Source organism: Macrotis lagotis, chromosome 1 (assembly GCF_037893015.1).
Source record: "Macrotis lagotis isolate mMagLag1 chromosome 1, bilby.v1.9.chrom.fasta, whole genome shotgun sequence".
Lineage (NCBI taxonomy): Eukaryota > Metazoa > Chordata > Mammalia > Peramelemorphia > Peramelidae > Macrotis > Macrotis lagotis.
The window spans coordinates 293314905-293458341 of record NC_133658.1 but is presented as its reverse complement, the minus strand read 5'-3'; the positions used below and the strand labels follow the sequence as shown (position 1 = coordinate 293458341).

At 40.9% G+C, this 143437-nt stretch overlaps 5 protein-coding genes, 1 long non-coding RNA gene and 1 pseudogene across 17 annotated transcripts in view; 1 reads left to right on the top strand and 6 right to left on the bottom strand.

Annotated features, from left to right (window-relative positions):
- Positions 1–13965, bottom strand: part of AK1 (adenylate kinase 1) — a 16151-nt gene extending 2186 nt beyond the window's left edge. The window contains exons 1-6 of one of the 2 annotated variants that reach the window (XM_074211081.1): positions 13883–13965; positions 11808–11875; positions 10520–10558; positions 8027–8062; positions 6777–6940; positions 3846–3962 (exon numbers count right to left, since the gene is read on the bottom strand). In XM_074211081.1, coding sequence (XP_074067182.1) covers positions 3846–3962; positions 6777–6940; positions 8027–8062; positions 10520–10526 — 324 coding nt within the window. In that variant the 5' untranslated portion in view covers positions 10527–10558; positions 11808–11875; positions 13883–13965. Of the gene's footprint in view, positions 1–3845; positions 3963–6776; positions 6941–8026; positions 8063–8160; positions 8324–10519; positions 10559–11807; positions 11876–13882 lie in introns of those variants that run through there. The other variant, XM_074211080.1, reaches the window with a different exon arrangement.
- Positions 7872–11442, top strand: LOC141505328 (uncharacterized). 3 transcript variants are annotated; one of them, XR_012473583.1, is made up of 5 exons: positions 7884–8619; positions 8774–8904; positions 9787–10103; positions 10449–10578; positions 11143–11442. It is a non-coding gene; the product is annotated as an uncharacterized LOC141505328 (long non-coding RNA). The 3 variants fall into 3 exon arrangements; XR_012473581.1 differs by lacking the exons at positions 10449–10578; positions 11143–11442 and having other exon boundaries at positions 7873–8619; positions 9787–10228; XR_012473582.1 differs by lacking the exons at positions 8774–8904; positions 10449–10578; positions 11143–11442 and having other exon boundaries at positions 7872–8619; positions 9787–10228.
- Positions 13966–25074: 11109 nt separating the features above from the next.
- ST6GALNAC6 (ST6 N-acetylgalactosaminide alpha-2,6-sialyltransferase 6) lies at positions 25075–42764 on the bottom strand. 4 transcript variants are annotated; one of them, XM_074211078.1, is made up of 7 exons: positions 42592–42764; positions 39526–39608; positions 35924–36103; positions 32593–32999; positions 30427–30534; positions 29366–29586; positions 25075–26590 (listed from the first exon to the last, which is right to left on the bottom strand). In XM_074211078.1, exons 2-6 carry the CDS (start codon positions 39538–39540, stop codon positions 29397–29399), a joined length of 900 nt encoding a protein of 299 aa, XP_074067179.1. In that variant the 5' UTR covers positions 39541–39608; positions 42592–42764; the 3' UTR covers positions 25075–26590; positions 29366–29396. The 4 variants fall into 4 exon arrangements, with proteins under 4 accessions (XP_074067179.1, XP_074067177.1, XP_074067180.1 ...); XM_074211076.1 differs by lacking the exon at positions 25075–26590 and having other exon boundaries at positions 27494–29586; XM_074211079.1 differs by lacking the exon at positions 25075–26590 and having other exon boundaries at positions 27494–29586; positions 42614–42764.
- An 11715-nt stretch (positions 42765–54479) lies between these two features.
- Positions 54480–114847, bottom strand: ST6GALNAC4 (ST6 N-acetylgalactosaminide alpha-2,6-sialyltransferase 4). Of its 2 annotated transcripts, none has more exons than XM_074211075.1 (6): positions 105295–105352; positions 93855–94043; positions 92597–93009; positions 91609–91716; positions 89500–89681; positions 54480–67094 (listed from the first exon to the last, which is right to left on the bottom strand). In XM_074211075.1, the coding sequence occupies exons 2-6, from the start codon at positions 93966–93968 to the stop codon at positions 67006–67008; spliced, it is 906 nt and encodes a 301-aa protein (XP_074067176.1). In that variant the 5' UTR covers positions 93969–94043; positions 105295–105352; the 3' UTR covers positions 54480–67005. The 2 variants fall into 2 exon arrangements, with proteins under 2 accessions (XP_074067176.1, XP_074067175.1); XM_074211074.1 differs by lacking the exons at positions 54480–67094; positions 105295–105352 and adding exons at positions 105412–105474; positions 114764–114847 and having other exon boundaries at positions 84336–89681.
- Positions 108714–112289, bottom strand: LOC141505326 (DNA-directed RNA polymerases I, II, and III subunit RPABC1 pseudogene; annotated as a pseudogene).
- On the bottom strand, positions 114622–127240 carry PIP5KL1 (phosphatidylinositol-4-phosphate 5-kinase like 1). Of its 5 annotated transcripts, none has more exons than XM_074211069.1 (11): positions 127176–127240; positions 126413–126481; positions 125909–126100; positions 125005–125055; positions 118690–118844; positions 118143–118267; positions 117995–118029; positions 117854–117909; positions 116355–116467; positions 115856–116009; positions 114622–115179 (listed from the first exon to the last, which is right to left on the bottom strand). In XM_074211069.1, exons 1-11 carry the CDS (start codon positions 127209–127211, stop codon positions 114849–114851), a joined length of 1317 nt encoding a protein of 438 aa, XP_074067170.1. In that variant the 5' UTR covers positions 127212–127240; the 3' UTR covers positions 114622–114848. The 5 variants fall into 5 exon arrangements, with proteins under 5 accessions (XP_074067170.1, XP_074067173.1, XP_074067172.1 ...); XM_074211072.1 differs by having other exon boundaries at positions 126229–126481; positions 127176–127206; XM_074211071.1 differs by lacking the exon at positions 127176–127240 and adding an exon at positions 126616–127164 and having other exon boundaries at positions 126229–126481.
- A 3262-nt stretch (positions 127241–130502) lies between these two features.
- Positions 130503–138645, bottom strand: DPM2 (dolichyl-phosphate mannosyltransferase subunit 2, regulatory). Its single transcript, XM_074211068.1, has 4 exons — positions 138541–138645; positions 133675–133764; positions 132528–132630; positions 130503–131354 (listed from the first exon to the last, which is right to left on the bottom strand). Exons 1-4 carry the CDS (start codon positions 138541–138543, stop codon positions 131296–131298), a joined length of 255 nt encoding a protein of 84 aa, XP_074067169.1. The 5' UTR covers positions 138544–138645; the 3' UTR covers positions 130503–131295.
- Positions 138646–143437: the final 4792 nt, after the last annotated feature.

Here is a 143437-nt window from a genome sequence, read left to right as displayed (position 1 = left end):
ATTTTTTCAATTATCAAACTTTTATTATCAAACATTATGGCATAATGGAAAGAGCACTAGACCTGGAGTCAAGAAAACCTATGTTCAAAGCAGGTCTCATACATTTACTAACTAAGTGACTCTGAACAAGTCACTAAACCTCTGTGCTCAGTTTCCTCAACTGTAAGAACAAAACCTGTCCCCCAGGATTATTGTTATTAAATGAGATAATATTTTTATAAAGGGTTTACCATAATGCCTGGTAGAGCATAAAGCACTATGGAAATGTATATTCTTTCTTTTCCTCCCTTTTTTTCACCCACTGGGAAAAAAGGAAGAGAAAAACAAAACCCTGCTATCAAAGAAGCAAAATCAAGCAAAATAAATTCCCATATTAACTACATCCAAAATTCTGCATAGAATTCAATTCTACATATGAGTTTGTCACCTCTCTGTCCAGAGGTAGCATTCTTTATCATTGGTTCTATAGAATCATGGTAGGTCATCGGGAATCTTTTGCTTCATTTTTACAATACTGATGCTAAACCGTCCTCTGTGTTATGCTCATTTTACTCTGCACCCTACAAGTCTTCCCTGGAACCTCTTCTTTCCTCATTTCTAACTGCACAGTAGCATTCTACTATAATTATATCTTATCATTTGTTTAAACATTGCTCAGCTGATAGATATCCTTTTAATTTCCAGTTCTTTGCTGCCACATAAAAAGGTATCATAATGTACACATGGGTCCTTGTCCTCTTGATTATTTTTATCTCCTAGGGGTATAGGCCTGGTAATGGTTTTGCTAGATCAAAAGGCACAATTTAGTTACTTTTGGAACATAATTCTAATGAGGTTAACTGCAATATTATATAAGTAATTAGCTTAGACTTTGTAGAGTAGACAGCAAATAGTTAAAATTCTGTGCCTTTCTGAAGTAAACTGTCAAATCTGATGCCTTAGCCATGCGGATTTTGTAAAGATTAGACTATAGAAAAAGTATGTTGTTATTCCCATGGGAAGAGCTTTTCTATCTGAGAAACTGCCTGAAACAGATAACCAATATCTGGGGACCCTGTGTTCTGCCAACTGGAAAGGGAGGTGGATAAATGACAGGGTTAACTTTGATATAAAAACTTGGACCATGAGGAAAATGGGGCCTCAGTGGGAGAATTGTTAACATAGCATGGGTGCAGGCTGATTTCATCCTGGGAAACTGACAGGGCGCATCCTTCTCCCCACCCCTTATCTGTAGGACCCAGCATGAGAAAACTGTGAACAGAGCAAATCCTTACTCCCTATCTGCAACACCTGGTGTATACTCCCTCCCTCAGCCTGAGAAACAGAAATTTCCCCTGTCCTTACCCCCTTCCTAGGAGAACCTACCATTAGAAGCCCTTCAGCTGGCTACATTCCCCAAATTCTCCAAAATAAACTCTCCACTTAGCTCTAATAGCCAGTCAATTAGTTTGATCCACTAATTGGTTCCACTTTGGCTTTTGAATCAATAAAAGCCTGACTAGAACAGGATCCTTTGTCTCTCACACAACTAGGGGGTTTTCCAGAGACCCTCTGAATCCACTTGCCAGAGTCACTCTGGGATTTCCAGAACAGTTCTGAATTGCTTTGCAGTAAAGTTGTACCAAATTTACAACCCCATCAACATTGCATTAATGTGCCTTTCTTCTATGAAGTGTGATCTTGACACTAGAGTTTAAGCTTCCTGAAGACAGAAACTTTTTTCATTTTTTAGATGTGTATCCCTAACAATCAGTATAGTGCCTGGCTATAAATGGATCTTTAATAAATGGTCATTAAATTGAACTGGCCACAAGACTGTGTTCTTGGAAAACCCTTCAATTGTGTATTCAGGACCACAGGTTCCAATATCCAGACATCCAAATTATGTAAGATTATGTTGAGTTGTATTTATATGACTCTAGGTTAAGTTTTATCATTCAACTGGTGAAGAAACAAAACAAGGATTAGAAAGCTTATAGAAAAACTCAGGGTGGGACAGCTGGGTGGCATAGTGAATAGAGCACTGGTCCTGGAGTCAGGAGGACCTGAATTTAAATCTAGCCTCGGACACTTAATAATTACCTAGCTGTGTGACCTTGGGCAAGTCACTTAACCCCATTGCCTTGCAAAAACCTAAAAAGAAAAAAAAAAGAAAAACTCAGGGCAAGAACTGTCCATATGGCTATGTACAGAGAGGTGCCATTGCTCTGAGAGTGCAGGAATAATAAAGAAGTGGATTGTGCAATCAAATCCTCAAAGCTTTAGACCAACCATGGGCCTAGGTGTATGGGATGTACAACCCCCGTCCTGGAGATGATGTCACTAAGGTTCTTTCTCCTGTTTGTCTCCAAGTAGAAATTCTAAGTGAACACAGTACCCTCTTGTGTCCAGGAGAGGGAAAACCACTTGAGACAGAAATGGAGACTGTCCAGTTTCCATTCAGTTCAACAAGTATTAACAATAAACCAACTATGTGGAAAGGCACATGATGGAGGTATAGAAGTAAGATGGGACAAGTTCCTTCCCTCAGGAAACTTAACATAATCCACTTTGGGATTTGGTTTTAGTCCCAAACTAGTGAGAAAACTCTAAACAGAAACTTCCTGCACTTCTGAGAGACTAAGGGCCCAGGGCTGAAAAACCAGTATCTATTAAAGGTGAAACCTGAAGTCAGGTTTTCTTACCTTTGAAGTCAGTTTTCAATCCACTATTCCACACTACCTTCTCTATGAGGGATTATTTAAATCAACATTTAAATATTCTGTGTAGTTTCACACACACACACACACATACACACACACACACACACACACACACACACACACACACACACACACACACACAAAACACAATACAAAATTGTACTGTCAAGAGATAAATAGGACTTTAAACATATGTTTGAAGTCAACCAGGTTGAGTCCTTAGCCAGTGGCAATGGAGGGGTATTATACCTAGCATTTAAATAAATTCTTTAAGTTTTACAAAGTACTTTATAAATATCTCATTTTGCCTTCACAATAATCCTGGAAAATAGGCATTATTATCCCTATTTTACTTTTTTTTCTTTTGAGGTAATCTGAGTTAAATGATTTGGTCATCATAGCACAGCTAGTAAGTATCTGAAGCTGGATTTGAATTCTTTTTTTTTTTGCAAGGCAATGGGGTTAAGTGGCTTTCCCAAGGCCACACAGCTAGGTAATTATTAAGTGACTGAGGCTGGATTTGAACTCAAGTACTCCTGAATCCAGGGCTATCTACTGTGCCACCTAGCTGCCTCTGGATTTGAATTCTTGACTCCTGGGTGGTTGCTCTATCCACTGTGCTATCTAACTTCCCCATCCCCATTTTTACAAACAAGGAAATTGAGGCAAGCAGGTATCAAGTAAATTTTTGCTCAAGGTTATATAACTAGTATTAGTGTGAAGTCAGATTAAAACTCAGGTCTTTCTGGATGCTAGTTCAAGTGTCCTATCATATGCTGTGCCATCTAACCACCTGCTAGTGAAAGGGAGAGAGATGCTTTTGGGAGTTCTCCAGGATTTTTATCAAGCAGACTGACTCATTGACTTGTGAGTATTCAGGATATTACCTAAAGAAAATATGAACCAGGATGTGAGAGGAAATACAATTAGAAACAGAAATGTCCTCCTGGTGGATGTATCTGAGCTCCCTCCCTCAATCCAACCATGCCAAGGTTAGCAGAGAATCTTGTGAATCTTACCAACTGAGAGGCAAAGATGTCATTCACCCCTTGGTCACCTCCACAAAGTGTGGTTCTCTTTTCCACACCAAGACCCCATGCCAAGCATCAGCAGAAAGCCAGACAGTGTCCAAACCCATCTTACCATCTTTTCAAATTCTTCTCCCTGTTTCACTTCCCGAGGGTAGCCATCTATCAAGAAGCCGGTGGAAGTATCAGCCTTTGCAAGCATGGCTTCTCTGAGCATTTCCAACACGGTTGCCTGGGGGAGAGTGGGGGTAGGAAAGGAAATGACAGGGAGAAAGGATATATATATATGTGAATCTTCCTTGTTCAGTAGTGTCCACCTCTCTTTGATCCCATTTGGGTTGGTCATTTTCTTCTCTCATTCATTTTACAGATGAGGAAATTGAGCCCAATAGGGTTATGTGACTTGTCCAGGGTCATACAGCTAATAAGTATCCAAGGCCAGATTTGAACTCAGGATAAAGAATCTTCCTGACTCTAGGGTTGGCTTTCTATCCACAGTACTACCTGACTGCCCGGGAGCCTTTTTGGGACTTTTTTTTTTTTAGTTTTTTGTAAGGCAATGTGGTTAAGTGGCTTGCCCAAGGCCACACAACTAGGTAATTATTAAGTGTCTGAGTCTGGATTTAAACTCAGGTACTCCTAACTCTAGGGCCAGTGCTCTATCCACTGAACCACCTAGCCACCCCTGGACCTTCTTTTACAAATGCCCTTGTCTCTTCTCATACATGATGGTCCCATTTCCTTTTCTCTCTTTGCTACTTCTCTAAATCCTGAAGTCCATCTTCCTGAATTCCAGTTCAAGCCCTACCTCAGCTCAGGAAAGTTATTATGGACCACATTTAGCCCTGCATCCTCTGAAACACAAAGGCACTTACTACCTAAACCATATGGTTTATATATGAATTATATGCTGTCTATATATATATATTTATATATATATTATATATATATAGTACTATCTAGTTTGGGTTTCTAGTTCCTCCCCAACCAAGTCAGAAGCAACTACTCTCAGCACAGCACCAAATACACAATAGGGGTAAGCTCATGAAAAAACTGCTGATGGATTAATTTTCAGAAGCAAATAGTGAAGAACAAGAATTATGAGAGCCATTGACTGTTCTGCCTCCTCTTTCCTCTGCCCAATTTCCCAAACTTGGGTCTTTCTGGATGATAGTTCCAGTATCCTATCATACACTGTGCCACCTAACCACCTGCTAGTGAATTTACTTTCCCAATTTCACTCTACTCCTTTATCCCCCCCACCCCCACTTAAGGGTATTGGGACAACAGAAATAATAATTAATATTTATTATATTAGTTGTTTATCATTGACTAATTATTAAACCCCAACATGAGAGGCACTGTGGCATAGGAGATGGAGGACCAGCCTTGGAGAATGAAAGATCTTAATTAAAATCCCAACTCTAATAAATATTAGTCAAATAACTCCCTAGGACAATGAGTTACAGAAAAGTTGCTGACCTGCATCAGTGGAAGATTCTTCCACACTGGGTTTGCCATACTTAGATGACATCACAAGTCTAAACAAAATACACCCCCAAAATATATCCCCCTAACATGTCTATGGAATTTTTACTATTTATATAATGCTTTCTCGACTCAGAGCATTTAATAGATTATACCTTGAGGACAGGTATTTTCTCTCCTTTGTCAATATCCTGTACCCAGCTCAGTGCCTAATATATCAATATTTATTTAAGAAATGCCTACTGAATTGAAAATGTGTCAAATTTAACAATACAGGGGACCCCTCAATGAAATCTATAATGGATTAAAAGAAATTTGCTTAATATTCCATATCAGCAAAGTTAAATGAATGGAAAATCAATTATGATATGCAATTGTAAGGTCAAGCCTTCAGCTAGCAAGCATATCAGAGCATACACAAGCATATCAGAGCATACACCTGTATTATAGGTGTATGGCAAATTGTGCCCAGATTGAAGGGAGAAAGAGTAAATGGGATGCCATTTGAGAGGTTGCTACAGTGATTTTAATGATTCCAAGATACTCCCCAATCCCTAATCATAACTTTCTTAAGAAACAGAAATGTTTTCCTAGAGGTGATGAGTCTTTCAAGTACCACAATCACTGAAGAATCACGTTTCAGTGTAACTCAAACATCAGTGGAAAGATATATGATAGGTGTGAATAGACTGATGCATATTTTCATCTCACTTTTTTTTCTTTTAGGTTTTTGCAAAGCAAACGGGGTTAAGTGGCTTGCCCAAGGCCACACAGCTAGGTAATTATTAAGTGTCTGAGGCCGGATTTGAACCCAGGTACTCCTGACTCCAAGGCTGGTGCTTTATCCACTATGTGACCTAGCCACCCCGACTGATGCATATTTTCAAGGATGACTTTTGCACAAGAAGAGCAATCAGAGGTTCTCAGTGAGGAAAAATAGGATCATAAAGGGATGTGGGCCAGTCACGTATAAAGAGTGAAGGATAACTGATGAATAGCCTAAATATTGCATTGCATTGTACCACAAAATGGAAAGACACCTCGAGGGAGGCATTTAGCAAGTTTAGGTGAACATGGTTGTGATCTGAAATGATGAGAGAAATAGAAATGGATAAAACACAACCTATTGAATATTTCACATTATATCTCATTGGACCCTCATAACAACTGTGCCAAGGAAAGAGGGTAGATTATCCCCCTTTTATAGAGAGTGAAACACGGGTCCAGAGAAATGAATTTATTATTCTATGTGGGATAGAGGAATGAGAGAAAAATCAAAACTTTCTTTCTCTCTCTCTCTCTCTCTCTCTCTCTCGGAGCATCTTACTCTTCCCCCAGCCCCAGGAAAGCACCGGTGAGGAGGATGTTCATATGCAATCAATGGTTACTCTTCCCATCCCAAGTTCCACTAAGTGCCTAGAATTTAGGCACACTAAATAAGAAAGTTTACCCAGATTCCTATTTGTTGTAGGTGAACCCTGCTCCCAGTCTGCAGTTGATATCTGGCCTGTAGTAGCCATGGTACCAAGACCCCTCCCGTCCCAAAATTATTGCTTACCATGGGTACCAGTTGTCCTTTTTCCATGATTTCTGACAGTTTCTTGCCCCTTTCAGAGCCAGAGTTGACTTCTTCCCGCAGGATATCTCCAGTGGATAGATGTGTATATCCATATTTCTCAATAATCTTCTCACATGTGGTCCCCTTCCCTGAGCCTGGTCCCCCTAAAAAAGCCATAGACACCCCTCCCCAAATGTCATAGCTGGAAGAGATTTTAAAGATGTCCAATCCCTTCATTATATAGATATAGGAAAGTGGAGCTCAGAGGAGAAATGACTTGCCCAGGGTCACATAGAAAGTGGTAGAAACTGTAATAATAAAAACCCTCCAACTCTAGATCTTTTCATTGGCTGACCTCACCTCCACCCCTTCTTGATTGCCCTTGCTCCACAATTCATCTCAAATCCTAAATTCTATAAGATCTTTCCTGATCCCACCCCCAAAATGCTGCTAGCATCTTCCCTTGGTAATACCTCCCATTTGTACTATACATATTTTATAGGTCCAAAGGTGTTGGCATGTTGTCTCACCCATTAAAATGTGAGATCCTTGAGGACAGTGACCTTATTTTTCCACTTCTTCATCTCCCCAGTGTTTAGTATAATACTTAGCCTATAATGAACTCATTCTTAATAAATGTTTGTTGACCTGTTGACTGACTTACAATAAATAGCATTTGGTGAATTGCAAAGGGCTTTCCTCACAACAATCATGTAAGATAGATAATTCAATATTATAATCCCTTTTTTTAACATTAGAGTGAACTGAGACTATATGAGGTTAAAAGACTTGCCCAGTTGCAAACTGTATCATTTTCTGGAATGAAATTCAGTTCTCTCTACCTCAGACATTAAATAGCTGTGTGAAACTAGTTCAAGTCAGTTAACTGAGATAGCTAGCTAGGAAAGAAAGAAAGAAAAAAGAAAGAAAGAAAGAAAGAAAGAAAGAAAGAAAGAAAGAAAGAAAGAAAGAAAGAAGAATGGAGGGAGGGAGAAAGAGAGAGAGAGAGAGAGAGAGAGAGAGAGAAGGAAGGGAAAGAAAGGAAGTAAGTTCATTCTCTGGACTCCCAATCCAGTACAACTCCATAAGACCACACTAACCCTCCTCCTCTCCCCACTTCCCCTCCCCCCAGGCTCCCTGTGGACATATAGCCTGGGTGAGATCGTGAGGGAAGAGCAGCATCCCCCACCCCCACCCCAGCCTGATGTTAGACAGTCCCAGCCTCCCAACTCAACAATGCTCCAACTCACCCACCACAAAGATGATCTTGCTATTCTTCAATTTTTCTGTGGATGAGGAAAGAAAACCAAGTCAGACAGAAGCACAATAGGAAGAGTAGGGGCCACAGCAAGCTCGAACAACACAGAAAAGAGCCCAAGGATACCTTTAGCCGAGTCATCTACTTTGGTGTTTTCATGAGAGAGGCAAGACCCCATGTCCCGATCTTTGTTCCCTTCTCCTCAGCACTTCCCCTTTTATCTGCCCATCGCTCTTCTCCCCAACCCCCACTGGGTTCTTATGCCAGGACTTAGGCCTGTCCCCTCCTCATCTCACCCCCCCCCCCAGTATTGCCCAGTTTGTGGGAAGGGTGAGGTGGAGGGAGATATTGGCAGGCCACAACACATGTTCCCATAGAAACAGTTGCTGGGGAATGGAGGGGTGTGGTGAGTACCTCGGCCCTAGGCCCAGTCTAACTCTGTGGTCTCTGTGTTGAGGTGGGCAGGGACACAAGAATTAAAGCTGCAGTTTTCAAGGAAGAGAGAATCTAATACCAACTAAGGACCCTTCTCAGGTCATCCAGCAGATCAGCTTTAAGTGTAAAATCTAGAAGGACTTCACACAGGTATAGTCTCCAATAGCCCAGGTCTCAGAGATGAAGTTGATCACTTAGGGCACTTCCCAACTTTAACATTTTAGAAGTCTAATCTTGGGGGAGGGGCTGAACATGCTATCAGGAGAAACGCCTTTCTGACCCTTGGTGTCCTATCATTTCCTAGGTGATGGGAGGAATCTCACCACCATTCTGGGACTCCAGATCCTGCTTAGAGCTTGCCAGAAGGTTGGATCATGAAAACTATAGAACAGGGTTATTGAATGTAATCAAGGAGAGAAGAAATTGATTTTCCTTGTAAGCAAACTAATATCTAAACGAGCCACAACTGTTTCCATTGCTGTTGTCTAGTCTTGAAAAAGATGATCTAATATCTAGAACTCTGGAGATTCAGTGTGAACACAACAGAATGATTTCCTCATTCTGTATACTCAGCTATTAGATGTAATGTAAGAACCCTTCTATTTCCCTTCTATTTATTTCTGTAGTACATCCATGAGAGTCAAAGTGTTTTTGTAGCCACTATCCTGAGAGAGCTTCACAATGCTTCCTAAAATTCGTATTCTACATTTGGGTAAACTGAGGTAATGAATTATTATGGAAAAGAATACTATAGTCAAAAGAACTGACTTCAGATCCTAGCTCTGTTCCTTACTATCTGTGTGATCTTAGGCAAGTCGTTTGGCTTCAATTCCTTTATCTGTTTCTTCCGGTTGTTAGTCCTATAATTTTATGATCCTCACGGTCTAGAGGGATTCAATGATTTGCTTAAAATACAATCTTTGCATTGCTCCTGTGCTTCCCTCACTAATGGAGATGCACCTGAGGATAGAGAGAGAGAGAGTAAGATAGATTCTTCCTGTGAGTCCAGGAGCTAACAGAACACATTTTTGTAAAAGAAGATCTTTTTCAAGACTAGACAACAGCAATGGAAACGGTTGTGGCTCCTTTAAGAGTCCAAGGCCCAGATCCTAGAGTGAGGGAGCTAAGGCCAGTCCAACTCCTCTGTAGCAAAGCATGCGGGCTGCTGGGGAATGTAGGGAGGGATGCACTCCAGTGAGATGGAGGCCCATCAGGCCTCTCTGTCTGAACCTCTAAGAGACTTGCTCTCTTTTTTTAAAAGTCTGTGTGTGTCTCTTGCCTCTGTGTCCCTGTCTCTCTTCTTCCCCCTGTTGCCAGAGAAGGAGCAGTCTATAAATATCATCTTGAGGAGGTGGACCCTGGAGGAGTGGAGTTCCCAGAAGACACTGAGAGGTCTCCTAAACACAGTTTCTAAAATTAACTTTGCTCCTGTGGGACACATATCTAAGAAGGCACCCTATCCATCTCCCTTCCTTCCCCACTCCCAGGAGCTGACTGCTCCATGAGCTAAGGAGTCAAAGGCAGAAGGAAATCTGGAAGAAGCATGATCCCCTGGGCCTCTCTATGCTCCAGTGGCCCATGAAAGCCCATCCCTCTCCCAATATGCCTCTTGCCACCACTCAGGGAATCATAAAGTAAGAACTAAATGGGTTCTTAAAGAGCTCATCTAATCTACCCCCCTTCATTTTCAACTAAGACCCAGAGAGGGAAGGTGATTTCCTAAAATTAAACGGCTTGTTAATGACAGAGCCAGAAACAACACCAACATTTTCCAAGTCCTATTCATTTTTCCACTGTATCAGACTGCCTCCCTTTTTTCTGGATCTATGGGCCTGACTGCCCATACATTCCAGGTAATACATTCCATAATTTAGATAGAGTAGTTGAGAAGTCACAGAGAGACAAAAGCTTAGCACAACAGAATGTTAACACTACAAAGGACCTTAGAAATAATCTGACCCAACTCCTTTATTTTACAGATAAAAAAACTGAGACCTGGAAAGGTTACCCAGTAAGCAGAGGTGTCAGAAAGTCAAGGAATGGTACCTACTTTCCATTCTGCTGATCTGGGTCTGCTGCACTCCTCAGGCTGTAAGATAAAAGAAAAAAGTGAGAAAGATCCCCTGGAGAGACGGGTTCTTCTCTGCCCAAGCTAACCCACCTCACCCTCTAGCCAAAACCAGATAGAGAATCGGGCTTCCCTAGTGGAAATAATTAGCACCCTTTAAATCCTCTCTAACCCTAACCATGATATATTCATGGCCCATCAATGATTAGTTCAGACCCTTTAGGCTGCTATTCTTCTGGTCTTCCCTAGGCTGGCCCTTCCCTTCTCCCCAACAGATCAAACTCCCCCCCCCAAAAAAAACCAGGGCCTTGGTGCAATGGGCACTTTTAATCACCACTCCCAAGCCTAAAATCAGTGGCCAACTCTTTCCCCCAGCTGAGGCTACAGGTAGAGAGCAAGGAAAGGTAGATTCTTCACCCCCACTTCCAAAAAGACTAGGCAGATTAGCCCTAGTACCAAAAGTACCTATCTGATCTGCCTCAGGATTACCCTCTGAGGAACTGAGGAACGTCAGAGGCATACCTAAGAGACCTCACCATCACCACCTCTTCTCTCACGGCAAACAGTCCTTCCATTCCCCTGACTCCATATTTGTTACTATGCAGATGACCTGATGGTTAACTCTCAAAGGCCAGGACATAAGAGTCAGAAAATGAAGGTTAGCTACCTTTCTTTGAGATAGACATGAAGAGAGGCACAGCAACAGCGGCCTGAGCCCCAAATTCTTGGCATCATATAGACTCATAACTGAGATGAGATGAGCCCCTGGGTACCAACATCTTAAGGAGCTTCCTCTTCCTGGGCAATTGTAGTCCCCTGCTACCCAATACAAGCCATTCCCACACCCCCAGATCCTTTTGTCATGGTACCTTTTCTTTGGGGCCTATCAGAGCAATCACCTCTTAGAGCACAGATGCACTCTCATTATTATAATGCCATCATTGCCTCTACTCCATTCCCCATAAAATAATATTTTTATCTGTAAAAACTTTTAAAAAGGTTTTGTGGCATGTGCTGAAGGGTGGGCAACTCATGTTTCCCACCCATGAGACCCCTCCTTATCTCTCCAATTGCCAGCCTGGGATGGCTAGGAGGGAATTTCCTTTCCCTACCCCTATACTAGGAATATCATTTCAACTCTAGACACATTTTCCTCATAAAATGAGACAATATATCTAGCTCTAAGTCAAAAGCATGGTGGTTAAAATTCCCACACAATTGTCAGCAACAGTTTAGCCCCTTGAGGAATATCAGATAGTAGCCCTCCTACCCCAAGACAGCTGAATCCTTGGGCAGCCTGAAGTTTCTTCAGCTCAAAATAACTCGAGTGTAGGGCACCTGTGTGGTGGAATGGACATGTGAGTTAAATGTTCTGGAGGGGCTTAGGTTACACTCCCTGAGCCCAGCCCTAATAAGGGCAGCAGCCTGATCTAAGAATGGACTAAGGATAAGGGGTCTCCCAGAGCCCTGAAGAGTGGTGACCAGAGTAGACTTAACCTAGGAAGGGTTTCTCTTGAAAAGGCCCAATGAAAGGGCAAATAAGAGAGGGTATAGGTTTAAAGAGGGGAAGGACTTTTCAAGGTCATCTAGTCCAATCTACTCATTTTACAGATGAAAAAGCTAATGCTATGGAAATGGCAAAGTCAGGATCCAAACTGAGATCATGTGACTCCCACACATTTCTGCCCCGCCCCCAATACCAAAGCAAGTACTGTTATGAGCTAAATTACTAGTACTAGGAAGTCTCTTGTCCACCTTTTGGTCAACTCAGGGCTTCCAAAATGGAGCTTTGTCTCTCTTTCCCATCCCCCAGCAAAGCTAAGCCCTGAAGGCTAGGAAAAGATTAAGAGATACAAGCTCAGCTCTCCCAAGTTACCTGAATAATGGAAAGTTAGAGATGGAGGGAACTTTAAAGAACATCTTGTCCAACACCTTCATTTCACAAATGAGGAAATTCAAAAGAAGTGTTTGACTTGTCCCCAATCAGATTCCCCATTGACTAGGCTCTTTACCTTCACCTACCATTTTCTCTTCTCTCTCCCCAGATTTGGGGTTAGAGGAGCATCTCATTGGTGCACTACAGTTAAGGATGAAAGGAAAGCCAGATACCCATAGGTAAGCCCTGCACTCACCCCACCCCATTCTCAGGGAGTTCTTATGGTTGATCTGGCTCATGCAGGAGACTAGGAATCCCTCTCTCCTACCTCACCCCTCCAGCACTCTCCTCAGGGGCAGATATGTGTTTTGAATACCCAGAGCTGATTGACCATGAGAATAGTCTTTTTGCCAGCTTCCTGGTGGGGACCTAGGAAACTTATCCTTATACAGAATAGTTTTCAGGAAGGGGATGGCCCAACAAGACTGGCCCAACCCTGGACCAGTTGGCCTCCAGATTTCTAACTTTCTTAATTAAACACACAAGGATATGCATCAATAATTCAAGATTACATCAAGATGGGCCAAATACATCTAAAACCATCCAACAGCATGGGGCTGGTATATAAGCCTTTCAACTGGGGGGGAGGGGGCAAGACACGCTTCATGTTGGGTAGCTCTGCATGAGCTCACATGCCTTTGTGGGTCGGGACCTGTGTCTACATGCTTAGCATGGGGAGGCCCAACCCTGGGCGGGGAGGGTTGTCTCACTGTGACACGTACTATGATGGGCCTCACACACACAGGGCATGCTTGGTGCAGTGAGAACACACACACAGACACATAGACAGACAGACACAGACACACACACACACAAACACAGACACATAGACACACACACACACACACACACACACACACACACACAGACACTATGCCAGTCAGAGAGGGCAGAGGGTGATACAAAGAAGCTACTGTATGGAAAAGGAAGGGGAGGGAGAAGACAGACAAATCTAAACACAAGGAGAGGCATGGACCTAAATATGCACACAAACACAGAAACAAAACCAGGCTCTGCAGACACCTAGAGACCCAGAGATATTCAAACGGAGCGAGGAGCACGCAGGCGTCCAGACAAAAACGCACAGCCCCAAACACCAGAGGGCAAGGCCAGAGGCACAAAAATGACGATCTGCAGACACCTAGAACGGCAGCAACGGCCACCACGGGCAGGACCACACAGGCGCAAACATGCGGACACAGCCACGCGCACACACATACACGCACACGCACCCACATACGCGCACACACATACACGCACACACAAAAACATACGCATACACACACACGCACACAACCGCAGCAGCATGCAGAACGGCACACGCCAAGCCAGAGCTAGGTGCACGCGCGAGGCAGCGGCCCGAGACCCCCAGCCCCCCCGCCGGAGGGAGGGGCGCTGCGAGCACTGACCTGGGCGCTGGCTGCTGGCCGCGGCGGGGCAGACCGGTCCGATGCCCACAGCCCGCTGCCCTGCCGTCCTCCGCCGAGCGCGCCGAGCCAGATATATAAGGCTGACAGCGCGCGGCATGCTGGGAGGGGGATCTCTGACAGCCGCCGGAGGACACCTCGGGGGGGGGGGGGGGGGGGGAGGGATCAGCAGGGACGGGGAGGGGAGGCGGGAGGGGGAGGGAAGGGGTCAGGACCGAGGAGGGAAATAAGCAGAGCGATCCCGGATAAATGAAGGTGCCAAGCACAGCACCCCCCGGGACTGAGGTTGGAGGAGAGATGAACTCAGTCAGGACCTTGGTAAGAGCTTGGACTGGGGGCTCCCCACTTCTGTCCTGTTTACCTGCTGAGTCTCTCCCTCTCTCCCTCCCTCTCCCCCATCTCCCTTCCCTCTCTCCCTTTCCTCTCTTCTATTCTCCAAAGGCAGGACATATTATTAATATGGTTATCAAGCACTACCCCAGCTCTCTCACCTTGGAAGCAGAATTGTCTCTATTAACAAATGGAAAAAATCTAGACCCAAAGCTTCCAGGTGGTTTGTCCAAGATCCAATAAAGTCTGAGACAAAGCAAAGCCAAGAACTCAGGAGCTCCAACATCTAGCTTGGGTCTTTTGGTATAGGTTCCTGACACCGCCCTGAGGAAAAAAGAATGGATCCACCAAAAATGATCATTTAGTCTGGAGATCTCTAAATAACAATAATCATTAAGTACTCAGTATGTAACTGCTGGCTAGGCACTAGATGTTTGTCCTTTGTTCTCAAAAGATATTGACATCAGGGGAGATGATGTCATGACGAGCACATGAATTGGATTTTTTAGAGGGGGTGCTGTACCAACTTATTGGTTTCACTTTTTCCTCCAGTCATCTGCATCCAGTGGCCAGATATGAATCAGGGCAATTGGAGACATCTTGGAGGAGAGGCAATCAGGGTTAAGTGACTTGCCCAAGGTCACACAGTATCAAATGTCTGAGGCTGATTTCAAACTCCCATCCTCCTGATCTATCCACTATGCCACCTAGCTGCCCATTGCACTAAAGATAAAAAGATAAAAACAGTCCCCTCAAGAAACTTGAAGGAAACAAGTACTCATTGAAGTAAAACAAAACTAAAGCCAAGTATTATTCCTTTCCATCTCTTTTCCCCAAATTTAAGGCTGATGTTTTTAACAAACTTAATTGGAAATGACTTCTCTCTCCCCCCCAACCTTGACTGAGGAATTCTAGCTTCCTTCCAAGAGTTTCTCAAACTCTCAGCTCTTAGAATCATTCTGTACTGAGAGTCAAGGAAGTATTGCTGAAGATTCATTTAGATTCATTTCTGGAAGAGCCTAGGTCCACCCCTGGCCAAAGTAGATACCCACTTGAGAAGAAGCCATCAGTAGTAGTCAAAAGCTCTTAGGTCCAGAGACTGGAGAGTTTCTAGAATCTATGGACAATTGAGTAAGAGACCTCCAAAACTAACAATGGGAGAGAACTGAGTTCACCTACCATTTTTTTTGCTGAACAAGGGGAAATCATGGACACACGAGATATGCTAGAGTATATTTTTCTCTTAGTCTGTAACTTGACTGAGGAAAGAAAGATAAAAGGGAATGTAAGAGAAAGAGGGAAGAGAGGTAAAGACAAAAGAGTGAGAATAGTATTTATGGAAGGGGAAGGTAGAAAAAAAATGAAAAGGGGGAAGATAACCAGAAGGATAGAAGTGAGAAAGAATAAAGTGGGAAGGGGGAAAAGAAAAAGGGAACAGGAGGAGGGGAAAGAGAAGAATGGTGTATATGACAGGAAAGGGAAAAAGTAGCCAAGAAAAATGTTGTGACTATTATGAGGTTGACAAGCCCTGCACTGCCAATATTCAAGTTGCTGTGACTTCCCTTTACCCCCATTCCCCTTCTACAAGCCTTAGTGTTGGTTCAGCAACCTGCCACCCAGGGTACCAAGGATATTCTCTGCAGACACTGGAGAACAGAACAAACATCCAGTTATTTGCATCCCCTCTTGTCCTTGATTCAGTCAAATACAAAGCCCTTCAGAGGTTTTCTCAGGACAACAGGGAAACCAGTGGGGATAACAAAACTTACAAGAATTTTGAAAATTATGAGTTCTAAAGATTTCAAGATAGAGCTCATCTTTGTACACTTGGAAAACTAATGAAATTGCATCTCCTTTCTGGATTTCTCTTGGTTTCTTCATTTCTGGCCTCTGTTGTTATCCTCAGAGTTTTGAAAAACACTTCCATCCCTCCTTTTACTATGGCTGGTGCACCTGAGTACACACACGCACACACACACTCCCATCAGAAAAACCCTCATCCTCAGTTCATCTTGCCCCCAACCTCCACATAGCTGAACCTAGGGGAACTTTTGGATTTAAGTCTGAATTAAGATTCAATTATATCAGAGAAAACATCAGACTTTTTCAGCTTCACATTGGGAAATCTTAGACTATTTTAGAGATCCAATCTGATTTTATAGATGAAGAAACAGGTCCAGAGATAAATGACTTGTCCAACATCATGAAGTCAGTGACACAGGTTTCCTAACTTCCAGTTTCAAGCTTCTCTTTTCTACTAGGGAAGAGGCCAGACTGGTAGCCAAATGCCTGGGTTCAACTTTTATTCTCCACTTAGTATCTCAGTTTCCTCTCTAAAGACTTGAGGACTTGGTAACTGATGAATTGACAAAAGAGGATCCAATGCCTCCCCCACCCCAGACAGACAACCCCCAGGAAGACCAACAGAGAATCAAACTAAGACTGCAAAATCCTTCCCACTAATTTGATCCTCAGCCAGGAAGAGTGGGTGAGTGCTGACCCCACCCAAACCAAGGTCTTCCTCCCCATAACCTGAAGCACAACCCAACACTACTATTATTCTTTTTATTTTTTTTTTTAGGTTTTTTGCAAGGCAAATGGGGTTAAGTGGCTTACCCAAGGCCACACAGCTAGATAATTATTAAGTGTCTGAGGCTGGATTTGAACTCAGGTACTCCTGACTCCAGGGCCGGTGCTCTATCCACTGTGCCACCTAGCCCCCCCCAACACTACTATTGATGCTAGCCAAAAGATCTCCACTCCCACCTTGTGACTGAGAACATAGATTTCTTTGACCCCTTGTAGAAATATATTCTATGATTTATTTCCTGGCAATGTGCAAACATTAGAGAAGGATGGCTGAACAGGAGAGAGGAGACTGGAAATACTGATGAAATTTCACAGGAAAGAACTGAAATGGACCATACACTCCTAAAAAAGGAGTGAAGCCTGGCTATTACTGCCCTATAAATCCCACAGCTGTTCTGAGGAAACAGATGCTGTCCATATTTATAGGAGGGGGAAAGTCCCAGTAAGCATCTAGGACACAATAGGAGCAAGAACAGTAAGGAGAGCAGGGGGATCAGAGAGGATGAATGTACCAGAGGGAAATAACAGCTGGCCAGGAAGGGATTACCCAGAACACAGAGGCTAGGCATTGAGAGGTGCAGTCCATTCCCAATGCAGTGGAAACATTTGCCACCTGCAGACTTTCTAGTATGGTGATGGGGTCATTTGGAGATTTGACTGGGGACTCAAGAACAGACAACTACTGGAGGTTTTTTGTTTATTCTCACTCCCTTAAACCCGTTCAGGTCCCAGGTGGTGAGATTAAGATTGATCCTGTAGTATTTTATTAATTCAATTTACAATTGATATTCTATACCTTAAATTTAAATTTAAAAATGCTTTGGGGGCAGCTAGGTAAGTGTAGTGGATAGAGTACCAGCCCTGGATTCAGGAGGACCTGAGTTCAAATCTGGCCTCAGATACTTAATAATTACCTACCTGTGTGACCTTGGGCAAGTCACTTAACTCCATTGCCTAGTTTAAAAACAAACAAAAAAAAGGACAAAAAAATGCTTTGAATTTGTTCTACAAATATTCTTACAACATTCTGTAAGTGTCTAAGTTATGGTTCTTTGTCTCTGAGCTTAGTCCAGAGTTCAACTGACCTATAATGGGTTGTTTAAAAATCCAGCTCCCCAGATGTTGGAATTTAACTGACTTTGGAGAATACATGTGAACAGACCACAAGTTATCCTTCTAGTATATCTAGTTTGTTCTCCAAAAGTCTAGGCTGCTATCTCACACTTGGATTCAAACAATGAGAACTTCTTAATTTCATGAGAGGAGAGTAGTTGCTAGCTCCCATTACCAAACTGCCAACCAATTATGTTCCCTGCATCTCAGCTGTATAACCAAGTTGCCCTTAATTTCATGAAGTCAGTTACCCTGTTCTGTTCTTTGTTTTGTGTTCTCCAAACTTTATCAACTTGTGTGGGGTCTTTGTAGCATAAATGGAAATAATTTGGTTGCCACAGAGGGAAAGAAGTGATGTAGTTAGGTGGGAAGGTTGACCATGGAGTTATTCCAGTTCTTGCTCCAGTGTCCCTCTTCCAAACTTCCTTATTTCCATCCAGAACACCATCCTTTTAGTGATCCCAGTTTGCAACCTCAGAATCATACACTCTTCTCCTCCACATCCTTATCAGTTGTTAAACCCTATGGATTATAACTGCACAGCATCTCTCCATTCAAACAGCTGCTGCTGATAGTTTGTTTTTCATTCTCAAAGAAAAACATTCCATCAGGGAGGTGGTGTCAGGTGCTAAGTCACCAACCTCACTTTCTCCTCTAGAGCAATCTGGGTCCAGTGGCCAGATGTGAATAAGGATGACTGGAGATAGCCTTGGATGTGAGGCAATTAGGATTAAGTGACTTGCCCAAATTCATACAGTGAGGCTGGATTTGAATTCAGGTTGTCTTACCCACTGAGCCATCTAGCTACTCATAAACACAAGTTTATATTCTGGGATTCAAACAGCTACCACATTGTTTGCCTGTGGTCTTCTTCCACTAGAATGTAAGCTTCTTGAGGACAGGGACTTGCCTTTGCAATGACATTGATGTGTCACAATACTGGGTTTGTTCAATTCAGTCTGTCTGAGTGCCCTCTCATATTGTTCATATCACATTGGTCTTTGTGCCTTTTTTATTGGACAAATTTTATTTTAAACTTAAATACAAAAATGAAAAAAGGAAAAGAATTGCCATGTACATAACAAAACATGAGAGGATTCAATATGAAACAAATTTTCAGTTCAAGAAAACCTAGCTTTGCTTTGCTACTTTTGCTTCCTAGGTTTTCTTTCTGCTATACACTTTTTTTATTTTTCTCCCTCTCCCCCCACCCCAAGAAGGTACTATTAATGGTGGATATATATGCATATTTATATGCAAATATCTATAAACATACACATATATACACTCATATGCATATATATGTGTAAGATTGTACTATGCAAATTTCCACTTGTCATCTGTTTCTCTTGAAGGTGGTTAACATTTTCAAAAACCCAAGTCTTTCTAAATTAAGCAGCACATAATTTCCTATACCACAACATTTCAACCCAAACACATCTGAGAGATTGTCTATGAAAGTCCCCCCCCAATTTTCTGCATTCCTTTTATTCTTGACTGCATAGATTTTTATACAAGAAAATTTTAATTTAAAATATTCAAATTTATACATTTTGTACTACAACAATGCTCTCACCTTATGTTGTTTGTTTGATTCTACTGAATCTTCTTCCTTTAGCTCTTTTCCCCATGGTTTCTTTTAAGTTCCTGACTTTTTGATCTTCCAAATTGTCATTTTTCCTACTTCAGATTTTTTTTAGTAATTTAATTGGGATGGTATTAAATAGTTGGATAAAATTATTTTTTATTATGTTAGCTTTCCCTACCCATGAACAATAGATGACTTCATTTATTTAGATCTTACTTTGTGCCCTTTTTGCAAGTATTTGCATTTGCTCACTTATTTCCACATTAACTCCTTGAGAAAAGGTACTGTTTCCTTTGTTTCTTTGTAAACCCAATAGCTTGAATGCCTGGCACAGAGTAGGAGCTTAATAAATGCTTATTGACTGAATGATAGATGTGTGCCATTGTACAAACCACTTTTTATGTTACTGTGTTCTTTCTAAAATGAGAATGACAATAGTTCCCCAATCTTTACCTTGGTTTCTCACAGGAGTCAAAGGAAAGAATAGATGTGTCCAAAGCATTGCTTTGGATATAAAAATAATCAATTCTTTATACTTAGGAGGCCAGGAAGCTAGTCTTAGGGAACAAATCTTTGGCATGTAAAATTACCTGGAGAGATCATACTGACCAAGTGTAAAGAGGGAAGGCCTATTTCTAACAGAAAATCATTAAATCATAGTATCACTGCAATTAAGTATTGGAAGGTACTTCAGATCATTTGGCTCAACCTATAGAAAGCAATATTTTTAACCAGTAGTCCTTCAGGATCTACTCCAAGACCTCAGCTGATCAGGAACCCACTGTCTATTTTACTGTTGGACAGGTCTAAAGTTTTTTCTTTGGATGGAGCTGAAATCTATCTTTTGGCAATTTTTACCCATGGCTATCCATTCTGCCCTCTGGTGCCAAAGAAAACAAGTCTGATCCTTAGGTGTCTCAGTGGGTTTAAGTGTGCTAGACCTGCATTCAGAAAGATCTGAGTTCAAATTTTATCTCACATACTAGCTATGTGACATCCCTTTCAATTTCTGAAGACAATTGCAATATCCTCTCCAAGTCTTCTCATCTTAATAGCTTGATGGTCACACAGGAAGCTAAGGAGGGGGTCTGAAAAAGAGAACATGAATTTCCTGAATCATTTCAATTCATGTTTTTTTGCAAGACAATGAGATTAAGTGACTTCCCCAAGGTCACACAGCTAGGTAATTATTAAGTATCTGAGATCATACTTGAACTCAGGTCCTCCTAACTCCAAGGTTGGTACTCTATCCACCACCTAGCTGCACTACCTAGCTGCCCCCAAACTCAAACACTCTTAAGAGCTAAAAAGATTACATTCATTCAGAATTACATTTGGGGACACCTAGGTGAAGTCAGGTCTAATAAGCAATTTAGAATATAGAAGGAAACAAACCAAGAAAGGGGGTGTAACATTTCCCAAATCAAAAATCCAGTTGGGACTAGAACCCAAGTCTCTTGATTCTCCAGGGCAGTATGAACTAACTTTCGAGGTTAGTGATGATAATGGCAGACCTAATATGCAACCAATCAATCATACCACTAATTATCAACCCTAACCTAAAGCAGAAGGATTCAGGAGAGAGGGATAGAACTAGATCTGAACTAGAACCCAAGTTCCCTTCAGTCCCACTCTCTCAGTAAGCTGAAAACAGACTGATGGAGAAGTTTCCCTTGAGTTTTTTTTCACATTACTACAATAGTCATATTATAAAAATAAATGTAACCCCACACACACACACACACACACAAAGAGAAACCTCAAGGAAAATATAATGGGAAAAAAGTATGCTTCAGTCTGTATTCTTTCTTTGGGATAGATAGCATTCTTTAAAAGTCCATGAGAGTCAGCCATGATGGACTTGTTCATTCCATCAAGGCAACAATGAGAAACAATTTTAGGGGATTTATGATGGAGAATACCATCCGTATCCAAAAAAGGAACTATGGAGTTTAAATGTAGATCAAAGCTTATTATCTTCAATTTTTTAAAATTGTCTTATGTGGTATATAATTTTGCTATCTCTAATGTTTTCTTTTTTTCCTTTTGGATCTGATTCTTCTCTCACAAGTTCAATTGCAATCTATGCTTATCATGGATGCAAATGTAAAGCCTCTATCAGATTGCTTTCTGTTGTAAAATAGTAATTGTTGTTTAAAATTGTAAAACTCAAAACCTCAAAAAAATTGGTAGAAACTACCATTGTATGTAATTGGAAAACAAAAAAAAAAATCATCAGAGAAATTGCTTCAATATTTTTTCCCCACAGTTGTTACTGCTAGCAGTATTTCCCCTCCATCCAATTTCTCTCCCACCCCTATTTATTCTATTCTCTCTCTCTCTCTTCGCTTTGTCTCTCCTCAAGTGTGTTGTATCTGACTACCCTTGCCTACTATTTTCCCTCTTTATCATTTACATCCCCCTCCCTTCCACCTGTTGTTGCCTTTCTCCCATCCCTTTCCTCTCCTATTTTCCTCTAATTTCTATACCAAATTGAGTATGTATGTTATTTCTTCTCTTCTCTGAGCCACTTCTGATGGAAGTAAAGACTCACCTTTCCCCTCTTCCATTCCAGTGCAAAAGATTTTCCTTGCTTCTTGCATGTGGAATAACTTACCCCACTCTACCTCTCCTTCCCTTTTCTCCCAGGACATTCCTTTCTTACCCATTAACTCCATCTTTTTTTTTAGGTTTTTGCAAGGCAATAGGGTTAAGTGGCTTGCCCAAGGCTGCACAGCTAGGTCTATCTGAGGTCAGATTTGAACTCAGGTACTCCTGACTCCAGGGCCAGTGCTCTATCCACTACACCAGCTAGCCACCCCAACTCCATCTTTTTTTAATATATTATACCTTCAAATTTCAGCTGTCTCCTGTGCCTTGTCTATATATGCTCCTTCTAACTGCCCTGATAAATGAGAAGGGTCATATGAGTCATTAGTATCATCTTCCCATGCAGGAATACAAGCAGTTCAACATCATTAAGTCCCTCATAATTTGCTCTTCCCATCCACCCACTTGAGTCCTGCATTTGAAGATCAAACTCTGTTCAGCTCTGATTGTTTCATCAGGGAAGTTTGAAAGTTCTCTATTTCATCTTTTAACTGAAAAAGAGTATGTTTAGTTTTGCTGAGTAGTTGATTCTTGGTTGTAATCCAAGCTCTTTTGCATTCCAGAATATCATATTCTAAGCCCTACGAGCCTATAATGTAGAAGCTGCTAAATCTTGTGTCATCCTGACTGTAGCTCCATGTTACTTGAATTATTTCTTCCTGCTCCCTTGACTTAGGAGTTCTGACATTTGGCTCTAATATTCCTGGCAGTTTTCATTTTGGGATCTCTTTCGGGGGGGGGGGGGATGATAGATTCTTTTCATTTCTATTTTACCCTCTGCTTCTAGAATATCATGGCAATTTTCCTAGAGAATGTCTTGAAAAATGAAGTCTAGGCTCTTTTTTGATCATGACTTTCAGGTGGCCCAATAATTTTTTAAAATTATCTCCCTTGGATCTTGTTTTCCAGGTCAGTTGTTTTTCCAATGAGATATTTCACATTTTCTTCTAGTTTTTCACTTTTTTGGTTTTGTTTTATTGGGTTTTTTTTTTTGATTTGTCACAAAGTCATTAGCTTTCCTTAACTCCATTCTACATTTTTTTTAGGTTTTTGCAAGGCAATGGGGTTAAGTGGCTTGCCCAAGGCCACACAGCTAGGTAATTATTAAGTGTCTGAGGCTGGATTTGAACCCAGCTACTCCTGACTCCAGGGCTGGTGCTCTATCCACTGCACCACCTAGCCGCCCCTTCATTCTACATTTTAAGAAATTATTTTCTTCAGAGAGCTTTTGTATCTCCTTTTCCATTTGATCAATTCTGCTTTTTAAGGCATTCTTCTTCTCATTGGCCTTTTGAACTGCTTTTTCCATTTGATCCAAAATTGTTTTTAAGATGTTATTTTCTTCAATATTTTTTGAATCTCTTTCACCAAGCTACTGACTTGGTTTTCATGTTTTTCCTGCATCACTCTCATTTCTCTTCCCAATTTTTCCTTTACCTCCTTTACTTGATTTTGAAAATCTCTTTTGAGCTCTTCTATAACCTGAGACCAATTCATATTCTTCTTGGAGGTTCAGAAACAGAAGCTTTGATTTGGTTATCTTCTGAGTGTTTATTGTGATTCTCCATAGGACCAAAGTAATTATCTCTGGTTGGATTTTTCCCCCTCTGTTGTTTGCTCATTTCCCCAGCCTATTACTTGATTTTAACTCTTTGTTAAGGTGGGGCTCTGCTTCCAGGGTGGAGGATACACTGTCCCAAACTTTTGAATGTTTTTGCAGCTGTTTTAGGAGACACCCCTCCAGGGACCTCATGAGAGGCTTTGACTGTTCTCCTGATCTGTGCTCTGGTCTATGGATGATCACAAGCACACTTTTCTACTCCCTGCTCCACTTTGGGAGTAAAGTTCCTTACCTGGGACTAGAACCTCAGACTGCAACCTGGATCTGAGTATGGGCAAAGCAAGAGTCCTGCTTCAGGGATAGCAGAGAGACGTCTGCAATCTCCCTCTACTCCCTTACCAGTCATACACTGACACTCTGGAAGCTGCTGCCAGGTAGTTCCCTGCCAGGTGACTCTCTAGGTCTATTCCTGGTCCCTGGGGGGCCAGGGCTTTACCAAGGCCTGCACTGAACTGGGCTCTGCTCTTACTCTAGTGTGGCAGTTTTCCTGCTGACCTTCTCAATTGTCCTTGGTAATATTTGGGCTGAAAAGTATGGAAACCACCATAACTGCCATGGACCCAGGTGCCCCCAGGGACCCAGGCACTCCAAAGGCTGTTCCTAGATGACTGGAACTCATTTGCTCTGGTATGGCCAGGTTGCACTGTAGGCCCTAACCCTGGTGTAACAGACCTTTCCCTCCGATCTTCCATTATCTTGGGCTGGAAAATTGATTCACTCGGTCTTTTTGTGAGTTCTATTGCACTCGAATTTGGTTAAAGTCTCTATTTAAAGATATTTGGAGGGGGTGGCTAAGGTGGCATAGTGGATAAAGCACCAGCAGGTACCTGGGTTCAAATTTTGTCTCAGACACTTAATAATTACCTAGCTGTGTGGCCTTGGGCAAGCCACTTAACCCCGTTTGCCTTGCAAAAAAAAAAAAAAACCTAAAAAAAAAAAAGATATTTGGAGTGGTCTGGGGGAAGAGTGTGAGAATTCCTGTTTTTACTCTTGACTCTACCTCCCTCTTGAGTTTTTCAAGAATTGTGCTTTTTCTATTTCCCTAGCAACTGACCACCTCTACAATTCCTATCTTCCTAACCCTCTTTTTTTCTTAAGGGAAGGAGACTAAGGAGGCTTTGAATAGGAGAAAATTGGAATACCCATCATCCTTCCCTAGAACTCAAATTCCTGGATACCTTTGCAAGTTTGTCTTGGGAAGAGTTATTAGAGATATGCAAACAGCCAAGGTCACTGTCTAGTAATTAGTTAGTCATCCATAACACAGTATCACCAAATATCAGAGAGCTAACTTAACTTTCTCATTTTACAGAAGAGAAAATTGAGGCCCAAAATGAATGAGGGGCATAGCAAAGACTCAACTCTTATCTTTTTTGACTTACACGCAAACTTTCCCTTCCACTCTGTTGCCCACTCCTTCCCTCCAAATAGTGGTTTTTCAGGGCCCAACTCTAGCTTTACTTGTCCCTTCTACCAGCAATGGGCACTCACTGCTTCTGCAATGACATAGATGTGGCAATTTATTATACAAAGTGCAGATTTCTCTACTGCCTGGACTTGCTTGATTCAGTCTTCTATGTGTCTGTCTGTAATATTGGTCATGTCACAATGGCCTGGTAGGTCCTAAGACTACAAAACGGGGATTATCACCTCTTCACATTCAAGGCTCTATCCTCTGAACAGGACTGAGTGATATCTGATAGTTTCCTTATCATATCATCAGAGACTGTTGCAATAGGCCATTGGGATGTCTTCTTAAGGCATAGCTCAGATCATACCCCTCCCCTGCTCCAAGCCATGGCTACAGGATAAAGTTCAGAACTGGTACTCAAGAGATTCAAGACTTTGGCACCCAATTTATTTCTCCAGGCTTACCACAGCCTACTACTTCCCCTACAACTCGACCCATGTATCCTGGCATTTGTCACATAGTAGATTTTTTAATGAATGTCCAAATTGATTTCATTGTCCCCCCAAGTATATTTATGTACCTTTGTTCACACTAGCTCCCCTCCATCTAAATTGATCCTTCAAAGGCCAGCTGAGTTCTTCCTCTTCCATGAAGTTCTGACTCTTCCCTCTACCTGCCTCACCCCTCTCTACCACTAACACACTGATCTGAGCACAGAATGCTAGGTTTAAAAGTCAAGGAGAGACGAGTTCAAATACTGCTCAGAACATACTAATCATGTGACCTTGGGCAAACCACTTCACTTATCAATCTCAGTTCCTCAGCTGCAAAATAGGGACAACAACCCATGCAGGATTATGGTGAGGATTGAAGATAAGGTATATTAAGTGCTTTGCAAAGATGAACTGACCAATCTACATTAGCTTTCCTCCCCCTTGTATTTAGTCCATTCATCCTGTCTCCCCAGCTAGACTTGGAAGTTTTTTGAGGGCAGAGAAACATACTGTTTGCAAGGCCTACTCTATAGCAATAAGTTAAAGGCTGGACACATATTAGGTATGCAATAAATGCTTGTTAATGGATCATTTTGGGTATGTCCATAGATCTAGATCTGGGAGGGACAAAATTAGACACCTCTTCATAATACATTTGAGGAAATAGGGAGTTCAAGTGACTTGTCCAAGGTCAGACAAATGATAATCTTTGGAGGCAGTCAGTATTTGAACCCAGTCCTCTGAGTCCAAATATAGTGCTCTTTCCTCTGTCAGATCATGCACCACTAATCTAGCTGGAAGTAGCTTAATGGGGTAGTAAAAAAACACTGGGTCTGGAGTCAGGAAGGCCTGAGTTCAAATCCAACTTCAGAGACTTATTTGCTGTATTACTCCAAGCAACATATTAATCTCTCCTTTGCTTCAGTCTTCTCAACTGTAAAATAGAAATAATAGAACTTAACTCCAGGGTAGTTGTAAGGATCAATGAGATTATATTTGTAAAGCACTTAGCCCAGGGTCTGTTACACAGCAGGTCTTTCATTAATGCTTATTTCCTACCTTTTCACCATATCTTTGAGCCTTTGAAACCATTTAGTTCAACTCATTTTCCAAATCAGAACCAGTTCAAGAGAGGGCAAGTGACATAGATTTCAAGATCCAATCCCTTTGTCAAATTTGAACTTAACTGACTAGCAATCAATTCTTAAGTAACAGTCCTTGGTTCCTGGGTAAGAAAAGAAATGAACTTGGAGATGGAGGATCTGGTTTCCTCTATTGTCTCTACCATTTACTGTTATCGTTCAGTCATTTTCAATTCTTCATGACACCATTTAGGACTTTCTTGGCAAATATAATGAAGTTGCTTGCTATTTCTTTCTCCAGTTCATTTTACATATGAGAAAACTGAGGTTAAGTGACTTACTCAGGGTCATACATCTAATAAGTATCTGAGGCCAGATTTGAACTAAGGAAATTGAGTTTGCCTGAGTCTAACCCCAGGGCTCTATTCACTGCACCTCCCAACTAACCCCATACTACTTACTTTCAGTGTGGTTTCTTTTGTAAGTCATTTAATATCTCCCTATACCTCAGGTTCCTAATCTGAAAAAAAAAGAAGGTATTGGACTAGATGGCTTCTAAGGTCCTTTCTTTCCAATTCAAATCTATGAACCTAAAAGTTTGACTTTTTGGCCTGAGGACACTGTTCCAAGATTTATCAGAAGTCATGGAATTTGTAGAGCTCTTAGTTCCAAGGACTGGAGCCCAGAGAGATCACACTGAGATGCCACTCTAAATAAGTCTTGACTGAGATTTCAGACACAGGAAAGAAAAACAATGAGAGCTTAATAATATTTATTACTGTACAAACCATTACAAAACCACTTATCAGGGCTGAGGAAATTAGGTGGTGGTGGTGGTGGTGGTGGTATGGTGATAGAGAAGGAAAGGCTTGTGCTGACACTCAAGAACAGAACATAATCTTCTCTAACCTTTCCTCTGTCCTAAAACTGCCTTAAGGTACCCTCAAAAGGTCCCAAATTGAGTTATCACATATCCCATATCCCTCATCTTGATGCTTAGGAACAAGATGGCACATTGTGTAGCTAGGAACACCCACTCTATCCCCACCAGCTCCTTTGGGGCTGCCCACCTAGGGGAAAAAACAAAGTCAGCAATTAATTAAGACAGGTCAGAAGGGAGGGAACCTGGAACTCAAATGTTCTCACCCCTCATTCCCTCTTCCACTATTTGAGCAGTCAGTTGGCTTTTTGGTTACTAGGCTTTTAACCCCTCCAGTCAGAATTCCCATTTCCTTTTTCTGGAATCTGGGTATAAATAGAACCTGCAGCCATAGGCTCCTTTCCAAATTAATGGAAAATCAGTCAGCAGGTAGGAAAGGATCTCACTGAGGCAAGACTGAGACATCATCAAATTGGGGAGGTGGGATGGGGAACAAATGGAGAAGATAATGAGGCACTGTTGATTTAATTTTCAAGGTGATTAGCAGCTGTAAAAGGCAAGGAGGAGAGGGTGAATTAAGTTGGATGTTTACCCACTTTTCTGCCAATCACAGCTTTGGGAAGAAAGAGGTATTGGAGACCAGGGAAGCAGGGGTTTGGGAGAGGTCTTTGCTTGTCCTGATAAAACAGAGTTTTTTAGTTGTTAGTTCCCAGCCCTTGTCTGCCCAAAACCAGAAATAGAATGGGAACTGAAGAAGAGAGGGAAAGTAAAGGGTACGGGGTCAGAAATAGAATCCTAAAATGGTCTGAGCTGGAAGAGACCTTAGAGATTATTGAGTTCAAACCCTTCCATTTATAGAGGAAGAAAATGAGACCCCATAGAAGAAAAGTCATGTGCCCAAGGTCCAGGAGTGAATTAGCAGCAGAATTGAGACTAGAACCCGGGTCTCAGTTCAGGGACTCCCTACAAAATACAATCACTTTTTTTCCCTCTCCTCTTTTCTTCTCATTTTGAGTGCCCAAGGGATGAGGTGAAGCAAATACTTCCAGATTCCATGGAGTAAAGAAAAAGGCCCCTGAAAAGCACAGGGCCACAGAAATGATAAGGACTAGACTTGGTTCTCTCAAAGGCTAGGACAAAATAAACCCAGCTCCTGAAGAGAAGGGGAGGCTACATCCTGCTTCACTTGGAGCACATGCTGAGAGAGTAGGCAGGAGCAACAGACCATTCAAAATGGCTTGTGCCTGTGGTAATATGCATGTTATGCACCTCCTCTTCCAGTTTTTGGTCCAAGCCCTCAATATCTCTAGGCCCAGGACCTCCTCTAAAGTCAACTGAAAAAACTGGAAGGTGTTTTTGTTTTTTTTTCTTTTGTCTCTTTAGGGAGAAACTGTCAAGGCCAAAGAAATCAGAACTAAGGCCTCATGGGGAAGGTCATGTCCTTGTCTTCTAATTAATTCAGAAATGGGATCGAAGCCCAGATTGGCTGGAGGATATCCCAAGACCCTGATTCATTAGGAGATGCACCCCAGACCCTGTTTAGCTAAAATATGCTTCCAAGACCCTGATTGGCTAAAAGATAACCTCAAAGATACCAAATAACCTGGAGATCCTGCCCTCCAGGCCTGGAATGACTACAAGAGGCTCTAAAACTGATAAGGTTGAGATACTGCTTAGCCAACAGATTTCTCCTGAGTCCCAACTGGCCAGGACCTAACCCTTATACCCTGATTGTCCAGGAACCTACCCTCTGAGCCCTGATTGTCCAGGAGATACCCTTATGTCCAGGAAGGATGGGAGAAGGTAATGTTGTAGGCCCTAGACCAGGCAGAGAAAACCCTCTTCTCAGTGATGAATCGGTGATGATTCCCCTTGCGGCTTCGTTCATTCTGGATGTAGGTGACGCATTCATCTGGTCCCTTAGGCTCATAATAGTGATAGGGCATCCTGTGTGGCTGGGGCCGCTGACTATAGAGGAACAAAGAAAAGAGCATGTGCTGAAGAATGGCATGCCTCAAGGCTCTCACTGAAGAAAAGAGATGGTCCCCTGGATGCCCCCGTCCTGATAGAATAAAAAAAAATGCCCCTAAGATGCTGATTGGCCACACACACACACATACCCCATCTCACTCCCAAGTTAATTCAGTGATATCTTTGTTGGCTCAGCCAGCTGGATTAAATTGAATCTAAACATGAGACCAAACAGTGAGTTCATGGTGGACTAATTCCTAGATGTATGTTCTTGAGTACATTAATATTTCATCTTTAAAATGAGGGGATTGAACTAAATGACCACTAATAAGGTCCTTTCCAAATTTTAACCCTCTCTATTGATTCCTCCAGTCAGCAAACATTTATGGAATGTTTATACTGTGTACCGAGGATACACAAAGTTTATTTTTTTTTATTTTTTTTTTAATTTAAGGTAATGGGGGGTGTTAAGTGACTTGACCAATATCACATAGCTAGGCAACTATTACGTGTCAGAGGCTGGATTTGAATTTAGGTCCTCCTGATTCCAGGGTCAGTGCTCTATCCACTGCGCCACCTAGCTGCCCCTGACACACACAGTTTAGATAAGATGTGGTTTCAGTCCTCAGGAAGCTTCCAGTCTAAGGAAGAAATAATGGCTAAATGGTTTGGGGGCTGAGTTAAATTCACTGATGGATTGGGTGAGGGTCATTCTCATGAAACTACAAAGGCAATTTAATATGACCACTTTGGGGGTCAGGTGGGGATATAAAACAATTCAATCCCTTTCCCATGGACTTCTAGTCAAGTGGAATATGGGAAGAACAGAAACCTTACCTGCAGTAGTTGGGCGGTACCATCCCATAGACATGGACCCGGTCACAGAGCTCCACAGCAATTACCATGGTGAACCAGCCTGTGCTCAGCCAGGATCGAGACTTTTCCCTATGGACCAAGAGTCAGGGAGCAAAGAGTAAGGAAGGGGTAGCTCTGGGTAAAGGAGTCGAGCACAAGTCCAGATAAGAAAGAGAAGAAAGCCATGCTTTGGTCTGTATCTTCCCACTCACCTAGGCTTCCTTCTAAAACCTGGTTCCCAGCCTCCCTCTGACCAGTCACTTTTACCATCTAAAGAAGTCCTTCCCTCATTACTCACAAGACCTTGTCTTTTAAAAAATCAGTCTTGGTAAGAAAGACAGGATTTAGCACTGAGCCCCAGTTCTTTTTTCATAAGATGTGCGATGTAATGGAAAGGGTGTTGAATTATGTCCAATGCCCTAGATCCCAATCTTGACTGTTTCTACCCATGTCATCTCAGGCAGATCAATTTAACTTCTTTGAATCTCAATTGTTTCATCAGTAATAGGAAGGGGCTAGACTAGAAGATGTCTTATAGTTGTTTTTTTCCTTAGAGGCAAGACCAAGGGGTTAAAGGTTCTTTGCCCAGAGTCATACAGCTAGTAAGTGCCTGAAGTTTTGAACTCAGGTCTTCCTGACTCTAGGGTTGGTGCTGCTCCAATCCAACTAGCTGCCCCCTTAAGGTTCTTTCTAAAGGTGAAAACAATTATAGGATTTCTTAGTCCCTAAGAGGTAGAATTCCCATATCCATTAAGTTGGCAGTTCCTTTACTGCCTACTTAACAATTTCTCCCTCTCTTCAGATGTGCAAAGATTCCTCATGCCCTCCCTTAATCTACAAAATAACCAACAGGATTAGCCTATAACTTTATCCTCTTAAACTTGGTACTTTGTTTTTCTTGATGTCGGTGCTTCATTGGAAGGATAGCTGACCTTGAATTCAAGCAACCTGTACTTAAAGTTCAAAGTCTATCACTGCTACTTAATATGTATGACCTTGGAAAAGACACTTAAACCTTTCTTCACCAGTAAAACGAGGGGTTGGATTGGATGTCCTCTAAGGTTCCTTCTAGATCTATAATTCTCCCGGGATTACTCAATAAAATTTTGTACTTATGCCAACCATCATGTTAGATTTTGGCACAGTGGGTGGCATGGACACAGTGGTTTGGCAGGTGACTTTTTTTTGCAGATCCTCCCAGACCCAGCCCTCCTATGAGAGGCAAGGGTACCACCATCCTTCCAGCTACCCTGGTCTGCAACTAGAACCATCCTCAGCTCCTCTCCATTATCCCTCCCCATCCAAGTCAGTGTCAAGTCTTATTAATCTACCTCCACAATGTCTCCTATCCATCCCCTTCTCTACAGGCTCTAGACTACCAGTCTCCAACAAGTCTCCCTGCTGCTAGTCTTTTCCATCCTCCACAATACTGCCAAAATGATCTTTCTAAAACTTAGTTGTGATCAAACCACTCTCCTGCTCAAAAAAAAAAGGGGATGGCTCTTTCTGAACTCTACTAGAATTAAATACAAACTGCTCTGGTGTTTAAAACCTTGCAAGATCTGACTGTAACCATTCCAGCTTTATGACATATTACCCCCTTTAAATGCTTTACTTTCTATTGTTCTCAACTCGTACATACAGACCTGTATATACATACCTCCCATTCCATCTCTCTTTGATACATACTTGGGATACAGTCCCCATTTGACCTGTTTCTAGCCTCTTTGAAAGCTCTTCTCAAGCACCTTCTACTTGGACATTTTCTTGACTTCTACATAACTAGCCCCTGCTTTTCAAAACTAGCTTTTTATTTTTTCATATACTTTTATGTGCAAATATGAGCTTGCCCATAGTCCCTTGAGTGCAAGGGGTTTTCTCAATTTTTTTATAGTCCCTGTACCTAGTATAAAGCCTGGCATATAAAAGATGTTTAATACATGCTTACTGATTAAATCATTGCTTGGTTGGAGTTATTAAGCTCACAGAAAACAGGGGTGCTGTTTATGCTAGGGATGATTGCATCAGCAAAGAGGGATCAGAGCTGTGCATGCTATTGGTGGGGGGAATCAAGGATAGGCTGAATTGATAGCATGAGGGAAAAGAAATGCCAGGGTTGGGAGCCTGAGTAGACAGGAAAACAGATACCTGTCTTTGCCCGTCTCACCCCGGAAGAGGTCATCAAACTGACGCATGCGGGTAGGCGAGACAGCATAGGCAGCCATGTTGGGGAACGCAAGACCCACACGCTGGATGACCCGTAGCAGGCTACCATTGGGTTTCTGCATTTTGTTGGGAGGTCCCCAGAAGATGAACACAGTCTCCGGTGTCTTATTGACAAACTCCTGAGGCCGCCGTAGAACACGGTACACACTGGAGTGAGCCACAACTCGAAAGGTAGTCTTGCTACCCACATCCACCTCATAGCCTGTGGTGGGTGCATCATTCATACGTATGGTACACTCTGCCCGTTCAATCTCTGGTCCCAGCTTCGTGCCCAATAGGTGGCTTGAGCTGGTGATGATCACACACTGGTGACAGTGGGAGGTCAGTGTCTGCCGAGGGAGAAGAAGAAAAAGATTCTCTGATTTTATATCAAATCTCAGCTCTGTCATTCATTATCTGCATGACCTCAATATACGTGACTTATCCCTGAGTCTCAGTTTCCCCAACAGAAAAATGACTGTTAGACACCTTTCACTATAAGGTCCCTTCTGATGTTATGTTTCTAGGAAAATGTAGATACTATATGGTGCTTTAAGGGTGAAAATATTATATATATATTATTTTATTTGATCCTTCCAATAATCTATCATCTAAATTTTATAGATGAAAGACCTGAGTCTCAGAGATGATAAGTGACTCACTGAGGGTCATGGTGGCCTTCCCTGACTCACTTCTGACCAAGGTAAAGTTTAATCAAACTCTCAGCATCCACAGTTTAGACACTCTTTTTCAATTATAGTGGTCTAAAATTACACCACCATGTTTGAGAGTCATGTCAGTTGTTGGCTTACATCTGACTTGCATTTAATTGAGATCATTAAGATTTTTTAACATGAGCAATTGTTGATATAGGGCAGCTAGGTGGTAATATACTACACAGAGTACCTGATGGGGAGTCAGGAAGACCTGAGTTCAAATCCAGCCTCAGACATTTACTAGTTGTATAACCCTGGGCAAGTCATTTAACTCTGTCTCAGTTTCCTCATTTGTGAAAAGATCTAGAGAAGACAACAGTAAACCACTCTAGGTTCTTTGCTAAAATAATCCCAAATGAAGTCTCAAAGAGTCAAACGTGACTGAAATAACTGAACAATAGTTAATCCAGATATCTCTTGTCTTGTATCTGTACAATTGATTTTTCTTAATGAGTGCACCATTTCACATTTGTTCCAATTAAGTTTTATCATGTTAGATCTTTTTAAATCCTCATTCTATAATCTTAAGTATTGTATTTCTCTCTTTATATACAGGTTGCCTCTTCTATTAGAATGTATGTTCCTCTATGAATTGATATCTTAGAGAAGGTATCTTAGAAAAGTAGAATCATAATTCACCTTCTAGTGATTCAAATGAGGCATCACATTATTCTAGGTATTCTGGAAAAAATTTAGAATTATGATCCAAAAGTCATTAAATGACCTATTTATCTCTTTACCACTACAAGGTTTGTACCCTAAAAAGATCAGAGAAAAAAGAAATGTACCTATATGTACAAAAATATTGAAAATTGCTCTTTTTAAACTAAAAGGTGCCCATCAACTAGGGAATGCCTCAGAAAATAATGATATATGAATGTGATAGAATACCATTGTGTTGATAAAAAGTGCTTAAAGGCAGGAATTCAGAAAAACCTTGGAAAGACTTGTATGAATTGATGCAGACTGAGATAAACAAAACCAGAATGAGTTATATAATATCAAGAACATAGCAAAGACAAACAAGAAAGACTTTGAAAGACTTAAGAACGCTAACCAACTCAATGACAAACTACAATTCCAGAGGACTGATGAGGGAAATTACTATTTATCTCTTAATAGAGAGGTGATGAACTCAAAATGCATTTTGAGATATATATATTTTTGGACATGGTCAATGTGAGATTTTGCTCTATATAGTTATGTATTTTTATTAAAGGGTTTGGCTTTTGTTTTTGTTTTCTTTTTAATTTGGTGAGAGAGGGCAGCCAAGAGGTTCAGTAGATAGAACACTAGATAGTATCAGGAAGATATGAGTTCAAATATGGCTTAAGATACTTAGAAACTATATAACACTAGGCAAGTCACTTAATCTAGTTTGTCTCAGTTTCCTCATCTGTAAAATAAGCTGGAGAAGGAAATGGCAAATCACTCCAGTATCTTTGCCAACAAAAACCAAAATAGGGTCATAAAGAGTAGGACAAGAATGAAATAAGTGAACAACAGGAAAGATTAAGAAAGAAACATACAAAAATGATTGTTAATTGGAAAAAAGTAAGCTCCTTGAGGTCAAGGACTGCTTTCACTTTATCTCCTCAGTGTTTAGCAAGGTGCCAAGCACATCACAGTTATTTAATAAGTGCTTATTAATTAAATAATTGGATGTCATCTACAAATTTGGCACTGAACTCATTCAAATTCTTGATAAATGCTACTCTGCAGAACTAGGATGAGGTCAGAGACTAACATCAAATGAGAAAATGGAAACAAGTGATTGGGCCCATAATTGGGTATGAGATATTTCCTGCGATCTAAGGCTTGCTATCTCATCACCAGGTGTCTTACTAAGTCAAGGTAGAACCAAAACAATTTACACTACATCCACAACAATAATGTAAAGGAAAATAATTTTCAAAGACTTCAGATTTATGATCAAAAGGGGCCCAGATGTGACTTCAGAGAACTGAGAGTAAAAGGTCTCAGCAGAGAGGTGACAGGCAGGTATATAATTTTGAGACAACAGCTTATGTGTTGATTGGTTTTCCTGTATTACTCCTTGTTAACAAGGCAGGATAATATTTTCATGAGAAGGGGAGCAGAGGAGTCCTTGGGAAGTAATTTTCTTTTTTAATCCAAGAGAACAGTTCTGAAAAAATATGTCAATGTTCCCTTTCCCACTCATTTTTTAGGTGGATGGATGGGTGAGGGTTATTTCTGGGAAGGGCTTCCCCTAAGTAGAAGCACATGGTACTATAAGAAAACTGACTCTAGAGTAAATAGTCCTGAGTTCAAATCCTGCCTCATCTACTATCTACATGACCACCTTGGCTAAGTCACTTACCCTATCTAGGTTTCAGGTTCCTTCTCTGTAATATGTAGAGATTGCTCTCAATGCTCTTTGGGGTCTCTTCTAGTACTAGCTCTATAATCTTATAAGTGGTCTTCCTAAAGGCTCTCCCTCTTGGGACCCACCCAAGCAAGGTTCTCAGCAGAAATAATTCCCAGAGGATGATGAGATTCCCCAAAGTTCTGGCCTGGACAGACTTCTCTCTTCCTACCTTGTTGCCAAGGACTGGGACATAGCTGTCTGCTATGGCCCATTTCTTCAGGTTGGGTGGCCTGTGGAAACGGCCTCGAAGAGAACTATAGGGGAAGACATCGTTGACACTGTTGGAGCTGTAGAGGATGAGAAGGGTGATGAGCGCAAACAGGGCCCCTAGCACCACTGATCGTTGGCCCTGAAGGAGAAGGGAATAAGCCTAGATTAAAAGTAGCCAGAGGCTAAGAAACTAAAGTCACACCTCCTCCAGTTCTAAGAACATGGTAGGAAAAACCAGCTAAGTGAAAATTCTTAGTCAAGGAGACAGTTCAGATACATGGAATGAATGAATGAATGAATGAATGAATGAAAATGGACTAATTAAGTTCTTACCAGTGAATATGCTATGTACTGGGTATATAAATACATAAACAAAGACAATGGCTATCCTTAAGGAGCTTATATTCTAAGGGAGGAAGACAAAGGAAAATGGTAGCCAGATAGGACAAATGATTGATATTATCATTTCTAGAAAGGAGGGAATGAGTGTAGCAAATTTATTATTTTTCCAAGAGCAATCATCTCACCAACCCCTTTCCCATGTTATTTCCCATAGCAGTCAGGGAGATGCAAGTCAGGGGTTCATCACAGCAGGTCTTTGCCATTCCTGCAACAAGCCACCCCATCTCCCAATTCTGACTTCTCTCTGCCTGTCCTATGGGCCTAGAAGACTCTTCACCCTCACCCTTCCTCTTTTGGCTTCCTTCAAGACTCTGCTTAAACTTCAAGTGCTACAAGGGGGCTTTTTTTAGTTCTTTGACCTCTCCCCCACTGCTATTGCCTTTCTTCTAAGATTCAATCTCATTTCTGTTGCCTAGATCTCCTAAACATAAAGTTGTTTGCATGTGGCCTCTTCTCTTTTATGGGTGCCCCAGAGGCACCCTTTCTCTGTAACCTCAGAGCTTAGCAGACATGTTAGCACTTAATCTTTGTTGAGTGATTGCAGAATGAAGGTATGCAGAATGCACACCTCAGGGCAGGAGCTGGTGTGCCAGATCCTCTGAAGATAGTGTTTCTGCTATATATACTGCATCTCACACTTCTTAAATACAATGATTACTCACTCATAGAACATCAGGTACAATGGCACAGCTCCATAATACCAGCAATATCTACTGAGCACCTGCTCTGTGGCCAGTCCTGTCTCAGACTACATTGTAAATTATGACAAAAGAAGGAAGATCCAATTTCATTCTAGTTGGGAGGAAAAACATAAGAATAATTTACACTTGGAGGCCTTAGATAAAGGGAAGGAAAAATCACCCAGAGCTAGGTTTAGTATTGGATAACAGGGACCTTTAGCTGGATCTTGAAGGATGAAGAGTATCAGGATAGGCAGAGAGGAAAGAGGGCATTTCAGGTGGAAGCAATAGCCTGAGCAAAGACATGGATGGTGTGTTCCTAGTCTGGCTGGAGCAAAGGGTTCAAGTAGGGCAGTAGTATGAAACAGGCTGGATTAGGAGGAGTTAATTGAATATCAGAAAATAAAACTTTTGCTTTAATCTGTAGGTACCTGTAAGTCATAGATGGTATTTGAGTAAGGGAATGACACAGAGGAACATTATATTTAAAACACATGAAACTGTAAACATGCTTGAAATGGTCTAAAGGAGGAGAGAATGGTATCAGGGAGACTAGATAGGAATCTGCTAACTGCATCTAGGTAATGAGTACAAGATCAGGGAGAAGACGAGGGGAATGATAGATTTAAATCACAAGGTAATGGATAAATTCATGGCTTGTTGTATGTGTCTGAGGATAAATCCATGGCTTGAAACTATGTTTCAACCCCAGTTTGTTCAGTTTCCTCATTCATAAATTAAGTTGGAGACTGAAATGGCAAACTACTCCAATATCTTTGCCAAGAAAACCCTAAATGGAAACATAGTTTCAAGCCATGGATTTATCCTCAGCCAAATGTGACTCAAAGAAAGGAGACAGGAGAGATCTGAGTTCAAATTCTGCTTTTGAAATTCAGACTTGAACTATGGGATGAGGCAAATCTCTTAACCTCTCTGGGCCTCAGTTTTCTCATTTATAAAATGGGACTTCATATTAGTTAACTCAAAGAAGAGGTGTCAAACTCTCCAGGCCAGCAAAGTTCAAGCTTACAGCCAAGCCAATTTAAATGGAATTGGGAGATCTTAAACAAAATAAGTTAAAATTCAAGACAACCTAATTTGTACTAATTTGTGGTTTTTAGGAATCTCTTTCTATTTGAATTTCACATCACTGCTTCATAGGATTGTTGTGGGAAAAGTACTTTTTAATGTCAGGGCATAAAAGAAATTGGAACCCAGCCCTCAAAGTTCTAACTCCAAGCCTAGTAAGTCAGCCTTATTTAATGTTAACCCTACATACTGGTCAGAGCTGCTTCCAGTTACAGCGAAGACATGAGGGTGACCAATAGGCTTTTTAATCTCCAGTTTCCTCAGTACCCACAGGTTCAGCTCACATAGGAACCATTTAGATTGTAATAATCATCACTTTATTTGGATCCTGCTTTTAGTCAGTTGTATCTTATTCATATATAGGAGGCAGCTAGGTGGTAAAGAGGACAGAGACTCTGGCCTGGAGTCAGGAAGACTGCTCTTCCTGAGTTCAAATCTGGCCTCAGATCCTTCTAGCTCTGTGAACCCTGAGCAATTCTCTTAACCCCAGTTTGCTTCAGTTTCCTCATTCATAAAATAAGCTGGAGAATGAAGTGGCAAACTACTCCAGTATCTTTGCCAAGAAAACCCCAAATAGATCACAAAGAATCACATGCAACCATCTTATTCACATAGTGGGGATAGAATGGGCCAGATCTTGTCCTTTTTATATACTTCTATTTATTTATTTTTTATTTTTTGCAAGGCAATGGGGTTAAGTGACCTGCCCAAGGTCACACAGCTAAGTAAGTATTACTGAGACTGGATTTGAACTCAGGTCCTCCTGACTCCAGGACCAGTATTCTATCCACTTTACCACCTAACTGCCCCTCTATGCACACTTAATGAAAGGCTCCATACCCAGTGGGAATTCAGTCTAGGTTACCTTACCAACCTTTTAGAGCACTTTTATACCCATTTCCTAATTTGATCCTCCCTGTAATCCTATAAATTAAGCAAGGTTGAGATCCTTATCTCCATTTTATAGAAGAGAAAACTGAAGCACAGATGAACTGAGGCCTCCAGCACCAAGCCTGCTGAGTATCTGAACCTGATGGGGAAGTACTGTTGTTGAACAGAAAGAATAGCTACAAAGGACCCAGGCTGCAGATTGGATGAGGGGGGTAGGTCCTCCCATCTAGAATTCAAGAAATGGGGGAGGCTAGGTGGCGCAGCGGTTAGAGCACCAGCCTTGGAGTCAGGAGTACCTGGATTCAAATCTGACCTCAGACATGTAATGATTACCTAGCCATGTGGCCTTGGACAAACCACTTAACCCCATTGCCTTGAAAAATCTAAAAAAAAAAAAAAAAAAAAGGAATAACATAGAATTCAAGAAATGATGATGCAGAGCAGGTCAAGAGTCCAACAAGATACCTGGGCTAGGAGGAAAGAAGGATAAGACACATACCTTATTTTTATTCATGTCTCTCTAGCAGTCTTGGGATGGGAACAACCTTCCAGTCACCCGGGGGAGGGGGAAAGCCGTCACACCTGCAAGTCAACAATAAAGGTTTCAACTTCTTCCTCCAGTTAGGTATTAGTTCACCAGGGGCTGCCCCAGGCAGAGGGGACAACCTTAAAGTATAGTTAAGTGACCACTGAAAGCTAGGATTTCCACTAGCCCCATGATGAAAAATCAGCCAACCTTACACATCCATTCAGGAGCAATTCACACTACCATCTTGAGCTACCCTGCATATCACTTTCCCTTATCTAACCTCTAATCCTTCTCCTTTTCCCTGATGGAATTGTCCCCCCCCCCCCAGCATAAGGGGATGCCCCCAAATAAGGGCTGATGGACCCTGGGGACTCTTGGGAGGAGATAGAAGGAAGAGAGAACCAGTTATACTAGTCAGGGCAAGTCCAAGTGTTAACAATATGCCCTCTTCTTTCCCCATGCCCTGAAATGTTCCTCATTCATGCCTCTTCCTTGGTCATTCTCTTCTATCTTCCTTCCTTCTTCATTTCCATTTTTAATAAGGATCATAGTTACTAGGTCTAGATTTCAGCCTGAGACTTCTTACAGGTACATTTTCCAGAAGAATTTCCCAATCATTTTATCCACCTCTCTTGGTTGACTCTGTCATTTCTGGTCAACCCCTCATGCCCATCCCCAACAGGACTACCCATATTTAGACGATTGGTCTTTAAGATTGGACAAGTACTCAGTATCTCCAATGTCTACATAGAATCAGAGAATGTCAGAGCTGAAAAAAAATGGACCAGATACAATGTTTTCTCTAAATCATATAGTGAGTAAGCCTAACAGCCAGGGCTAGAACTTCTGTCTTCCAAGGCAGTGCCCAGAGCAGATCACTGGAGAGTCTCTCAAGTACCAGCAGAGGATACATTACCTACCTACACATGTCTAAGTGTATACACTTATCCAAGCAACAACCAAACACCAAGGGTTTACAAAGGGAAACTGAATTACAAATTGAGGGAAGGAAAGGTTGGTATGAGGGGCTAAAGGAAGTGGAATACCAGGTCCATAGAAGAAAACACTAAGAACGCTCAGCACAGCAATTTTAATGGAATACAATACTTGAAGAGAGATTAGAACAATTCGGGACCCAAAATTCAAAGCTGGTTAAGCTCTTAAGGCATTAGAGATAAAGGTTCCTAAAATGAAAAATGTCAGATCCCAAGGGATCCAATGATCCACAGGGATCCAGTGATCTAACCAGATCATTTGAAACTGAAGTCCACACAAAGTGACCTGTTTGGAATCTTTCAAGTAGTTGCTGATCACCTAATGTTTGCTGAACTGAATTGCACAGGATAAGTTATTATGACCCCGTGCAATTAAAGTATTGTAATACCTAATTGTACTAGGTTCATTTCAGATCTAGAACTAAAACCTAGGTCAGGTGACAGCTATCTTGGAGCTGAGCTCCCCTGCCAACTGAGCAGATCACATGTGCCCTGCCTGGAAAGTAGGGCCCCCTTCCTGTAGGGGGGGTGGGGGGAAAGACCAGATTTCTAATGGTTCCCACACAATTCCCTGATGCTTCCAAGTCTTCTCTTCCAAGGCTCCACTTCTAGAATTACAGACCCACCACAGCTCCCTAGGTACAGCAGCACAGACTCTCAATCATCCGTCCAATCCCACCACTTATCCCTGGCTCCCCTTGTGCTAACAGACAGGGTGGGCAAGGTCTCAGAGAAGGGAGAAGTAAAACAGAGGACTTGACAGAAAAAACCCCAAGAACTGATAAGTCCACCTGTGTCAGACCCTGAGATGGATATGTGGCCCCAACCCCCACTCTACTAACAGAGCCTTACTCTCCCCTTTTTCTCTCCCCTCCTCCTCTCCCTCTGTGCTTGAGGTGTGTGGGAGGCTGGGAGTGTAGACTCAGAACATTCTCTTCCATTACAGACCCAAGCTCCAGCTAACCCAACCCCCCCCCCCATATCCTGTTCTCTCTCCCTTCTTCCCTGTTTCCTCCAAAGTGGAGAAACACAAGGTCCCTTAGCAGGAGGGCTTAGGAAGAAAAATGCATCAGGGAAAAGGTAGGAGGCAATTGGGGAACAGGATTTGAAGAAGGTAGGATTTGGGAGTGGAAGGGGGATGGAAAGACACTAAAACCACCCCCTCCAAGAAGTAGCTTCTGAGTCGAAAGACTCCACACCTTTTCCAGGCTTGGGCCGCTGGGAGCCCCGACTCTGCGCCAGGTACTCTCCCTCATTCTCAGTGGCCCCGTAAGAGTGGAGGGGGGGCAAGAAGGGGGCGCTAGAGCAGTGCATTCTGGGTTGCCACTGCCCACACACTCTCCCAACTCCCGCCCCCCAGCACTCTGGCCCCAGGCCACGTTTCCTCTAGTCCCACTAGATTTCTCCCCTCCCCCTCCCCCCCTCCCCAAACTCCTCCCAGGGATTACCCGCTGCCAGCAAGTTTTTGGACCGCCTGAGGGCTCAACCTGAGTGGAGGAATATCAGAAGCCCAACGTGGGGGCAAAGATCACGGCCCAGACACCCAGCGGAGCTGGCAGAGATTCTGAGAATCAGTCCCCAGAGCCCTGGGGTGAGGGATTAGATAAAGGCAGCTCAGTCTGACCCAGGATAGGAGGAGATGGAGAAGAGGAAAGGAAGGGGGAGGGGGACAAGCTCTCAACCATCCCTTCATCCCCTCGGAGCGCTGGACCCCCCACACACACACACTCTGCCTACCCCTTCCTCCCAGCAGGGACCGTGCTGTCTCCCTCACCCCTTCTCCCCTCGGATGGAGACAGGGTCCGCCTCCCAGTCCAAGGGGCTGTCAAGGTGGGTGGAAGCCGCCTACGGCGCCCAGCCCCCCGGGAGCTGCTAAGCACCGAAGAGGGCGAGGTAAACAGTTCAAAGGAGATGGGGGCAAAGGGGTCCCACTGACCGGGCTCCCGGACCGGTCTCTCCCCACCCAACTCCGAGCATCTTCTGCCCCAGGCCCTCGCCCTCCCCCTCCCCGTGACCATTCTGCCCCAGGCCCCTGGCTCACCTCCCCCGGGGAGCGCGCGTACCCGGCCCGGCTCACATGGCGCTGCAGCTGGGCCCCCAGCGCCTCCGCAGCCCCGGAGCCGCTCCTGGCCCAGGCCCGGTTGCAGCCGGAGCTGGAGCCCCAGCCGGAGCCCCGAGCCAGAGCCCGAGCCCGAGCAGCGCGAGGTCCTAGCGCCGCCCAGCCTGCGCCTGACCAGCGGGCTCCGGGAGGGAGGGGCGCCCCCGCGGGGGGCGGCTCCGCCCTCGCCTCAGGACGGCCTCCTGATCCTAGCGGATCAGGCTGTGCCTCGGGCTCCGCTTCTCAGCCCTCCGGCATCCTGGGCAGCTCAAGCAATTATTAAACTCCTCCTGGATGTGCACCCTCCCGTCTCTCCTGCCAGAGGAACATTCCCGAGATCCAAGGATTTCCCAATTCAACAACTTCCAATGGTTCCCCATTGCTTATCGGATGAACTAGTCACAGCACGAGAAGCAGCTCGCTGTGACATCCGGCACGCTGAACTTGGAGTCACATTCAAGGACAAGGGTTCAAATCTCTTCTCTGATACTTCCTGGCTTTGTGAATCCATGCATAAATTGTCTAATCTCTTGGCGTCTCAGTTTCCTCGTTTCTAAATGGAAATTTCCTCATCTGTAAATACAGATTTTATCATGTGTAGAACTTAGCTCACCAAGTTGTTAGAGGCTGAAAAGAAATAATTACATCCCTTGAAAGTTTTAGAGTCATATAAACCACCTGTTAGTATTATAGTCAAGTCAAGAAGTATTTATTAAACCCTTGCCATATATGGGCCAGACTCTGTGCTAAGCTCTGGAACTATAAATGCAAGTCAAAAAGAAAGAGTTTCAAAGAGCTTACATTCTAATGGGGGAAGATAATATTTTAATAATAATAATAATGAGATGGGTAGGAGGAGAGATAAAGACCAAGTGGGAGAGGAGTAGAGAAACAGCAGAGAAAATCCCTGCATTAAAACTTTTATAACACACACAGTAATCACATGAGGAAACAAAGTAACATTATAGAATTTCAGACTTAGAGGAGGCTTTAGGCCCATGTCTATTTGTCCAATTCTGATTTTTAGGGTTTTACTTTCTTCAGTTAGCTTTTGTGTTTCCTTTTCCAGTTGGTTAATTTTACTTTTTTGCTGAATTGCATTCCCTTTCCAGTTAATCCATTTTTATTTTTTTTTGAAAAGTTACATTCTTTTTCCAGCAGGTTACTTTTACTTTTTTTAATGGTTTTTTTTTGTTTTCAAGGCAGTGGGGTTAAGTGACTTGCCCAAGGTCATACAACTAAGTCATTATTAAGTGTCTGAGGTCAAATTTGAACTCAGGTCCTCCTGACTCCAGGGCCCATGCTCCATGCACTCCTAGCTGTCCCTATTTTTTACTTTTAAAGGAGTTGATTCCTTTGGTCAATTTTTCATAATTTTTCAGCATGACTCTCATTTCTGTTTTCCATTTTTCTTATTTCTTCTTTGATTTTTTAATTCTTTTTTAAGCTCTTCTATCAGCTTTTAGATTTGAGTTCAATTCATAGACTCTTTTTTTTAAGTTTTTGTGAGGCAAACGGGGTTAAGTGGCTTGCCCAAGGCCACACAGCTAGGTGATTATTAAGTGTCTGAGACTGGATTTGAACCCAGGTACTCCTGACTCCAGGGCCAGTGCTTTATCCACTGTGCCACCTAGCCGTCCCAATCTTTTCTTTTTTTTCTTTGTATCTGTGTTTCAATATCTGTGTAAAGGCTTCATTTAGCATTGTATAGGGAGCACGCTAGCTTCATGCTGCCATCTTGGCCATGCTCTGGAAGTCAATTCAAGGTCTATGTCAAAACTGGAAAGAGCCTTACAACACAAAATGTGAAAAATTTAAGAGACTTGCAACTCCATCTAGTCCATCCCTCTTCCTGAATTCTACAGTTGGGAAAACAGTCCCAAAAAGGAAATGAGTCTTGCACAAAGCATCACAGGAAGTTATCTAGAAAACCAATACTAGAACCCAACTCTCAACCAATCAACAAACATTCATTTAGCACCTACCGGGGCGACTAGGTGGCACAGTGGATAGAGAACCGGCCCTGGAGTCAGGAGGACCTGGGTTCAAATCTGACCTCAGACACTTAATAATCACTTAGCTGTGTGGCCTTGGGCAAGCCACTTAACCCTGTTTGCCTTGCAAAAAAAAAAACTAAAAAAAATATTTAGCGCCTACCAGATACTATACTGTCCCAAGCCCTGATTTCTCTTGGGGAGATAATACATACTATAGGAATACAGACACAAGATAGCATCCTTGGAGGATCAGGAAAGGCATTATTTATTAGGTAATCTTGCTATCTTGGCTCCAATTAAGTCTTGAAGAAAACAGGATTGGAAGAAGTGGAAAAGAGGCATTGTGTTCCAAGTAAAAGTGAACAGTTGGAGCAAAGAGAGACAGAGGAGTAAGAACAGTTTAACTAGACCTTGGAGTGCCTGAAGGGGAGGAGCATGTAACAAGATCTAAAGGTAGGTCAGGGCTAGGCAATGAAGGATTTCAGAAGCTAAATCAAAGATGTTATTTTTGATCCTACAAGGTAGCTGGAGGACACTGGAGTTTATTCAGTAAGGGGAAGGGGTGGGGAGAGGCTGTTGACTTGTTAGGTTTATGCTTTAGGAGTCAATTTATCACCTCTATGAAGGTGGATTAGACAGAGGAGAGAATCAAGACCTGGAGACCAACTAGGAAACTACTTCAACTGTCTAGATGAGAGGTGATAAGGTTTGAATTAAATGGTGGACATAGAAGTGGGAAGATGAAAGAGCTGCAGCAGGCAAGACATGGAAGCTGACTGAATTCTTGATTCATCTTTTCCATGATGGCAGACTACTCTGTAGATTTCTTGATGTTGTCCTGCTGTTTTCTGCTTCCAGGTTTTTTGTACAGGTGATTTTTCCATGACTGAAACAGCATCAAAGACTCTGCCGGGAGCTGAGGAGTGAGCATAAGGACCTGGGGCAGGAGGAATATTGACAGAGAAGAGGGATTTTCTATAAGTAGGTCTAAGAGAACAAAACAGATCATCTCCTCCATACAGAAACTGGTGTTGTTCTAGTTCTGCCTATGGGGGGGGGGGGGGAAGGCCAAAATTGAAGCTATGAAGGAAAACAGCATAGTGACAAATGCTTCCTTAGGTTAGGGAAACACCAATGAGCTCCCCTTTCTCCTGGGAAGCCTCTACTACCCTCCTTTCCCCCTCCCCACAAGAAGCCTTTTTTCCTTGTCCGCCTATACTGTGCTCAAGGTTCCTTTTTCTGCTGGATCCTGATTCCTCTCTCACTGAAAGGAATATGAAGCTGAGTGATGAATTTGGTGAAAAAAGTACCAACACTTCCACTACCCATTGAGTGATACTGGATCATTTCCCTCTCTGACTTTCAATTTCCCACCTGTATGCAACAAAGAAAATGAACTAAATTATATCTAGGGTCCCTTGGCTCTGATACTTTGGCTAATCTATGATACCTACCAGAGCAGGGATGTCTAATGTGTCCACTTTGCCAGGGAATTGGTGGATTCTTGTGTAATGGGATCTGAAGATGGTATTTAAATACCATCCATGTTTGTCTTTGGAATTGGGAGCTCTGGAGCTCAGGTGTTGGGCAAGCAGAGAGATTGCTGTAAGTGAATGGAAATTTCAAAAAGTATATTGGTTTGGAAAAGAGGTGTTCATCCTTCCAATGTCAGAATTCAGACATTGTCTGTTGGAGAATGATTGACTACAGGTAGGTAGGGGGTAAGTAGGGAGGCAGCCCTGCTTCTCTGGTGATTAGGGATGAGGAGATGCTCATTGGAGGAAGAAACTCACTTGGATGGCCTTGGGCCTAGCTCAGTTACAAAACTTTCTGAAGGCAGGGACACCCTATATAGGAAATATAGGCCATCCCACCATTTCTGTCCTTCTTCTGAATTCTCTATGACTTAAAATTATTTTCAGCTCTTCTCTATTCCAACTGTCTTCCCTCCAATAACACTGGAAGAAAAAAATTGTCTCCTATATGTAAGACACTATACTAAGTGTTGTATAGTCAAGAAAAAAGGAAGGAAGAAGATGATAACAAAGAGGAAAGAAGAAAAAAGGAGAAGGAAAAGAAGGAAGAAGTTGATGAAGATGAAGAAGAAAAGAGGAAGGAAGAAAGAAAGAAAGAAAGAAAGAAAGAAAGAAAGAAAGAAAGAAAGAAAGAAAGAAAGAAAGAAAGAAAGAAAGAAAGAAAGAAAGAAAGAAAGAAAGAAAGAAAGAAAGAAAGAAAGAAAGAAGGAAGGAAGAGAAGAAAGTGAAGAGAAGAAGGAAAGAAAAAGAACTTCCATTCAATGGCACCTCCAATTCTATATTGTAGCCTTCTTGAGGGCAGATCTCTGCCATTCTTCATGAGTGGAGATCAGATGGTTGTGATTTTGTGGAGATTGATTCACCTGGATTCCCCATTGCCATTGAATGGCAATTCTTTCCTTTTCTTTCTTTCTTTCTTTCTTTCTTTCTTTCTTTCTTTCTTTCTTTCTTTCTTTCTTTCTTTCTTTCTTTCCTTCCTCTTTCTTCTTCATCTACATCACCTTGTAAAATGGCTCCATCACTATCTCTAAATTTTCCAAACTATAATACCTCTCCCTATCCACTACTCCCTTTCATGTGCTGACCCCTATAAGAATGTAAGCTCCTTGAGGGTAAGGCCTGTCTTAACTTTCTGTATTTCTATCCCCAAGCTTAGCTAAGTACTTGTCACATAATAGTTACTTAGTAATAGATTTTCCACTAATCCAACTTTGATTCTCTGGTGCCCAGCACCATTATAGGGTGGGGAGGGACCAGACCTGTGATTTCATTGATCTAGAGAATTCTTAGTGAGAAAATTTCCCCTAAGCAAAGAACAATAAAACTGATCATACCTTTTGATCCAACAATACCAATACTAGGCCTATATCCAGAAGGAATCATTAAAAAAAAAACAGGAAAAGTCCCACATGTTCCAAAATATTCATAGCAGCTCTTTTTTTAGTGGTAAAGAATTGGAAATTGAGGGGATGATCATTAATTGGGGAATGATTGAACAAGTTACAATATATGAATATTATGGAGCATTGTTGTTCCATAAGAAACCATGAATGGTCAGACCCTAGAGCATGGAAAGAATTACAGGAACTGATGCTGAGAAAAGGGAAAAGAAACAAGAGAACATTGTACACATTAACAACATTATGAGTTGATCAACTCTGATAGATACAGCTCCTCTCAGCAGTTCAGAAAGTTCTGACAACCCTGGGAGACCTGTTCTGGACAACACCATCCACATCCAGATGAAGAAAACAAAAAGCAAACTAAAGAATCTGAATAAACACTATGTTCACTTTTTTTTAGTTTTTGCAAGGCAATGGAGTTAAGTGGCTTGCTCAAGGCCTCACTGCTAGGTAATTATTAAGTGACTACAGCTGGAATTTGATCTCCGGTACTCCTGACTTCCAGACCAGTGCTCTATCCACTGTGCCACCTAGCCGCCCCATGTTCACTTTTTTAAAATTTCTCTTATGTTTTTCCTTTCCATCTCATGATTTTCTTTCTTTTCCCTTTGTCTTAATTCCTCATACATACAGAAAATGACTAATATGTAAACATGTTAAACACAATTATACATATTCAATGTTTACTAGACTATTCACTGCTGGGGGGGAATGGGAAGGATGGGTGGAAGAAAATTATGTAACATAAATATGTCTGTGGATGAATGCTGAAAAACTTTCATAACATGTAATTGGAAAAATAAAATAAAATATAAATTTGAAAAACAGAGGAAAACTTTCCCTAGCAATGCAGAACAGCCCCTGCTTATAATTTTAGGGGGTTCCCTGAGGAGCCAATGAGAAGTTAAATGACACACTTGTGATTACAGCTAGTATATATCAAAGATGGAACTTGAACCCAAGTCTTCCTATTCTTGGGTCAACTCCATACATACCCCTACCACACCTCCCATAGTGCTGCCTCTCATAGAAGATACTAACTTAATTTTTGTCAAACCTAATAGATTATGTTTCCAGAAAATCGCATCTCTATCTTATATGTTGGCTTCTGGGAAGATGCTAGTGATAATTCCTGATGTAAAAACCATAGGCTCTGGAAGTGAAAGGCACTTAAGAGACCCTCTAATTCAATCTCTGTTTTATAATTGAAGAAACTAGGAGGACAAAACATATAAACTGACTTACCCAGGGTCACATGGGGCTTGATTGTGTAGATATGGAAGAACAGGACTATATTGGCCAGTTCTCTCTCTTTCCACAATGCCTGCCAAGCATAGAGATGCCAAGAACCTTTCCTTCTGAAACCCCCCAAATTCCAGGAGAAATCTTCAGAAATTTAAGGGTTCCATTTAGTCAAGAAAAAGATCCCCAATGTTTTAGACTGTGTCCTTCATCCAAACTGGGAAACCTTCCTCTCTTTCCCTTGGGACAATAGAGGTAACTTTATATAAAATTGGTTTAAGCCTTTTAATAAAACAATAACCCCATAATCTAGTAGTGCCATGCCCTGTAATGCCTCCCTGGTATGGGGGAGGAACTTCAAGCCTTCTGTTTATAGAGAAAAGGGGGGGTTGGTTATCTATGCTTCTGGGTCAGCATTCTAAGAGTCAACATTCTGGCTTCTGGGACCTCAGTCAGAATAGTGTTACCTCTATATGCCCACTCTCCTTTCCCTAGAGTTGTAAGTAGGAAAAGAATATCATGCCAGTGTTCATATCTATGCTCTAATCACAGAGAATCCCTTCCCAGCAATGGAGCCTCGGGACTTGACCAATCAAGGACCTCCAGATCATCTCTTTGCCAAAGGCCAAATGGCATCTTGCATTCACAGAGAAATAAAGAGGCAGCTGTACAGTGTTGGCAAGAGCTCCAGATCTTGAGTCAGAAGCTGTTGTTGTTGTATCACCAGCCCTTAAGACACAGTGCCAGGCACATTTATTGTTCTGTCATTTCAGTTTTGTCCAACTCTTCGTGACACCATTTGAGATTTTTCTTGGCAAGGATATTAGAGTGGTTTGCCTTTCCCATCTCCAGTTTATTTTACAGATGAAGAAACTGAGGCAAAGATGGTTAAGTGACTTGCCTAAGGTCACACAGTGTCTGAGGCTACATTTGAACTCAGGATAATGTCTTTCTGACTCCAGGCCCAGGATTCTATCCCCTTCTCCACTTAGCTGCCAAAAAAAAATTGTTCTTCAGTCATTAGGCTCCATTTATACCAGAACAGCCAGAGACTTTTTTATTTTTTTTGAATTTAAAAATTTTCCACCCCAACCTCCATTCCCTCCCCCCACCCCCCACAGAAGGCAGTCTGATAGTCTTTACATTGTTTCCATGCTATACATTGATCAAAATTGAATGTCTTGAAAGAAAAATCATATCCTTAATGAAAAAATAAAATATAAGAGATAGCAAAATTACATAATACATAAGATAACTTTTTTTAAAAATTAAAGGTAATAGTCATTGGTCTATGTTTAAACTCCACAATTCTTTTTCTTTTTGGATACAGATGGTATTCTCCATCTCAGGTACCCTAAAATTGTCCCTGATTATTGCATTGATTAAATGAGCAAGTCCATTAAAGTTGATCATCACCCCCATGTTGCTGTTATGGTTTACAATGTTCTTCTGGTTCTGCTCATCTTGCTCAGCATCAGTTCATACAAGTCTTTCCAGGCTTCTCTGAATTCCCATCCCTCCTGGTTTCTAATGGAACAATAGTGTTCCATAATGTACATATACCACAATTTGTTCAGCCATTCCCCAACTGATGGACATTCACTCGATTTCCAATTCTTTGCCACCACAGACAGGGCTGCTATGAATATTTTTGTACCTGATGTTTTTACCCTTTTTCATCATCTCTTCAGGGTATAGGCCCAATAGTGGTATTGATGGATCAAAGGGTATGCACATTTTTATTGCCCTTTGGGCATAATTCCAAATTGTTTTCCAGAAAGGTTGGATGAATTCACAGCTTCACCAACAATGTATTAGTGTCCCAGATTTCCCACATCCCTTCCAACATTGATCATTGTCCTTTCTGGTTATATTGGCCAATCTGAGAGGTATGAGATACTTTAACTTGCATTTCTCTAATTAGCTATGATTTAGAGGAATTTTCATATGGCTATGTATCACTTTGATTTCCTCATTTGTAAATTGCCTCTGCATATCCTTTGATCATTTGTCAATTGGGGAATGTTTTTTTTTAAATAAATTTGACTCAGTTCTCCATATATTTTAGAAATGAGTCCTTTGTCAGAAATATTAGTTGTAAAAATTGTTTCCCAATTTACTACATTTCTTTTGATCTTCATTACAGTGCAAAAACTTTTTAATTTAATGTAAAAATTATCTAGTTTGTTTTTTAATGATGTTCTCCATCTCTTCCTTGGTCATAAACTGCTTCCCTTTCCATAGATCTGACAGGTAAACTAGTCCTTGATCTCCTAGTTTGTTTAGAATATTGTCTTTTATGTCTAAATCCTGTACTCATTTTGATCTTGTCTTAGTATAGGGTGTGAGATGTTGGTCTAATCGAAGTTTTTGACAAACTAACTTCCAATTTTCCCAACAGTTTTTATCCCAGAAGCTGGATTCTTTGGGTTTATCAAACAGCAGATTACTATAATCATGTCCTGCTATCTCTTTTGCACCTAGTCTATTCCACTGATCCACCACTCTATTTCACAGCCAATACGTTTTTTGTTGTTGTTGTTGTTTTAGTTTTTGGGGGTTTTTTGCAAGGCAAATGGGGTTAAGTGGCTTGCCCAAGGCCACACAGCTAGGTAATTATTAAGTGTCTGAGTTCGGATTTGAACTCAGGGATGCCTGACTCCAGGGCTGGTGCTCTATACACTGGGCCACCTATCCACCCCCAGACAGTTTTTTTTTTAAAAAAGATTTTATTCATTTTGAGTTTTACAATTTTTTTCCCTAATCTTGCTTCCCTCCCCCAACCCCCCACAGAAGGCAGTCTGTTAGTCTTTACGTTGTGTCCATGGTATACATTGATCTAAGTTGGATGTTATGGGGTGGCTTGGTGGTCCACCACTGTTTGTTAGCCAATACCAGACAGTGTTGGTGACTGACGCTTTATAATTTTAGATCTGGTAAGGCTAAGCTATCTTCTTTTGCACTTTTTTCATTAAATCCCTGGATATTCTTGACTTTTTGTTTCTCCATATGAATTTACTTACAATTTTTTCTAGCCCATTAAAGCTATTTTTTGGAAATTTGATTGTAAGGCACAAAATAAGTAGTTTAATTTAGGTACAATTGTCATTTTTATAATACTAGCTTGGTCTATCCATGAGCAGTTGATATTTGCTCAATTATTTAAATCTGATTTTATTTGTGTGAGAACTGTTTTATAGTTGTTTTCATAGAGACTCTGAGTCTGCCTTGGCAGGTAGATTCCCAAGTATTTTATATTGTCTGAAGTTACTTTAAATGGGATTTCTCTTTCTAGCTCTTGCTGCTGTTGTATTTTACTAGTCATATATAGAAATGCTGAGGATTTATGAGGGTTTGTTTTATATCCTGAAACTTTGCTAAAGTTGCTAATTGTTTCTAATAGCTTTTTAGTTGATTTTTTAGATGATTCTCTAGGGATACCTAGTCATCTGCAAAGAGTGACAGTTTTTGTTTCTTCCTTCCCAATTCTAATTCCTTCAATTTCTTTTTCTTCTCTTATTGTTGAAGCTAGCATTTCTAACACAATATTGAATGGTAGTGGTGATAACAGGCATCCTTGTTCCACCCCATCTTATTGGGAATGCCTCTAGCTTATCCCCATTGCATATAACGCTTGTTGACGGTTTCAGATAGATATTGCTAATCATTCTAAGGAACAATCTATTTATTCCTACATTTTCTATTTTTTTTTTTTAGTAGGAATGGGTGCTGTATTTTGTCAAACAGCCAGAGGCTTTTAAAATATTTCACTGAAAAAAAATAAGTTTAAAAATCTAACTATTGGGCAGCTAGGTAGTGCAGTAGATAGAGCATGGGCCCTGAAGTCAGGAGTACCTGAGTTCAAATCCAACCTCAGACACTTAATAATTACCTAGCTGTGTGGCCTTGGGCAAGCCACTTAACCCCATTTGCCTAGCAAAAAAAAAAAAAAAAAAAAAACCTAAAAAAACCCTAAAAATCTTAACTCTGGTGAGTTAAAAGTTCAATGGGTTATCCCTTTGTTCCACAGAGCCTAAGCAAGACAGTCCTTGGGTTTGTGTTTGTAACTGGATTTCTACCAAGCATTGCAGAGGCCTTCTCTCTCAGATCAACTCTCAGATCAGAGGTCCCCACTGAATTTTGAGCTATGAAAATAAAAATGTGCTTACATTCCTAGAGTTTTGTTGCCCTTTGGGCATAATTCCAAATGTTATCAGAGGTTTTGAACTTAAGAAACAGCAAAATCGTAATAGATTAACAAGCACATTTATTGATATTTCTCTAGGTGGAAAGTTCTGCAGGCCTTCATTGGGAGTTGTCTAGCTAGAGAGCCAGATCCCTCTTGATCATCAGAATGCATGATCTGGTTTGTTCAATGACAGTATACAGCACCCCCAATCCAGGATGGGGTAAGTACAAGATGGGAAGAGGTGGGGTTGGAGTGAGGGAGACCCAAGAAGGGAAGGGAACTCAGGATGGAGTAGGGGAGCTGACATCAAACATTTTAATAAATTATCCTAAATAAATAAATTAATTATCCTAAAAAACGTTCAAAACAATGGAGATAGCTGATGGCACTCTTGATGGGATTAAGAAAGTTAGCTTTGATTCTGTTTACAATTAAAGGAATTCTCTCTAAGCATTCTTTTTTCAATTGCTAAATTGATTTATTGCCAGGATGTCTTCTTTAGTATCTAGGTGAAAGCTTGATCTTACCATCAAAATCTGTTCTTAAAGAACCAGAAAAATAATTGTTTAGAAGGATAAAACTCTCAGTTGACAAGGAGAGGATGGCAACTCCCCAAAAATGGTTTAGTGAGATATTGGATAGAAACTCTTTCCATAGGGCCTTCTGGGAAACCGAGGCCCATGGCTTCAAATCCTTCCCTGGGTGGTGAGAGGGGAGAATTGTTGGTGTTACTTTAGTTGTTCCTTTATTCTTAAAGATGGTCAGTAATATCACAAGACCAATGGCTTGACTTAGAGAGAAATGGATTTAAGTGAGGCAGATCTGTGCAGAGTCATTTGCTTCTTTCAGAGACATCAAAGTTCAGTGGCAAGACAAAAGTCAGGACAACTGGATGGTCCAGGTCACCTTGGCTTTTCAAAATTAAGGTCTTTCCCAGACCTCAGGTTGTCTGAAGCAAAGTCTATTCAATAACTAAGGGCTAAGTAGGAACTGAGACAAAAGATAGCTAGTTTACCATCACAAAAATTTCAACCTGGGAAGGGAAGACCCTTAGAGTTTCTGATCAGAACAGAAAAAACTACTATTACACTCATTTTAAACCATCAAAACCTAAATGAGTAAAGCTTGTGGGGGGAGGGGGGTGCTATTATTGGCAATTCAGTGAGAGCCATTTGGCTCTAAAGGCTAGTCAAGTAGTTTCATTTGAATCACAATAGGTTTTTTCTTTTTTTTTTGCAAGTCAATAAGGTTAATCGACTTGCCCAAGGCCACACAGCTAGGTAATTATTAAGTGTCTGAGGTCGGATTTGAACTCAGGCACTCCTGACTCCAGGGCCGGTGCTCTATCCATTGCACCACCTAGCCGCCCCACACAATAGGTTTTTTTAAAGCATGTTTTTTCAGAGCTATATTTCAAGAAATCATAAATGAAAACCACATAAGACAAAAAGTAAATTGTGCCAGTTTTAAGAAAATGAATGAATGATTTTTTTAAAAATCTAGCTCCAAACCCTAAAATATCTTACAAAATATGTAACCAAAAATTATATTCCTATGGACAAAGCACTCACATATATGGGTATGACATGCCAAATTAACTTCAGTCTAGTGTCAATGGATGTTAGGACTCAATGATTTTAATACGCAAGTGTTCCCATGTAGCACCTCTGATGGCTAGCAAGGGCAAAGAGAGAAAAGTGGAAAGAGCAGCAGTCAGGGTTTTTCCTTTTCCAAAAAAGGTATAATCTTTGGCATACATTAGGTGTGTTTGAATTTTCTATTTCCCAGCTATTCTAGGGCAATTGGTTGAATGGTATGGCTGGGACAAAATGAGAGATTGGTTCTTCTTTGTTTAAGGTGCAAAGACATGTTTACCATAAGAACTAGGATGCTACTGAAAAATACATTGTACTAAGGCAATCATTATCACAAATATGGAAATTGAGAGAAATCTTTAAGTTTAGGGGTGTAGGGCAAAATAATGATATTGCATAAATGAGCAAAAACTGAAATTAAAGTACCTTAAAGAGAACAACAGAGTCTTTGCTTTAAGGAGTTACAGTCTTTATTTGATATGTTTCCAGCAAGTGATATCAATTAATTCACTTGGACAGTATTTGAAGTTTTAGAAGTCCTAAATAAGAGACATATACTTACACATGTCATGAACAGATTAGTTCAGATAGAACCAAAGAACCAGACTTTATGGAATGCATTGTAGTAGTCAAAATTTTGTTGACCCTAACACTTTCTCAGGATAACTAGCAGCTTGTTTTCCACTTCCATTTCCCTTTCTTTTTTCTGGGTTCTGAACACTTAAGGAAAACAGAGCTGCCTCAGGTCTTTCAATTGCTACCCTATCCTTGGGACCTTGAACAAGAGAGTCACCTTGCTTTGCAATGGTGAGAGACTGCAAGCACAAAAGGAACCAGTGAAAGAAGAAGGCAACAGGCATACAGCCACATCTCTGAGATATTGTAGGCTTGGGATTCAACCATTGCAATAAATTAAATATTTCAATAAAGTGAATAACATAAATTTTTTGTTTTCCAGTGCATAGAAAAGTTATGTTTATACTGCATTATAGTTATAAGACATATAATAATATTATATCCAAAGATACTTTATTGCTAAAAAATGCTAACCATCATCTGAGCCTTTGGTGAGTTCTAATCTTTTTGGTGTTGGATGTGGATGGCTACTGATTGATCAGAATGATGAATGCTGAAGGTTGGAGTGACTGTGACAAGTGAATTGTCTTAAAATAAGATAACTATAAAGTGAGCTTCGTCAATTAAGTCTTCCTTTCTTTTGAACACTTAGAGGTTATTGTATGGTATAAATTGGACTGATTTTAATATCCACATACTCTTATTGTAGTTCTTGGAACCCCAAAATAATTAACAATAGCAACATCTCAAAAATTACTGATCACAGATCAACATAATAATAATGAAAAAGGTTGAAACATTGCAAGAATTACAAAATGTGACAGAGACATGATGTATGCACATGTTATTGGGAAAATGGCACTAATAAACTTTTTTGACACAAGATTGCTACAAACCAATTTGTAAAAAAAAAATACACCAAAACACACAAATAAACCAAAAAAAAAAACTGCAGTATCTATAAAGAACAATAAAATGAAGCTCAATAAAAAAAAAGAACTGGGAGCAAGGACTCAGGATAGGTGGAATGGGGATAACCTAAAGACTTCCTATAGAAGATAGTCAGGGTAGCGTAGCAACTGGAATCAAAAAGACTTAAATCCAGCCTCAGACACTTGACCCTGTCTGCCTCACTTCATTATAATTTGAGGATCCTATTAATATCTACTTCTTAGAGTCACTGTAAAACTCAAATGAAATATTTGTAAAATGCTTAGCCAGCATCTGGCACATAGTAGCCTTTTGATAAATTCTTCCTTCCTTTCTTCCTCCCTCCCCCCCATTTCCTCTTTCCTTTCTGCCTTCCTTTTTTTCCTTCTTTCCTTCCTGCTGTACTTTCCTCCTTTCTCCACATTTTCTCTTTCTTTTTTTTTTGGAGTTTCTTGAGTTTCTTTGCAAGGCAATGGGGTTAAGTGACTTGTCCAAGGTCACATAGCTAGGTAATTATTAAGTGACTGAGGTTGAATTTAAACTCAGGTCCTCCTGACTCCAGGTCCATGCTCTATCTCCTGTGCCACCTAGCTGCCTTCTTTCTTCTTTCCCTGAGAAAAGATGCTTGGGTGGCATGTGGCCTTGAGTCTTCCAGTAATTGAGAAAGTAGCAAGCAGTAGATTACTCTGGCAGAGATGGGATGAGATTCAGGATATGGAAACAGATGATAGGAACCAAGAGAATAAGAACACCATAATTTATCTTTGACAAAAATTATTGTGGGAGGAGGTAATCTCTTTCTAATAAGGCCTTTGAAGGGGATGCTCATGTCACTGAGAGGCAGCATCCAGAAGAGAGACAGTAGGAGGAAGCTGCTGTGAGAGAGGAGTGACTGACTTTTATCTTTCTTTGTATTCCTAGCCCTTAACACAGTGCCAAGAACATTTGTCATTTGGTTAATCATTTCAATCATGTCCAGCTCTTTGTGACCCCATTTGGAGTTTTCTTGGCAAAGATACTGGAGTGATTTGCCATTTCCTTCTACAGCTCATTGTACAGATGATGAAAATAGGGCTTTTTGTTATTTACTCTGGGGCAAAAGAGAGTTAAGAAACTTTCTCAGGGTCACACAGCTAATAAGAGTTTAATTTTTGAATTTGGCAAGATGAATCTTCCTGTCTCTAGGCCCAGCACTCTATCCAGTTCACCACTTAACTACTCTAGCAAAACTTCTGATCAAGTATCTCATTCATACTGTACTCTGGTGGAGAAGATGGAGAGATAATAACACGATCAAATGGATTCAGAATTGATTGGATGGATAAACTCAAAGAGCAGTTGTTAAATGGTCAGTGCTTGAGGTTTCCAAATGGAGTATTCCTTAGGATCCAGGTTTGACCCTGTACTATTTAACATTTTTTATCAGTAACTTGGAAAAAGGTGTGGATGCCATGTTCAATTAATTTACCTAAGATTTAAAGCTGAGAGGGAGAGTTTATCTAGGGGTTCACCATCAGTACTAAAATAATTTTGACAGACAAGAGTCCTGGGCTGAATCTAATAAAATGAAATTCAAGAGAGATGAATGTAAAACCTTCTACTTGGATACAAAAATCACCTTCAGAAGAAGAAAATGAGGGAGAAATGGGCAGATAGCACTTCTGAAAATGAATTGGTGTTTCAAGCTCAATACAAGTCAGCAATTGTGATGTGACAGTCAAAATGTTACTACCATCCTAAGCTTCCCGGAACAGAAGGTTCCAACAATGCTCTAGCCTCATCAGCTCTATCTGGCAGATTGTGTGAATTCAGTTCTGGGCACTTGGTTTAAGATGAACATCGATAAGCTGGAGTGTATCCAGGGCAGCAAAAATAAATACACCAGGATAGTGAAGCATCTTGAGACCACATTGTAGGAGAAGATTAGCTGAAGAAGACAGGCATGTTTAGGCTGAAGAAGGGAAGACTCGGGGGGGAACATGTCATTTTAAAAAAGATTGTGATTTGGAGGAGGGTCTATGAGGGCAGAACCAGGAACAAAAGGTGGATGTTTCAAAGAGGCAGATTTAGGCATGATGTCAGGGGAAATTGCCTAACAATTAGAGGGAAATGGGCTACTTAGAGAGGTAATGACCACTCCTTTATGGTTTTCCAATAGATACTGGATGCCAATTTTGAGGATTCCTTTCTGTATAGGTTGACCTAGCTGGCCACTGAGATACCTTCCCAACTCTTAAAATCTATTATTCTGAATAGGCACATATATGCCATTATACTTTTAATTTAATTTAACAAGCATAGGCTACCACTATGATAAGTGCTGGGATTTTGAAGGGATAAAACAGTCCCTGACCTCAAAGATTTTGTATTCTACCAGACCTGAGAAAAATAGTATAAACACAGATGATTAAAAAAAGTTATGTGTATGTATACACAAAAACATGCACATACATGTATATGTATGTATATGTGTGTTCAGTGAGTCAGAAATATTTGCATATTCTTCTAATTGGTGGGGGGATTGTTTACTCAATGCTCCTTGACTGCCATTTTGAGGGACTGAGTTGAAAGAGCTAGAGAGAAGAGGTCCTAGTCTTCTGGTTTTGAGAGAGAAGACTGGGTTTCAGGGATAGACTGCTTCAGGCACCTGAATTGAGTTTAGAGCATACAACTTCTCTCTCATTTCTTGATCAAATGACCAGGCTAAGGTTCACACAAGTACCATGTAGCTGAGCTAGGTTTGAATCTTGTGACTCAGGACAAAAGTGAAGGACCTGGAGTAAGGAAAACCTGAGTTCAAATTCGGCCCCTGATACTTATTAGTTATGTGACAATGGGCAAGCCACTTAACCCTATCTGACTTAGTTTTCTCATCTGTAAAAGGAAATGGCAAACCACTATTGTGTCTTGGCCAAAAAAAAAACCCCAAAACCAAACTGGTTCATGAAGAGTCATACACATGCAAAATTTTTTTAATTTAAAATTTTTGTAATTAAAAATAAATAAATAAAATTTTTAAAAAGAGTCAGACAGTACTGAAAAATAACTGAACATAAGATTCTAAATCTGTGGCTTCTTTCTTCCTTCCCTAGGTAGGATTATTTATTTCAAGATAATTTATTGAGTAAACAATTACTTTTAAATATAGGAAGTAGCAGGAATAGGAGAATTGGGATTAATTCCTCTTTTCAAGCCTAAAATAACACTGTCTCATTTTAAAAAAGGAAAAAAAGTACTAAAATAAAAGAGAGTGGGCACCTCACTCAAACTGCAGTTAAAAAGCTCCAAGACAGATAAACATAGCCTGCCTCATCAGGGCCAACAGGGAATTTGTCCCTCTTCCTCCAGCTATTCCTTTAGGAATAATAAGTATTGAGTATCTTATTAACTAGGCACTGAAAATACAAAAACAAAACAAAACTTTTAGCCCCCAGAAACTTGAATTCCACTAAGAGGAGAACCAAAAGAAACAATGGGTGGAACTTATTGAAATTCTTGTCTTTGTATAAATGGTGCTTTAGTACAACTTTATTGATTGCTTGTTGTTGGAAATAGTCTCAGGGAAGTAGCTTTTACACTGGACCTGAAGAAAATTCTCAAAGAGGGTACCATGAGTAGCCAGAGTTAGAGCAGCACCTCTTCCCAAGGAGACAGCCTGTGCTGCAGAATAGCTGACCTACTTGGGTGTCATCACCTTGGGTGCAACACCCACAGTCCTCAGAGAGGATTGTAGGAATTTAGAGAATCAACTGCAGCCAGAGTCAGACAGAGCCGTAGTGCTCTAAACTTTAAAGTAACATAGAAATATAAGTCAAATTTTAAGTGAATCATATAATTTTTCACCTTTATATAGCACCAACACTCACATAAGGCTTTCCACACAGCTGCCAGTTTGTTGAATTGAATTGGACCAGATATAGTTGTTCTGTGAGATGCCACCATGAGGCCACATTCAGTATTTTAAAAGTCAGAAAGCAGGTTTCTTCCATGGCCACAACTAGTCTAGGTTTAGGCTGAGATAGCTGACTCAGTACTTCTGTCTTGCCCTTGGTCTGGTAGACTGAAATCAGAGGTATTGCTCTGCCTAAAGGAAAGCTTGTGAGTTTTACTCATCCTTGAGATTGTCCCCCTAAATCTTTCGAAATGTCCTTCAGATCTAGGAAAAATTTGCCTCATTTTTCTGGAAATCTTTTTAAACCCATTAGGAGTCAAGTACTGCTTGAGGCTTGAAAGAGACATTTTGGGGGTGACCTTTTGGGGTCACTGTATACTTACAGGTTTGCAGTTTAGGTCCCCAGTGAGATGATTACTTCTCTTAGGTTGAAAGGTATTTAGTCTGTGAGGCTATACTCCTAAAAACTATAGCTCACTGTGAATTTCCTTTTCACAGTCATCCAGTAGACACAATTATCTCAAAGCAATAATAAGTACTAAAATGATATAGGAAGAACAGTAGCTATAAAACATTTCCTCCATAAATCTGGAGGATGCTCTGTCACAGATGCACATAGCATCCACAAGAAGTGTAAGCATAAATTTAGAGAACAATGGCAGTGAGATGCAATGGAGGAAACATGGGTGGCCAATACAACTCTTATCTCCCAAAACTTCAGGGCTGTAAGAAACCCGTGCCTTACCAAGATCTCAGAACTGCCATTACTGAAGCAAAGAGGATTCTTTATTACAATGTTATTAAGAATGAATGACTCAAGAGAGGGCATACATGGAGTACACAGGCTCAACTTTTTATTCCTTGTCCCAAAAATCAAGTCCCTCTCCTGGCTCCCATTGATTGGGTACAGAAGTCACTATTCAAAGGGTTTAATTCCCCCACATGAGTCTCAGCTCCTGATTAAACCTCCTCCTCACCACAATTTGGGGTAAGCCAGGACCTTAGGTTCTTCTGCTTTTATTTGGGTGTATGACACAGATATATAAATCTATACCCAACCCCAGGACTAATGCTGTTTTATTCATTAATTCATTCAACATTCTAGGTTTTATACTCTTAATTCTAGAGTTCTGATCAAAAATTGGTTTATCAGACTCTAATTGGGGTTTGTAAGTCCTCCTCAAGGTTTGTGTCTCTTATAAATCTGAACGTAGATTCTGTCTTTATGAAATGACCTGGTATCCCTCTAATTGCATCTGCAAGTATGATCTTATAGTTGTATAAACAATCAGAGTAAAGACTGTCTTGAGAAGGCAGGAAACTGGTCAAGTTATCTCTAAAAGAGATTGATTAAATTCTTATACTTATGACATTTTGGAAAGGGAGAAAATCCCAATTCTTATATGTCTTTATTATGTCTGATAATATAAAAAAATCAAGGCAGAACAGGAGATGGTAGTTCTGTTGCTAATCAGATCTTTGTCAATTCTGACATAGAACAGACCTTATAAATGGGTTAGAGAATTATAAACTAATCAGTGACACCTTTAAGTAGTAATCTGCAATCTGATTGGTTGGCCACCAAAATTTTATGATCCTTCTTATAAATATTGCTTCCTCATTAAGCTCTTGGTTGGTATCTTTAATGATATCATCCACCCATTAGATCCTAGAGAATAAAACTTCAAGGATAAAGCTAAGTTTTTATTTCATTTTAAGCCTAAGAAAATTCTGATTAACAATTCCTATTCTAATTTTATGTCTTTTCTTTATAATTCAACCCATCCCCTTAGTTGTAGAAGCAACTGCTTTCTTTTTACTGCTTTCTATATTCTCTGGGGAAATGAAAACTCATCATTTCTTCAAGGGAGCTCTGCAATGACCACCACTAAGGACAGTAGCTCTCAGTACCTCTGAGAGGCTCAGCTAGGCTTTCAGGTCCTGTTTCTTTAAGAAACTGAAGTCATCATGGCCAATATGACCAGAAAGGGCAATGATCAATGTCAGAAGGGATGTGGGAAATCTGGGACACTAATACATTGTTGGTGGAGCTGTGAACTTATCCAACCTTTCTGGAGAACAATTTGGAATTACGCCCAAAGGGCAATAAAAATGTGCATATCCTTTGATTCAGCAATACCACTACAGGATCTATACCCTGAAGAGATTATGAAAAAGGGTAAAAACATCACTTGTACAAAAATATTTGTAGCAGCCCTGTTTGTGGTGGCAAAGAACTGGAAATCAAGTAAATGTTCTTCAGTTGGGGAGTGGCTTAGCAAACTGTGGTATATGTATGTCGTGGAACACTATTGTTTCATTAGAAACCAGGAGGGATGGGAATTCAGGGAAGCCTGGAAGGATTTGCACTAACTGATGCTGAGCAAGATGAGCAGAACCAGAAGAACATTGTACACCCTAACAGCAACATGGGGGTGATGATCAACTTTAATGGACTTGCTCATTCCATCACTGCAACAATCAGGGACAATTCTGTGGTATCTGCAATGGAGAATACCATCTGGATCCAAAGAAAGAATTGTAGAGTTTGAACAAAGACCAAAGACTATTACCTTTAATTTTTGGGAAAAAAAACTGTTATCTTATTATATAATTTTGCTATCTCTTATACTTTAGTTTTCTTCCTTAAGGATATGATTTCTCTCTCATCACATTCAACTTAGATCAAGGTATACCATGGAAGCAATGTAAAGACTAACAGACTGAATTCTGTGGGGGTGGGGTGGGAGCAAGATTAGAGGAAAAATTGTAAAATTCAAAATAAGTAAATAAATAACTTAATTTAAAAAAAAGAAAAAGAAACTGAAGTCATCTCCTGATTAAGAGGACAAGTTCTCCACTGAATTTATATCAACTCTCTTCTGCCAAGGGTCACTCTTCTTGAAACTGCTTCTTCCATCAAGTTACTACCATTTTATGACTGTGTTTGACTCTGCTCCCTCAACTCTAATTTAGACTCTTTCTTTTTTGCAAGGCACTAGGGTTAAGTGACTTGCTGAAGGTCACATAGCTAAGAAAGCATTAAGTGTCTGAGGGAAAATTTGAACTCAGACCCTTCTGACTCTAGGGTCAGTGTTCTATACACTTTGCCCCCAAACTGTCCTTTAAAGTCTACCAGGAGGGGCGGCTAGGTGGCACAGTGGATAGAGCACTGGCCTTCTAGTCAGGAGTACCTGAGTTCAAATCCGGCCTCAGACACTTAATAATTATCTAGCTGTGTGGCCTTGGGCAAGCCTCTTAACCCCATTTGCCTTGCAAAAGTCCTAAAAAAAAATAAAGTCTACCAGGTGCTGCACAGATGATATGATGGTATACTTAGAGAACATGACAAAAATCATCTTAAAAAACTACGTGAAATAATTAACAAATTCAGCAAAGTAGCAGGATATAAAATAAATTCACATAAATCATCAGCATTTACTGTATTTCCCCCATGTATAAGAGGCACCTTAATTTGTGACCTGAAATTTGAAAAAAAAGTATTACATAAAGTTATTGAATTCAAATTTTATTCATCATAAAATTCATACAACTCCTCATCACCGTCAAAACTCCCATCCATTAGCTTGTCTTCATCTGTGTTTGATGATGAATCACTGCCATAGGAGAGGCTCTGACTGCTCTCCTTCCTGTGCTCTTGTCTGTGGTTGACCACAAGCACTCCCTGGGCAAGTCTGGTGCATGGAGGCATGCTTAGTTCATTCCATTTCATGAATCTGAAGCACCAGTTATGTCCTCCTTTGAAATCAGTCCCTTCTTTTTCATCAGCAATTCTTCTTGCCTCCTGCTGAACCATCTTTGTGAACACAGGAAATCCAATTGCCCTTTGCTCTTCAATCCATCTCTTCCATTTTCTCTGTCTAAATCAGGCTGTTTTACTGACTTGCCTCATGGTCTTCTTCTGCCATGGCATTTTCAGTAGGATTTCTTCTTCACATAGCCAGTCTCAGATTGTTTTCTCAGTTGGAGGAGGACCAAACTTAAGTTCAGTAGCATGATTTCCATTCACTTTTGCAAAATGGATCACTTTTAACTTGAATTCAGCACTGTAAGAAAATCTTTTCTGAGCCATTTCTGGGCAAAATGTAGCCTAATATACCAGTAACACATGCTAAACAATAAGCACAAAAACAACAAGGGGAAAGTAAAAAAAAGCAGGAAATGCAAGTAAAGAAATCTATAACCACTGTATAAAATGCTCCTAGTTTTTAGACCCTGATTTTTCAAAAAAGGTGCATCTTATAAATGGGGGAATATGGTATATATATGTGTGTGTGTGTGTGTGTGTGTGTGTGTGTGTGTGTGTGTGTGTGTGTGAACAAGCCCAAGAGCAAGAGATAGAAAAAAATCCCATTTAAAGTAATGTAGACATATGGGACTGATGATCAATCTTCATGGACTTCCTCAGTTCATCAGTGCAATAATCAAGGAAAATTTTAGGGTATCTGCGATGAAGAAAACCATCTATAGACAAAGAAAGAACTGTGAAGTTTAAACAAAGACCAAAGACTTTCACCTTTAATTTTAAAAAAAGTTATCTTATGTATTATATGTTTGTTATCTCTTATATTTTATTTTTTCCTAAAGGATATGATTTTTCTCTCAACACAGTCAATTTTGATCAATGTATAACATGGAAACAATATAAAGACTATCAAACTGCCTTCTGTGGAGGTGGGGGAGGGAAGCAAGAATGGGAGGAAAATTGTAAAATTCAAATAAATAAATAAATAAATTTCAAAAAATCAAAAAATAAAATAACTATAGACAATATTAAATACTTGCGAATCTACCTCCTAAGGCAAACCCTTGCATTCCTTACCCAAATAAAGTCAGATCTAAATAACTGGGAAAATGTCAAATGTTCATGGTTAGGTCTAGCTAATATAATAAAAATGACAATTCTACCCAAATTAAATTACTTATTCAGTGCCATACCAATCAAACTACCAAATAATTATTTTACCCAGCTAGAAAAAATAGTGAAATTCATCTGAAGCAACAAAAAGGTCGAGAATATCAAGGGAGGGGCAGCTAGGTAGTGCGGTGGATAGAGCACCAGCCCTGGAGTCAGGAGTACCTGAGTTCAAATGGGGCCTCAGACACTTAATAATTACCTAGCTGTGTGGCCTTGGGCAAGCCACTTAACCCCATTTGCCATGCAAAAACCTTAAAAAAAAAAAAGGAATATGAAGGGAACTGAAGAAAAAAATGTAAAGGAAGGTGACTTAGCTCTACCAGATCTAAAACTATACCATAAAGTGGCAGTCATCATGCTTGGTACTGGTTAAGAAATAGAGTAATGGATCAATGAATTAGGATAGATTCAAAAGAAACAGTAATCTACTGTTTGACAAACCCAAAGACAGCCTCTGGGGTAAGAAGTCACTATTAGACAAAAACTGTTGGGAAAACAGGAAAATGGCAAAAACTAGGCTTAGATCACATCTCATACCCTATACCAAAATAAGTTCAAAATGGGTACAAGATTTAGACATAAAGTGCAACACCATAGAAAAATGAATAGATCAAGAAAGTATTGTCAGATCTATGGAAAGGGGAGAAATTTATGATCAAGTAAGAAAAAAGAGTACATTATAAATTGCAAAATGAATGATTTTGGCTATATTAAATTAAACAGGTTTTGCACCAATAAATCAATGCTGCCAAAATTAGAAGGAATTTTTGCCAAAAAAACTGGGAAACAATCTTCACAGCCAGGGATTCTGACAAAGTTCTCATTTCTAAAATATATAGAGAACTTCATCAAATTTATAAGGCTACAAGTCATTTCCCAATTGATAAATGGTCAAAGGCTATGAATAGACAGTTTTCAAATTTAGAGATTAAAACTAGATATAATCATATGAAAAAAAATGTTCCAAATCATTATTGATTATAGAAATGCAAATTAAAACAACTATGAGGTATTGCCTCACACCTATTAGATTGGCTAAGGTGACAGAAAGGGAAAATGATCGTTGTTAGAGAGATTATATGAGGATTGGGACATTAATACATTGCTAGTGGAGTTGTGAACTGATCCAACCTTTCTGGAGAACAATATGGAACTATGCCCAAAGAGAAATAAAACTGATATCACCCTTTGACCTAGCAATTTCAATACTAGGTCTATATCTAGAAGAAATCATAAAAAAAATGGGGGAAAGTCCCACATGTTCCAAAATATTCATAGCAGCTCTTTTTGCATTGGCAAAGAATTGGAAATTGAGGGGATGCCCATCAATTGGGGAATGGTTGAACGATTTATGATATATGAATGTTATGGAATACTATTGTTCTATAAGAAACCATAAATGGTCAGACTCTAGAGAAGCATGGAATGAATTACAGGATCTGATGCTGAGCGAAGGGAGCAGAACCAAGAGAACATTGTACACATTAACAAAAATATTGTGAATTGATCAACCTTGATGGATGTAGCTCCTCTCAGCAATTCAGAGAGCTAGGACAACCCTATTAGATCATCTATGAATAATGCTATCCCCATCCAGAGGAAGAAAAATAAAACAAAAAAAATCCCTTCAGAATATGATGAACACTACATTCACTTTTTTATACTTTATATACTTTATACTTTACACTTTATATACTTCTTTCCCTTAATCCTAATTCCTCATATTGAAAATGACTAATCTGTAAACATGTTTAGCACAAATGCATATATATGTACTTGACTGTTTGTCACTGAGGGGATGGGAGGGTTGGAAGGGAGGGTGGAAGGAAATTATGTAACTTAAAAATATGCGTATACATATGGATAAATGTTGAAAAACATTTATAACATGTATTTGGAAAAATATTAAAAAATAAAGTCTACTAAGTAAAACTTTTTTATAGGACTTAGAGACATCTCTACAGTTAAAATACCTCATTAATTGCTTCATCTATTCACATTTAAATCCTGGCCTGGGAAAGTTTGTTCAAAAAACAATTTCCTTAGCAGGGAACAAACCTTATATCTCTTCCTCAACCCTTCCTCCATTTCTCTTCTGCACCAGTGGTAGGACCAGCTGGAAATAGGATATGATTGGGAGGATATATCCTAGGAAAGAAATTAAATGAAATTGGAGTTTCATATAAAAACTTATTTTTCTGTTCTTTGTACATGCAATTGCTCGTGTTTGGGTGTTTTTAAAGTTCAGAATAACAAAAAAATTATTTTAAAAAAAAGATATTGGGGAGGCTATGTGGCTAAGCAGATAGAGCACCGGCCCTGGAGTCGGGAGTACCTGAGTTCAAATCCGGCCTCAGACACTTAGTGATGACCTAACTGTGTGGCCTTGGGCAAGCCACTTAACCCCATTGCCTTGCAAAAACTAAAAAAAAAAAAAAAAAAAAAAAAAAAAAGATATGATTCATCCTTTTATATCCTCATGATGATCATGCCATATAGTTGAAAGAGTGTTAAAAATGATGTCAGTAGGGACTTGGGCTTGCATCCTACACTCTAATTTTTGGTTACTTCATCTATATCTATATATATATATAGATATATATGTATATATTTATTAGGTTTTTTCCCCAAGGCAAATGGGGTTAAGTGGCTTGCCCAAGGCCACACAGCTAGGTCATCACTAAGTGTCTGAGACCGGATCCGAACCCAGGTACTCCCGACTCCAGGGCTGGTGCCCTATCCACTGCGCCACCTAGCCGCCCCTTGGTTACTTCATCTTTCCAAGCCTTGATTTTATTTTTTCCTGTTAAATAAGGAAAATAATGAGAGTGCACCCCACATGGGGTGTTTTTGAGAGTCAAATGAGATAATAAAGGACCATTTAAATGTTAGCTATTCATTTTATGGTTATATAAAATCAGCTGGACCTAATCTAAGCTACAACTCCTACACTGCAGAATAGGCAGGGCTATTTAAGGTAAGATTTAATGCCAGAGAACCTAGGGTCACTTTTCTAGTCTGTTACCTATTATCTTTCATTCTGGGCTTCAATTTCCTTTTCTGTAAAATGAGACATTTGAGCCAAATGACCATCAAAGTCCCTTCTAACTCTTTTTTATGTTCTAAAATCCCTTCATGCTGAAAATGCTTTTACCTAATCCTGCCTCCTATTTGACTTAACTTACATGGATGAGTCCTGATTTCTCTTAAATGCCACTCCCAGAGGAGTCAGACTCCACCATAGAAACAGTCCTAACCTTTTTGGGCCTAAAAATAAGGGTTGGATTTGGACTTAGGGTAGGAACATCTGCCAAATTCTCTTAAGTCTGTAGTCTTAGGCAAGAGGAAAGGCTCAGAAACTCCCAGTTCTCTGATGGTAAGGTAGGCTAAGGTCATTGCTCACTAGGCACATACTCCTGTCTCAGTGCAATATGATCTTTTGTCCATGGACATAATTTTTTTCATTATGATCCTGTGCTCCAAAGGATAAGCCTATAAATAGTGTGACTGACAAGGCTGTGTAGTCCAGTAAAATCATTTTACCTCTCTGTGCTTCTCAGCAGATGTTTAGTTACACATCTTTCTTAGACCTAAAATGGGGTTATAAAAGGTTCTATCCTCCTAGGAAGTTGGGTGACTGGGAGAACAGTCTTCAATTAGGTAACATGATGAATAGAATGTTGAACTTGGATATCAAGAGATTCAAATTTGAATTTATAGTCCCTTATTAATGGTATGGTCAAGTAATTAAATCTCTCTCAGTCTCAGTTTCCTCATCTATAAAATGATTTGGGACACCACCAGGGAAATGATAGGAATAAGGGAAAGTTCCCAAACTAGCAAATCCTTCATAGTTTACAAAGTACTCCCTCTGGCCAAAAGGGGAGTTGGGAAGTAGTCCTAGACCAAGACCAAAGTGGCATTTTTACTGGAAATGCCACATACAATCCAATTTCTATTATAATCCTGGCTCTAGACTAGCTTGTTATTTTATAAAGGACCCATAGGGAATCACCAAGTTCCTTTCACCAATCTGAATACAGTTCATAAGCAAAGTCACTCTAATTCAGAGGACTTCTTTTTGCACTTTGTCTCAATCTGATCCATTGAAACTAAAGTCTATGATTGAGATTTTGTTTGGTTTTGTTTTGCAAAGCAATGGGATTATGTGACTTGACCAGGGTAGGTAGGATTTGAACTCAGGTCCTCCTAACTCCAGAGCCAGTGCTCTATCCAGCTGCCCCTTATGATTGAGATTGATTGAAATTTGTTTTCACTTCCTCAAGGTATCAGGCATCTTATATTTTAAATGAAATGGGGTGACTTACTTGATTTGCTGAATCAATCCCATCCTCTTATTAATAATATATATTATATATATATGCAATAAAATATATAAAATGTATAATAAATAAGAGATTTCCTTATTGGGAGTTCCCTACACCAATAAAATTACAGGTCTAGAACATAAAATTAAAATGTAGATTGAAAAATTATTGAGGCTACCAAATATTTCCATGTTCTAAATAAATGAGGGCAATCAATGAATATTTGTTGAATTGAATTGAGTAAACCCAGAAGACACTGGGAGACAGCATGCTGTGTGAATCTTGCCTATCACAGTTACTAGCAATGTAATCATGGGGGAAAAAAAATCACCTAAATTCTGAACCTCAGTGTCTCCCCCTATAAAATGGAGGTAATAACACCTGAAGTGTTATTGGCAAAATGTCAGGAGCAAAGCTAAGGTTAAAATGAGACAATTATGCAAGATACTTGGTAAACCTTAAAGATCAACAAAATATATTAGTTATTGCCCCCAGGCTGTATCTTGTGGCCACAGCCAATTTTGAATTAGACCTAAGAAATTTCTGTATCTATGCTTCCATCCTGTGGCCGTTGCTGATATTACAGACCTCTGGGGTAATTGCTGTCCTGAGAGATCTGGAGGAGATGCTTTTTTGAGTTTGGGGCTGCTTCTTTGTCTTTGGGACTGAGTCCAACAAGGTGAAGGGTGTTTCAAATCAGGCCCAAGTCCTCTTTGGAAACTTCCCTCAAATGCATTTCAAGAACCTCGAGAGAGCCAGCCTCGGTCCTTTTCAGAATGTGTCTCCTAAAATTTGGGTCTCAAATAAATAAGGTCATTTGGCCTCAGTGGAGAAGTAGTCAAGCCCTCCCCCACTCCTCCTTCCCACCCACACACATTCTAAGAAGCCAGAGTCAGGTCAGGAAGGGTTCAAGATAAACCCCAGAAAAACTATCCATGGGAGATCATTAAGGAAACAAGGGATGAGAAGAGGTGCATAGAGTGCTGAAACTGAAGTCAGGAGGACAAGAATTCAAATTTGGCTCCAAATACTAAATATTTTGTGACTCTGGGCAAGTCACTTAATCCTGTTTGCCTCAGTTTTCTCAGTTAGAAAACATCCAAGGCTGGATTTGAACTCATCTTTTCTTGATTATAGACCCAAAGCTCTTTGCATTACACCTTCTAGCTACCCATCCCAGACTCCACAAGACCTCCATTCATTCATGAATATATGGTATATAAAATCCATTCTCTGCTTTTTCATTATGATCCTTTGCACCAAAGGATGAGGTATAAAGAGTGTGACTGAAAAGGCCATGTAGCCTAGTAAAATCACTTTACCTCCTTGTATTTCTCAGCTGATGTTTAGTTACACATCTCAGCTGGGGTTTGGGTTGCCTCTTTTGTATGTATTTGTTCACAATATCAGTTGAATTGGGTACCTAACACATGAAAGATGTATTCAACTTTGGAGAAAACCATATGAGTTCAAAATGCTATAGATTCCATTGGCTACATGACAGCAAAGAGACCAGTCACCAAGAGAATTGACCCAAGTCTAGCTGTTTTTACCTACAGATAAATAGCAGAAGTTGTTTTTTTGCTTTTTTTCTTCTTGTAGTTCCCCCCCCCCATTTATTCTGATTCTTCTTTCATAGTGTGATTAATATGGAAGGAAACAACAGAAGAGGAGAAGGTCTGAAAGGGGTCATCAGGAACCTGACTCCTCTTCTTAGCCTAGTGTGTTAGAAGCATGAGAGAAAGAACAGCTAGTCCTGGAGAGAATGGCAAGAGATAAAACTGTCTTCTAAAGAAATACAGAAACACTAATGCATTGTTGGTAAAGTTGTGAACTTATCCAACCATTCCGGAAAGCAATTTGGAACCATAGTTCCAAAAAGGTCAATAAAATTGTGCATACCCTTTGATCCAGCAATAGTACTGCTAGGTCTAAATTCCAAAGTGTTCACAAAAAAAGAAGAAAAGATCTATAAGAATATGCAGTGGATAGTGCACTGGCCCTGGAGTCAGGAGTACCCTAGTTCAAATACGGCCTCAGACACTTAATAATTACCTAGCTGTGTGGCCTTGAGCAAGCCACTTAACTCCATTTGCCTTGCAAAAACCTAAGAAAAAAAGGAATATTCATAGTAGCTTTTTTTGTGGGGGTAAACAATTAGAAAATGATGGGATGCCCACCAATTGGGGAATCGCTGAATAAGTTGTAGTATATAAATGTGGCAGAATATTATTGCTCTATAAGAAATGATGAGCAGACAAATTTCAGAAAAACTCGGAAAGATTTACATGAACTGATGTTAAGGAAAGTGAGTAGAACCAGGAGAACATTGTACATTTTAACAACATTATACAATGATCAGCTATGAAAGACTTAGCTCTGAATTTTCAGCAATATGGCAACCAAAGACAATTCTAAAAGACTCATGATGGGAGATGCCATCCATGTCCAGAAAAAGAACTGTGAAATTTGAATGTATAATAAAGTACCTTAATTTCACTTTTTAAAATTTGCTTTTTGTTTTTTTCCTTTTTGCTCTGATCCTTCTTTCACAGTGTGACTAATATGGAAATATGTGTTATGATTGTATATATCAGATTATTTGATATCATAGGATGGGGAGAAGGGGGGTGGGAGGGAACAAATTTTACAAAAATGAATATTGAAAATTATCTTTATATATAATTGTAAAAATAAACAAAGAAATATTTAAAGAAATCCAGATTTCTGTGAGTTATTTTTTTAACTTCTTTTTTGGTTTTTGCAAGGTAATAGGGTTAAGTGACTTGCCCAAGGTCACACAGCTAGGTAGTTTATTAAGTTGTCTGAGGTCACATTTGAATTCAGATCCTTCTTACTCCAGGGTTGGTGCTCTGTTCCTGAAGTTGGAAAGTGGATGAGAGAAAGAAATAGGATTTTGAGTTCATTAATGATAGAACAAGAGTTCTAGAGGGCACCCTTGAAGGAGAAGGGCTGAAGAGAATAAAAACTGATAAGGAGTAGACTTGAGTTAAATAAAGATTAGATCATGGCTGAAAGAAAATGGATTTCTACCTAAAGAGACATCAATTTTTAATCATTACTATTAGGGAAGCAAAAAAGCAGGAGTTTGCTAAGACAGAGTACCCCAGTGAATTTGAGCAGTGGTTTTGGATTAGAGTCAATAAAACCTGAATTTAAATCCTAATTCTCCATCAGACATTTACTAGATCTCTGACCCTAGTCAAGTCACTTAAATTCTGTTCCCTCAACTGTAAAAATGTTGATCATAATCCTACTGAATAGTTGTGAGGATTGAATGAAATAACATATGTAAAGAACTTGCAAATCATGAAATGATGCTGAGGGAGATGAGCAGAACCAGAACACTGTAAACCATAACAGCAACATGGGGGTGATGATCACTCTTAATGGACTTGCTCATTTCATCAGTGCAACAATCAGGGATAATTTTAGCATATCTTCGATGGAGAATATCATCTGTATCCAAAGAAAGAATTGTGGAGTTTAAACAAAAACCAAAAACTATTACCTTTAGTTTAAAAAAAGTTATCTTACTATGTAATTTTGCTATCTCTTATATTTTTTTTCCTTAAGGATATGATTTCTCTCAACACATTCAAATTTGATCAATGTATAGCATAGAAACAATGTAAAAACTATCAGACTAGATTGCCTTCTGTATGGGTGGGGGGAGGGAAGCAATATTAGGGGGAAATTGTAAAATTCAAAATAAAATTCAAAAATTCAATTAAGAAAAGAACTTGCAAATCTTAAAGTTATACAAATACTAGGTATTGTTACTATAATAATCATTAATTATATTAATAGAAGGGTCTCATAATAAAAGGGGCTCAGCAGCTGAGAGATTGGGGTAAGGCATTAGGAACAATGAGGCAGCTAGGTAGTACAGTAGATAAAGAATGCTGATCCTGGAGTCAGACTCTTTTTCCTGAGTTAAAATGTGACCTCAGACACTTACAAGCTGTGTGACACTAGGCAAGTCACTCAACCTGTTTACCCTCAGTTTTCTCATCTATAATGGGCTAGTATCCTTGCCAAGAAAACCTAAATGGGGTCACAAAGTGTTGGACACAACTAAAGTGTTTGGATAACACATTAGAGACAATGGTCTATGAAAATATTAACTTTTTTATTTAGTAGCATCAGCCCTTATCCACCCAAGTAATATATGTACCTTGAGGCACTTGATCACTCAGTGGATAAAATATCAGACCTATAATCAGGAAGATCTGAGTTAAATCCAACATCAGATACTAATTAGATATGTGACCCTGGCCAAATCACTTAACCTCAGTTTTTACAACTATAAAAGGTGGTAACCATAGTAACTATCTCTCCCGGTTATTGTGAGGATCAAATGAAATAATAATTGTAAAGTGCTTAGCACACAGTGTCTGGCAAAAAGTAAATATGATATAAATGTTAACTATTATTACAGTTATTATTCTATCTTTTATGGGGGGGGCTAATAATGGTACATCTGGGTCAAAGAATAGGCACAATTTAGCAACTTTTTAGTTCTGGTTCTGTTTATTTCTAGTTAGAACAAGTCTGAGATTTACCAAAGCATATCAATGTAAATCATCACAGCCAAGATTTTACTGATGTAAAAAACCAAATTGTGCAATAAAATTTCTCTCTGTATTTAGAACAGGCTTAAAAATGTTCTGTTGCACAAGAACATTTTATTGTTTAGCAGTTGGCTTTCTTTAATTGACTCATTGTTCAAATAAGTGAGATTAATAAAAAACACATTCTTAAAAAAGTATTAATATGCCCATTTTCCCACATCCCCTCTAATAATTGTCAATATGATGGATGTGATATAGAACTTCAGAGTTGCTTTAATATGCATTTCTCTATTAGTGTTTTGGAGCATTTTTTCATCTGACTGTTTCTTCCTTTGAAAATTGCTTGTTTAAATCCTTTGGCCATTTATTAATTGGGGAATTGTTTAAATTATATATTTAAATCTGAATCAGTTTTTCATATATTTTGGAAATGAGACCTTGATTAAAGAAACTGTCCAGTTTATTTCATCAGTGCCAAGCTACTAAAACTAAATTTCTACTTTAAACATTTTAAAACTTTCTAAAATTTATTTATAATTTTATATATATTTAATTATTTATAATAATCTATTTTATCTTCTGTGATGCTAACTCTTTCCCTTGTTTCAGGATAAATTCTGCTATGCATAAGTCTGAAAGGTAATTTCTTATTTGCAATTTATTTATAATGTGCCCTTTTATAAAGAAGTCATATATTCATTTAGAGCATATTTTGAAATGCTGGTGTATACTGAATTGCTACCAGATAACTCAGTTTTCCCAGCAGTTTTTGTCAAATATTGAATCTTTATCTCAGTATTACAGTATCTTTCCATTTATGAAACTCAAGGTTACTACTAGATTCTTTTGATTCTTTAGTTATATACTTAATCTGTCTCTATTGTTTTACCCCTACCAAATTGTTTTGATGAATAATGTAATTTGAGATCTAGTACTGCTAGGCCACTTCCACTTTTAAAAAAAATTATTATATTTCCCTTGATCTTTTGTTCCTCCAGATGGATTTCATTATTGTTTTATTAGTTCTAGAAAGTAATACTTCAGTAAGGTGTTGAATAAGAAAATTATTTTAAATAGTACCATTATTTTTATTAAATTACTCAATCTGTCCATGAGCAAATAATATTTCTCCAATTCTTTTGGTCTGTCTGTATTTTGTAATTGATTTCATGTAATTTCTGTGAAAGATTTTGTAGATGGACTCCTAAGTATGTTACACATTTTATGTAAGATGAAATGAAATTTAATGGAATTCTTCTAAATATAATTTTTCTATGTCTTTCTGCTGGATTTTATTGGCAATAAAAATGCCAATGTATGACCCTGGGTAAATCACTTGCTGTCTGTCTCAGTTTCCTCAACTGTAAAAATGGGCATCATAATCACATCTAGTGAATAGTTGTGAGGACCAAATGATACTGATGACTTATATGGAGTTATTTTATATCTTTCAGCATTTCAATTAATTTTTAGTTGATCCTCTGTGGAGTCTTTAAGTAACCATTACATTATCGACAAAAAGGGATATTTTTGTTTCCTCTTTACCTTGCTTATTCCCTTAATTTCTTTTTCTCATCTTATTGCTTTGACTAGTATTTCTAATATTATATCAAATAATAGTAATGATTGATTGATTTCTAATGGACCGCCTTGCTTTACCCATGCATGACCTTATTAGAAAGGTCTCTCTAGTTTATCCCTATTTACATAGCAAGTATGTAGCAAGTATGCTTTCCTCACTCTCTGCTACATTTTCTCTTCAGGGTTCTAAATGTAACCTTCAAAGAACTGGGGGTTGTATCTTCTCTACTCAAACCCTTCCTGTTAGCCATCAGTGATCAGTGCCTCAGTTCTATTTAAACACTCAATATCAGTTAGCTTATACAAAAGACACACTCTTACCTATATCATCTCAGTCTCTAGAAAAATTAGGTTTAGACTCAGCTCAGTTCCTACATGACATTGGTCGAATCAAGCTCTTATTCGTCATGAATACCAAACAAGTCCTCATCTCAGCTTGAAAAGAGCAGGGTCTGAAGATCACTCGCAAAGTTCTCATTTGTCATTCCTCAGAACATCAGATAATGACACAGTAAAAGACAACATACAAAAATTTGGGGGATGCAGTATTGGCAGAAGAGTCAAATTGAGTCAAATCTTATAAGAAAATTTATATTTCTCAATATATTCTATCAATAAGAGAAAGAGACGATCAATGAATTGGGCATAAAACTTAAAAGCAACATAGAAAATCAACAAATTACAACTCCCAATTAAACATTAAAATAGAAATCCTGAAAATCAAGGATCAACAAAATTGAAAGAGAAAAATAGGATAAAATAAATAAAATAAGGAATTTTCAAAAAACCAATAAAAGATTCTAGTAGTTGGATTAATAGTTAGAAAAATATAAAATTCCCATATTAACGTAAGAAAAAGAGAATTTAATATCTTAAACATAAAAACAGACATTAAACAAGTCATAAATCAACTCTGAAAGTAAAAAAAATACTAGTTTCAGAAGATTTTACAAATTCTTACAAACATCCAGAAAAAATTAATTCCAACATTATATGGAATTTCTCTTCCTCTCTCTTCCTGTTGTGTTAAGTTGAATAGAAATGTTGATGGTGTGGGTTTATAGCCTATATTTTGCTAAAGTTGTTAATTGTTTCCATTAGTTTTTAGTTAACTCCCTAGAGTGCTCTAAATATATCATCATATCAGCTGCAAAAGAAAAAAGTGATCTTTTTGTTTTCTCTTTGCCTATGCTTATTCCTAACATTTCCTTTTTTGTCTTATTGCAATGGCTAGCATTTCCAGCACTATATCAAAAAGTGCTAATGTATATATTTGCTTTACCCCAAACTTATTGTATGATTTTTTTGTTAATATGATGTTGTTTGTAGTTTTCCTAATATTGATCCTAAATTCCTGCTATAAATTCAGCCAGATCTTAATTTATAATCTTTGTAATATGGTACAGTAATCTCCTTCCTGGTTTTTTATTTAAATTTTTTTTGCAGTAACATTTGTTAGAAATATTGTTTTCTGTATTTCCTTTTTTTATGTTGACTTTCCTTGATTTAAGTATCAAGACCATATTTATGTCTTAGAAGAAATGTGATGCAATCTCTTCTTTTCCTATATTTTCCAAACAATTCTTTAAACATTTGGTAGAATTTGCTTATAAAGACAATTCCAAAAACCCACGATGAAAAAAATGCTGTCCAACTCCAGGGAGAAAACAAATGAACTAGGAATGCAGATGAAAGCATACTTTAAAATTTTTCTTTTTCTAGTTTTTTTATATGTGATTTCTTTTGCAATATGGCTAACATGAAAATATGTTTGGCATGAGTTTACATGTATAATCAATAGTATACTGCTAGCCTCTTTAACTGGTAGAGGAGAGATGGGAAGCGGGAAATTTGCAACTCAAAATTTTCAAAAATGAACATTAACATTCTATGTAATTGGGAAATATTTAATGAAATAAAGAATTTTATATTTCTTAACTTTTTTAAGGATTTACTTTTTTGTTTTTTCTTACATTTTCAATCAATAAGAGAAAAAGCATATTAATGAATTGGGCATAAAACTAAAACAAACAACTTAGAAAACCAACAAATTAAAATCCCCAAGTCTTATAAGGATTGCCATGGCTGCATCTCAGAACTGTTGGTATGCTGTTTCACTTGTCATTATTTTTAATGAAATTATTGATTGCTTCTATGATTTTTCTTTAGGGTTAAGTTGTTTGGTTTCCAATTTTTTTTTATTTTTGCCTTAAAGGCCCTTTATCGAATAGTTATATGGCAATGTGATTGGTAAAAAAAAATGCATTTGCTATTTCTGCTTTTCTGCATTTATGAAGCTTTATTCCCTATTAAATGATCTATTTTTATAAGTGTCATACAAAGTTGTGCTATATGTATTTTCCATTCATTATTCCATTCCATTCCATTATGTTTTAAACATCTTAAAAAATAAAAAAAAGTTGAAAAAGGAATACACTGGAGAAGAAAGTGAGAAGAAGGGTAGAGGAATTTGCTGTCTTATATAACTTGGGTATTTAAACAGAAGACTACATTTTCATTCATTATTCTATTTCCAATCATTCTTCCCCATGTTTAGCATATCCAATTCTTCTAAAATTCTATATAAGTCTTCCATTTCTTATTTTTATTATTTTGTTAGATTTATCCTCTTCTATTTTATGGGGGAATTCATCTCATTTACATTCACAATTGTGAATTTTAATTGTGTACTTATCGGCATCCTATTCTCTTACACTTTTCCTTTTTATTTCCTTTTTCTCTTTAAGAATTTGTTCTGCTTTTGACTAATCCCATCCTTAATCTAACCTCTCTCTTATTTCTTCCCTTTTTAAAAAAATCTCTTTCCCTCTTATTTTCCTTTGAGTGAAATGCATTTGGGAGAAAATTCGAACAATTATATATTTGTGAGTATTCTTCCCTTTTAATCTGTTCAAATGAAAGGTTCGTATGTTACTCTCTTCCTTCACACATACTACTTTCTCCTTGTTATATAAACTTCTACTTGTGCAAACCATTTCTACAAAATAAATTTACCCATTCTTTTCCTTTCCCCCTCCCGCGGACTACTTTTTTTTTTTTTTTAGGTTTTTGCAAGGCAATGGGGTTAAGTGGCTTGCCCAAGGCCACACAGCTAGGTAATTATTAAGTGTCTGAGGCCGAATTTGAACTCAGGTACTCCTGACTCCAGGGCCCGTGCTCTATCCACTGCACCATGTAGCCACCCCCTAGTGCACTACTCTTCCCCCTACCTTTCCATTCTTCTAATATCAACAAAACATCACATATCACAACATGTTGTGAGATTCTGCATTCTAATCCTTTACTATCTTCTTCCACTTTAAACTAAGTTCATTAATATTCAAAGTTATGATTGTCAATTGTGTATTTCCCTTCATCCCATTCTCTTATGTCTTTTCTTCTATTTGTCCCATTATATTTTATATAGTGAGAAAGGAGTATGCTCAGTATCAGTTCCCTATGTTTGACGCAATTTGCTTCTGTTCCTGTTCCCCATTTTTGTACTCTTACTCAAACTCCAGTCATAGGTTCATACTTTTTTCTTTCCTTTTAAACATTTATGATCTACTGTCCAAGGTTAGAATTTGTTTTGCTTATGATTAATCTTTCCTTGAATTTTATTCTCTCCCTCTCTTCCCCCCCATTATATTTCTTTGTTGAGTTGAATATATTTCTATATCAAGTTGTGTGCATAAGTAAATGAGCCTTTGTCTGATTCAGATAAAAGTTCAAGTCACATCCACCTCCTCTTCTTCTTCCTCTATTCAGTCTTCTGTTTAAATACCCAAATTATATAAGATGGCAAATTCCTCTACCCTTCTTCTCCCTTTGTTCTCCAAGGTATTCCTTTTTCAACTTTATTTTTTAAGATGTTTAAAACATAATAAAGTCAATTCTAGACCTTTGTCTTATATAATTCCCTCTATGACTCTTTATGACAATCATTTCCTCTCTCCCACTAGAAGGTAAACTCTTCATTCTTGTACAGTCCTCCTAATTACTCAAGTGTACTTTTCCTTTTTATGTTTCATTTGACTCTGGTGTTTGTATTTCAAAATTTCTATTCAGCTCAAAATTTCTACTCATTAGGAATGCTTGGAAGTTTTCATTCAAGATTTATTTTTCCTCTGAAGAATAATATTGAGTTTTGCTAAGAAAGTTATTCTTGATTTGTAAGCCTATGTCTTTAACCTTTGAGACTATTGTACTACCAGCGCTCTCCTCCTTTACTGTAGCAGCTGGAGCCAGCTCACTAGCTTGTGAGAGCTTGTTGTTAAACATTCTACATGAAAATTAAATCTCAGAAATCATAAAATGCTACAAATAAGGGTTTGATTTTTTTTGTCTAGGTTTAGGAAAGTATTGCTTTTCTAAAATGTTAATAATGTAAAATAAACTTATAAAGTATTAAGTATTCTCCTCCAGAAATCTGGTCATTAAACTTTTATCAGCAAACCCCTGGGTAGCTACAAAATTTTGTGTCATCCTGACTGTGGTTCTTGCATTATCTGACTTGGTACTTGAACTCTTTCTTTCTCTTAGTATTTTGTCTTTTATCAGAAATTTCTCAATTATGGCTATGACATTTTGGGCATTTGCATTTTAGAATTTCTTGGCTCTGGACAGAGAGCTACCAAATTTCTGTGGGCCCTAAGCAAACAAGCTAGGTCATGGGTCTGATTGCTGCCATCCTGTTCTGAATTGTATAGGCTTCCACCTATAATAGGTCAGTAGGTTTCTCTTTAATTGATGATTCATTTGACAGTTGTTGGTTCCAGTCATACTGTGCAGGTTCAGAATGATAGTCTACAGGGTCCCTCTGGTTTCTATTTTCTGCCCTGGATTATCAGCTGCCGGCTCCAGACCTATGAGTTCAAGGGCCTGTTCTAATGTCAGAGGGACAAAACTGTAGGCCATAGTTAGTCTACAGTTCCTGCCTTGGATATTCAACCTCAGTCAAAATGTGCTTGCCTTGTGGCCTCAGTCCAGGCTCTCTCCTTTTCTTGGCATAGCTGCCAGCTCTCTCCTCTTCCTGTTCTTTGCCCACACACAGCCCAGTTTCTGTGCTAGAAGATTCTGTGTGGGTTTTCCTGGCTGGACTACCTTTCCCAGGCCCACAGGCCTCTGGCTGTCTCTCCTTGCGCTGTCCTGGACTGGAAAAAATGACCCACTGAGGTTTGTCTTTGGATTTTTCAATCATTTCTTGGTCTAGTGCTCTTCCTTGGTTCTTGTTGCGAAAGCTGTAGGAGAGCAAGACTATGTCTTCCTCTTCCTCCACTATCTTGGTTGGTCTTGTATATCTTGTTTCTCAGTAACAGACAGCATGCAGGGACTTAGGGTAGAACAGAAGATCAACAGAACCAGTAACAGTTAATCAGAGGTCTCAAAAGGAAGAGAAAGGTTTATAGTAACAGGAGCAAGGAGAGTCCTGTGGGGAAAAGACTCGACCTAATTCTATGAAAAGTAAGTATTGGGGTTGAGCCAGAGCAGAAGCAATAACTAGAGTTTTGCTTCTCAGAAGCAGTGTTTCTTCTCTCCCTAACTAGCTCAAATCTGGCAGGGGACCCCTGATGACCACTAGGTCCCTCTTTCCCATTCTGGAGTCATTTTTCTGAACCAAAGGTGGCATAATCCAATGCTGAAGCCTCTGGTGAGCAGAGTGCTACAGTAGCCAATGAAAGTGGCATTATTCCTGAGATTGGGGACTCCAATTTACCCTCTATCTCTTCCTCCAAATATAGGGGAGAAGGAGGAAAGGTGCAGTGGGGAACCAAGGTCACATAAATAGACCAGGAAATACCAGGTCAAAAGATGCCTGAGCTCATAGCATCAGGGTGAAGTTCTGCATGAGGTTTTCTCACGTGTGGAGCAAGAAGGGATTTGGGAATCATCTGGTACAATACTTCATCTTACAAATGAGGAAACTGAGACCCAGAGAGTTTAGGCCACCTAAGAAATTAGTAGGAGAGCAAGGATGAGAACCTGGACTCTGATTCAACCTTCAATATTCTTTCCACTACAACACATTCCCACCTATTGGAGTTTCTGCTACTGATTAAAGGAAACAAGATGAAAGTCAGTTCAGCCTGTTTCTGTTCCTATGAGCCAAAGGAGTAAGGGAGTTTGGTAAATGGTGGTGTGGAAAGAGCACAAGATATGGAGACAGAGGAGCTGAGTTCAAATTCATTCCCAGATACTTGATACTTACTAGATGTTGTGATACTACTTGTGTCCTTTTATAATCACTGGGAGATAACTAGGTGATACAGTGGATAGAGCACCAGCCCTGGAGTCAGGAGGATCTGAGTTCAAATTCATCCTCAGATACTAGTTACTAAATGTTGTGAACTTGTGCAAGTTTCTTAACTTCATACACACACACACACACACACACACACACACACACACACACCCCTCCCCTGCAAAAAACCACTTTCAGGCTTTCTCATCTGTAAAAGGATGGGGTTGGACTAGAAGGCTCCTAAGGATACTATGTACACTAGTCAGGATCCTTTCTCCTCTGTTTCAAAGAAAAAGGAAGATGTTCCCCTTAGAACTTTTGCCTCCCCTATACTGTCCCCTCTTCAATAGAGGAGGCCAGAGAGAAGGGCAAAGAAGTGGGTATTTCTCCCTCTGATCTGCACCTCCATCATGGTAGGCCATGTCCTAGGTTCTCTCTGCCTCAATTTACTTTAATGGTCTATCACAGATGGATTCCACAAGACTCAGAATGGGTCTAAATTTTAGATATTTCATTATAACAACCAGAGTGATATTTCAATTTCCCATCTCACAGAACCAATCCTGTAGATTGTGAAATAGGGCTTTAGGAAGTTCCTAAAGAGGATTCCAGAAACAGAGGATGACCCCCAGGACCAGAAATCTGTGGTCGTAGTCCATGACTCATGGGAAGAGTGTAGGGTTTGAAGTTGGAGGATCTGGGTTCAAATCTCAATTCTGACACTTGCTACTTAAGTAACCTCGGACAAGTCATTTCAAAGATCTCAGACTCAGTTTCCTTGCCCATGAAATGTCCTCCCTTCTGGTGCCCAGGACTCTTTGAACAGGGAACAATATGAGGGAGGCAAAAGGTCCTGAGAGGAACATCTTTTATCCTGATACAGAGGAAATAGGATCCTAACTTTAGAACACACAAAAAAGTTTGGACTAGGTGGTCAATAAGGTCCCTCCCAGCTCAGCTCTAAATGGATGACTCTCCTTTAACTGTGCCCATGCAGTACCGACTAGATCCACCAGGTGGCAAGAGGCAGGTGGGAGGCCCTTGTGGCCCAATCAACCTCAGGAACCTCAAAGTTGAGCTTCTTTCTTCCTTTGTTCAGTATGACTCTGTCCCCAGGCTAAGTGTAGACCCATGGGTAGAGTGCTGAACCCGGAGTCAGGCAAACCCGAGCTCAAATCTAGTCTCAGGCAACACTGTGATCAAGTGCAAGTCACTGATCTCCCAGAGTTGTAAAGAGAATTAAATGAGATATTTGTAAACCTCAGCAGAATCCAAAGACTGCCTTTAAGTTTTCTTTGGATCTCCAGCACTTAGCACAATGTCTGGGCAGGTGCTTCATCTACACTTGCTCTCTCCCTTCCCCCTTCATCTCACAGTCCCTGGCAAATAGGATATACCAATCAATGAAGGTTGAAGGGTCAAAGACAGAAATTAAGGCCTCAAAAGACTCCAGTTGGGAAAGGGAGAGCAATATTCCTGAACTCACTGTCCTGGCTTCACAGAAGAGAATTCACCAGCTAAGGGTCATGGTCAGAATTCCCACCTCTACCCCTTGCCAGGGTTGTTTCAAGATCCCTGAAAGGGAAGGGGCATGAAGACTTCCATCCACTGTGTGCAAAGGTATAGGAGGAAGAGGGAGCAGCTTCACTGCTTCACAGAGACTAAGCCTGACCAAGAACTAAAGCGGGGAGTCATCAGTTGATAAACATTTATTAAATGCCACCTTAGATGGCTAGCATTCAGCCAAGTGCTGAGGATGCAAACAAAGGTAAAAGACAGTTTCTAACTTCAAGGAGTTCACAGTCTAATAGAGAGACAACATGAAAAGTATGAACAAACAGGATAGATGGATGGATAAATGGACGGTGGATAGTGGATGGATGGATGATGGATGAGTGGATGGATGGATGATGGATGGAAGGATGAGTGCATGGATATATGAATAGATAGATGGAAGGATTGATGAAACGGATGGATGGATGGATGATGGATGGAAGGATGGATGAGTGAATAGAAAGATGGGTGGGTGGATGAATGGGTAAGTGGATGGATAAATCATTAGACAAAAGATAGAAATAAGATAGGTGGATGGATATAAATTTATGTATATATATTTGTGAGTGTGTGTATGTAGGTATACATACACATACACACACACACAGAGGAAATAACATCAAGTTAAGGTCCTTGAATTTGAGGGGTTTTAGGAAAGGCTTCTTGTAGAAAGATTGCATTTTTAGCTGGGACTTAAAGGAAGATAGAAGAGCCAGAAGGCAGAGATGAAGAAGAGCATTCCAGGAATGCAGAATAAGTAAGGAAGTGAAGCAAAAGAAGTTGGACTATTACTTATTTGTGAGAAATGGTTAAGAGCAAAACCACTTCAAAATAGAGGAACAGTACTAGATTGAGGAACTATGTTAGGCTGAAAGGGACCTCAGAGCAACAAACTGACCCTGGAGTCAGGGGACTTTAGGTGACTCTTAATTTGTGTGACTTTGGATAAGTCCCTTAACACCTAGCACAGAATGTTGGAACATTGAATTGGAGTCAGAAAGGACCTTAGTTTAGAAGTCAATGAATCCTAGCTGCCACCCACCCTCCCTTCATCCCTGCTTGGCTTCATCTTCCCTTCCCCCACCCTAATGATCATTCCTGCTAGCCTCTGGTTCCCATTCCCACAGCATCCCAACATCTCCCCCCAATCACAGAACAGACTTTGACTGCAACAGGTAGACTTGATGGTAGATCTTCTTCTGATGTGGCAACCTTTCAATGGCTTAGGTTGGCATAAAGAAGAGTAGAACAGCCTCTGGCGCCTCAACTTTTGTGTGTGTGTATTGGCAGGGAGGGTTGGATGGGAGAGAAATTGCCAACTTTTCATTATCATTGTCAGCAACAAACTTTTCACTGAGCTATTTGGGATCATTGAGATGAGTCAGAGCAAAGGCAAAGCTAACTCCTCAGGGCATGGTAACACACCAGGGCATCTGGTGGAGCAGAGAAGCAGAGGCTAAGAGCTGTAACCAGGAAACTACCTGAGGCAAGTCCCAGAAACCTCACCCAGGAAAGAAGAGTGTTCAAGAGCAACCTTGGGTACAGAGAATGGAAATGCAGGGAAAGGGAAAATAAAGATGTTGGACATATTTGTATGAGCCCCTCTTGGGCATAGTGCCCTGTGTGGGTAGGGTAAAAGGAGGATGGGATGCCCCAGCCTGCCATCTTGTAGCTTCTGATTTTAATTAATAACTCTTGTTAATGAGGTGCTAAACACAACTGTTTCCAGACTCCTGGAGACTGCAACTGCTCTTGGCTCCCCAATTCTGTGCCCCCTGAATTTCTAGTCACCAGTTTGGTGTTGTGGAAATAACAATTATGAAAATTATCACTGCATGTTATTGGAAAAATGTTATTAAAAATAATAATAATAGTTAACATGTAGGCTCTTACCCTGTGCCAGAGCACTTTAGTTATTCCATTTGACCCCACAACTCTGGGAAGTAAGTACTGTCACCATGGGGAGAACAACACCAAGGTTGGGAAATTGCTACTTTAAAGTGGATTGCCCAATTGGTGTCTGGACAGCTAAGATGAATGCAGATCTCCAGATTCCAAGTTCATCAGTCCACCCATTCTCAAATGGTAGATGAAGTCAGGAAGATGGGGTTTCAGATCCCAACTTTGACACAACACCTAATTTAGCTTAAGCCTCAGTTTCTTTGTGAGCCTTCACCTCACAAAATCTAATGAGAAAGTCATAGACCTGAAAGCCTTTATTCTCATGTTACTATTAGCGCTTAAGTCCAATGCAAGTTAGAATGATCTATGCCCCAGAACAGGTACAAGAAAAAGGTATTTTGCAAACATATAATTTATATATAATGTATTTAATTAACATTATATTCTGCTTAAAATACCAAACAAATGGGTCACAAAGTGAGCATATGTCAGAGGTGGGATCAGAGATTTTCAGACTCCTAAAAACAATTTAACCTCTATGTCCTGTGACTTTTTTTTTTAAGTTTTTGCAAGGCAATGGGGTTAAGTGGCTTGCCCAAAGTCACACAGCTAGGTAATTATTAAATGTCTGAGGCCAGATCTGAACTCAGGTCCTCCTAACTTCAGTTCCAGTGCTCTTTCCGCTGCGCCACCTAGCCACCCCTGGACCTTCTTTTACAGATGTGACTTCTAATAGCTCTAATAATTCCTATTTGTTTGGTACTTTAAGCAGAATATAATGCTTATTAAATGCATCATATAAAGTGAGGGCCAGCCCCCCTTCCTGATTTCCCCACTGGCCTACTCTGCTCAGAGATGCCCCAACACTGACTCTTCCCTCTACAGACAGAACCCTACTCCCTCCCCCCACATACCTGAGTCTTTCTCTCATCCCTGCACAGTATGTGTATAGGAATTCTGCCCAAGTAATACCTGACCCTTCAGACTTCCCCCAAACCTTACCTTTCATTTACTTTATCTATGATTATTTACATAACATTTTTCTCTCCAGATAGGAAGGCAGGGATTAGTTTCTGTTTGTATTCACCTTTAACTCCTAATCTGGAACATTTCCTGCTTGTTAACTGATTGTCTAAGCCACCAGGACCTGCCTCCTTACCCAGCCCATGAATCCTCTCTCTTATTACTCAGGGGTTGGCACTCAGCTCCCTTCCCCACCCTTCCTCCACCAAGGCCAAGACCACACAGCATTCAAAGTGACTTTATTGACAAATCGCTTTGGTATTTAATCCAAGGACACTTTGTAACTCAAGGGAAGGGATACTGGTGAGTTAAAGGGATCCTTTCAGCTCTAGGGCTGACTGACTGACAAAATCAGCTTCTGGGAAGTTTCCAGAGTTCTCTCCTTCATGGGAGACTCGAGTTCAACCCCTGTCTAGGATATACACGTGTTTGAAAGAGCTTCTGAATCTGAATGCTACTTCCTGGGTCAAAAACGGAGATAAGATGAGGTGAAGGAGGCAGCTATGGTATTGACTCGAGTCTAGGAACCTGGGTTTAAATTCTGGCTCTACTATACACTGCCCATGTGACCCTGGATAAGTCACTTTGGGGCTCAGTTCCCTCATCTGTCAAAAGAGGGAGGGCTGACTTAAATGATCTCTCAGATCCCTTTTTGCTCCAAATCCCTTAATCCAATGTCAAGGTCAGAAGTCTATTGTAGGACTCAAGTTTCATTTTCATCCCAGTGAACAGGGATCCCCATACAAGGAACCTGCATTCCTAGTACCACATGGTACCCTTTAGCCCCCATAACCTGGGGTATGGCTACAGGCCCACAGCAAGGGAAACATCAAGTCTAAAACAGCAGCAGCATCAAGAAGCTAGCAGAGCTGTTTGGCCGAACCGGTAGCCGTAACAGCTCTATTGCTAGATGGTTCAGTGGATAGAGCACTGGCCTTGAAGTCAGAAAGGACAGGATATGGCCTCAAACATTTGACTCTTACTAGCTGCGTGACCTTGAGCAAATTACTTAACCCTGATTGCCTCTTATCCAGAGCCATCTCCAGTCATCCTGATTCATCTGGCCACTGGACCCAGATAGCTCTGGAAGAAAAAGTGAGACTGGCAACTTAGCACAGCACCCCTCACTCTAATCCAATTCATGTGCTTGTCATGACATCACTTCTCTGATGTTATGATGATCTTCTTCGAAATGAAGGACAAAAAACATTATTAATCCCAGAGGAAAACATGTGGGAATGGGTTCCATAGTAAGTTTTGGGAGCCAGAGCACTGGACTTGACTTGCTCTTCTGCTAGGGGACCTTGGGGAAGTCATTTTCCTTATATGACACTAAACTTCCTTCATGTATAAAAGTAGAGGCTGGTCTAGACCATCCCTAAAAACCCTGCTGGTTTCAAGTCTAGGATACTGTGAGCTCGTCTTCCAGAGATAGGTCTGCTGGTCCCTAGGGCTGAGAGGTTTACTGAAAGAACATGCTGGTATAATGAACTGAAGGGCTGACTTGCAGTCAGGCAGACCTCAGTTCTGTCCCTTAAGCTGTTGTCTGATAGAATGATAATGTGGGGCTGGTGTGAAGCTTTTTTATCTGTATTCCTTTAAATCTCAGCTCTGAAGAGCATCCTTGGGCAAGTGGCTTTATTTAAGCCCCCACCACCTCATCTGTAAAATGAGGTTGATAAACACCCATAGCACCTACCTCACATGGCTGTTGTGAGGCTACTATAAGATGCTGCAGCACAACAAAATTATCAATTGTTGAGTTGTTGCTGTTATTATCATTGAAATTATTAACCAGGAAGGAGATGTCTTCAACTAAAGAATTTGGTTCTCAATTCAGATCATTCCCAGAGAATAAGTGATACAACTCTTTTGTAAAACCCTTGGACCTAATTAGGGAAAATCAAGAAATAGTCCATTGAGGAAATAATAATAATAGGACCCATTATGTATATGCCAGGTCCTGTGTTAAATGCTTTACAAATATTATCTCATTTGGTCCTCACAACAACCCTGGGAGTTAGATGCTATTATTAGCCCCATTTTACAGATGAGAAAACTGAGACAGGTAGACGTTAAGTAACTTTGCCAAGGTCACACAGCTAAGGAAGTATGTGGAATACACTGGTCCAAAAAGTAGCACATTTATCCCCTGTGCTTCTTGGATCCCTGGGCAGTCCAAGAGGAATGCTGGATTCTTTAAAATTCCATGATAAAATCAGAGACCCTGGGTTTGAATCCTGCCTGATGCCATTTACTAGCTGCGTGAACTTGGGAAGTCACCTAAGCTTTTTTGTTCCTTATCTATCACAAGAGAGGGCTGCATTAGAAGATCCAGCTTTAAATCCTATGACCTTATGACCCTGGAGAGGAGAGGAAGAGAAAAATTTTAAAAGCTGCCCATCTTGCCTCCTACAGAGAGCTGCTCCCCAGTGGTCAGTGAGAGTCCCCAACCCCTAATCTTATTGAACTTTCCAACCACCTATCTGCCTAACAAGGAAAGCTATTAGGGCTAATACTGATTCTCTCCAAGCAGGGGGGGGGGGGGGACACATAAGATAAAAGCTGAGGGGTGGCATACCAGAACAGGCTTCCCAGAGGACTTAACCTTGAATTCTCTCCTGGTTGGAGTCAAATCCCTCTATATGCTGGTGAAGGGCCACAAAAAGAGGTGCCCATTTTTTACTTCTTCCTCACCAGATTCAAGGTCACACTAAGGTTTCCTGTCCTACCTCCTGATGAAGGGAAGGAGAGGAAGCCAGAAACCAGGGGATTCTATCACCTCTGTTTACCCCCTGCCAGCTCCTCCTGCTACAGAATGCTAGTTCACTAAAATCAATAGCTCTCACCCTTTTTCAGAAACTCAATTTCCTACCCCCAGGACCTCTGGCATGTTGGGAGATAGCAGGGAGGGTCCAGAGCAGGCCTTAACACACCAAAGCACCAGCCTCCTCTGGACCCCAGTAGTGTCCACAAATTCCCTTGGAACCCAGTGGATTCTAAATTCAAGTAAATGTCCAACTTCCAAAAGTTCAAGGTAGATTTCCTTAAAAATAGGAAAAAAAAATTACTGTGGAACGGGGAGGGAGAAAAAAGCATTCCTTCTTCCTCCCAGTTTGGTTCAAAGTTTAGAGGCTAGGGGGACGTTATACATCTATCTGAAACACTCCATCTAGCCCATGGAGTATAAAAGCCTCGTATTTTCTTGGGCAGTAGGGCAGACCAAGACATCAGACTCGGCCATGCTCTGAGAGAGTCAACAAGATTTTCCAGCCCTGGACTTGCTGTCTGGAACTAGGATGACTTGGTCCTTCAGGGGATCTACTCACTCTGCCAGGAGGGGTGAGTAAAGATGATAGACTTCTTTTTGGCCCAGCGGGAGAAAATAGTCTTCTCAGTGATGAATCGATGGGCACCCCGTGGTGCCTTCTCATGGACCAAGTATGTGTGACATTCATCCAACTTGCCCTTCTCAAAATAGTGGTAAGGCACAGAAGGGGGGCTCTTCTCTCTGTAAGGGAAGCGAACATAAGGAGGCAACTAGTCAGAATGCTACCCCAGGCTGACATTGGCTGCCTAAACCCCCAACATTATCATTAGAAACAAACATTTGCTAAACTGCTAATTATGTTCAGGTGCCTTGCCTCAGTGTTCTTAGAGATACTTGGAAATCTAAACTCTCATCCCTTGCCTCAAAGAGCTTACACAAAGGCATATTGAGACAGCCAAATGACATAGTGTCAGACATTTTTTTTGATGTGCTGTTTTTTCTTCGTCCTCTGTAAATTTTATTTTGGGGCAATTATGTGGCACAGAGGATAAATACCATCTCTGGAGTGAGGAGGACCTGAGATCAAATTCAGCTTCAGACACTTGATATTTACTAGCTGTATGACCCTAGGCAAGTCATATAATCCCAACTGCTTTGCAATATAAATAATTAGATAAACTTTTATAAGGGATAGTTAAATGGGATGGTTAAAGGGAAGGTTAAATGATTTAGTCTAAAGAAAGGTCATGGGGGCAGCTAGGCAGAGCAGTGGATAGAGCACCGGCCCTGGAGTCAGGTGTACCTGAGTTCAAATCCGGCCTCAGACACTTAATAATTACCTAGCTGTGTGGCCTTGGGCAAGTCACTTAACCCCATTTGCCTTGCAAAAACCTTAAAAATAAAAGTCATGTAGTGACTTATGTCTATGTCCTCCTAGATATTAAGAGCAAAGATGGCAGGAAATACAGAATTGGAGTCCCTGTGAAGACTGACCTTCAATGAGTGATTGGACAAGATAATGTTGCTCTGGAAGATAGGGTGTTGTTTTTTTTTTTCTAGGGTTTTGCAAGACAATGGGGTTAAGTGGCTTGCCCAAGGCCACACAGCTAGGTAATTATTAAGTGTCTGAGGCCGGTTTTGAACTCAAGTACTCCTGACTCCAGGGCAGGTGTTCTATCCACTGTGCCACCTAGCTGCCCCTGAAGATAGGGTTCTTAATCTGGGGATCCACAAAAGGAAGTCTGTGGATGGATTTTGGAGGGGAATCTATGAATTTGGATGGAAAAAAAAATCACATTTTTATTTCAAAAAGATCAGTTTGGGGGATAGCTAGGTAGCAGAGTGAACAGAGTACCACCCCTGGAATGAGGACTCATGCAGCCTCAGACACTTAATACTAACTTACCTGTGACTTGAGCAAGTCACTTAACCCATTAGCTTGCAAAAAAACCAAAATAAACAAAAAAAAAAGGATTGGTTTCCTTCATAATCCTAAGAATTATATTTTATGTTTTTACAAACATAATTCTGAGAAGGCAGTCCACAGACTGCTAAAAGAATTTATGACACTGAACAGGTTAAAGATCCTTGCTCTAAGATCACAGGGACAATAAAGTGGAAAAGGATTACACAGGCCTGAACTCTACTCAAGGTATTGAGGCTAGACAAGACTGCTTTATATCCTAGAAAAAGTATCCTGGAGCCCAAAAAGTAGCAAAATGGTTGATGGAGCTCTACTTTCTGCTCTGCTTTCTCCATGAGTAAATGACTTCAACCTTGTGAGTATAAAAAATAGTTCCTTTCCTAAACCTTGAAAGAACCTAAATGGGGGGGGGGGGGGGGCTGTCTTCTATTTTGCTATAACTCCCAAATGAATGGATTCAATAAATGCTTATGAATGACATGAATAGCATATTCCAAGGGTTCTAGGTTATAAACTAGTTTAGCTGCCTTTTTCAGGCTACCCCCCCTTTATCTCCCTAACCCCCATACCCCATATCCCTAGGAAAGGCAGTTTCTTTGCGGAGGGGAAATTCCAGCCCAAATCAATCTTCACCCAAAACTTCAGGTCTTAGGCATAAGGTCTGAAGCTACCCAATGGTATTCCTGAGTAAGGCTCCCCCACCACCACTGTTGACACCACCTTCCCTCTTACTCCCCACAATACCTGCAGTAGCTGTCGCTAACCATTCCATAGACTACAATCTGCTCACATAGTTCCATGGCCAGGATCATGGTGAACCACCCTGTGCTCAGGAAGGAACCAGACTTCATCCTGAAGAAGGCAAAAACCATGCCACCCATCAGGCCTATCCTTCCCCAAAACCTCCATTCTTCCAAACCCAAGGTTACAAGCCTGGCCAACCTATTACACTTGAACTGATCCTGTCTCCTCATTTTTTAGTGCCCACCTCTCCAGGGTTCATTACCTGCCCTCTTTCTTTCAGGTCTTGTTCTCTGCTGACCTTAGAGTCAAGTCTCTGATTCAGAAAGGACCCTAGAGATTGCTGATTCCAGCTTACCAGACAAACCAATTGACAGCAAGCCTGGCAAAGGGTTCTTCAGTCTCTTCTTGTGCACTGATTCATGGTTCCCTGGCCCGAGGACTGGGCCTGAAATCAGGAAACCTGTGTTCCAATTCCATCTCTGACACTAGGGCAGCCCTGGGCAAATCACTTCCATTCTCCTGACTTCAGACTCATGGTCTACTAAGTGGGGATAACAACACTTGTACATACTCCCTTACTGGGTTGTTGCTTAAGGTGTAAGGAAAACATGAATTCTTATTATTAATGACTCTCTATTGAGACAGTCCACACCATCAAAGGCCAATAGTTCTAGTCAAAATTTGTCTCCCAGAAAAAAGCACTGTAAGATTTATAAAGAACTTTCCTCTTAACAATCCTGGGAGGTAAGTAGTAGTGGTATTATAAATCCCATTTTGTAGGGGAGGAAAACTAAGAAAATGAGTGACTTGACCTCTCACCCAACCATGTCATCTTTGGTTAAATTACTATTAAATTAGTCCTAGTTCTTTCCTTTGGTACTCTACAGACTAAGTCTAATTCCAAGCCCCTCCAGACTAAGGAGATGTTCTGACTGAGTCCATTATAACCCTCTGGGTAGCACTTGGAGAAAGTGGCCATTTTGCTCACCGGTTCTTGCCGGTCTCATTCTGGAACACCTCGTCACAGTAGGCCATCATGTGGTCAGTAAGGGTGTAGAGCTGCACCCCAGGGTACATCTCCTTGACCTTCAGTAGGGTTCGGTAGGTGGAGCCTCCCTGGTCACGGTTCATGCGCTTCCCAGGACCCCAGATCACGTACACAGTGTCCCTTGCTTGCTGGAAGAAGTACGACTGATTGCGTAGCAGCAGGGGGACACTGGTGTGGGACACCATGCGTAAGGTACTGCGATGTCCAACATCTGCCTCATAGCCCACCGTAGGGGCTTGGTTCATACGCAGTACACACTCTGTCTCATCAATCTCCGGTCCCCAGTGGGAGCCAAGCATCTGACCAGAGCTAGATACCAGGGCACAGCGGCGACATAGCCTGTGGACCAGAGGCTGCAGAAGAAAGATTCAATAGGTTGGAGGAATCCTTCCAGGACCTGATTTGATATCTGTCCAAAGCCAGTGCAGCCTCTGGACACTTGAAGGGAGGTGATGGTAAAGAGGATTTCTTGTAACTGGGAGCAGAGGATTATAAATTCTGACCTTCTGCCCTCAATCTGACCAGTGGCCTGGCCTCATGGACCAAGATACCTTTCTTAATTTTTCTCTTATTTTCATTTCCTCAGACAATGCCTTTTCCCCTACAACATCAATGTATACCCAAACAGACCTTATTTTCTTGAATTCTTTTGAAATTATATCATGTGTAATATAGACAGAATCCTAGTCTCTTTTCCTTCTCTGTCCCCAATCCTCATAAAATACTTGAAAAACTGGATTGGGCAGCTGATTTCTCTAGAGAGCAAGAAGGGAGTAACTGATCAGATAATTATTTCAGTTTAGCACTAAGATTTCTCCTCCTGCCTAAAGTTAAAAAGCATCTTGTTTATATAGTCATAGCTAACAATAGTTACTGTATTTTACTATGTCCAAAGAGTGCTTGTGTTTAAATAATTCCATAATAGATAATTGTATCTCTTTATAGTATTATACCACTTCTCTTTCTCTGATACCTCTTCTCAGAACTCCTGACAGAGGAATGGGCAAACAGGAGGCAACTGGAAGTTCTATCTATTGGACTGAATTAAACTGTCAATCTGTCTTATTTTCATCAGAGCATAAGCTTCTAGAAGGGTGATAAGAGAGAGGACCCTGAAGCAGTATGGCTAAAAATCTCATCCCACCCCCTAGGTTTTCCTAAAGAAGCATTTGAAAGCAAACCCATGGAGCCAACCCACCTTGCCATCAGGCACACTGCTGTAACCCTGAAAATGCAAAGAACCAGGTACTGTGGGCCAGAGGTTCTCATGAGGTTGACTTGAAGTTAGGCATGCCTTCCAACACAGCTGCATACATGACTGATTGCAGAGAAGGACATAAAGGACGATGAGTACTAAGAAGCACAGTGGGATAGAAAAGAATCGGCCCTGCAGGAGAAAAAAAGGAAGTAACAATCAGCCAGAGCCTCAACATGGAGGGAATTACCTACTCCATGTGAACTTAAGACTTTCCAAATTCGAGATCATAGGGAACACAAGAATCACAAGATCATGGAATCACCAGTTTCACAATATTTTGATATCACTGAATATGAGCAGCAAAGAATTTCAAAGTCATGCAATGGTTCCTTTGAAAAGGACCTCAGTCTAAAGAACCAGTACTCTAGAGAACTATCTTCTATTGTTGGTTTCCCTTCTGGTTAATGAAGCAACTTTTTGAACACTTCCATAGACAAAAAATCTCCAGAGATCTTTAGAAATTAGGCAGTTTGGATTTGTTAGGATTAATATCTTCTATCAAGTCAAAATCTACCTCCTTGTAACAACTCATCTCTAGTACTAGTACTATTTTGGGAAAGAAGGAAAGAAGGAAGGGGGGGCAGAAGAAAGGAAGGAAACTATGTTCATACTAAGAACTTTACAAATATTATCCCATTTGATCTTCACAATAACCCTGAGAGGTAAATGTTATTTGTTGTCTGTTTTTCAGTCATGTCTAAATCTTCATGATCCTATTAGGGGTTTCTTGACAGAAATACAGGTTTGTCATTTTTTTTCTCCAGCTCATTTTACAGAAGAGGAAACTGAGACAAAGAGAGTTAAGTGACAAACTCAGGAGTCAAGTAGCTAGGACAAGTGTGTAAAGCCGCATCTGAACTCAGGAAAATGAGGTCTCCTGATTCCTGATCTGGCACTTCAACCATTGTACCATTATTTCCCCCCATTTAATAATTTAGAAAACTGAGGCAGAAGTGTAAGTGACTTGCCCAAGGCCCAGATATTAAGGATCTGAGGCCAGATCTGAACTCAGATGATCCTGACTCCAGGTCCAGCACTCTATCCATTGCATAGCCTGTTGTCATTTGTCCTTCATTCTCAGAGGACCATGACATCAGGGATGTGATGCCATGACATGTATGTGAATTGGATTGAAGAAGGGAAAGCTGTGCCAAGTTACCAGCCTCACTTTCTCTTTCAAAGCCATCCTGGACCCAGTGACAAGATATGGATCTAAGCAACTGGACACAGTTCCAGATGCAGTGGGAAACCTTGGCTTTCTTAAGCAAAGGTCTTTAACAGATCTCAGTTTAAATGAAGGAATACCCATTCAGGCTAGGTAAGAAATGAGGGGACAGCTAGGTGGCACAGTGGATAGAGCACTGGCCCTGGAGTCAGGAGTACCTGAGTTCAAATCCAGTCTCGGACACTTAATAATTACCTAGCTGTGTGGTCTTGGGCAAGCCACTTAACCCCACTGCCTTGCAAAAACCTTAAAAAAAAAAAAGAAAGAAATGAGGCGAAGAATAGCCTCTTTTATCTAATCCAAAAAAAAAAAAATCAATCAAGTTGTCAGGGGAAGACCCTCAGAGTTTCTGGTCAAAACAGAAACTGCTATTTATATTCACTCTGAAGCTATCAGGGCCCAAATTTGACCAAGAGTAATTTGCTCTTGGACTTCTTGTCAGCCAATTAATAAGAGCCAAAGTGTTTTGGGTTTAAGGCATGTCAGTGGAATCTTGGTGGGCACTGCACAACCTAGCTCTCTCTGGTCCTAAAAAGCAAATGCTTTCTTCCCAACAGCCCTCTCCTTTCCATGTTTCCTCTTCTCTAGGCAGTTAGGGTATTCATTTCAAAGTTCCTGTCACAGGAACTTTTCTGGGGAAAAATGATAAGGCCAGAAATAGTTATGCAATCATCCTTGATTACTAGCTTAACACTTGTACTTGTAAGTGAACACTCAGGTATTCCTGGCTCCAAAACCAGCAGTCTATTGACCAAGCCACATTGCAGACTCTTGACAATACCTTCCAGGTTCCTTGTATATCACTTTCCTTTCAAGCACTGCCTATTGCAGCAAAACTGGCCCCCAACTGTTCCCCATAAATACCATTCCACTTTCCATCCCTGTGACCAGGGTTCCTTTGCACAAATTTGTTCATTCTACCTAGAATGCAACCTCTCCTCTTCTTAGGAGGCTCACTCAAGTGCCTCCACATGTGGAATGCACTCCTTCCTCCAAAACACAACTCAGAAGTCACCTTCTATGAGAACAAAGGCAGCGCACATTCAGGATGTGGAATGAGTCATATATATTTTTGGACATGGACTATATAGGAATTTGTTTTGCTTGACTGTGCACATTTTTATAAGGTTTTCTTTTTCTTTTAATCTTTAAAACTGAGGGGAGCCACATGGAAGAGAGAGGAAATAAATGCTGATTAACTGAAAATTAAATTAGAACTTTAAAAAAAGAAGGCACCTTTTTATACAACCTTTATCATGAAAGCACCACCAATTCTCAATGTTCTCTCCCCCTCTTGATTATTTTGTATATTCTTTATTTATGAAAATGCCTCATATCTCCACAGGAGAAAGTATACTACAAAGATTATTTTCTCTTTTTTTTTTGAAACCTCAAAGTCTAAAAGTGGGTCTTGTACATAACAGAAGGGGCTTAATAAATGCTTCTTAAAATGTTGAGGTTTTACCTTACACTCTGCAAATTGACAAAGATGATCCCCAAATTCCCTAAGGTTGGAGGGACTGTCAAAAAACAGGTACTCTAATACATGGAATTCTCCTGAATTGGTACAGTCATGAATTCATCAAGTATCTTCTAAGCACACAGCCATTGAGGATGAAAATACAAAATGAAATCACTCTCCATTCAAAAAACTTACATTCTATTTTGAGAGACAAGAAATGTTTAATATATGGAATAAAACATAAAGAGAATAAATATAAAGTCTAACTAAGATATCATTTGGAAGGGAGGGTAGCTGGGGAAGGGGTAAAGGGAAGAAAAGGAAAAATTTCATTAGCATAGTGCATAAAATGTTGAATCTAGTTATCAGGAAGCCTGAATTCAAATCCAGTCTCAGACACTTAATATAGCGGAGTGATCCTGGGCAATTCATTTACTCCTATTTACATCAATTTTGTCATCTGTAAAATGATCTGAAGAAGGAAATGGCAAATCACTTCAGTGTCTTTGCCAAGAAAACCCCAAACAGAACCATGAAGAGTCAGATGTAATTAAAATGACTAAAAAATAACAATGACAAAGAAGGTGGAACATAAGATGCATCTTGAAGGAAGAGAAACTCTGCAAGGCAGTAATAAGAAGGTATGCATGCCTAGCATCAGAAATGGGAAGTATCATGTGTCAGAAATGGAGAAAATAATTTGGAACTATGCTAGAAAACTGATGAAACTCTCCTTAACCTTGATTCAGTGATCCCACTCTCCAGTGCTTATTCAAAGGAGATAAAAAAACAGAAAACAAGTTCTAATATATATTCATCACAACACTTTCTTGCTATCAAAGAACTGGAAAAAAAAGGTTGGCATCCATATCCCATTAGGGAATGGCTGATCACACTGTAGTCTATAAAGGGAATAGATTATTATTGTGAAAAAATGAAAATGAGGAATTCAGAGAACTATAAAAAGATTTTTATGAACTTGTGAGGAATGAAACATACAGATAATGACTATTACTGAGTAATAGAAAGAAATCAGTAACAGTTCTGGAGACTAGCATGATAAAACATTTCTGTTCTCTTCAAAGAGAGGTAGAGAAATCAAGGACAGAATAGTGCATCTATGTTACATCAGTGTTTTGTAACTAGGATGGTACAATTTGGGGCAAGGAGCCTAAATACAGAATAATTTAAAAAATAAGATGCAGTCCTGGAGTCAGGAGAACCTGAGTTCAAATCCGGCCTCAGACACTTAATAATTGGGGTGGAGCCAAGATGGAGACAAGAAGGGATTGAGTCTTAGGAGCTCTCTGATAAAACTCATCAGCTAAGGGCTCTAACTAAACTTTAGTGAGACAGAACCCACAAAGGGACCCAGTGAGGCAGTTCTCCTACTCAAGGTAACCTGGAAAAGAGCAGAAAGGCTCTGCTTCCCGGGATCGGAGAGGCTGCCTGCCAGAGGGGTGGCCAGCAAGAGCGAAAGAACTTCAGCCTCCAGGAGGCAGCCCCAGGGCGCTGGGAGCCGCTGCTGTGGCTCACAGCAGCGGGGGAGTCTCCTGAGCTGCACCCCGAGGAGCACGGGGCACAAAGTGGGGGAACAGCGGGGGACATCTGAGAGAGCGAGCACGTGGAGCCCAGCCCTCGGGGCACAAAGGAAGCAGCTTGGTCTTTCTGCAGCCCAGAGCCAAAAACAGAAGCAGGCTGAGCCGGTAAGCAGGAGCCCCCAGGGCATGAGCCCATTGAGCTGAGGGAGGGGAGTGAAGAGAAACTGCAAGTTCAGTCCTCTGCCCCTGGAACAAGACTCTGGGGCTCTGACCACATTCAGATCCTGATCACAGTCTAGGCTCCCCCATAGAACAGCAGGGGCCCCCCCACCTCAGCCCCATGGCGGGGGGGGGGGGGGCACTTATGGTCATTCACAGACCAGGAGGGAGGACAGAGCCTCACACACTGAGACCCTTGTGGGAGTGTCCCAAAAGCTCAGGAAGCACCCCAAACCAGGCCCAGGCTGGGGAAATGAGCAAGCAGAGAAATAAAAGGAAGACTATTGAGAAATATTTTGCAAATGAGCCCAAGAAGGATCAAAATACTCAGTCTGAAGATGAGGAAGCACAAGCTCCTGCATCTAAAGACTCCAAGAAAAACAGAAATTGGGCTCAGGCTATGACAGAGCTCAAAAAAAGGCTTTGAAAATCAAATGAGGGAGTTGGAAGAAAAACTGGGAAAAGAAAGGAGAGAGATGCAGGAAAAACATGAAAATGAAGACACTTAATAATTGCCTAGCTGTGTGACCTTGGGCAAGTCACGTAACCCCACTGCCTTAAATAAAAAGAAATAAGATGTATCACTAAAACTCATTAAATAAAATAATCCATTTTTGTTGAATGTTTATAATCCATTCTTTTGTCTTATGAGGCTAGTTTCCCTGACTCTTTGAGCTTCCTTCCACTCCTCTGCCTACTCTTACTTCTACACTTACCTGAAGGATGAGATCTGGGTCAGTGATAGTAAATGGGTGAGAAGGACAGAAGGAGAGAGAGAGAAGCCTGGAAAATGTCTAGAGATGGCTTGAATAATTGAAACTGGCTTATTTTGTCCATGACTACATATGGAAAGCCATTAGCAAAAGATTTTGAAATTTGCAGGGTCACAATAAGCAATAAATAGCTCCTGAACACAGATTAACTAAACTGGTGTGGTAGAAAGACACAGGATTTGTAGTCAGGAGGTCCCTTCTTACTCCCTGTGTACAAATCAAATCACTGCACCCAAACAGGGTAAAGGGATTTCAATTTAGGCTCATAGGGTAGCTAGTGGCACAGCGGATGGAGCACCAGGCCTGGTAAGGAAGACCTGAGTTCAAATCTAGCCTCAGATAAACTGTGTGAACCTGGACAATTCACTTAACCTCTATTTTCTTTATCCACTTGAGAAAAAAAAATGGCAAACCACTCCAGTATCTTTGCCAAGAAACCTTCAAATGGGTTCAAGAAGAGCTGAACACAACTGAACAGTAACAACAAACAAGGATTATAAATTGGAAGAAACCTTAGAGATCATTCTAATCCAGCTCTCATTTTATGAATGAGGAAACTGAGCCTCAGAGAAGTTAAGGGATTTAACTAAAAGTTGGGCCTTGAACTCAGGTCCTCTGATGCCAGATGTGTACCCCCTTTTTCTCCACTTCTGTAAATTAAGACAGTAGACTGCAACATGGGGGCAATGATCAACCTTGATGGACTCGCTCAATTCATCAGTGCAACAATCAGGAACAATTTGGGGCTGTCTGCAATGGAGAATACAATCTGAATCCAGAGAAAGAACTGTGGAGTTTAAACAAAGACTAAGGACTATTACCTTTAATTTAGAAAAAAAAATCTGATATCTTATTGTCTGATCTTGTTATCTCTTATACTTTCTGTTTCTTCCTTAAGGATATTTCTCTCATCACATTCAATTTGGATCAATGTATACCATGGAAACAATGTAAAGACTGGCAAGTTGACTTCTGTGGAGGGTGGGGGGGAGGGAAGTAAGATTAGGGGAAAAATTGTAAAACTCAAAATAAATAAAATCTTTAAGTAACTAAAAAAAAAAGACACTAAGTGATCCCTAGAGTCTCTTACTGATCTAAACCTTTTGCCCCTAGAAGTCCTCCTGTTACTATCTTCAAAGACAGCAAACTGAAGCCTCCCCCTGCTCCTTCCTGCATTCCCACTAAGGAAGAAAGGAGGTAAAACCCATTACCTTCCTATCCCTGGTTGTATGTGTCCTTTTAACTCAGAAACTCTGAAATCTTTCCTTCCCAAAGTGATTTTATTTTTTTTGAACTAGGTAAAAGGTCAATCTCTGCCTCAATTCTTTCCTTACCTAGTCTAGACCACTAAATAGGTGCTGCCTCAGTCAAACTGAGACTTGTTAAAGACCTAGCTCAATTTTTTAAAGAATTTTCATTTAATGATTCTGATTCATTACTATTGTAATTTATAACTGTCTTCAAATTTTACAGCAATAATGTGTATAAACTTTTGGAATTCTTCAAATCAGAACATGTTTTGAATAAATTATAAAATGGTAAAATTAAATTAAATTAAATTAAATTAAAAATTAAAAAAAAGAATTTTCATTTAAGAAAAAATGGGGTTAAGTGACTTGCCCAAGGTCACATAGCTAGGCAATCATTAAGTGTCTGAGGCCACACTTGAACTCAGGACCTCCTGACTCCAGGGCTGGTGCTCTACCCACTGAGCCACCTAGCTGCCCAAGATCTTAGCTTAAAAAGGCCAAGGCCATCCATTTCTAGTTATCCTAATGTATATCCTGCCACTGGATCTAGGATGGCATTGGAAGAGAAAAGTGAGGATGGTGACTTTGCACAGCCCCTCCTCACTTAAATCCAATTGGCTTACTTTTCGGGGCATCATATCCCTGATGTCATGCTCCTCTTTGAGAATGAAGGACAAACAAAAACAACAACCCCTTTAACTAAACTACTGGTTGTAAAGACAAGCCAGCTGCAGGGGACAAAATAAGATCAGTAACCTCTCCTCTCCTCTCAGATAGTAACTAAAAATAACCTTCCATAACCTCCCCCCTTCTCCCCCTGAGGGAGGGAGAGTCAGAGCTAGAAGAAGCCTGAAGGATCATCTCCAGTTCAAATCCCTCAGTTTATAAAGGAGGAAACTGAGGTACAAAGAGGCAGTATTCCTTGAAGCAAAAAATCAGAATCTGAACACAGGTCTCCTCAGTTCAAATTCAGTGCTATATCCCCTATATCTTCAGGATCCCTTAACTCTGTAGAGCCTGCTTTGGGGAGTAGGTTCAGACTCTGGCCCAGCAGAGAATCATGAAATCTGGAATGTCAGAGATGGAAGGCAACAGACTGGGAGTCAGGAAGCCTTCAGTTAAAATCCAGGGGATAACCATTGTGAGAATCAAATGACAAGGTAACCGTAAAGGATTTAGTACTGTGTCTAGTGTATAGTAAGTGCTATGTAACTGCTAAATCCAGTATTATTATTACCTACAAGGAAATCAACTTTTGGGGGGGTCATAGACATTGTCCTGAACCCTATGGAGGCCCTTTCAGTGATATTTTTTTTTTAGTTTTTTTTGCAAGGAGATGAGGTTAAGTGGCTTGCCCAAGGCCACACAGCTAGGTAATTATTAAGTGTCTGAGACTGGATTTGAACCCAGGTACTCCTGACTCCAGGGTGCTTTATCCACTATGCCACCTAGCCACCCAGGGGCATATAATTTTAAAAAAATAGGTGAAGAACCCCAATCGAATCAAATCCCTTAGTTTTCCAGGAGCAAAAACCAATAAGTGACCTGCTCAAGGTCAGAAAAGAATTAAGAATTAAGAATTTGAACCTTAACCTTCCAATTCTAGATTTGGCCCACATTCCTCTGTCATAGGAAAATTATTTACATGATCTCTAAGAATGCTTTCAAACTCTGAAAATCTAAATAATTTATTTATGTTTGGGAGCAGTACAAAGCCCTATTGTGAGAATCACTTTACCATGACAAACTTTATCATGACAGACTTTACCATGACAAATTTTTAGTTAAATCTTGAGAGTGTTGAGAAAGATTAAGGTAATGATTCCGCAGGTTCCCCATTTATCCTTAGAAAATTCCTTTATCCTTTGAAAGTCATCTTTCACTTTTCCCTTTCACTGCCCCCTCAGTGACAAAGTCTTTTTTATGGTCATAACAAGTACCTGGAAAGGTGGGCACAAGAGGCTGACTTACCTAGGATCTTATAACCAACCCAGTTCTGACTCTGAGAGAAGCTCTCTTATCCACTATGCTGTAAATGCTATTAATCCAATCTCCGTGAATGAATCTCTGTCTCCACCCAGACATTCCCCCTGAATATAATAACACAATCCAGATAGATCCTGATCTTTTACTCAAGTCATGCCTTCTTTATCTATCTGAATCAGTCCTTCTTTCTGGCTCTTCACCCCTCTGAAGTCATCCTCATCTCTATGAAATCCCCTTCTAGGAAATCTTCCCAGAATGCCCTGGACACATCTCCAAAGTTCCTGTAGCACTGATAGAGCAGATTAATCAATGGGTACTAAATCACAAGCTGAAAGTTTCCTGTTATGCTTATGTCCTAACTTCCCCAAACAAATCATTATCTCCCAGAAAGCAGGGCCTACATTATAATATATAGATATGGGAAGCAGGGGCTGCAGATGGATAAATAGAAAGATATAAAGCCTCAGACAGTAGATTTAGATGCAGCTAGATAAAGCCTCCAATGAATGTTCATTCAATTGCTGCTTATACATATAAACTAATCTCTAGTTCATTAAAAAAATAGAATTCAAAAGAATTTATTTCTTACTGCATGACACTGGGCAAGTGAACTTTCTCTGAGTCCTAGGGGAATTCAAGAAAGCTAGACTGAAGAGAAGATTAATTCTAAATCTGAAAGGTTCATTCCTTCCAGTCAAAGATTCATTGACAATGACTAATTTGATGATGATGATGATGATGATGTTCATATGATTGGTGATGCCATGACAAGCACATGAATTGGATTTAAGTGGGGGGGTGCTGTACTAAGTCACCAGTCTTACTTTCTCCTCTGAAGCCTTCTGGGTCTAGTGGCCAAATATGAATCAGGATACCTGGAGATGACTCTGGATTCAAGGAAATCAGTGTCAATGAGTGTCAAGTGTCTGAGTCTGGATTTGAAATCCCTTGATTTGATTGACACTTGACACTCACTGACACTGATTGCCTCGCATCCAGGACCATCTCCAGTCATCCTGATTTGTATCTGGCCACTGGACCCAAATGGCTTCAGAGGAGAAAGTAAGGCTGGTGACAGCATCTCCTCACTCAAATCAAATTCATGTGATTTTCATGTCATGGCCTCCCTGATGTCATGGTATTCTTTGAGAATGAAGAATGGGGCAGCTAGGTGGTGAAGTGGATAGAGCACCGGCCCTGGAGTCAGGAGTACCTGAATTCAAATCTGGCCTCAGACACTTAATAATTACCTAGCTGTGTGGTCTTGAGCAAGCCACTTAACCCCATTGACTTGCAAAAAAAAAAAAAAAATCTTAAAAAAAAAAAGAAAGAGAATAAAGGACAAACATCATCATTTTTAAGGCCAAAACTCAATGAAGACCCCTCCTCATTTTGGGATGATCCCTTCTCAAAGGGCAATAAAGAGTCCTGATCAAATTACTCCTGTTTCATCTAATTCTAACAATCACCAAGATCATGAATTAGTTTTCTAGTTCCTAAGTCACTGACTAGAAAGTAAGTCAAGAGAAGCTTATGATTAGAGACAAGATGTTAGCTAGAGGCCCCTTCCCACTGAAAATCCCTAAAGCCTCAGTTAGGGAAATAGCCTGAATCTAAATGAAGTAGGAAGAATGAAAAAAGGAATGAAGGAAAAGAAGGAAGGGAAGATGGAAGTGAGGGAAGAAGGAAGGAAGGGAGGGTAGGAGGAAAGAAGGAAAAGGAGGAAAGAAGGGAGGAAGGCAAAAAGGAAGAAAGAAGGAAGAGAGGAATGAAAGTAGTAAGGGAGGGAGGAAAGAAGAATGGGAGGGAGGGAAGAAGGAAGGAAGGAAAAACGAAGGAAAGGAGGAAGGGAGGATAGAAGATAGGAAAGGAGGGAAAGAAGGAGGGAAGAAGGAAGGGAGGAAAAAGAAGGGAAGGAAGAAAGAAGAATGGGAGAAGGAAGGAAGGGAGGGAGGAAAGAAGGGAGGAAGGAAGGAAGAAAGGGGGGAGTCAAGAAGGAAGAGAGGAAGGAAGGCGAGAGAGAGGAAGGCAACAAAGGAAACAAAACAAGTAATTATTAAGTGACTACTTTGTGCTAGGCACTATGCCTGGTGCTTTTACAAATATTATCTTATTTGATAGGCTACAAGTGTTCCTATTATAATCATAAACCAATTAAGGACATGGAGACAAAAAGATGAGGTGATTTGCCCAGGGTCGAAGAGCTAGTAAGGGTCTGAGGCCTTTTTTGAATTTCTGTTTTCCCAACTCCAGGCCTAGAGAACTCTATCTACTTTTACTAATCTATCCACAAGTCTGTGTAGCACTTACTGGCTGTGCTAGTCAGAAAAAAATCCTTTACAGTCTCTGAGCTCAGGCATCTATAAAATCCTTGCCCTGCTTCCCTCACAGGGTCATCGTGAGGATCAAATGACAACCTATGTCAAAGTATTCTGTAACCTAAAGCACAATAGAAACGTGAGCTACTGTTATTAATAACAACAGCAAAGATAGTGACTATGTATCCTTGCCTCTCTTTCCAAGCAGGTACTTTCCCCGCCACCAACACCCTCCCTAAAGACAAAGGCTGGGTAATCTATGGAAAGTGTCATTGGGGAGTCGGCAGCCCTGGCTCCTGGCTCTGCTACTTAATTCCTCCCCTTCTTTGAGCCCCATTCTCTTGTTTGTAAGATAAGGGGGTTTGGAGATGGTTCCTGAGCTCCAAATCTATGTGATCCCTCACGTTCCCTGGACCAGGGGTCTTCACAAGGACCCCCTTTTGGCAGTCTGATTTGGCTTAAGGCCTTTTTTTTGAGTCTAAAAAAATTCATAATGAAAGGAAACGCTAAATTTCAGTTAGAGGTTAATGAAAATGCAACCCCCCCACCCCATGCGAGTCCACAGCCCGCTGGTTAAGAACTCCCGCTCTGGGACCCTGAACCCACCTCTCTCTTGGGCTTCTTCCGATTTTCCGGCAATACAGAGCCCCCCACCGCACCCCATCCCCCAGCGGCAGCCGCTGCGCCTCGGCCCGCCACCTCCCCCTCCCCCGCTTCACTCACCACCGTCTTCATTCTTTAACCTCTCAGCCGCCGCAGCTCTGCCGCTCCTCGGAGACAGTCGGCCTGCAAGGGAGCCCCAGGGAAAGTGGGTGCGCGGCGGCCACGCCCCCGACTCCTGGGGGGCCGGAGCCGGGCCTGGCCTGCGGGGTGGGAGAGGGAGGCAGGCGAGGGGAGGGTCCACGGGGGGCTTCCCAAGGGGCGGGTCTCCTCCCCCACTCTCTCTGGGCAGGGGCTCGTCCCAGAGGGATGAAGGGCTGGGGAAGGAGGGCGGCTCCCCCGGCGTGGGTCGGGGAGCGGGGGGGGGGGGGGGGGAATAGGAGGGGGGTGAGGCTCTCGCCCCCCTCAGGCCCCCCCGCCCCGGGAGGAGGGACCCCCGTCTCCGTCTCCATCCCTCTGCCCATCCGCAGGCTCCAGGCGCGTACCCCGCAGCGGGGCGGGAGCAGGGGGCGGGCTGGCCGCTGGGCATCGCCCGCCGGGCGCGGCTCCATGGCCCGGACCCTTCGGCAGTCCGGGGGGACCCGGGGGGCCCCGGGGGGCCGCCGGAGCCGCGGGGGCGCGGAGCGAGAGGGCGAAGGGCTGGGGGGGCTGGGGCCGCGCGCGCGGGGCCGGGCCCTCTCCCGGTGCCCCCCCCCCGCGCGCCGCGGCGTGACCTTGACCAAGTCGCTGTACCTGCCCCGGCCTCGCCGCCCTCCTCTGGGCCGCCAGCATCCCGCGGCGCGCGGGGGAGCCGGGAAGTCGGCGGCGCCGCGGGCCCAGGCTCCCTCCGGCCCGCCGCCATCCGGTCCGCTTTCCGGAGCCTCCGCCCCGCCTATCCCCCCCCCAGCTAGCGGGGCAGGACGCGGGCGGCGCCTGGGGGGCAGGAAGCTAGAGGTGCCCGGCGGCCGCGGCCGGCCCTCCCCTGCCCTCCCTCCCCGGAGCCCCCTGCCCTCCCCTCCTCAGCCCCCTGCCCTCCCCTCCTCAGCCCCCTCCCCTCCCCCTCCTTAGCCCCCTCCCTCTCCCTAACCCCCTCCCCCTCCCTAGCCCCCTCCCCCATCACGCAGAGCATGGCTCCGGTCCTCCCGGCGTTTCCTGTTACGGCAGCCGGGCCGGACATTCCTTCTGGCTTTCTTAGCGAGCCCCCCAAGCCCGCGCCGCGCCCCCACTCTGCTCTCGGCCCAGCACTGGGAACCAGCAAGCAGAGGCCGCCAGAGGCACCAAATACCTTCTCGGCCCACCTGAACCCACCACCGGGCCGTCTCACCATCAAGCTGCAAGGGAACTTGGAAGCCCTCTCCTCCTCACCGAACAGAAGAGGATAATAAAGTTAAACGAGTGAGTGAATTAGCAGAGCTGACAAAAATGTAAAAGTCTCTTAAGAGCCTCGTTCCTTCCCCTACATCACAATGCCCTTTCTTTGTTGATGTTCTGTCTGGTCCAACACTGCACGATTCCATTTGAGGTCTTCTTGGAGTGGTTTGCCATAGCCTTCTCCAGCTCGTGTTACAGATGAGGAAACTGAGGCAAACAGGGTAAAGGGACTTGCCCAGGGTCATACAGCTAGTAACTGTGAGAGACCAGACTTGAACTCAGAATGTCTTCCTGACTCTAGATCCAGCCCTCTATCCACTGCCCCACCCAGCTGCCCCTATTTCCTTTCTACCTTCTGTCTGTTCAACTTAAGCAGAGCAGAAACTATCACTATTTCAGAGTAAAGGAAAGTCAGGCCACGCCATCGTGCTCTTTCTCCTTAGCAAATTCCATCTACTAGGCCCCAAAGGTTTGTCAAATCTATCCCTAACCATTTTGACCTCAATTCCCCTGTTTTCTTCCCTAAACTAAAATTGATGAAAGCTGTTCAGGCCACCTGTGAGTTTCAGTAAACACTCCACCTCTTCCTTTGAAAGCATAGAATTCAGAGGCAGCAGTAACCATTTAGTCCAACTCCTTCATAGTACAAATCAACTGAGGCCTAGAGAGGAATAATGATTTGCCTAGTTCACAGAGTTCATGACAGTTTGAGGACAATATCTCACATATCTGCCACTTTAAAGTTTATAAAGTAATTTTTTCAATGATTCTTTAAGGTCCATAATATTATTCCCATCCTAAAAAAAAGACTCGGAATACTATGACTTGCTAACAGGCAGGCTGGTAAGGATTTAAAGAGACTCAAACACAGATCTTCTGAATCCCAATCTTTTAAACTAGGCTTGAAACCATGCCACCAGAGAATTGGTTGAAGGCCCTCAGAGTGTTTAGACTGGAAAAGGGCCAAATCTGGCTGCACGTTGCTATGGCAAGAGCAAAGCATTGACTTGTCTTTGAATACCTCTCCTGGCAAGCCTGTGTGACTTTGGCCACATTTTACCCCCTCCACACCTCAACTTTATAAGATTCAGACCTGGAAGCGACTTCATAGAACATTAAATCCAACTTCCCTCCCACCCTTTATCATTTTGCAGATTGAGAAAATTGAGACTGAAGTTAAGTGAGTTTGCCTAGGGTCACAGTCAATAAGTGAAGGAAGTATTGATCTGATCTTGCCAGTTCTGATACACTGTACCTTGTTCTAACATAGTGATGTCATTTTGGTCTTCTTCACTAACAAAGGTCAAGAACCAATCAAGTGTAGAAATAGAATTTGAATCCAGGGTTTCCTGACTCCCCAGGATTTTGTCCCCTGTTTTTAACTAATTTGTAAAATGAAAGTGTTGGGCAAGATAATCTCTAAGGCCCCTTCTGATCACTACTAAACCTTTCTTTTTTCCAAATAGACCCTTCATTGTTCTATTGTTCAGTTCCTACTAGGCCCACTATTACCTAGATGCTAACCCCCATCTTCCCAACTCTTCTTGGGGTATCACAGAACCCAACCCAGAACTCAACCCCATTAAACCCACTATCTTCCTGATAAGAGACCATTTGCCTTACTCCCTAAGGTCCCCAGAGCCTTCCTGTCAATTCTGATGTTTTCTTTGTCCAATGGTATTTGGCCTTTCCAGATGGATCATGATCATGAAGCTTCCTTTATATCATCTCATCCAATTAGAAGGTACACTTCTTGAGAGTATGGACTGTCTCCATTTTTCAATATGAATCCCAAAATCAATACAACACTTTAAGTGTTTTGCTATCCATTTTAAACTCCAGAATAGGTAACAACTGGGAATCCAGGAGTCAGAGCCTCTGGCCACAGCCAAACAGAACAGAGTGGGCCCATGTTACTGGAGACTAAAAGTTTGGGGGTGGGGCACAGGGAGAAAAGAGAGCATAGGATGATTTCTTTTTTTTTTTTCAATTAAACAGTTTATTAAATGCCTGTCACAGCCAAAGCACTGTACTAGGCACTTGGGGATACAAAGATGAATGAGACTTCCTACCCTCCAGGAACTTCATCTAAAGTGGGGGAATATGACACACATTAACAAGTACAATACAAAGTATAGTGAAGTTTAATCTCAAGTACTAGGAAAAGAGGGTGGGAACTTTTACAGGAAAAAAAGTTTGCACAGTTCTTTTAAGGTTTGCAAAGTACTTTTTATATCCATTTCATTCTCACAAAAAACCCTATGATAGGTACTGCCATTTAATGAAGAAATGATACTAAAGGCTCAGTGAGATTTCACTCTTTTCTCATTTCAAGTCCAGCACTGTTTCCATATACCACATTTTTTTTGTTTTTGTGGAAAAATGGGGTTAAGTGATTTGTACAAGGTCATACAGCTAGTAAATATCAAGTGACTGAGGCTGGATTGAACTCATGTTCTGCCAGGGCTGGTGCACATGTTACATTACTCTTTTTACCATGGATAAACTTCATGGAAGAAATGCACCCCTCTCATCTTCCTCCAAAGAAAAGGATGACAAGGATGTTCCAGATCTAAACATTACTGAGTCACTGCACAAAAGGAAATGACATGAAAGGTCAAAAATGAGTTGATTGCCATTTATCCTAGAGATACCAAAGAATTGCCACTGATTTTAGGCAGGAAAGATAGCATGATCAGACCTGTATATTAGATTATTTGACAGTTCTGCAAATGGTGGCTTAGAGATCAAGACACAAGATCCATGATTTATTTTGTGACCCTATTATGCTCCTCACCATTCCCAGCCAAAAAAAATCCAAGGCCAATTCTTTGTCTTCAGTTTCAGTCCTGTTGAACCAATGAGAGGGGAAAACTCATGCTTTCTTCCTTGGGTTAAGCAGCGCACACAACAATCCACAAGTAGATACAAATAGGTGGCGTAGAAGTCAGCCCTTCTCTCAGGTGAATCTGCCTTGCAGGACGATACAGGAGTCAGGTGAACAGACCTCCAGGGATGTCCTCAGGGAGTCAGCAGTTATTGCACTAGCTGGTAAGTGATATATCTGCCTGCAGTCTCACTGGGTCTAATAATCTTCAATACCTGCCCTCTCTTTATTCCAAAGTAATGTGCTACTGGGTCTCCGGCCTGGATTCTAGGCAGTTGGTTTTCCCGAAGCTTATATCTTGCCAGCAGCTCAGTGACTTCTTTTGTCATGACAACATGCTCTGGAACCAGCTCATGTTCAGTGATATTGATGAGCAGCTCCTGCTGTAGAAACTGTACCAGAATATACTTGGGAGCCATGTCAACCAGGGACTGCTTAGCAGAGGGTGTCATGCCTTGTTGCACCACGATGAGGGCCCTGGTGATGTTCTCCTCCTGCATCCGCTGGCAGTACATCTTGATGGTCTTGATTCCAACCTTTGGTTCCTCTGGGAAGAAGACAAACATTTGGTCTGTGGGGTCATCATTGTGGGTCACCCATACAGTAATATCAGTGCGTTGTAGTCGTCCTTCACTGGGCTTATCCCCAAACTGAGATTTGAACTCTTCCAAAGTTTGATCTAATTCATCCTGGGTCACCAAATAACCCCGATCATGACACCACTGCATGATGGTTTTTGCGAATTTTCCACAGTTGATACATCTCCTCTTTGTCATCCATGGCACCTTCCAGTCGCCCGCAGAAGCAACTAAACCCTCTCCAGTTCTCCCGAAATTCACTCTCCTCAGAGAGGACCCTGAAGGAGGTGAGGAGGGCAACTCGCCAGCAGGATGATTTCTTAAGAGGTAGTCTTGTCTAAATCTTGGGGCAAAACCATGCCTTCTCATCAGTGCTCTGGCACTCCCAACCTAATTTACAATTACTGGGTCATAGTGGAGTGGCTGCATTTTAAAATGACTTTGAGGATTGAAATTAACTCCTAAATCCTTTGGCAAAAGATAATTCTCCCCTTTCAAAGTGCCTGTGAGATAATTACACCAGCCACTCAGTCATTGTGGCTTTGTCAGTTAAGACCAACAACTAATGATTACTCACAATTCCAGTTAAGTCTCTTCCTCTTTCGAGGTGGAGTATCAGAGTCCTTTCCAGAAGTTTCTCATTTTTCTCTGCTCACTTCACTTTTCAGCAACGCACTAGTTCAATGAGTCAGGAAGGGCTTCAAGCACTGTCTCAGTCTAACCCATATGGGAATGAGAATCCTTTCTATAACCCAGGTGACAAGTGCTTCCCCAGTCTCCATTGAAGACCTCCCTCCAGGAGGGGGAATCCACTGTATCTTCAAGTAGCTCACACATTCCATTTTTTCCTGGCATCAAGAGTAAAGCCTCCTCTCTGCAACCTTTACTCATTACTCCTTCTACCTTATACTGTCAAACAGGATCATCCCAATCCTCCTGTGGTAATTCTTCAAATATCTCAAAATAGCTCACATGCTCCTTCCAGTTTTTCTGCTCTGAGCTAAGCCCCCTTTCTTGCAGGAGCCTCAAATTCTTTACTATTATCTGACGCTTTGGATCAGCAAGATCCTTCCAAAAATGTGACACCTACAACTGAATAAAATACTCCAGATGTGATCTGTCCAGAAATGGGGAAAGGGGCCCATCACCCTGGGCACTATGCCTCTCTTAATGTAGCTCAAAATAATATTAACTTTGGGGGCTGCCAATCAGAAATGAACAGAAAGTTTGATCTTTAAGTACAGGACTCAGGTAAAGCATAGAGAGTGGACAGGAAGGGCTAATTATGAGGGATTTAATGATGCTAAACTGTATGTATTCCTGCATGGGAAGAAGATACAATCCATAATAATAAATTTATAAGAGCAGTTTAGAAGGAGTATATATAGACAAGGCACAGGAGAGAACTGAATATAATGTTATAATATAAAGATGGGTCAGTGGGTGAAAATGAAACGTACTGGGAGAAAGGGAAAGGAAAGGTTGAACAGCCTAAGATATTTTACATAAAAGAGTCAAGAAAAAAGCTTTTGCAATGGAGTGGAAGAGGGAAAGGTAAGGGGGACTTTCATCAGAAAGGCTCAGAGAGGAAAGAACATACCCATTCAATAGAGTATAGAAATCTATCTTACCCTAGAGGAAAAAGGAGAGGAAAGGGATGGGAGAAGGGGGACAGGGGACAGGAGGTGTGGGTGATAGAAGAAAGATCATGGGAAAGGGTAGTTACATACAACACACTTCTGAGGAGGGTCAGGGTGAAACAAGAGAGAGAAAATAGAATAAATGGGAATGGGGAGGAATAGAATGGAGGAAAATACAGTTAACAATAGCAACTGTGAGAAAAAATATTGAAGCAACTTCTATGATGGACTTATGATAAAGAAGGCAGCTCACCCCAGAGACAGAGCTGATAGTATCTGAACACAGACTGAAATACTTTTTTTTCTCTTGGTTCATTTTTCTTAAGATTTCTCTTATCTTTGGCGGGAGGATGGGGTGTGTGTGTTAATGTTTACTTTCACAGTAAGATTATTGTAGTAATGTGAAAATAAATGAATCATTTAAAAAACTTTGGGGGCTACTATATCTTATTCTGATCAGTCCTGAGCATTTCCAGGAATACACTTCTCAAAATAAAGATAAAGCCAGTGAAATATTCAAGTCAGCAGAGGGCTCAACAGAGAGGGGTGTTAAATTTCAGTATTATTTGAGTGTTTGAACCTTGAAAATCAGCAAATGCTACAAATTAGGGCTTGGCCTATTGTTCTGTTGCTTAAGAAAGTAATGAAGATAGACAGCTAGGTGGCACAGCAGAGAGAAGACCAGACCTTAGCTGAAATCTGGCCTCAGATACTTACTAGCTGTATGACCCTGGGCAAGTCACTTAACCTAATTAAAACCTCCATAAAAAAATCCAAGAAAGTGATTGAGAAAATGCTAACAGATGAAACTATGTACTTTGTCCCCCCCACCCCAGATCTGGTTGTCAAATATTTACCAGCATACCTCTGATATTGCTTTTCTTTGAATATAGCTATCACATTCTTTCTTAAGTTAAACATGCTCATTTCCTTCAAATGATTCCTCTATAGTTGAAACTTAAGACTTCATCATCCTGATTGCCTCCAAACTCTAGCCAAGTAGCTTAGTGGAACAGTGTGCTGGAATTTAATTAGGAAGACTTAAGTTCAAATCTAGTTTCAGACATTAGTTGTGTGGCCCTGGGTAAGTCCCTTAACTTTTATCTATTTCAGTTTCCCCATCTGTGAAATGGGGATAATTATAACCCCTGCCTAAGGACATTGTGAGAATCAAATGAGATGACAAATCTTAAGGGGCTGTATTAATAATTATATTTTTAATTCAATTGCCCCCCCCATAAAAAAAACAAGGCAAAAGATTTCAGATTTATAGAGAAATGTCAAAAATTCTTTTTTTAAAATCTGAAGAAATAAATATTCAAGTATCCATCATGAAGAGGCAGCAGAGAGTAATGAAAAGTGGGCTGGTGACAGAATCAGGATACCTGGATTCATAACCAGGGCAAGTCTTATTATGATCGAGGCTCTGTTTCTTCACTTAAAAAACAAAGATAAATGGACTTGTAAGACTTTGCTCTCTAGGCTGTCTAGTCAACAAACCAATAAACATTTATTAAGTAGTTATTAAGTAAAGAGGTCACAAAAATTAAAAAAAAGTCCTCTTCAAGCACCTTATATTGAACCAGAGAAAATAACATGTACACATATAAAGAAATGTCAACTATACACATAGTAAATAAATAGTCATTTCAGGGGAGCACTGACAGCAGGACTTCATATTAAGAAGTGGCTATTTGAGCTGAGTTTTGGAGGGAGATATGGATTCTAGGAGGTAGAAAGGAGAACAAAATGCATCCAGAACACTGGGAGACAGCATGGGCATGGGCAAAGGCAGGGAAATAAAAGATGGAATGTCATGTATTGGGAAGAGCAGGAAAGCAATTACAATAGTCCAAGAGGTCCTGAACTAGAGTTCTAGAAATGGGGACTGATTTAAGAAATGACACAGAAGAAGAGCTGGCAAGACCCAACAGTTGACTATGGGACTGACACAAAGATGACTCAGAGGTTGTGAACCTGGATGACTAGAACACCTTTGACAGAATTGGGGAAGTTAGAACAGTGGATTAGGGTGGAAAGGAGGTAGTTCAATTTTGGATATGTTAAATTTGGATTGCCTAAGGGACATTCAATGGGAGATAGCCACTAAGCAGTTAGTGACATGGAAGTTAAGAGGGAGGGGCCCAGGCTGTATATATATATCAGGGAGTCATCTGCATAAAGATCATCATTAAATCCATGAAAGTTAACAAGTTCACAAAAGAGAGAGTAGAGAGAGGAGGACCTGCATAGAATCTTGAGGTACATCCTTGCTATGAGGTGGGGACATGAAATTTGCTCCTTAAAATAGAGGCATCAAGAGTTGAACAACTTGTTCAGAGTTAGATAAGACAGGGTCCAGATACCTTAAAATGAATCACCTCCCCGCCTCTGCCACTTTGGCTCCATATACTTCTTCATAAAGGAATCATTTTCGTAATCACCCCCCTCAAGAACCCTGTTTCCTATACTTGGGAAAGTACTCTATTATTTATTTCTCTTTTGTTCTTCAGGCCTTGGCTTCTGTGCAGCAGCAGACAGATCAGGAGTGTGATGCCCTCTCCCAAAGGATACTTGCCATGTTGGTGGTTAAGACAGAGGGATTTCCCAGAATTCATTATCTTATCATGTATATGATTCAAACCATGAGTAGAAGTAGCAGATATAACTTAAGCCCCTGAATTTTCTCCTATCCATACCACCAAATTGTAGAGCTGGAATGACCTTTAAGATCCAACACCCTCATTTTACAGAAAAGAAAAACAAGACTCAGATGAAGGAAGCTTAGTAAATTAAGAGGCAGAGATAGGACTAGAACTGCTAATGTTCAGTCTAGTGTTCTTTCTGCTACATCAGATTGCTTCCTGACCCCAACTTTATCTCCCCAGCATCCAGACATGTTTGGGAAGAATAAGAGAAGTCAGGAATGTAGTCACTATCATTCCAAGTGCAAAACCTACCAGAGAGTCTGATTTTTCTGAGCCAAGGCTGTCCCCTTGTGGTGGAGAAAGCAATCTCAGGTGGGAATTCTCTGAGGAGACCCTATCACTCTGTATGAGTATCCAACCACTGGCAGAGGCGTCTGGCATAGAGGGTAGGGTTGACGGTGGAGAAAGATTGGCCAGGGTAAGCAAGGGATTTCCACAGGCACTCTAGCCTTTTGCGGAGACTGTAGACAATGAAGAAGTCTATAATCCCAATAAAGTATCGCTGATCTGGGCCATCCAGGATGTGTAAGGCATTGGTGACATCAGGCAGGAGCCGACAATTGTGAGCAGCCAAGTTGCAAGACTGGATCCTTTCCAGGGTAGAGGAAGTGGTATTATCCCACAGACTCATCGATAGCCTGTCTGAAGTCAAATAAGATGAAGCAGACCTACAAGGAAAAGAGAGAGGCAAATTTATAGCCAAGTGGAGCAGGGGATGGACAAAGAAGATGCTGAGCATTAGGAAGATCTGGTTCCAGATGAGTAATACTGGGCAAGTCACTTAATCTCTCTCTGCCTCAGTTTCTAGAGCTGTAAAGTGGGCTTCATAATTTTACCTGCTTCCCCAAGGCCAACAAATTAGATATTTGTAAAATTTCAACACAGTGCTGGTACTTCATCATTGCTTGTTCCTTCCCTCCCTTTCCCCTGGGGGGGGCCTAGGTTCATTTCTTAAGGCAGCCTTCCCAAAATAGTTCCTTCCTTAGCCCTCCATGACTCTTCCTTCCCAGTCTCTTATATCTTGCATCTCAACTGCTCGATTCCCAGCCTTTACTCAGACTCCTAAAAACCTGGACATACTGTCAGAAATCAATGAGGGGGAACCTGCCATGTCCCAAGTCACCCATCCCCCTTCCAGACAATTTTAAAAATTCCTATCAAGCCTCAATCTGCCTCTTTGCAACTTCTCCCAGTTTTTCCTAGTTCAGTTCTCCAGAGCCAAGCGGAATCTGTCCAATCTGATTTCTACATTCTAGCTATTCTGTCCCTTCTTCACTCCCCCATCCTACCCTCATGTCCTTTCTTCTCCAATTTCTCTCCTACTGATTTTCCAAGGTGGCTTACTTGATTATACGAGCTAAGTTATTCTTGCCCGTGGGCTTCTCCTCCAAGTGGAGCTTCTGAAATGCCACCAGGAAACTGTAGTCCAGGACATTGAGATTACGCAAGAAGGTTGTGTCCAGCTCCATCTGCTTGAGAATCCACTTCCGCTGGGACCCTGTGGAAATGGGTTAGGATTATAAAGCATGGTGGGTATTGTAGTGAAGAGGAAGCATGGAAGAGACTAGGCTAGGTCTCTCTGGGGCATTTAGGACAAAGTTGAGGATGGGAAGAAGAGAAGGCATAGCATTTATCAGCATCCCACGAAGATCAACTTTAGACCCAGACTGGAAGATTTGCCACTGTTTTCTCTACCACAAAAGCTTCCTGACACAGTTTACCTCAGTTGGTATCTGATGGTTCTGACCCACTACCCTCTCAAGCAGCTGAGAAGCAATAGATACCAAGGAGCACCAAGTGGTGATTGCCCTAGAGGCAGCTCCAAAACATGGGGCTGGCTCACCCAGGGAGATGGTGTGTCCCTCAAAGTTGAGATCCTTTAGCACCATGATAATGGGGTTGTCCTCAGACTGAGGGTCAGTCCAGCGGTTCACTTGACAGCCTTTAATGTCATACCTGACCAGGCAAGGGGATGGAAAGAGGGAGGGAGGAAAGAAGGGAAGGAAGGAAGGAAAGGAAGGAGGGAGGGAGGGAGGGATGGAAGGAGGAAAGGAAGGAAGGGAGGGAGGGAGAGAGGGAGAGAGGGAGAGAGAGAAGGAAGGAAAGAAGGAAAGGCACATCTATTAGGCAATGGACTATTTGCCCTTTTTTTTTGCAATATTTAAAACATTTAAACAATATTTACCTTACTCAAATACCTAAATTTGAAAAGGGGAGGGTGAGTTTAAAAAAAGGGGGGCCAGCTTAGAGGGTTCAGTGGACAGTTCACAGAGCCTCAATGAAATAAAGCTCTCCTTTATATGACCTTTCCCAAGAGGTCCTCAGGGAGTCTGGCTAACAGCAAACACCAAGAAAAAAAGCTCCAAGAGAGAACTCAAGGCATTTCCTTCTTTGTCTAGCTCCCAATACAGTCTGTCACAGGGCCAATGAATGCATATCTGAACTCAGAGTTGTATAGTTTAATAAAGTACTTTCCCATCCCTTACTTCATTTTATCCTCAAGATGGTCCTGTGGAGGAGGAGGGAGCATCATTACCATTTTACCCATGGGGAATGGGAGGCAGAGAGAGGTTGTCTGGTAACAAAGTGACAGAAGCCAGTTTTTCCACTTTTGCTCGATCTATTCTTACCTCTCTGCCTTTCTGGCTTTCTCCTAGACTCAGCTAAATTCATCTCTTCTGCAGAAGCCCTTGCTCGATTTCTCCCACCCTCTTCAGCTGCTAGCACCTTTTCCTCTTCCAGTGCTTTCCATCTACTCTGTTAATGACAGTTCCCCCTCCCACCACCATGAGCTCTTGGAGGCCAGGGTTAGTACTGGTTTGTCTCTGAACTTGGCACACAATAAAGACCTGACTGGATGCCATCTTGCTGCTATATTTAGTCTCTCTGGACCTCAGTTTCCTTCTCTCTAAAAAATGAAGGGAACTCTAAAGGTAATAAGAGAATTCAACTAAAGGACCTGCAAGAAAGGTCTGGTCTGAGCTCTACCATTTCTGTGTTCTTAGGAGTCCCTCAACTGGACCATGCTGGGACCATTTGAAATAGTAGAGGTTCAGTAGAGGAATGCTGAGTCAGGACTCCTGAGATATTAGCTCCAGTTCAAGGTTTGAAACTCAGTGAAAGATCAAGGACAGGTCGTTTAACCTCCCTAGGTCTCAGTTTACTCATTTGGAAAATGGGAGTATCAAAACTTGCACTATCTTCCTCATAGGGCTGTAGTAAATTATCCCTTAAAGTATACAACAGAAATATAGATGTTAGTCTCAAGACTGCAAATACTCCTTCCATGGGGGCACTGCTGATAGGCTTGCTGGGTTGGAAAGCTCCTTGTCTCCTACCAACCTTTTCGAAATTCGATCATCAGGGTAGAAGATGTTCTGCATGATGATGTAGTATTTCTAGGAGAAAGAGAAAGGGAAGAGAGGTCATCTTCTGCCCTACTCTTCACACTTAAGAATTTTCCAGGCACTAAATATCACCTACCTTCTTCTCCTTGGGCACCTTGATGCTGTGGATACCTAGCAGGAAAGAGAAAGAAAGACAGAAAGGTCTAAAGAAGGAGGAGAGATAGGGAGCCCAGACTTCATCCCTTTCCCCCTAGAGCAATGTCCTTAGACCACCTGGGTCCTACCCAGAAACTTGACAAGCAGGGAATGGGGGTATTCATGGAGGTGATGAATGTAGAGGGCCAGTTTAGAGAGCAGGAACTGGATCTCCCACTTTTTTTGGGTCTTCAGGAAGAAGCGCTTGTCATTTCTGGGATAGGGGAGAGGTCAAAAAGAGTCAAAGGGTCAGGCTGAAGTCCAGTCTGGAGGATTATCATATCAATTTCTATTAACTTTCTCTCTCTCTCTGTCTCTCTCTCATTCCCAGATTTCCTCTAATCCCAATTCAGTCCTCCACCTTACATTTTACCCACTCTCCTACCTCCCTCCCCACCCCCAACCACTATAGAAAGGGTTCTCTGACCAGAGCACCTCACAGATCTCCAGCACTCTGGAGAACAGATCTCTGTTCTCTCTCCATCTAGTGCCACTAATGTGGAACCAGGCAGCACAAAAATGATTGAGGGTTCCTGGGACCAGCCTTTCTACCTATCCCTAGTAGGTTCTCAAATATTTATCTTTCCTAGGCTTCCCTTTCCTAACCTCTCTCCCACCCTTTGATGTGATGCTCACGTTAAGAAGAAGTTTGCTTTGCTCCTAGAATTGCTGATGAACTGTAGGAAACAGCAGCTGGAAGTCAGAGATATCTGGTAATCCTTTTCTGCCAGGCCCAGGAAGTGACGAAGGTGGGCAAAGGCAGGGCCTGCGAAAGTGCCCATTTCAAAGTCCTGATGGGGAAGGGTCAATGAAAAAACATAGCAGGAGGGGGCAGCTAGGTGGCGCAGTGGATAAAGCACCGGCCCTGGAGTCAGGAGTACCTGGGTTCAAATTTGACCTTAGATACTTAATAATTACCTAGCTGTGTGGCCTTGGGCAAGCCACTTAACCCCGTTTGCCTTGCAAAAAAAAACAACCTAAAAAAAAAACCATAGGGTATGGCCTATGCCAGAATTCCAGGGGAAAGAACAGGAAAGCTCTGGAATGATCTCCCACCCCCCTACTCAGAGAACTAACTGTTTAGCTAATAATGATAACAATAACTATTAGGCAGCATCTGTTTAGCACTTTGGAATTTACAAAGCACTTTTCAAATATCATTCCATTTAATCCTCATAACCACTCCAGGAAATAAATGCTAGTTATCCCTATTTTATAATTGAGGAAACTAAGGCAAACAGGTTTAAGTGACTTGCCCAGGGTCACACAGCTAACATCTGAGGCCAGATCTAAACTCAGGCCTTCCCAAATCCAGGTTTATCATTTTATCTACTTCCCCACCTAATTGTCTAGTAGATGTAGGGCAAATCTAAAAGTCATAAAGACCTTGATTTCAAGTCATTTCAGTCATCTGATTCTTCATGATCCCATTTGGGGTTTTTTTGGAAGAGATACTGGAGTGGATTGCCATTTACTTCTCCAATTCAAACTGAGGCAAATAAGATTAAGTGACTTGCCCAGGGTCACGAATCTAATAAATGTCTGAGAACAGATTTATGAACTTTCTGAAACTATAGGCAATAAAGATGCCAACATGCATGTTGTCCTTACCAGGTAGCTCTTTATATCAATGAAATCAAAAGTCCCTCTATCTATATATATGCATATGTGTATAAATTGTATTCCAAAAAATATAAGCCCCCTGAAGACATTGACCTGTTCATTTTTTTTCTTTGCTTCTCCAGAATTTGGTATGCTTGGCACAAAGAAGTTGCTTACAAATTGTCTATTGGCGGCGCCTAGGTGTCCTAGTGGATCAAACACCGGCCCTGGAGTCAGGAGTACTTGGGTACAAATCCAGTCGCAGACACTTAATGATTACCTAGCCATGTGGCCTTGGGCAAGCCACTTAACCTCGTTTGCCTTGCAAAAAAACCTAAATAAATAAATAAATAAATGAAATTGTCTATTGACTAAAAAACTTTTTGACAAAATATAACACTAATTCCTATTTAAAAAACACTAGAGAGATAGGCGGTATCTATCTAAAACTATCAGCAAACATTATATGTAATGGGGATAAGCTAGAAGTATTCCCAGTAAGATCAAGGGATGAAACAAAGATGTCCATTATCATCATTATTATTCAATTTATTAGAAATGCTAGCTTTAGCAACAAAAGAAGAAAAAGAAATTAAAGGAATTAGAATAGGCAATGCAGAAACAAAACTGCAGATGATATGATAGTATACTTAGAAAATTCTAGAAAAGCAAATAAAAAACTACTTTAAATAATGAAGAACTCTAGCAAATTTACAAGATATAAAATAAAATGGGGCAGCTAGATGGTGCAGTGGATAGAGTACCAGCCCTGGAGTCAGGAGTACCTGAGTTCAAATGGGACCTCAGACACTTAAAAACTACCTAGCTGTGTGGCCTTGGGCAAGCCACTTAACCCCATTGCCTTGCAAAAACCTAAAAAAAAGGATATAAAATAAGTCCACATAAACCATCAACATTACTAGATATGACCAACAAAGTCCAGCCAACAAAAGATAAAAAAAATCCATTTGAAATAACTAAACAACATAAAATAATGGAAAGTCTACCTGCCAAGACAAACCTAGAAACTATATGAACAAAATTATAAAACACTTTTCACACAAATAAAGTCAGATCCAAACAACTGGAAAAATGTCAATTATTCATGAGTTGGCCAAGCTAATTACAATAAAAATGATAATTCTTCCTAAATTTAAATTTCTTATTCAGTACCAAACCAATCAAACTACCAAAAATTATTGTAAAGAGCTAGATAAAAATAGCTACAAAATCATCAGAAGGAACAAAAGATCAAGAATATCAAGGGAATTAATGAAAAAAAATACAAAAGAAAGTGGACTAGCAGTACCAGATCAGAAACTATATTAAAATCGGCAGTCATCAAAACTATCTGATACAGGCTAAGAAAAAAGTGGGTAGATCAGTGGGATAGATTAGGAACAAAAGAAATAATAAATGACTCTAGTATAATCTTCTGTCTGATAAACTCAAAGACTCTAGCTTCTGGGATAAAAACTCATTATTTGACAAAAACTACTGGGAAAACTGGAAAATAATATGGTGAAAATGAGGCATTGACCAACATTTCATACCTTGTACCAAGATAAAGTGATATGGGATTGAGACATAAAAGGTGATACCATAAGTCAATTAGGCTAAGGAATATTCTGTCAGATCTATGGAGAGGGAAGGCATTTGTGACCAAACAAGAGACAGAGAACATTATAAATGCAAAATGGATAATTTTGATTACATTAAATTAACAAGTTTTTGCACAAATAAAACCAATGCAATCAAGATTAGAAGACTTGCAGGAAGCTAAGAAAAAAAAATTTAAAAGCTAGTATTTCTGATAAAGGACTCATTTTGAAAATATATAGAGAACTGAGTCAAATTTATAAGAATATAAGTCATTCCCCACCTGATAAATGGTTAATGGTTAGGCAGTTTTTTCAGATGAGAAAAGTGCTCCAACTCATCACTGATTAGAGAAATGAACGTTAAAACACCTTTGTGGAATCACCTCATACCTATCAGATTGGCTAAAATGACAAAAAATGGAAAATGATCAATATTTAAGGGGATGTGGGAAAATTGGGACACTAATACACTGCTGATGGAATTGTGAACTTATCCCAACCATTCTGGAGAGCAATTTGGAACTATGTACAAAGGACAATAAAATTGCACACCTTTGATCCAGTAATACCACTACTAGGTCTGTTCCCTAAAAAAATTCATTTCCTTCTGGGGCGGCTAGGTGGCGTAGTGGATAAAGCACCGGCCTTGGAGTCAGGAGTACCTGGGTTCAAATATGGTCTCAGACACTTGGTAATTACCTAGCTGTGTGGCCTTGGGCAAGCCACTTAACTCCATTTGCCTTGCAAAAACCTAAAAAAAAAAAATTCATTTCCCAAAGAAATCATTAAAAAGGGTAAAAGACCCAAATATACAAAAAAATTTATAGCAGCTCTTTTTGAAGTGGCAAAGAATTGAAAATTGAGGGGATGTCCATCAATTGGGGAATGGATGAATAAATTATGATATATGAATGTAATAGAATAGTATGGTTCTGTAAGAAATTAAGAGTAGGAAGACTTCAAAAAACCTAGAAAGACTTGAATGAACTGATGCTGAATTAATTAAGCAGAATCAGGAGAGTATTGTATACAGTAACAGCAATATTTGTGTGAAGATCAATTATGATGAAATTAGCTCCTCTCAGTAGTTCAGTGGTCAAGGACAATTCTAAAAAACTTGTGATTAAATATGCCATCCACATCCAGAGAAAAAAATATGAATTCTGAATGCAGACAAAAGTATACTATTTTCACTTTTAAAAATTTCTTTTATTTTTTTCCTTATTTTTCTCCCTTTAGTTCTTATTTTTCTTTCATAATATTATTAATATGGAAATATGTTAAATATGATTATACATGTATCACCAATATTAGATTACTCTCTTCTAGGGGAAGCAGAAAAATGGGGAACTCAAAAGCTTACAAAAAGATGAATAATGAAAACTTATCTTTTCCATATGATAACCTAAAATGAAATAACATTCAAAAATGACTGTTAATTGATATGAACAAGTGAAACAAATGAAATGTGAATATGTATTGTGAACAGTGAATTACATGTTTTAAACTTATCAAAGTTTGCTTCTCTTGTCTAATAACAGTTATAAATCCAAATGTAGAGATGTCAACTCTATATGCGAAAATGTTAGCTTCCTCTTGAGAAAACAAGAAGCTTGCCTGGTTATCTTTCTTAATAGCAACTATAATTTTTTTCATTATATCAACAGTCATATCCTGTGACTAACAGGTACAGACATCCTCCAGGGGATAGAGAATCCCATATGCTATGGAAGTTTGTATAAAGTATTCTTCCTCTAATGGAAACCCTGTTGGTCATGACATGAAGCAAATACCCTGACTGGGAGAAGGAAACTAAAATATATGCTTGTGACATAATTATGAAAGAATATGTAATTTCATTGGCTGCAGCCAATAAGTTTATGGTCCTTTGTCTACTCCCCATTATAAATATGTGACCTAAGGGGAGGGGTGATTAGCCTGACTCCTACCCCTTGCATATGTCTTCTGGACACAGAGCTTAGAAGAACCATTAAAAATGTATCTTAACCAAATTTCTTGTTGGTGACTTCTTAAAAACCTCTAGGGGCTAACACAAGCTGACCTATAGTAACCATAATTTTTTTAGGCTAAAAATAAAATAAAGTTAGTTTTATAAATCAAGTTTTATTCTCTAGGATTTTACCAAAAACCCATGGGTAGATGGCATCCTTACAAATGCCAACCCCCTTTACAAAATTTTGGGGGGGATTTTATACAGAAAGGAGAAAGAATCATAAAACAGAGTTAGGTAACCAATGAGATTTTACATAGATGACATAGTTCTACAATACGATCCTCTCATAACTTATATTTGCTTCAAATTCCTATTGATAAGAATCCCAATTAAGACTGGAAAAAAAAATCTTTACATATAACCATAGGATTGCTCTCTCCTCATCCAAGAAGTCTCTTATCTTGTGGTTTGTAGATCCAGCTAAAGGAATTTATTGGTGCTATCATTGAACTTTCAAGGTAGTTTTGACACAGGCCAAGTCAACATTTTAGATGTAGGAGACAGGCTTTAGATAGCAGACTGACATTTTTACACACTGAGACAACAATCAGATTTATGACAATTAGAGGCTAAGAGATCAATTTTTGATCAAAAATATAGAATTAAAGAGTATCAGATTTAGACACCTAATTCCATTTGTTCTTTATTAGGGCAAACTCTGGAGATTAGCAATGTAATTTAATTTTTTATTAGGGTCAAAATACCATAAGTTTTGACATTCAGTATATGGGGCATATATATTGAGTACCCTGTACAGGGGCTTACTATATTAACATGTATATTTGTTTAATTTCAGGGCTGAATGAAATTTTGTTTTGTTTTGTTTCCTATTATGAAAACTACAGAGAAGTAAACTAAACTACATAGCAGTTAGAGCACTAGGTCTGGAAGCAGAAAGACCTAAATTCAAATATGACCTCAGAAACTCACTGTCTTGAGCCTGAGCAAGTCACTTAATTTCTATTTGCTTTAGTTTCCTCAACTATAAAATGGGGACAATAAAAGCAACTACCTATTGTGAAGATCAAATGAAGGAATAATTGTTAAGTGTGACACAAAGTAAGCCCTATACAGTTAGTTACTACTATTTTGTTGTTATCATCATCATCATCATCATCATCATCATTATTATATGAGATTCTATTTGTAAAGTTTTAACCCAATGGCTGGCACATGGAGTGGCAAGGTACAACAAGCTGACATTTTTGAAGCACATATGTGCAATAGGTATAAACATACACACTGTGCAAATGATGTAAGCAGGACCCTTGCAAGATGATCACTCCTACAAAAGTTTGGGGAGAGGGAAAGACACTGTGTCTTTGCATAAATAAATCATGTCATGGGGAATGTGAGGAGTGGATCTGGGGGGACATAGGATGGAAATTCAAACAGGGAAGGTTTTAGGCCAAGAGAAAAGTGGAACATCTGGGTCAGAGATCTATCCTAAGAGCTACCCTTATAACTCAATCCTACCAGGATAGATCTCTTGACAGGTCTGTGGAGTTTACAGACAGCTTTTCCATACATTCTTTAATTTGACTTTCCTAACAATTCTATGAGGGAAACAGGGCAGGGGTTATCATGACCATTTGAAAAATGAGGAAAACTAAGGGCAGTTAGAGGTGAAATGACTTGTTCAGGGTTAATTTCAAGCCCTAATTTAAGTCAGTGGCAGAGCTGGAGCTAGAGTCCCTCTCCTACTCCATCTCTAAGAATTCTGGAAATTCCTACCTTATAAGGATGGGTCATTACAGATGAATAATCTTCATTCTTTAGGGGTTGCTGGAAGGGAAAAACAGATAAAGTTATGGATGAAACTCCCTCCAGCTTCATCCTCAATTCCACCATTAATTCAATTCTATTTTCTGGCCACCCTACCCCTTCCCAACCTCCTACCCCAAAGGAGAGTAAGAAGAAAACTGCCTCCTGGGGTAGCTGGGAAAATAAGGAGTGAATCTCATAATTCTGCCTCTCTTCCTCACCCCTCTCCAACAACCTTTCCTAGCCCTCTCCCTTTTTCCTCTTCTTGCAATACCAGGAGAGGTAAGTCTCTCTCCTCTGTACTGCCTCATTCAATTGCCTTGCTCAGCTTCTATACTGACCTGTGAGCTCTGGTATTTGCTAAGCAGATTCTGATTGAGTCCCAGACCTGAAGGAGGCCAGAGGGATGGGGTATAATTGGGCAGGGTCAGACTGGAGGTGGGAGCATATGAATGTTTTTTATTTGAAGATTCACAAACTATTAGAATTGGGAACCTGGGGATGCTGGCACTAAAATGGTTCTCTGAAATTATCTCAATTCAAGTCTGAACTCATTTTGCAGATGAGGAAATTTAGATTTGGAAAAGGAAAATAATTTTTTTTGGACAGTGAAGACTAGGTGACTTGTCCAAGGCCACATAGCTAGTGTCAAGTATCTTGAGGCTGGATTTGAATTCAGGTTCTCCTGACTTCAGGCTTGATGTTCTTTCAACTGTGCCACCTAGCTACCCTTAGGAAAATGATTTTCTAACAAGTAAATATTGCTTGGAAGTCAAGCTCTTCTGCCATCAGTTTTGTGCTGATTCCCCCCCCCCCCCTGAGTCACACTCCAAAACAGTTCTTTCTAGTGGGTCCTCCTCACAAACTGGCTCACCCTGGAAGGGCAATCAATGGAGACCTGGATGGCATCCTGAAGCCCTTTCTTAATCATGCACGTCAGTTTGAAAAACTCATGTTTGCAGTCAATCTCAAAAAGGCCAAGGTATTTCCACTTCTCTCTTATGTGGCACAAGATTTGATGAAAGAGGGAGCCTGGTGCCTTGACAGTGTTGTTAGTGAAATTCTCCTGTGGGCAGGGTGGATAGGGAAGGGAAGGAAGATACAGTTAAAGCACAAGAAAGATGGGAAACCGGATTTATTTCAGAGTGAGCTTCTTCCCAGGTGAACCTACCCACAAGTGTTTCTATATCTCACCATCCTTCCCCAGTGCCTCACATTTGGAGGGCTCCTCCCAGCATTTTGCTCAGATCACCATCTATAATGATCCTAAGTCCAACAACTCCCACTGCTGGTCTCCTCTGGGAGATGCTTTAGATAACCCCAGGACTGGAGAGGACCACTTTTGCATCCTCTATCTCTTGATGGCTGCCTTCCTCACCTTTTGAAATAGTGCATGTTTTGACAAGACACCTGAGGAACTTGTCCATTTTCCTGTAGATATTTTTCCCTGTCCAGAGAAAATTTAGACAAAGGGAAGAGTTTTTGAAAAACAACATTATCCGGCCTGCTTGCCCCGTTCCTCCTCCTCCTCCTCCTCCCACACTCGTGGTACTTGCTTCAGGCACCAGAATTGTTCATTACCGGTCTGAGTTCCTCCTAGGACAAGGACGGGGTCAGCCCGCCCGAGGAGGAGGACACACAGGTTCAGGGTCGCCCCATCCTGGGGTGGGAAGATATAGGACAGGCAGGGTGGGCTGCTTGACTGAGGGAGGGGAGGATAGCTAGGGGACTGGGGGCTGAGTAGGTCCTGGGTGTAGAAAACAGGAATTGAAGGCGGAGAGGCATTCACGGCGCATGGCACGCGGCCCAGGGTGGGCGCGGACCTGTTTAGCGGGCCAAGGCCTCAACAGTGCCCAGCCCGTTCCTGCAGGGACAAAGAAGGGCGACCCCGCCCCAGACCACAGTGCCTAAGGCGCCCCGGGAGTCCCGGACAGAGGCTTCCGGGCACCTAGCCCCACCCCAGGGACCCCAGCGCTCCGGGCGCGGCAGTTCCAGTCCAGTCCCGTCCGGGGACGTCCCGCGAGCCCCGGGCGGGCAGGGGGGGCAGGGCCAGGGCCGGAGGCTCCCGCAAGAAGGACGAGGGCCCCCGAGCCGGGAGGCCAAGGCCCAACCAGCCAGCCGGGCAGTGCCCCCGGATCTACCTCAACGCGCTTCACGGGCGCAGCAGACGCCGACATGGCCCCTGCGGCCGCTCCCGCCGCCCGCAGCTCGAGAGCCCGAGCTCCCGCCCCGCCCGCCCCCTTTGTCCCGCCCCCGGCCGGGCCCCGCCCCGCCTCGGGAGTCCCTGATTGGCTACCTGGAGCTGGGCAGAGGCTGAGGCGCGGGAGTCCGGGGCTCCCCGCCCCGCTCCCTGGGTGCTGATGGGTCGGGAATCCCAAGAACCGGCTTGTTGGAGCCCGACTCGGCTCTAGTCTCTTCACTCTCCTGGGCCTCAGTTTCCCCAAACCGTCCCTCCCCCGGTAGATGAGACGGGATTGGAGACCTGGCTCGGGAAAAGCTCTTCGAGACCGCTTAGTCCAGTTCTGCCCCTTCATCTTCCAGAGAGGTCGTGAAGGGCATCAGTGGCAGCGCTGGGCTCGAACTAAGGGCACCTGACCAAGTTCCAGTTGATCTTTGGACGCCCATGCTTCTAAACCCCTCCATGGTCCCTTCCTTGGGGGATATTTGACGATTCCGGGGTGTTGATGTGTTCCCTCTCCTCCCGCCTGGCGAGGGCTCCCTGCTCAGGGCCACCGTCTCAAGCTGGGCTGCCCCACGATGAAATTGTGGGGTCTGGGGAGTGGGAGGGAAATGACTTAAGCAATTCGGGCTTTAACCCAGGAACTAGAGTCAGGAAGGAAGTGAAGCATATGGGAGATATCTCCCAAGATTTCAAAGACCGGTCAAGAATCTTTTGGTCAAACATCACCTTCCTAAAGAAGGACTGAAAATACTATAGTATTATGCTACTGGAAAGAATTTCAGAGATCTTATATTCCACAGCCCATTCCTTATTTTACAGAAGAGGAGACTGAAGGCTGTTAGCTCTTGCCCAGGAGCAAATCCGTGGCAGGCTTGAAGGGCTAAGGGAATTCCAGCTGCCCCAAGAGGCTAGAAATTGGTAGTCAGAGGCAGCTAGGTGGTGCAGTGGGTGGTGGGTCCTGGAGTCAAGAGGACCTCAGGTCAAATCTGGCCTCTGAGAATAATTGCCTAGCTATGTGACCTTGGGCAAGTCACTCTTAACCCCATTGCCTTCAACAAAAAATTTTTTAAAAATTGGTTATTAAAAAAAGGTTACGAACAGGTAATTTTCAGAGAAAGAATAAGCTATCACTAACACATTAAAAAAATTACTAATTAGAGAATATTTGAAGAAATGAAAAATAAAACCACTGTTGAGTCCCTTTCTAGACTCCCTTATCTTTCCCCAGGCAAGCTCTGGAGGGACAGGAGACAAGGAAGACAAGTTCTCCCTTTGTACACCAAGGTATCCATCTATTTATCAAAATACAAGTGCTTAAATATCCTTCCCAGACCCTAATCCACTCCCATTCCCCTGGCACTTAGTAAAATAATGTTCTGGTGCTCAAGGGCACTAGGTGATGAAGATTTACAGTATTCCCACACACAACAGTCCCTAACACTGTTCCATTCACATCCATCAGATAGGCAAATTTGACAAAAAAGAAAAATGCTGGAGGGGCTCTGGGAAAACAAGTACATTAATGCACTGCTGGTGGAGTTGTGAACTATTCCAAACATTCTGAAAAGTAATTTGGAACTATGCCTTCCAAAAGTAACTTTTGATCTAGCAATACTGCTTACTAGCCTAATCTGAAATCAAAGAAAGAAAAGAGCCTATATGTACAACAAAATTTATAGCAGTTTTTTCCCCAGTGGCAAAGAAATAGAAATTGAAGTGATGCCTAACACATAAGGAAAAACTGAACAAGTTAAGAGTATATGAATAGGGGGCAGCTAGGTGGCGCACTGGATAAAGTACCGGCCCTGGAGTCAGGAGTACCTGGGTTCAAATCTGATCTCAAAACACTTAATAATTACCTAGCTGTGTGGCCTTGGGCAAGCCACTTAACCTCATTTGCCTTGCAAAAAAAACCTAAAAAAAAAAGTATATGAATGTGGGGGGGGGGTGGCTAGGTGGCACAGTGGATAGAGCGCCAGCCCTGGAGTCAGGAGGACCTGAGTTCAAATTCAGCCTCAGACATTTAATAATTACCTAGCTGTGTGGCCTTAGGCAAGCCACTTAACTCCATTGCCTTGCAAAAACCTAAAATGTGGTGGGATATTATTCTGCTATAAGAAATGGAGACAAATTTCAGAAAACTTGTGAAGATTTATATGAACTGTTACAGTATAAACAGAACCAGAACGATTTATATAACAGGTAAGGACAACTTCAAAGGACTTAAGTGATCAATACAAAGACCAACCAAGATTCTAGAGGACTGATGAAGAAAACTACTCATCTATAGTGAGGTGATGGATTCAAGATAAGATTGAGAAGGTGGCACAGTGGATAGAGCACCAGCCCTGGAGTCAGGAGTGCCTGGGTTCAAATCCGGTCTCAGACACTTAATAATGACCTAGCTGTGTGGCCTTGGGCAAGCCACTTAACCCCATTTGCCTTGCAAAAACCTAAAAAAAAGAACAGTCTTTTGAAAAGAATTTGCTGTCTCCTTGAGGGTGGGCCTTTGTGTATGCAGGGTTTTGCAAAGGAGTGACATTAAGTGCTTATTTGACTGCATTGCTTCCAAAGAACTCATGATGAGACATGCTACCCACTCCTGAGAGAAGAGTACAAAGACATAAATACATTTGAGAAATTGTTTTGCTTGAATAAATACACTTCTAGGGCTTTTTCTTTTTTTTTCAAATTGGGGAGAAGGGAAGAGGAGAAAAAAGTGTGGATTTTGTTAACTAAAATTATAAAACACCTGTGTTGGGCACAGTCCAAGAATGCTAAGCCACTGATGATTCCTATTGTCAGGATCAGTGAAAGCCCTGCCACGACTCCCTTACAGAGATCTTGTCTGAAGATGTCATATAGTTCTTTGACCTGTTGAGTCCCACCCCAACACTTCTTGGACTACAGATACAGGCTGGAGTGAAGAGGAGATTGTTTCATTTTGTTTTGCTTTGTTTTAGGTTTTTGCAAGGCAAATGGGGTTAAGTGGCTTGCCCAAGGCCACACAGCTAGGTCATTATTAAGTGTCTGAGACCGGACTTGAACCCAGGCACTCCTGACTCCAGGGCCGGTGCTATATCCACTGCGCCACCTAGCCACCCCTGAAGAGGAGATTCTAAGATGAAAAGAATCTTCCCATTACCAAGTTTCCAAATTCACCTCTTGACCACCCTTCACCCTTCTCTTCTCTCTGAACTACAAGGTTCAGACTTAATTTATCCACTCCCAAACCCAGCCGGCTCACGATGAGGGTGAGGGTTGTGGAGGGATGATTGAGTCAGACACATATTAAATATTTATTGAAACAACACACAGATGAAACTGGAAGCTTAGGCACATAGGGACCTATACAGAAACCACATGGAGGTCAGATGAGTATGGGGGGGGGGGGGTGGAGAGTTACACAGCACACTGGACAAACAATATCTATCAGGCCTCTATACTTGACAGTGTTGATAGTAAAATCCACAAAGTTTCTACAGTTTTCATGGCCTGAACTGAGCATCTCCTTCTCTTTGGTCCCTTTACCAGGATGGTGTCTGGTCTTATTCCTAGGGAAGTGAATTTAGGATTTGTCTAGTGGAGCCTATACTCCAGAATGAGCCCAAGGTTGTGTCAGGCAATGAAAAGCTGCCTTTCCACTGAGCAAGAGGTAGAGAAGGGAAGGACATAAGAGGAATGTGAATGAAAGTTTGCAGAGCCTGGGAGGGATACAAGAAAGGGAAGGAGGTTGTTCTCTTTCACCCATAAAACTGGGAGAAGGGCTGAGGGAGAAAAGCTGGAATGTCTTCCTCTTGCTTCTTCCACATGGGCTAGATCTCAGGTTGAAGGAGGTAGCCAGTCATAGATGGAATTCAATTCAGGTCAATCTCACAGAGGATATCTGGGATGCTGAGGCTCAGCATCCTGAGAACAGGACTGCACTCCCACCCCTGACCTGAGAGGAGGTGGGGAGGACAGGAGCACAGGATCCTCTTTAATACCTTCCCCAGAGTCTCCTCCAAGTCCCACTAGAATACAGCACATAGGGTCCAAGATCCAGATCTGACCTCCCAAACTGGACTATGCATCCTCCTTCAATCTGTTTTCTTGACTGGTTTCCGATTCTTCAACATTACATAAGTGATGAACAGCCCTGCAACAGAAAACCCAGAAATGTCCTTTCATGAGTCAGAGCCAGAAAGCAAGGACAGGACAACAGTATTAACATTGAACAGTACCAATAGGAAGGCAGAAGGGATCTTAGTTGTCCTGGAAACTAGTGTCCCACTCCATGCATGAATGCCTTTCTCACCACCCCACTAGGGGGACCCATGCCCTTTCCCTGAACACTCTTTAGGGTGCAAAATTGATCACCTTTATATTTAAACTTTAAACTTTAGATTTAAGTTGCAGCAGAAGGGACTAAGATGAACCTCCCAACCAAAAAACCAGTCAAGTCCCTGGTAGAGACCATGGAGCTATCCTCTCTCAGCAATACCCAGTGAGAGACAGGCCACAACTGCCCAGTGGTCTTTGGAGTCCCTGGAAGTCTTCCATCAAAGGCTAGATGGTAAAGCACAAGTTGGAGAGGATCCATGCATCCGGGGGAAACTGGATGGCAACTTTCCAGCTCTGAGACTATGATTGCAAGTCTCTCAAGGACCCCTTTTTTTCTATTTAGGCAGGTAGTAGACAGTGGGAAGTACCAGAAGATCAGGAGATTTAGGTCTTGGGCCTGGATCTTCCACTAATGACCCCAATAATAAACACCAATGATATGGTGCTTCTAAAGTTTGCAAAGTATTTTACACACATTCTCACATTTGATCCTCAGTAGGGTAGGGTACTATTATGGGTAATATTTTCCCGAGAGAGGTTAAGTTTAAGTTGTTCATGGTCACATAGAAAATGCCAGAGATGGGATTTGAACTGAAATCTTTCTCATTCCAAGTCCAGCACCACTAACAGGAGATTTTGGTCAAGTTATTTCCTAAAATCATGGATTTAGAGCTGGTAAGGACCATAGAAAGTCATGAGGTCCAACTCCTTCATATCACAGGCAAGGAAACTGAGGTATACATAAGCAATTAAGCAAATCACCCAGGATCACATCCTTAGGAAGTATCTCAGGCAAAATTTGAACTCAGGTCTTTCTGACTCCAAATCCAATATTCTATCTATTATGCCACCTGAGGGCCAGGGGAACTTGTGAGTATCCCAAGAAATTATTATCCACAGTAATGAAGAAGTTTAAACAGCTGCACTTCTGAAACATTCTCTACCCCCACCCTCCTTTCTTGAGGGAAGGAGGAAGATGATCACTTACCCACAAACAGCAACAGAAATAGGCCAGCTGCTAGGGGGATGATGATGGCGTACTCCCTGGGCAGGAAGTACTTGTGGATAATATGATCACTATCTATGAAGGGCTGCAAAGTGAGAGAGAAACATCCAAATAAGTTCTACCACCCAGAGCCAGCAGTACCCAAATTTGGGGGAGGGGATTTCTAAGGGACTTATTGGAAGTCTTCCACTCAAGGCCTCTTGGAAACTGCCTACCAGCCCACTTCCCAGGCAGCTGGTTTTTGCTCAGCCTGCATGGCCTGACTGGCAGATGCCTATGATAAAGAAGAGTTCAAGAAACTGAGTATTTTAGACTTGAAAATGGGGCCACAACAGCTGAAAGAGAGAGAAGACAAGTGGTCCAGGAAGGGACAAAGTATGTGATCAATCAAAGTGCACATGACAATATTCATTCAACAAATGACTTTTTTCACATTTATTTTCTTTATTTTGGTGGATATTTTCTTTTTTCTTCCCTGAAGATGTGTTAAAGCATTTTTTTAAACATTCTTTTTTAAATATTATTTCCTCCCTGGTAACATGCAAAAACAAGGTTTAACATTCACTTCCAAAACCCTGAGTTCCAAATTCTCTCTCTTCCTCCCACCCCACTCTCCCTCATTGAGAAAGCAAGTTACTTGATATAGGTTAAAATGTGTAGTCAGGAAAAATATTACTACAATAGTCATGTTGTAAAAGTAAAAAAATAAAAAGAGAGAAACCTCAAGGGAAAAAAAATGCATGCATCAATCTGTAGTCAGACACCATCAGCTCTGTCTTTGGGATGGGCAGTATCCTTCAACATAGCAGCATTGCTGAGAAAAGGTAGGTCATTCATAGCTGATCATTCTGCAGTATTGCTGCTATTCTGAATACAGTACATTTCCCATTGAATCTGTTCATGTAATAAACAAGTGATTATTAAATAGCTACAGGGTTTAGGGCACTGTCCTGGGAACTACAAAAGACTGGGAAGTTAAGAGTAATTACTGTCACTGCCCTCTAGAAGAGAGATAAGATGTAAATATAGATAAATTAATAAGACTGTTAAGTCCATTGTGGAGGAAGCAAAGGGCTCTGTGAAGTCTAAGGGAAGAAGGTTATGATCAATGGTAGGATAGGAAGCATACCAGAATGATCACCCAAATCGTGTAGTAGGTGAAGGTTACAAGACTGAAAACCACCAGGCCAAATCCCACCACTTGGTCTGTTCCCGTGGCCTGAAAGGGAGAGAAAAAGGAAGTTATTAAGCAGTCATCTATCTGAAGGTACATATATATGTGGGTCCTGGGAGCTGGGGGAATATGAGATGTATGACTCTGCTAACCCATGAGAAACTACCACAAAATCATAGAATTTAAGCTCTGGAAGAGGTCACCTAGTCTGAACCACATCTGAAGGGAATCTTCACTTTAATATATTCAATAAGTATCATCTTTCTTCTGTTTAAATCTCTCCACTCCTTCCTAAGCTGATCCATGCCATTTTGGACAGCTGTAATTGATAGAAGTTTTTCCTTATAACAAGTCTAATTTTTCTTCCACCCATTTATTGTGTTCCATTCTTTTGTAGTTGAAGGGAACATGTCTAATCCCTTTTCTACAAGGCTCTTCAAATATTGAACACAACTCTCTTTCCCCCAAGTCTTGTCTTCTCTAGGTTAAACATCGTTTATACATCCCTCCTACATTCTGTTTCCAGTATTAGGTGACAGCTCCAGACTCAAGTCAGGGCTAAGTAGATGTTCGATAATTCAGGGTTCCAATGATAGCTCAAGAGATAAAGAGAGCAATCTTTCAGTTTTAAAGATGGGAAAACTGAGGTCCAGTTTTTGCTTTAAGGACAAGCAGTGAGAAAATAACCAATGAATATAAGTGTCCTGTCCAAAGTACTATTTCTTCAAAAGCATTTTAATCATATTTGAGGCAGTACATTACAACAGAAGGAATACCAGATTTAGAATCAAAGAAGCTAGATTTGAATTCTAGCTCTGCTTCTTTTTTACCTCTGTGATCCTAAGCAAGTTTGGACCTCAGTATCTTCATTTATAAAATGAGAGAGCCAGGTTAAATGATCACTGCTGACTTTGGATCCTATGATCCTATAAAGCAAACACTGAATCTTCTGGAGAAATTCTGGTCCAACTTTAACCCCTAGCTACTACAGAGAACCTTAACTAAAGCTGACTGGGGAAATATCCTTCCTGGTCTTAAGAATTTCCTCAAGTCCTTTCCAACTTAGCATTCCATGTTCTATGGTCCCTATAGTTGAACAATTCCTATTCTGAGGCTCCCTGGGGCTTTATGATTCATTCATGATCGCAAACAGAATATGATAATTGTCATAAGGAAGGACAAAATTCTGGATTCTGTGTGTCAAGGTCTCATGATCTGACCAGTGAGTGTCAACAAAGCATCATCTCAACTCTGTACCCCATGGAGATGAAAGAGCCCCATTCTCACCCACAGTGACCTTCTGAAGACAAAAAAAAATAGAAACTCCCAGAAACAATGGTTCTCACAAAGCAATAAAACCCCTAATTCCTCCCCTCTCACAGCACCCAGGACACAGATTTTCCCTTATTCATCAGTGATTAGACCCATCAGCCTCACCCAATCCCTCAGGAGGGATCTGGTCACTTTCCCACTTATGACAACAAAGCCAGGCCTGTCTCCTGCTTAGTGGTCAATGGCCCCAGTTTCATATAGAGCAAGGTTGTAGAACCTTTTTTCTGCCAAGAGTCATTTGGATATTTATAACATCATTTGCTTGCCGTATTTGATCAGACATTTAATTAATTCACCCTAAAAAGCTCCTAGATTTATTGAATTTCGAGTCCTGTTTGCAGTTGTTACCATGGCAGTGCCAGACCACTGACCTTATACAGCCTGCAGGTCAGATGTTCCCTGCCCCTGCTCTAGAGAAAGGGATTTGGGTTTCAAGGTTTATCTCTGGTATTCTCTCCAAACCAAATGAGCTCCAGGGATTTCATTCCTCAGACACAGACATAGCTACAAAACATGGTAATAATAAAACTTGGCACTAAGAAGACAGGGGACATAACAGGAAGATGTCTCTTCCATCCTGCCCTTTTTCTCCTTTTCAAGGAAGAGACTACTCAGTGATAAATGATGGATCGGAGGACTGAAAGGTGGGAGGCAAAAGCTCTAGCTCTGAACATTTATTAAATGTTTTACTGATATCTTTTGTTTTTACATCAAAATCATTTTTTAATCAATATCCTATTGTTTGCTTTCTAAGAGTCAGGACAGGAACAAGAGAGGAAGGAAGAGAACTTGGAAGTCATAATTCTAAAAAAAGGAATGTTAAGATTTTTTTAATAATCTAATTGGGAAATACTTAACAAAACAAAAATACATCAAAATCATTTCTTGATCTATCTCTCCCCGTGCTTTTGGGGCAAACAAGTTATCTCTCTAGGAAAAAAGAAAAACAGTTCAACAAAATAAGAATTATGGCACCTATTCATGTAGGCAACATTTCATACTCCTAACTCCCCAAAGGATGACATCAAAAGGAGGAAGTTACACTTCATCTCTTCTTCAGGCTACTTTAAAAGAACAGATGGTGGAGTGATTTTGGGAGCTGAGAGTCAGAAAGTCCATGAGGAATTCCAAATCCTGATTCTAAAACACTTCCCTTCTCAGGGCCCTCTGGTTTTCTAGATGTAAAATGAGAGATGAATTTTTAAAGTCTCTAAGGCCCCTCAAAGTTCACATGCTATCCCCTCTACTTGTCATGTCCTCCCCCAAAATTCTACCTACTTAAATCCAGGACTCCAACATAAATAAAGGAATGAATAAATAGACAAACAAATAAATGAATAAGTAAAAAAAAAATGAAATCAAATGAATTCATCCAACTAAAGTTGGCAGGAACCTCACAAGTTCTCTTATTCAACCCCCTCATTTTGCAGATAAGGAAACTGAAATCTATAGAAGACAGATGACTTGCCCCAGATCACAACAGTAGCATTTGGTACAACATTTGAATCCAGTTCCTCATGGCTCCAGAGTCAAGGTGCTTTCTACTAAGCCAGGAGGCCTGCCTTCCCACCCACTGTCACCTCAAACACCAACTTCTCTATGAACCCTCCCTTGACTACCTATTACCTTCTATATCTCCTTCCTCAGAAGCATTTTGTTCCTCTTTCTCTTATGGGACTTGTCTGTTTTGTTATAGTTATTTAAAGCCAGGGTTGGAAGGAATCTCAGAACATGGAATATTAGAGCTAGAAAGGACCCCAGAATATAGACTATTAGAGCTAGATTTCTTTTTCAATTGTACCTGAATCTTCATGCTCCCTTTGGGGATTTTCTTGACAAAGATACTGGAGTGGTTTGCCTTTCCTTTTCCAGATCATTTTACAGTTGAGGAAACAGAGGCAAATAAAGCTAATTGACTTGCTCACATTTGAACTCATCTTCCTAACTACAGGTCTGGCATGCTAGTTCCTGAGCATCTAGCTGCCCTTGGAGAACTAGAAGGGACCTCAAAATACAGAGCTAAGAGAGTCCTTAGACTATGGATATTAGTGGCACAGTGGATAAGAGCACTGGCCCTGGAGTCAGGAGTACCTGAGTTCAAATCCAGCCTCAGACACTTAATAATTACCTAGCTGTGTGGCCTTGGGTAAGCCACTTAAGCCCATTTGCCTTGCAAAAACCTAAAAAGAAAATACTACAGACTATGGATATTAGAACAAGAAAGACCTTCAGAAAATAGGATATTAGAGATAGTAGGAACCTCAGTAGATAAGGTTAACATATTGGCTGACAACATGTTCTTTAAATGTTCAATAAATTCTTGATGATAAAAATGTGGGAGGAACCTCTGCATAAAATGTCAGAAAGAGAAGACAAAATAGCTGGAATTTCAATGGGTTTTCATGGTTCTGGTTCTTGTCTGAGAAACTCCTGAGCGGACAGCAGGGTTCAGCTTCAAAGGGCTCTAGACATGTGCTCTCAACAAACATCTGGAGAATGGGGTGAGGAAATACAAGTTAATTTGGTGTTGAGAGTGAATCTGGTTTTAAGCACTGCAACATTTAGGAGAGGGGCCCCAAGCACACCAAGATTTTAGAAAAAGTTGGAAGGAAAAGTTACAAAAATCATCCATACCTTTTAACTAAGCAATTCCACAACCGGGATTTATGACAATGACTTTTGGCAAAAATTTATGTGCAAAAATATACATATATAACACTACTTACTAAGGAGCAAAAGAATAGAAACAGTGTGGCCAACAACTGGGGAATGGCTGAACAAATTGTGGCGTGTGAATGTAACAATATTTACTGCACTATAATGGGAAGAGTCAAATAAAGAGATTGAGATTGAAAAAGGTCAAACCAAAAGGACAAATTATACAATTTCTACAACTGTGTAACTGAAGACCACCTAAGCAAGTCCTGACCAAAAACACCGGGGGACATAGAGCTTTACTTGTAAAGGAAAAAGACTCGTTCGTTTTTTTAAGGAACGGAAAAGTATAATGTCAATCATGACGTCAGTGCGCACTGTGGTGGACTCAATTAGGTGTTCCCTGGGTTTGGGGAGGATGTTTAGAAAGAAAATTCACCTCTTATATTTTTTAACCCTCCCAACCGGTGCGCTGTGACTAGAGGAGAGTTCCCAATCCTCTGTGGGACGGCAGAACTCGTGGAGGCCTCGACCCGTCCTGATGTCCCATGAGAAGGAAGCAGTGAGGGTGTGAGCCGGAGGGGAGACCCCGGGGTCGGAGAGGCGACCTCCCAGAGGGGCAGGGGGCTACGGAGGAGGCCTGGGCGGAGCTCTGGCAAAGCCACGGAAGCCGCCCGGCGAGCTTGCTGCAAATACCCAAGTTCCTCTTCTGTAAAACAGGGCGGCGGCACTAGGGGATATATTACGCGACTGCTTTCTCGAACCCTTCTTGTTTGACCCCAAGATTGCTACACAACCCCTCCCAGGATGCCACCACTCCCACCCTCGGCTCACCATTTCTGCCGGATCCTAGTTGGGGAAGGACACATGCTACTTCCGGACTACTCCACTTTCCGGCGCGAAGTCGCCGGGCATTCTGGGTGTCGTAGTTCCTCGCCCTCGCTTCCGGAGATCGGCCACGTCTCTTTAAATACCGAAGCTCCACCTCCCAGCATTGGCCGGACCCTAGCATCTCTCGCGATGGCCGAAAGGCTTTGTGGGAAATGTAGTTTCCGGGGGGGGGCAAGGAGAGGGCTGGGGAGGCTATTATAAAGAATGTTAGAGGGGCGGCTAGGTGGCGAACTGTGGAGTCAGGAGAATCTGAGTTCAAATTCAGCTTGAGACACTTAATAATGGCCTAGCTGGGTGACCTTGGGCAAGTCACTTAACCCCATTACCTTAAAGTAAACATTTTAAAAATAAAAAAAAGAATATTAGAGCACGAAAAGACCTTAAGAGAAAGAAAGATCATCTTGTTCAGAGACTCAATATTTTTGTGTCGTGGACTAATTTAGCAATCTGGTGAAGTCAATGGACCCTTTTCTCAGAATAATTTTTTAAAAATTTATAATTGAAGAAAATGTTAATTTTTAGTTGTGCATCAGTAAAACTAAAGATGTGACTTCCCCCCCCCCCCCGTTGTAGTTCACAGTGCCCCTGGAATCTGTAAATCCATGTACTCCAGGTCAAGAACCACTGATTTAATCCAAAACCTTCATTTTACAAAGAAAAGCTCGAGGAGGGGAAGTATTTTCCACAAGGTCACTTAGCAACTTCGTTTAGAAATAGTAGAGCTTGAGTCTCACAGCTTCCAGTGTCAGACTTCTCCCATTCTGTAATAGCTAGCATTTATAATATTATAATAATAGCTGAAACAAAGGCAGTTAGGTCATTTAGTGAATATATCTGTAGTCAGGAAGACTCATCTTCCTGAGTTTAAATCTGGCTTCAAACACTTCCTAGCTGTGTGACACTAGGCAAGACACTTAACTCTCTCTACCTCGAAATGACCAGCTACTCCAGTATCTTTGCCAAGAAAACTGAATTGGATCACAGAGTCAGACTGAATAACACTATAGCCCTTTAAAATTGGCAAAGCAACTTACACGTGTTAAATATGTGTTAATAATGTTACATATGTGAGGATCCTCACAACACTGCCTTGGGGATAGATGCTATTATTATCCCCATTTTTAAAAATGAAGAAACTGAGTGAGAAAAGTTAAATGATATAGCTAGTGTCTAAGGTAGGATCCAAACCCAGGTCTTGGTGGCTCTCCTTCCCCACCTAGAGGCTGCCCAAGCAGTACCTAAAGCCAATCTTTTCTACACTGTCTAAACCTAAATCCCTAAGCCCCTCCCTTAGAAGTAACAACATTTATCAGTAAAATCAACACTGTGCTGGGAGAGGGAGTTGTTTGTAAGGGACTGACCTTTAGAAATGAGATCCTTTCCAGTTCTAAGATTCATTTGTTGAACAAACATTTATTAAGTATCTGTTACATAAAAAGCCCTGTGCTCCATGCTGGGACTACAAAGATTAAAAACAAACTCTGTTTTCAAAGATATTACAGATTTTGGGGATGGGAGAATTGTGTCATTTTGTGTGATACAATTATATTCTTATATAAGTATGATATAAGTAAGGTAGAAGGTGATGGGGAGCGATCCAGGAATAATCTTCTAGGAAAATTTCTGGAGATAGATAATTTTCAGTTTTGGGGGATCCTAGGAAAGGATTGATTCCCCACACACACACACAAAGTAGTCCTTCAGCTGGACCTTGAGGGATTTCAATAGGCTAAGATGAAGAGCAACTTGATGCACTGGAAAGAAAGTCAGACCCCCTGTCACTTAATCCTATTTGCCTGAGTTTCCTCATCTGTAAAATAAACTGGGGAAGGAAATGGCAAACCACTCCAGTATCTGCCAAGAAGTCCGCAAATGAAGACCCTAAAAACACAACCTATAGCTTGACCCTGCCCCCCATCCTTTAAAAATCTTCACTTGATCCAATCATCCCTCCTAGCTATCATTCTATGTCTCTCTTTCCCTTTCATGGCTAAACTCACTTAAGAAAGCTATTCTCAATAGACTTTCATCTCTTCTCCAAACTCTCTACTCTGACCTCATCAATAAAACTACCCTCTATGTTGTTACAATAACACATTTATCTTTTATAGTTTATTCAAAAGGAAGGGACTTTACTACAATTTCTACCAAACAGATCAAAATATAAAACTGATGCATTCAACCAGGTACAAATCACAAAGATCAAAGGCCAATTTTCTTGCCCACATTTTCCCTAGTGTTACTTATCCCCGTTTTACCTTTTGTGAAACTGAAGGTTAGAGATTCTGAAAAGAGAAGACAATATAACTAGTATTCAAATTTAAATTGTCTAGTTGAGGAAAAATTATTTTTTATTTCCAATGATCTCTTAATAGCCAGATCTAATGGCATTTCTGAATCCTCATCTTGACCTCTCTCTGCAGCATTTGACACTGTTAATCTCTGGGAAATTCTTCTCTCTAGGATTTCATGATATTGCTTCCCTCTTAATCTCCTTTACAATCTCTTTTCTTTTTTTTTTCTTTGCTGGCTCCCCACCCATATCATAGCCATCAATCATGGGTGTCCCCCAAGGCTGTGCCCTAGGCTATCTTTTCTTTTCTTGCTGCTTTCTCACTTGGTGATCTCAACAGCTCCCATGAGTTCAATTATCAACTCAATACAGATGATTTTCAGATCTATTCATCTGTTAACTGCCAACTGCCTTTTAGTAATCTTAAGGAGAATAACTCCAACTCAATATGTCCAAAACAAAACTTCCCCAAACCCTTCCCAATTTTTCTATTACTTTTAAGGGAAGTCACCTAGGCTTTTGACCTCACTCAATCCTCTACACTCTCACCCCATATTTCTAATTCTGTGTTAAATCTTGTCATTTCTATTTCTACAGCAGCATCCATTTCCAGCCCCTTGTTTCCACTCCAAGAGTCACCATCTTGGTTCAGACTCCTCATTTCTTGGCTACAATATTGTAATATTCTTCAGCTTCTCAGTTTCAAATCTCTCTCCCCACTCTAATGCATTCCCCACTCAGTTGCTAGTGACTTTTCCAAAATGCAAAATTGAATGTGGGCCAAAGCATTATTTTTCTTGTTTTTATGGTATATATATTTTCTTTCACAACATGATTATTATAGAAATTTTGTTTTGCTTGATTGTACATGTATACCCTATATTGATTTGCTTGCCTTCTCAAGGGGGAAGAGCAGAGGGAAGGAAAGAATTTGGAACTCAAAATTTAAAAAACAAACATTAAAATTGTTTTTATATGTAATTGGAGAAAAATAAAACATTAAATTTAAAAAAGTATAAGATCATGTTACCCTCTCCCTGGCTTAATAATTTCCAATGACTCTTAAACTTCAGGTCAAATATAAATTCTTCAGATTGGCATTTAAAACTCTTTCATAGCTCCTTCCAGCCTTTCCAGTCTCTTAACACTTGATTCCCTTTTGCCAGATCTACAACAGTTATACCTCTCTATTTGCTGTTCAGTGAATACAACTTTCTATCTTGCATATATCTCTGCCTTTGCTTTGTTGTCTTTACCTTCCCAAGGCCTCTCTTTCCACAGTTTCTCTCAAGACTCAGCTCAAATCCCACCAAAGTAGAAGTCTTTTCCTGGCCTCTCTGACTGCTAGCCCTTTGCCCTCTGTTAGTTTCCCACATGAAGATGTGTGTTCCTTAAGGATTTTTTTTTTGTCTTTCTCTTTATCCACACCATTTAGCTTAGCACATTACAAATGTTTAATAAGTTTTTGTAGACATCCAGAAAGAGGTAGTTTCAAATACTATCTTATTTCTCAAGACCCTAGAGAACTCCCAGATCATACAAGCTGCAGAGAAGAAGGTACTGAGGAAAATTTATCTTCCAAAAAAATTCCAGGTCCAATACCTATCCTCAAACTGAAACATCTGAGATCAAATCTGGCCTCAGACCCTCCTTAGATGTGTGACTGTGGGCAAGTTATTCAATCTGTTTGCCTCTTCATCTATAAAAAAAAATAATGGGATCTATCTTTCAGGGTGTGAGGGTCAACTGAGATAATATTTATAAAGAGTTTAGCAGTGATCCACACATAGTAGCTCTATATGTACTAGCTGTTGTTTTATTGAACAGTGCACTGACTGGAGTCAGGAAACCACCAAAGACAGAAATTAGTCAGTTATTTAGTGTAGAATGGAGTTTGTGATGGTCAGTAATATAAAATAAAATTGGAGAGGTAGATTGGCACCACTCAATGGAAGGCTTTAAACAAAGACTGTTGTTAGTCATTTTTTTTTTTAGATGAAAAAGTTGGACAGTGATCCACCTGTAAAATGTCCACACTAAGTGGCTGGAGTCAGAAGACTCATCTTCCTGAATTCAAATCTGGTCTCAGATACTTCACACTTTCTGTGCGACCCTAGGCAAATCACTCAACCCTGTTTTCCTCAGTTTCCTCAACTGTAAATTGAGCTGGAGAAGGAAATGGTATTTATGTAAAGAAAACCCTAAATGTGAGCATTACTGAAATTACTCAAGAACAATTATTGAACAATAAAAATAAATTGTACAATTGACACACTTCCTAGCTTAGCATGTGCTTTATCACTTTCCTGTGAATAGAAAATGAATAGGACAATAAACTATACCTTGATTGTAGCATTTGTTGATTTCCAATGTGTAAAAGCTCAAACTAAAAATTTAGGAGTCTGTTCAAATTAGCTGCAGTATGAATAAAACTAGGGAAGGGCAGGTGAGTGACAGTGGATAGAGCATTAAAACTGGAGTCAGGAGGATCTGAGTTCAAATTCAGCCTCAGATACTTGACACTAAACTGTGTGACCCTGGGCAAGT

What these genes read in the sequence shown, in the direction of transcription:
- ST6GALNAC6 (XM_074211078.1), bottom strand. An exon ending in TCCCAGTCCTTGGCAACAAG is followed by an intron (nt 33,000 to 35,923) that starts GTAGGAAGAGAG and finishes CTCCCTCGGCAG; the next exon opens with ACACTGACCTCCCACTGTCA. An exon ending in GGTGAGACGGGCAAAGACAG is followed by an intron (nt 30,535 to 32,592) that starts GTATCTGTTTTC and finishes CTTGGTCCATAG; the next exon opens with GGAAAAGTCTCGATCCTGGC.
- DPM2 (XM_074211068.1), bottom strand. An exon ending in CGATTTGGGTGATCATTCTG is followed by an intron (nt 132,631 to 133,674) that starts GTATGCTTCCTA and finishes CTCACTTTGCAG; the next exon opens with CCCTTCATAGATAGTGATCA. An exon ending in ATTTCTGTTGCTGTTTGTGG is followed by an intron (nt 131,355 to 132,527) that starts GTAAGTGATCAT and finishes TTTCTGTTGCAG; the next exon opens with GGCTGTTCATCACTTATGTA.
- PIP5KL1 (XM_074211069.1), bottom strand. Translation starts at nt 127,211, where the DNA reads ATGTCGGCGTCTGCTGCGCCCGTGAAGCGCGTTGAG. An exon ending in CGCCCGTGAAGCGCGTTGAG is followed by an intron (nt 126,482 to 127,175) that starts GTAGATCCGGGG and finishes TTCTCTGGACAG; the next exon opens with GGAAAAATATCTACAGGAAA. An exon ending in TAATGACCCATCCTTATAAG is followed by an intron (nt 118,845 to 125,004) that starts GTAGGAATTTCC and finishes CTTCCCCATCAG; the next exon opens with GACTTTGAAATGGGCACTTT.
- ST6GALNAC4 (XM_074211074.1), bottom strand. An exon ending in GCAGTGTGCCTGATGGCAAG is followed by an intron (nt 93,010 to 93,854) that starts GTGGGTTGGCTC and finishes TTTCTTCTGCAG; the next exon opens with CCTCTGGTCCACAGGCTATG. An exon ending in AATGAGACCGGCAAGAACCG is followed by an intron (nt 91,717 to 92,596) that starts GTGAGCAAAATG and finishes TGCCTTCTTCAG; the next exon opens with GATGAAGTCTGGTTCCTTCC.